The sequence below is a fragment of the Rhinopithecus roxellana genome, chromosome 1 (assembly GCF_007565055.1).
Source record: "Rhinopithecus roxellana isolate Shanxi Qingling chromosome 1, ASM756505v1, whole genome shotgun sequence".
NCBI classification, from domain to species: Eukaryota; Metazoa; Chordata; class Mammalia; order Primates; family Cercopithecidae; genus Rhinopithecus; species Rhinopithecus roxellana.
Genome location: NC_044549.1, coordinates 155,827,526 through 155,969,402, shown reverse-complemented (window position 1 = coordinate 155,969,402; position 141,877 = coordinate 155,827,526). Strand labels below are relative to the sequence as shown.

At 43.7% G+C, this 141,877-nt stretch overlaps 2 protein-coding genes and 1 long non-coding RNA gene across 4 annotated transcripts; 1 reads left to right on the top strand and 2 right to left on the bottom strand.

Moving 5' to 3' along the window:
* Positions 1-24,771: 24,771 nt before the first annotated feature.
* On the bottom strand, positions 24,772-35,177 carry LOC104653534. The gene is made up of 5 exons (XR_746700.2): positions 34,834-35,177; positions 31,304-31,631; positions 26,918-27,803; positions 26,211-26,386; positions 24,772-25,714 (listed from the first exon to the last, which is right to left on the bottom strand). It is a non-coding gene; the product is annotated as an uncharacterized LOC104653534 (long non-coding RNA).
* Positions 25,152-28,427, top strand: RTP1 (receptor transporter protein 1). The gene is made up of 2 exons (XM_010352530.2): positions 25,152-25,471; positions 27,241-28,427. Exons 1-2 carry the CDS (start codon positions 25,200-25,202, stop codon positions 27,758-27,760), a joined length of 792 nt encoding a protein of 263 aa, XP_010350832.1. The 5' UTR covers positions 25,152-25,199; the 3' UTR covers positions 27,761-28,427.
* Positions 35,178-45,746: 10,569 nt separating the features above from the next.
* MASP1 (mannan binding lectin serine peptidase 1) lies at positions 45,747-120,103 on the bottom strand. 2 transcript variants are annotated; one of them, XM_010352546.2, is made up of 16 exons: positions 119,716-120,103; positions 114,007-114,238; positions 90,319-90,496; positions 88,504-88,635; positions 84,049-84,245; positions 80,520-80,667; positions 78,968-79,086; positions 77,614-77,692; positions 70,992-71,129; positions 68,943-69,017; positions 57,215-57,352; positions 53,856-53,969; positions 52,769-52,954; positions 50,883-50,950; positions 48,450-48,549; positions 45,747-47,375 (listed from the first exon to the last, which is right to left on the bottom strand). In XM_010352546.2, the coding sequence occupies exons 1-16, from the start codon at positions 119,718-119,720 to the stop codon at positions 47,185-47,187; spliced, it is 2,100 nt and encodes a 699-aa protein (XP_010350848.1). In that variant the 5' UTR covers positions 119,721-120,103; the 3' UTR covers positions 45,747-47,184. The 2 variants fall into 2 exon arrangements, with proteins under 2 accessions (XP_010350848.1, XP_010350856.1); XM_010352554.2 differs by lacking the exons at positions 45,747-47,375; positions 48,450-48,549; positions 50,883-50,950; ... (3 more) ...; positions 68,943-69,017; positions 70,992-71,129 and adding an exon at positions 73,864-74,904.
* Positions 120,104-141,877: the final 21,774 nt, after the last annotated feature.

The following is a 141,877-nucleotide window of genomic DNA, read 5'->3' as shown; positions in this document are numbered from 1 at the left end:
TCCTGAGAATTTGAAGTGGAATCCTTCTCTACTTCCAGAGATCTTTCTTATTCGCTCTCATGACCTATCTCATCTTTGCATGATCTGATGGTTATATGAATGCCAGCAAATCCCTATAGACTCTAAGTTCACTGACAGCAGAACCTGCCTTCTTTGTAAATAAATACTCTTACCACACATACTGAAATATAGTAGAGTTCAACAAATGTCTCTTAAATGATGAGGGGTCTTTTGGTCTCATATAGTTCAGGTAGTTGGGGTATGGAGTAAGGGATTTAAATGTTTGGCAAATCTAATTTGATTTGAAGGGAAGCTGTCCTGGGTTTGTTTTAAGTGATGATCCAGGGCAGAGGATTTGCTCAGGACTTAGCACTAGAATGATGCTCTACCCGAAAATTTTGTTTGTTTTTGCTGAATAGGTACTGAACACTTTCTCACTATTTTTCTCTCCCTTCTCACATTGGTAGCTGCAAACATAGAACTTGTTTTGTGGTACTCCTGTAACACATGTATACATCTGTGCACCAAATCCAGTCCTGGATCCATCTTATTTACAGTTTTATTCCCCTTTACCTTCTGCTTTTGTTTTTACTACTAAAATTTTTTTTTAATTTCAAATTTTCAAATGCAACTCCTCGAAATTCTTCATAATCGTTCTTCATAATTCCTCATAATTCTTCAGAAAGAATTCCTTACAATCATCTAATTTAGTGCATAAATTGTCGATGTTATCTCAAATATGCCTTTTTATAGTTGATTTGATTCAATCAGAAAGTCCACACATCACATCGGGTTGTACATCTCAATTCTTTTTAACTTGGTAGCAGTCCTCCTTCCCTCTTTTATTTGCAAAAAAAAATTCATATATCTTGTAGAATTGCTCACTTTTTGGACTTTGCTGATACATTCTTGTGGTTTTTGTCTGAGACTTTTCCTCATACTTCGTATTTCTTCTAGATTATCTACAGGCCTGATCAGATATGTTTGTTTGTTTGTTTGTTTTGAAGTCTCACTCTGTCACCCAGGCTGGAGTGCAGTGGCACGGTCTTGGCTCATTGCAACCTCCGCCTCCCGGGTTCAAGCAATTTTCCTGCCTCAGGCTCCTCAGTAACTGGGATTATAGGCGCGTGCCACCATGCCCGGCTAAATTTTGTATTTTTAATAGAGACAGGGTTTCATCATGTTGCTCAGGCTGGTCTTGAACTTCTGACCTCGTGATATGCCCACCTTGGCTTCTCAAAGTGCTGGGATTACAGGTGTGAGCCATCGCGACCAGCCAGATTTGGATTTTTTAATGTGAATATTTCAGTGCTAGTGTTGGACAGTTCCTGCAGGGTTATATTAGGAGATATGTGATGTCTGATTGCCTTTCTTTTCTTAATTGATCAGTAAGATCAGATGGTGTCAGCCTGACCTATCCACTATAACGTTCCCCACAACATCTTAATTAATGAGTTTAGCAGATTTAGATTGTTTTTATCTTTATCATTATTTCATTAGGACTGCAACATAGTGATATTCTGATCCTATGGTTCCCTTTTATTTTTTATTTATTTATTTTTTGAGATAGAGTCTTGCTCTATCACCTAGGCTGGAGTTCAGTGGTGCAATCTCAGCTCACTGCAACCTCCACCACGTGGGTTCAAGCAATTCTCATGCCTCAGCCTCCTGAGTAGTAGTAGGTGGAGGCCCACCTAATTTTTTTTCTATTTTTAGTGGACATGGGGTTTCACCACATTGGTCAGGCTGGTCTCAAACTCCTGACCTCAGGTGATCTCCCCACTTGGCCTCCCAAAGTGTTGAGATTACAGGTGTGAACCACTGCACCCAGGCCCCTTTTCTTTTATTAGTTGTAATTCTTCTATAAAGAATAGCTTTCCCTCAACTATTATTTGGTTGTCACAAAATGCAGATTACATAAGAAAGCCAAGATAAATATGTAATATTTTTCCTTGCCTATTTTTGAAATAAATAGTTGGTATTCTTTTATTTAAAATATCACTATTAATTTATGGATTTTTAGCATATTTGCTGTATTTCTTTCTTTCTTTTTTTTTTTTTTTTTTGGTGACGGAGTCTCGCTCTGTCGCCCAGGCTGGAGTGCAGTGGCCGGATCTCAGCTCACTGCAAGGTCCGCTTCCCGGGCTCACGCCATTCTCCTGCCTCAGCCTCCCGAGTAGCTGGGACCACAGGCGCCTGCCACCTCACCCGGCTAGTTTTTTGTAGTTTTTAGTAGAGACAGGGTTTCACTATGTTAGCCAGGATGGTCTTGATCTCCTGACCTTGTGATCCGCCCATCTCGGCCACCCAAAGTGCTGGGATTACAGGCTTGAGCCACCGCGCCCGGCCTGCTGTATTTCAATGAGTTGCAGTCATTATTCTTTTTGATGATCCAATTATTTTGTTTTTGGCCAGTGAACACTTCTTCAGGTTAGTTTCATTTGCCTTTTGTCTTTTGATGTGACCCTAGGAATTTTTGAAATCTGGTACAAGAAAATTTTCTGGGCTCATTTTATGCATTTATTGACTTAGAGCTGAAGGAGTTATTTTTCTAGAAAGTTCTATCACTTTTGGTGATCTAGGTGCTGAGAGGCACTTGTTGCTAATGGAGTGATGATTTATTTCTTTCAGGTCTGTGTAATAGGCAAAGTTAGGAAGTTCATAATTTTTATTGGCGATATAATTTCATTATGATACGATACTTATATTTCCAATTCAAATTCAGATAATAGGAATTTTTATTTACCATCTTTGATTTTATGTATTTCTAATCTCTTTTTGATTACCATACGAATCTTGGTTCCCAGTAACATTAATGGAAGGACTAATACAATGTGTTACTTACTGTATTAAAATAAAAATAATAACACTGCAATTACTCCCCATCCCCACACTTCAACCTCCTTGAGATACACGGAAACAGTCAAATTATTATGTTTTAAAGTCATTTGAAATAATTCACTATTGAGTAAGCCACAGATTTCATAATGTGAGATTAATTTTTTCCTCAAGTTTTCAGAATTTTTAAAAATTCAAGTTTTTGTTTTATAGCTATGTAAAAAATAACATGGACCCAAAACAAAACAACACAACAAAACACATTTAGAAATATCTGTCTTCTACCTGTGTCTCCCCTACCCTGTTCCCTCCTCCCCAGTGAGCAATCATATTCCTTAGTTTTTAACTTATCTTCCCATTTATTTTTAATATAGTCAAATATGTATCTTTCATCCTTAGAGGAAAGGTAGCAATCTTTATATATAGTTCTGCCCCTTAGTTTTTTCTTTTTCTTTTTTTGTTTTAAGAGGCTATCCTGGATATCACTCCGTAATGGTTTATAGAGATAATCCTCATTCCTTCGTTTAGCTCCATAGTTCTTCACTGGGTGATGTTTCATATTTTATTCCTCTCATATCTTACTATAGGTAAGGTCTGCAGTACAGTTGAGGTTGTTTCCAATTCTGACTGCTACAAACAACATAGTCGTGAATAGCAATTTGTGTATATCTTTCTCTATTTTTGCCAACATATCTTAGGCATAGATTTCTAGACATAGGATTGCTGGGTCAAAGGGAAATGCATGTATTATTTTGTTAGATATTTTTGACTGTTTTAAAAATAGAACATATTATTATGTTGTATGCATCTTTGAAAGCTACTTTAAACTTTTTTAAAAAAAGAACGTTGGGGTATAGATTACTTTTAATATTTATTATAATAACAATATGAAGCACTAAGTAACATACATTTATAATTATATGAGTATCTATCTTTTATAGGCATAAGATGCTGTTATAAAAGTTAATATTCATCACAGATTATCCACAAATTTCCCTTTTCCCCCAGTCCACCAAAGTGAATGCAATTGCCTGATGGACCTTTCCCCACTCCTCCACAAGCTTTTCTCATCCCTCACTCCCTACATTTGTCATTGCCAGACTAGTCTCTAGACTTTTGTAAGAATGGATAAAGAAGGATTTTATGGCAGGGAGAATGACCCAGGGAGGAAGTTGGAGGGATAGGAGGTGAGAAAAGTGGAGGCGAGGGAGGCTGAAGGTGAACAACGTGGTGGAGAGGTGGAGGCAGCAAACGAAAGGTGCTGGGGGACACAGAAGGGAAGAAGTAGAGGGGAAGAGACCTAGGAATATGAGAAGTGTTGCTACAACTCATGAGATTGATCCACTCTCATCTTGTTTTGGAAAAGCAAGTTAATAAAATTCTTCTATAATTACTTTTCTAGCTCTTATTCTGTGTATCTTGAACATGACACCACATAGAGACTGATCTCTATGGACTGTGACTTCCATAGGGCATTAAGTCTTCGTAATGAAAACACCTGAAAGTTTACAGATAATACAATACTGAGATCTAAGTTGGCTGTCAGTGCCAACTTAATAAATTCATTCATACATAAATAAATTATGTATGAATTAATATAAATGCTGCAGCCTATGTACTAACTGAAGCCCATCCATATCCCTACAAGGTAGGTATGCCTCTTTCTAATCATAAGCAGACCTGTAAGGCAAGACTGAGTCACACCAGATGTCCACTTACATCTTAATGCTTGAGTCCAAGTCTTCTGGCATAAAATTATATAAGATCACTAGCAAAATATCTAAAAAAGAAGAAAAAACCCCATAGCAACAGAAAGTAAAATCTGATTCTTAGCAAAGCCAGTGCATCGGCTAAATAGAATAGTTGGGGACATCAAAATGTTAGCAAACATTCTCCCTCTAAGGAGAAACTGAGGTCAGTTTGCTCCAGATCAAAGCCCGAGGAGAAGCCAGATCCTGCCACACACAGAATTCATGCACTGGAAAGGAGCCTTCTGGGCCAAGTCCCTGACGGCATTTAGGGCTGACTGGAAATGCATTCCCTGAGAGAAGGGTTTTGTAATCCTTGATTTAGTTTATTTCAGTCCGTGGAAAACCTAGGAGCTGAATTCAGGATTCTTTCTTCCGGAGAAGATTTGGGCTTGTGTTTGCAACAGCCTCGGACAGCTACAGACCTGCAATTCCTTTAGCCCCTTTCCTTGTGTCAGGCATAATCTGGGAACCCGAGTTGATTCTGCTCTCCCTCTGCTCAAAGTCCAGCTCTGGATTATTGCGTTGATATTGGCATTTACCCTGAGGGCAGCTCCTTCTTTTCCTGCTCACTGCTGTGGTTTCACCTCAAGGTTTTAAGAGTAAATGTAAAATTTCCATATATTTATCTCCTTTATCCTCATAAGAACCCTGTGAGGTGGCAATAATTAACTACCTCCCTCCATCAGCCAAAAGCGGGAATAAGGCATTAGAGGGTACAAACTCCTTGAAAGTTACAGGCCCACCTAAGTGGTGGAGTCAGCATTGTCTGCCTCACTCCAAAGTGAATGCTTTTTGTTTTTTGACAGTCTTACTCTGTCGCCTCGGCTGGAGTGTAGTGGCGCGATCTTGGCTCACTGCAACCTCCACCTCCCAGGTTCAAGTGATTCTCCTGCCTCAGCTATGACCTTCAAAAAGTCACTCTGTTGTTTCTTCTCATTTCAGTCCAGACTTCGGGCTGCCAGCCAACTGGCTCTTTTTAAAACATGGCTGTTTAATATACCATCATTCTAACCCTCCTTGATATGCCATCTCTACTTCCCACTGAAATGTGTAAAAGCACATTTTTTTTTTTTTTTTTTTAAAGAGATGGAGTTTCGCTCTGTCACCCAGGCTGGAGTGCAGTGGCCTGATCTCGAATCACTGCAACCTCCACCTCCTGGGTTCTAACAATTCTCCTGCCTCAGCCTCCCAAGTAGCTGGGATTACAGGCTCAAGGCACCACGCCCAACTAACTTTTTGTATTTTAGTAGAGACGGGGTTTCACCATGTTGCCCAGGCTGGTCTCGAACTCCTGATTTCAGGCAATCCACCCGCCTCGGCCTCCCAAAGTGTTAGGATTACAGGTGTGAGTCACTGTGCCTGGCCATAAAACCACATTTTGCCATAGCATTGAGAATTAAAGATGGCAACAGACCACTTGCCAATGTCTGGAAAAATTCTAAGTGAGACATGGCAGAGCTTCAAATGACAAACTTTAGGTGGACAACACTCACTTTGACCTGTGAGACAAAATGGTGAGGCTGGTCATGATGATGTCTAATAGCAGATTTAACACTCCCCTCCCCCGTTCCTCTCTCTAGGCCATGCCATCCCTGCTTTCTAACTCGCCACATCCACTGAACACAGCAGTTGTCTGGGATGGGAGAAAAACAGCAGTAGGGTCTGTGACAGTTTCTTCCCGGCATGAGATGTAAAAACAGCCTAGGCATGGCTGGGCGCGGTGGCTCATGCCTGTAATCCCAGCAATTTGGGAGACTGAGGGAGGTGGATCACCTGAGGTCAGGAATTTGAGACCAGCCTGACCACCATGGCAAAACCTTGTCTCTACTAAGAATACAAAAATTAGCCGAGCACGGTGGCGCATGCCTAGTTCCAGCTACTTAGGAGGCTGAGGCAGGAGAATTGCTTGACTCTGGAAGGCGGAGTTTGCAGTGAGCCAAGATTGCGCCATTGCACTCCATCCTGGGTGACAGAGTGAGATTCCATCTCAAACAAAACAAAACAAAATGAAAACAGCCTAGGCAGAGAGTTAAAGCCTGGTAGTGGAGTGGTCAGAGAGCTGGTTTCTTGCGACAGCACTGCCCTGTTCCTCCCTCCTCCGTCATGCCCGTGTTGTGCCAACAGAAATAATTGATGGGGAGAACTGGAAGGAGCACAGAGAAGTCAAATTGGCCATAAAGCCACTCAGGAAAGAACTCAAGTGATTTGGGGAGAAGGAGGCGCGTGAGTTAACAGGTTTTGTTGGGGGAAGGTACTCAGGGGAGCCAGCAAGAAATGAGTTACTGGGCGGAGGGCTGGAGAGAAAAAAGAAGAAGATTTCAAAAGGATAGTCATGGTAAATGGGAAATGAAGGAGTGAAAAGGAAGCTTAGGACACTGCTGTGTGTTATATAAGGAAATTCCTCATCTGCCACCTGTTGGAGAGATGTTAATAATCATGCCCATTGTTTTTCAATGCCCTTTTGCAATGTGCTTCTTTTTGCTGTGGCTCTATGTAATGAATGACTGTGAGGTGGTCCAAACTTACCTCCTCTGCATGGTCATACCAACGGGCAGCGGAAGAAACAAAGGACTACTTCTTAGTCTGGGTGAATGACTTGATGCATGTCTACAGGACAGTCATCCCCTGTCCTGTGATCTGAGGAGGGGCCCAGGCAGGCAGGCTGTACAGAGGGGAATCTGTGCCAACTGTCTGCTAGGGGACAGTTGAGCTTCTGTGGATCTTCAAACAAAAACAAATCTTCAAAGCAAAAAGCAAGCCTGATCCCTGCCCTCCAAGGTCCGGAGGAGGCTTCAATAGTGTCTGGCTGAGCTCCCAACCCTCTTTTCTTGGTCTCATTCCTTTTTTTTCTTCCCCCTAGCTGAGGTTGCTGCCCAGAGCAAACCACATGTGGGGCCACACACCCTAGCAGGCCACTGCTGGTGTCTGCTGCCTCAGGGATGCTCCAGCCACCTCGTTCTTCCCTGCAGCAGGCCTTGCTTCCCGCCTTCCATCCCACCCTACTGTGGGCCCATCAGCCTGGTCCCACCCCCATGGAGAACCCAAAGTCTTACTGTATGTAACTCCAGGTGATGATCCTCTGTTTATAGCAGCGTTCCAAACCCCCTTCCTTCCCAACCCCAACCAAAGGTTTCCCAAACTCTTATGGTTCCTGGGGCAGGAGGAAACAGGCTCACGGCTTGTGTGTTGGCTGCAACAATGAATCCAAAAAGCAGCTCCAGGGTGTGTGTGTGTGGGGGGGGGGGGGGGGGGTGCGGGGGAGGTGCTGTTGGGCAGTGGGAGAACACAACCTACAAAAAAATCATCATTAAAAAAAGATTGGCTGGGTGCTGTGGCTCATGCTTGTAATCCCAGCAGTGGGAGGCTGAGGTTGAGGATTGCTTGAGCCCAGGAGTTTGAGACCAGCCTGGGCAACATGGTAAAACCCTGTCTCTACAAAAAAGAAAGAAAGAAAGAAAGAAAAAACAAAAATAAGCTAGGCATAATGGCATGTACCTCTGGTCCCAGCTACTGGGGAGGCTGAGGTGGGAGGATTGCTTGAGCCTGGGAAGTCAAGGCTGCCGTGAGTCATGATTGAGCCACTGTACTCCAGCCTGGGCAACAGAATGAGACCCTGTCTCAAAAAAATATTGTAAAACAATTACTTAGGATGCCTGTAATTTGCCAACCTTGCTGTAGATGCCATGTTGCCAGTGATTTCCTGTGCTGACAGCTTGTCATTGTTTACTCTTGTATTTACCAAATTCTGGCCTAGGCATGACAGTGGGCACCTTCCCCCAGCCCAGTGCCTATGTTCTGGGTGTCAGAAAGGTTTTGCATATAAATACATAATTACCTAATAAATACATAATAATATACACACACATATGTATGTGTGTGTGTGTGTGTATATATATAGTTATATATATATTAATACATGTAATTTGGGGGACCCATTTGTTTCACATTTTATAGTTACCTTACTTTTCCCCTTGTAAATACTTGAGAAAATGCTAATATACAGAGAAAAAGTGGTTCTTATAGCTTAAATATGTGGTTTTTCCACTCCATTGCTTTTACACCGGTTTTTAGCATTTAACATAACTAGTATGTTGCATTATATATATATACACACATATATATGTGTATATATGATACACATATTATATGAAATTTTTAAGAGATTTGCACTTTAAAAAAATCAAATTTACTAGTTCTGCTTGACTAAGTAGTGAAATCATTATTTTAAAAAATATTGTTGCTCGTTTCAGAGGCATATTCACTAATATATGTGTAATATACACCGATTTAAACAACAACAACAAAAACAAACCAAATGAAGCCAAATCAAAATAAATATTTAACCCAAACTGAACCTGTAAATACAATTAAGCCACAAGGATGCAAAGGAAGCATAGACTTAAATGAGTCTCTACCGTTTTCAAAAGTGCACTTATGGAGAATCTGCCTTCTTTCTCTCTCCAGTTCTGTTTCTTTCTGTGGCTCCTTCGTCTCTGCCCTTTAGTTTTTCCTCTTTATTTCTCTCTCCTCTTTCTTCCCCTCCACTTGTCTTCCCTTCTTCTGTGTCTTATTTTCCCCTTCATTTCGTTCAGTTTATGTAGTCCTTGCTAAGGATAACAGGGGAGACTTTTTTCAGGCTCCTTCTGCTCTTGTCCCATGTCATGGAGGGAGTGCTGGGGTCTGAAGCTACAGGTCTCCTCCATCCTGAGGGGCAAATGTCTCCTCCTGAGACTCCCTCCCTTGCAGCCTTTGAGTTCACACCTTACATCAGCATTCCCTTGGCTCCATGTCCATTTGTTAAGACTCATTAAGGAAGGGAGGATGCACCAGGTGTGTGGCCATGGTGATGTTCTACGGTGACGCTAAGGGTGCTTTCAGTTGAGTTTCCTGGAAACAGACTCTGAGATGGAGAGTTGCATACAGCATTTTCTGGGAAGTGCTTTTGGGAGTCATACCTACAGGGAGATGAAGAAGGCAGGAACAGACAGACAAGAAACTGACATGCAATGAGGTTGCAACTGAGCCTCAGCTCATCCTTTGGGCAGCTCTGGATCTGAGATAGCCCTTCAGAGTTGTCCTCAGTCAGGTATAGGCCTTTGGGTCCTTCAGTCAGCCAGTTATTGGTCTTGGGCACCAGTTGTGAAGGGCAATTCCTATTGAGCCATCAGCAGCCAGTATTCCCAGCTGAGGAATGGGGGCATCTGCAGAGAGGAGGGGATCTAGGAGTTATATCTAGGGTACACATAATATGGGTGTTCTGTCTTCACCCATCCAGTATACTCCATTCTTCTGCAGCCATAATGATGAATGAGACATGGGTTAATTAGACATGAATTTGACCTTCATACAAAGAGATAATGACCAAAACAATTTTCTTTAAAGCAAGAAAAAAAAAATCAAGAAGAGGAGATACTATTTTCAGGGGACAATCTGGAAAAGCCCCCTGATGAGGTAACTTTGAACTGGGCCTGAGGGAAAAGGCCAGAGTTTGAAGGATAGAGGTAAGTGGCAGAGAAGCAGGAATGCAGACAGAAGTCATCTTTTTGAGTGCAGTTGGCCCTCTGTATCTGTGGGTTCCACATCTATTCATTCAACCAACTACAGATAACGTAGTTATGCCTATGATGGTTGGTCTACACTGAACATGTACAGACCTTTTCTCTTGTCATTCTCTTTTTTTTTTCTTTTGAGACGGAGTCTCACTCTGTCGCCCAGGCTGGAGTGCGGTGGCACGATCTTGGCTCACTGCAAGCTCCACCTCCCGGGTTCATGCCATTCTCCTGCCTCAGCCTCCCGAGTAGCTGAGACTACAGGCACCCACCACCACGCCTGGCTAATTGTTCTGTATTTTTAGTAGAGACGGAGTTGCCCCATGTTAGCCAGGATGGTCTCAATCTCCTGACCTCGTGATCCTCCTTCCTCGGCCTCCCAACGTGCTGGGATTACAGGTGTGAGCCACCGCGCCGGGCCTTCTCTTGTCATTCTCTAAAAAATACAGTATAACACAATTTACCTAGCATTTATGCTGCATTAGGTATTATGAGTAATCTAGAGATGATTTAACATGTACAGGAGCATGTGTGTGGGTGACATGCAAGTACTATGCCATTTTGTATCAGGGACTTGAGCATTCTGAAGTTTGGTATCCATTGAGGATCCTGGAACCAACCCTGCCATGGATACTGAGTGATGACTGCACCCTGAAGTCTGTGAGGCCTCCAAGCTGCAAATCACTGTGAAGAAAGAAGTCCTGGTTCCTTAAAATAAGTATCCCTTAAAGACCTGGAGCAAAGCCTAGAATGAGTAGGATAGAGGGAAGAGAAGCCCAAGAGGCCTTGCCCTGGAGGTGCTTCCAAATGCTAATACCTGGAAGACGGCTGGAAGCTGTGAGTATGGAGGCATTCCTCATGAGGACTAAACTCTGATTTGTTTATCTTGCCTGAATTCCTGTCTAAGGGGTCTGGGGAGTCATGCCCTACAATTCATAAATTCTCATCAGATGGGTTTGATTGAACCCTATATATCATGATTTGCTTTCCAACCCGACTCTGGCATAACCTTATGAGACAAGAAAATAAAAATATTTTACTCCAAAACACGTTTCTTTGCCATGTTTTGAAATAGCCATACAAAGTTGTTCTTTGTGGGGGAAAATTTGCATCTGTAAAGAATCTCTACTAACACAGCTAGATCTTTTTCTTCCAGACCTTCCCAATCCTAAAGAGATTAACTAAGATCTGAATAGGAAACATTTGTCACCTGTCTCTAAGGGCAGCCACTATAAGACTTTAAAAGAACTTTGGTCTCCACAATCTTTATCTTAACCTGAACATTCCCTTTCTATGAATCCCAGGTCTAAAGACAAACTCAACCAGTTGTTGTCTAGAAAATGTTTAAATTCACCTATGGCCTGGAAGCCCCTGCTTTGAGTTGTTCTGCCTTTGTGGACCAAACCAATGTATTTCTTAAATGTATTTGATTGATGTCTCATGCCTCTCTAAAATGTATAAAACCAAGCTGCGCCCCGCCCACCTTGGGCACATGTTCTCAGGACCTCCTGAGGGCTGTGCCGTGGGCCATGGTCACTCATATTTGGCTCAGAATAAATCTCTTCAAATATTTCACAGAGTTCGACTTTTTTCATCAACACCTGGAAACCTCTTTACTTTCCCCCATGACTTTAGTATCCTGTATGTAATGGAAGCTAGTCACAGAGCCATTTTCTGAGGCTTGTGTTTTGAGATGAAGGCTGGGAAAGCTCTAAAGATCATAATAGCTGCGGCCTTTAAATATCTGAAGTGTGCCATGAAGTTGTGGGAAGGATAGCATGTAGTCAATGTGAGTCCGAAAAGCAAACCTAAGGTCACTACATGGATGGAACAGGAAAACAGGTGGCTTGCATGTTTTATTTTAAACTCTCAAGAAAGAGTATAACAAAAGGCAGTGTTTTGTCAAATTCAGCAGGGTATGAAGTAGTGAGTAAGTGTAGGAGGAGGTATTCAAGCAGACGTCTGAAATGCAGACAGGGTTAAAGAGGATTCTTTCATTGGGATGAGCAGTTGACCTAGATGATCTTCAAAGCTCATTCTAACTCAGAAATAATACAATAATGACAAATATTTATTCAACATTTACTATATTAGTTAAATACAATTTTGAGACAGCCAAATGCCTAGGCAGATAAAAAGTGATCTCCAGGGAATCTCTGACCCGTCCCACAAGTGTTTACAGCAGATGCTTTTGTGCAGATGAGGGAACCTGCCCAGGGCTTGTGTGGGCATGCCCATAGCCGACTGGTGCTCAACATGCACACTGGGGGAAGTGGATGGATTATTTGAGTCACCCGTGAAAGGTGGAAAAGCAAGCACCTATCATAGGGTTGATATCAGAAGAAAATGTAAATCTTTAGCAGGGTGCCTGTTTGGTGTATAGTAAGTGTTCTTTAAATGTTAGCAATCCTTATAAATGCTGTGGTATGGAAAATGTGGGCTGCTAAAGAGAGCATAGAAACTTGCCTCCTCCTCGGCCCAAGTATAGGAGGGAAGCACACCAGGCTGGATAAAATAGTGCTCCATGAAGACGGGAACGAAATTTTGGTAGAAGAAAGAGTAAGAGCAAATAAATGGAGATGGGATTATGCATCCTTTTGTGGGAAAGCAAAAACATCTGCTATGTCTGTTGAGAGAGGGTCAGGTGGTAGGAGCTGTACTTTGCAAGTTAAATGAGACCAGATCATGGGTTGGAACTTGAGTGCCTTGCTAAGCAGTTCACCCAGTGGTGCAGCCCTACAGTGTGAGAGCAGGGGTTGATTTCCGTGGTTACATACCTTTTTTTTTTTTTTTTTTTTTTTTTTTTTTTGTAGGTCCTGCTGAGTTTACTTGGAATCAGAAAATACTGGAGGACATATTTATTTGGGTAAAGATATAGCCAAGAACTGTCTAGATCAGGGAGTGGTTATAACTTTGGACATTAAAAATTGGGGGAGGTTTCTAGATAACCATTATTTCTTATTTATTCTGAAAATATTTAATAAGGAAAACTTTATGAGCACAGCAATACTCCTTCATGGGGAAAATAGAAAGTAGCTCATTCTATATATTTCTGAGTATCTAAGAGGTTTGGGAGAGGAGAATTTTGCTTTTACCAAAGCTATAGGTGTTTCATGTAATTGTGACCCACAAATTGCTAGAGCAGGAAGGAAACTTTGAGATCACGTAATACACTTCTACTGATTTTAAGTACACAGAAATGCAGAAGCAGAGAGGCCACGTTCTTTGGTCACACAGCAAGTCTCGTAGCAGTGACAGAATGTGGACCTCTCATTTCTCCCTTTCTTGTTCTTTCCACACAGGTCTTGCTAATACTATTTCTCTCCTGTAGTTTCTGAGAGTTATCAATGTAGAATGTGTTAACCGAGTTTCGTATTTACGCCTAAGACAGACCTGCATAGATATGCAGGGGTATAAGGAACCATTTTATCACACCAGATGTCAGTTGCTTTCAGAAGCATGGGTCCAAGAAGCCTGAAACACCAGTCAGTCAAACAACAGCAAGAAGTTAAAATAGTAAAGGTAGTGCTAAGTCAAAATGGCTATGGATGCCAAAGCCCTTAGACTAGCCAGCCTTGCTAGCTGCCATGTAAGGCAACACCAGGGTCAGTATGACTCATGAGTTTATTCTGGTGCAGACTTGGCCAGTTCTGGGTTGGAGTGTTTATTTGATTGGGCCTTCTGAATCTGTTCCCCATGGGCTTACAGATAAAGAGCTTTAGGGCCCTTGGCCTCCTACCTGGTATGAAAGCCATCTCCCTTCCTGGAAGCTGAGAGAGGTGCACCTCCTGGAGCTGCTGCCTCAGACAGCCTGCAATAGGACTGACCTCACACCTGCCCTGCTGGCCAGCCTCTCAGTTCTGGGACATTGCCCAGTCTAGCCTCAGGGCTCACCTTTCCTACTTCTCTTTCAGGCTGTGTCTGGCACTAACCATCCTGCCACCCCTAACCACAAAGTGAGGCGTGGCCTATACCCAGCTCAAGGGAAGGACCTCCCTCCAGAATATGTAGATCAGGGCTCTTTCTCACTGGAACTTCTCTGTGTTATTCATACAGGAGTTAATCTAGGTCAAGAATTGGATCCCAGAGAAGTAAATATCTGCTCTGGGACACCAAAGAGAGAATCTGCAGTTTGAGGATTCTTGGTTCCTTAGTGGCTAATAAGCGAGGACTCCCTTAGCCCTCTTCTCCTGAATGAGGTCTACAAAGGAATTAACTTAGATCCTTGAGAGACCAACATTGGCTTTCAAGAGAAAGTGAGAACAGATTTTGATAAAGCAATGGACTTCACAGCTGATGTGACTGGCAGTGAAGGATGCACCCGGTTGTTTCACTGTCTTTTGTCCTGTTTGCCTGATGTACATGACTTTCCAATTTCATTCACCTATGTCAAATTATTGCAACCCCGAAATTTCATGTAAACGTATAAATTAACCTCCAAAGAAAAGCCAGTCAAAAGTTGAGGCCTTAGAATAATGATAATTCTTTTGGCCTGAGAAGCCAGGCTTCTGGATAATAGACCTACTTACTATGCTAATTACCTACTTCTTATGTGTGCCCTGAGTATTTCAAATACAGACATTCATTGGTAAGTATATGTGAGGCTGTAAGAGGAACATTTATTTTTTTGAGATGGAGTCTCACTCTGTTGCCCAGGCTGGAGTGCAGTGGCGCGATCTCAGCTCACTGCAAGCTCCGCCTCCCAGGTTCATGCCATTCTCCTGCCTCAGCCTCCCGAGTAGCTGGGACTACAGGTGCCCACCACCATGCCCGGCTAATTTTTTTTTTTTTTTTTTTTTGTATTTTAGTAGAGACGGGGTTTCACTGTGTTAGCCAGGATGGTCTCGATCTCCTGACCTCGTGATCCGCCCGTCTCAGCCTCCCAAAGTGCTGGGATTACAGGCGTGAGCCACTGTGCCCAGCTGAGGAACATTTTTGAACTGTTTTACATATATAAGGTTATCATTACAATGATAGGAACAGTATGGAAAAATTCAGACCACAGAAGTTTAAACTAGAAGTCCACAGATACAAGGAACAAGAACATGAGTTCACTGTTTTGAAAGCAAAAATTTAGGAGAGAACAATGATGGTCAATTTTATGTGTCACTTTGACAGGTCCATGGGGTGCAGATATTTGGTTAAACATGATTTCTGGTGTGTCTCTGTGAAGTGTTTCCAAATGAGATTAGCATTTGAATCTGTAGACTGAGGAAAGTAGATTGCCCTCCTCAGTGTAGGTGGGGCATCATCCAATCTGTTGAGGGATAGAATAGAACAAAATGGCAGAGGAAGGGAGAATTCGCTCTCTTGCCTGACTACCTGAACTGGGACATGTCTTGGACTGTGACCCACACCATTGGTCCTTTGGGTTCTCAAGCTTTCGGACTTGAACCAGCTGCACCACCAGCTTTTCCAGGTCTTCAGCTCACAGAACGGAGATGATGGGCTTTTCAGTCCTTATAATTATGTGAGCCAATCCCTTATACTCTCTCTCTTTTTCCTATTGGTTCTGTTTCTCTGGAGAACTCTGACTAATGCAATAAGCAAAAGAAAAAATGCTTATTTATTTATTTACTGTTATGGAAAGTTTCAATATACAAAAAAAAAAAAATACATAGGATAGTATAATAAATGTCCATGTATCAACTACTCAGCCTCAACATTACCAACTCATGGTCAGTCATATTTCGTCTACACCCCTACCCATGTTATTTGAAGGAAATCTCAGATTCTGGGTTAAAGAAAATGTTTTAGAAGACATGTAACTGATGGTTACTGAAGCTGGGTGATGGGCACGTGGAGTTTCATTGTCTGTTTCGCTTTTCTATGTGCTTGAAAGTTTCCATAATATTCAGATTAGCAAATAGAGATTGTTAGCCATTATGGAAAGTTATGTCAAAGAATAGAATAAATAGTGCTCCGTCTTTCTCCTAAAATTGCATTTCAGCTCATTACAAGGTATTCTTTTCAAAAAGCTTTCATGTTTAAACAAAAAAACAAGCCAGTGGTGTTCCGGCAATGCAGAATTTTACAACGTATAAACATAGGCTTTAATAGTGGTAACGATAAAACTGCAACACCCCTTTTACCCCTCGAAAGTAGTCAATATTAGCTATCTGCTTACTGTGGGCTGGTATGTTGTTAAGTGCTTTCTATTGCAAGGCACAGAGAGCCAAGGTTTTAGAAAGTGAGATGGTGGCACTCAGTAAAGAAAAGCTTTTAGATAGTGCTGCTACCACTGGATAATGAGCTCCATGTCACTGGAAATGTTCACATTCAGGCTGGGTAACTGCTTGGCTGTCAGTAGGCATTGGTTATTACTTGGATTTCAGAGGCAACCCTAATCCCAGATCACTGGGTCTGTCTAAAGATAGACAATGAAGTCTCCTCATTCTATACGAAGAATCACCTTCTCTCTAAATTAAAATCTGATTATTTTATGCCTATTTAAATCTTCACATGAAATGTCTCAGAGTCACTGGCACATCTGATCAGGATCAGACTAGATAATTTCCAAGATCCCTTTTACTCCTTAATTCTGCTCTATACATCTTTGTATTTTCAGGTCATGTGGTAGACTCAGCCAAAGTGACTGAATGCAAATGTGATTCAGGTTTATTTTGTGGCCACTGTGAAATACACATCTGCTGTCCAGAGTAGTTTCCTCTCATTTCCAAAAGAAAGAACCAAGTTTTCTTGTTTTATTGCTTTTCTTGGAAAGGTCATGCTCAGAGGGAGAGCAAATGTGTATCAGAATGGATTTTTTTCTCCTCCTTCCTCTACTTTCTTTCTTCCTTTTTACCCTAGTGAGTAGAGGTCTTTAATATAAAAGAATCATCGGCCAGGCGCGGTGGCTGAAGCCTGTAATCCCAGCGCTTTGGGAGGCCGAGACGGGCGGATCACGAGGTCAGGAGATCGAGACCATCCTGGCTAACACGGTGAAACCCCGTCTCTACTAAAACAAAATACAAAAATCTAGCCGGGCGAGGTGGCAGGCGCCTGTAGTCCCAGCTACTTGGGAGGCTGAGGCAGGAGAATGGCGTGAACCCGGGAGGCGGAGCTTGCAGTGAGCTGAGATCCGGCCACTGCACTCCAGCCTGGGCGACAGAGCCAGACTCCGTCTCAAAAAAAAAAAAAAAAAAAAAAAAAGAATCAAGGAACATAAACTTTGTTAGCATAGTAAGAAATGACAGCTATGCAATGGAATGTGGTCAGTATTAGTGGGAGAAAGTTTATCAGCTTATAGATACTCCGCACTGAAGGTTGATCAAGGTCCTGAAGAGGAAGTAGAAGAGCAGAAGAGATCAAAGAGAAGGCCTAGAAAGGAGACCAGAAAAATAAGGGAAAGTTCTGGACATGCATTCTAGGTGGATTCTCAGTGGACCTATTGGAGACTTGATGAAGAGTAAAGGAAAGTTGTGTCCTGTCCTCTGAACCCCATGAATATGCCATTCAAACATAGTAAGATGGACTGATAATGTACGGTGACTTCATTTCCTACTAGACCTTCCAGGAAATGTTATTAGGGTTGAACAGTTGCATATCTTTCCAAAACTGCTTCAGGAATAATCTCTTGGGGGTACAATCTGAAGATACATTCCCGTAGTAGTGGCTGCTCAGCAACAGGAACATGCTTAAGGCTCAGTCTTCATGTCCTAAGCCAAAGGCTCTGGGTTAGTGTGGGTCACCTGGCTATTGATGTTCATTGGACATGAAATGAGCGAGACTAATTTATCTCTACATCCCATGAGTCCAGAATAGGGCCTGGCACATGGTAGTTGATAATTCAGAGTTTCTTAAAAAACAAATAAATGAGTAAAATTGTTGCTTCCCCACATGTAATGTTACCTTGCCCCTTCTTCAGAATAAGGGGAAGATAGCTGTCTTTTATTCTAGATCGAATATCCTGAAAATGGGGAGATTAGTTTTTGAGGACTTGATAATTTCTCTCAAGTATGCTCTTTTTCACTTCCTGGACCATGGCACTGTTCCCTTGGTAATATCCATAGAACAATTTCTGATGAATGTTCTTCTCAAAGACAAGATCTTGCACTTGAAAAAAAAAAGCACAGAGACTGGGCACAGTGGTGCATGCCTGTAGTCTTAGAACTTTGGGAGGCTGAGATGGGAAGATCACGTGAGCCCAGGAGTCCGAGACCAGCCTAGGCAACACAGTGAGACCCTAACGGTACAAAAAAATAAAAAATCAGCTGATCATGATGGTGCATGCCTGTAGTCCCAGTTATTTGGGGGGCTGACGTGGGAGGATCAGTTGAGCCCAGGAGATCAAGTCTGCAGTGAACCATGATTGAACAACTGCACTCCAGTCTGAATGACAGAGTAAGCCCGTCTCAAAAAACAAACATAGAAAAAACAAAGCACATAAACTGAGCACAGTGGTGCGTGCCTATAATTCCAGTTACTCAGGAGGCTGAAAAGGAGGATTGCTTGAGCCTAAAAGTTCAAGAGTAACCTGAGCAACATAGAGAGACCCCATCTCTGAAAAAAAAAAAAAAACAAAAAAAAAACAAAGCACAGTTTTATGGTGATAACACTTCTGTTTTTTTTTTTTTTTTTTGAGACGGAGTCTTGCTCTGCCACCCAGGCTGGAGTGCAATGGCCGGATCTCAGCTCACCGCAATCTCCGCCTCCCGGGTTTAGGCCATTCTCCTGCCTCAGCCTCCCGAGTAGCTGGGACTACAGGCGCCCGCCTCGTCGCCCGGCTAGTTTTTTGTATTTTTAAGTAGAGACAGGGTTTCACCGTATTAGCCAGGATGGTCTCGATCTCCTGACCTCGTGATCCGCCCGTCTCGGCCTCCCAAAGTGCTGGGATTACAGGCTTGAGCCACCGCGCCCGGCGGTGATAAAACTTCAACAGAATGAAGCCTGGGGGACTTTGGATTTTGGGCTGTATATCACTGAAGGGCCCCCTTGCTGATGGTAGGCACATAAGCCTCACAAAATTGAGCGAGAGCTTGGAAAAGAAGTTCAATGGTTGCTGTCAGGGTGGAGGGGAAGCAGAGGAAGAGATTCTTATAAATCATGACTGGGCATGCAGAGGGGGTGGTACTGGCAGGCTGGGTACCTGTAATACTTTCCTTCACTTTGTTCCAAAGGGAGCAGCCGTACTGTTCCTATCTTCTGTGTTTTGGGATTGGACTTGCTGGATTAGTTTACTCTTTGGCTACTTTGCCTTTTTGATCCTTAGTTTGCTTGCTTTTGCAAAATAATGTCAGCCTCTACCTACATCGTAGAATTTGACATAGCGTTCTCAAGGCACTCACCTCTTTGAAGGACGAAGAAAAATAATCAGGTACTGTGGTTGAAAGTCTCCGAAGAAGGCTGCCACCAATTCCTTCCCTTCCTATAGGCACAGGTCATTTCCCCATCAAGAGTTGGTTTATTTCCCATTCCCCGAAATCAGGCTGGCCCTGTGACTGCTTTCATCAACAGAATATGACAGGAGTGATGTTCTGGGACTTCTGACTCTAGCCTTAAGGAGGCTGGAAGCTTCCATTTATTCTTCCTAGAATGAATCTTCTTGGAAACAAACTACCATGTAGTGAAGAAGCCTAAGCAGCTAAAAGGAAAGTCCCAAGTGGAGAAATACCATAACAATGAATAAGGCATTATGTAAGTTCACAAATGGTAGAGGCATTGTGGAGAGGGAAGGGAAGTCCATATTCATGGTAATTGTTTCTTCCGGTGAAAACAAAGGTCTATCCCTTCCTTGATGGAAATGGTCCAGTGTAATCAACCTGCCATCAGATCGTTGGTTGGTTCCCCATGGAATCATGCCCCACTCAGTGGTTCAGTGTTGATCTCTCTCTGTTCTTGGAATCTGGGCACTGTATTAGTCCATTCTTGCACTGCTAAAAAGAAATACCTGAGACTGGGTAATTTATTAATATAAAGAAAATAGGTTTAACTGGCTCAGGGTTCCATAGGCTGTACAGGTAGCATAGCCAAGGAGGCCTTAGGAAACTTACAATTATGACGGAAGGTGAAGCAAAGCAGGCTTGTCTTACGCGACTGGAGCAGGAGGAAGAGAGAGTGAAGGGGGAGGTGCTACACTCATTTAAACAATCAGATCTCAAGAGAACTCTATCACTATCACCAGAACAGCAAGGGGGAAATCCACCACTATAATCCAATCACCTCCCACCAGGACCTTCTTCCAACATTGGGGATTACAATTCGACATGAGATTTGGGTGGGGATGCAAATCCAAACCATATCAGGCACTCAGCAGTGGATTTAGAGAATTCCTTATATACCATTGTGATATGCCATATAGCATTGCTTCTGACTGGCAGCTCATTTCAATATAAAGGAAATCTGGCAATGAGCTCACACTCATGAAATTCATTAGTCTTAACTATATCACCCATAATCCTGAAGCAGCTGGCCTGATTGAACAATGTGGTGGTCTTTGGAAGACTCAGTTACAGAATCAGCTGGGGGACAGGACTTTGCAGGGCTAGGATAATGTTCTCCAGGATTTGGTATATGCTCAGAATTAGCAACCACGATGATACAGTGCTTAGTTCCAAGAATGAAAGGGTGGAATGGAATGGCTCTCTCAAAATTACCCTGATGGTAAACTAGTTTTTTTCTTTTCTTTCTGTACCCGCAATTTTGAGCTCTGCTATTTTAGAAATCTTAGTTCCCAAGGAAAACAAAATTTCCATTAGAGAAGAAAATTAAAAGTTGTTTTAAAGCTGAGACCACTACATGGGCTCTTAATATCATTAAGTCAACAGATTATGGAGGGTCTTACTACTCTGGCCCAGCAATGCTGGGGCATTCTGGGAGGAAAGAGTCTTTGTTTGGGAACTGTGAGGCACATTTAGATCTTTGGTACAGGGTACCAGTAAAAACTTCTAGTCATGGGTCCAGCCCTAAAACACACCCCTCCTTCTTCTCAAATGCCATTTAGGGATAGAAAATTGCCCACAGTTGAGAATGATTTTTCATGAGGGCATCATTTCAAGAAAAAAAATTAGAGACTTGTTTTTTCTTTTCATCACTCTATTTTCTAGTTGGGAATTTAGTTTGAACCATTTTATGCACTTAAAACATGATCACAAACTTTAAGAAATTGGCCAGGGTGAGGCCAACAGCTTTAGAGATATCTTAATTGGCATTCTTTATATTGTGGATTCCATGGTGTTAGAGGTCATTTGATAGAGAGCAAGTTGCAATACCACAGGGTTTTTTTCTGTCTTGATAGAAATTTTTATTAGAGAAAATACTCTGCTATCCAGAAGGATGTATTATACTGGCCTCTGCACAGCAAGCTCAGGTTCTAAATAAAACTTGATTTGTGCCAGTGGGGATTGCATCAGCTGGTCACACACACACACACACACACACACACACACACACACACACACCCTCTGGTGATTCTTACTTTCTGTCTTCTGTCATCATAGTGTTTATTGTAGCAACACCTGAAAATACTTCTAGAGGATTTGTTCTGGGTAGCACTCTTTGTTATAAGCTCCTCTCAGCTTCATGTATTTTCTGGGAAAGTCCACAGCCCCCATTCTCATTTTGGCCAGTAGCTCCCACCTGAGGCAGTTCCCAACATATCTGTGAAGTTAGTTAAACTAGTTTACTGATAGGTGTTGGTTGCCTTAATTCAGAGGTAAGAATACTGACTTGAAGGACTAAAAGTTTAATGAAGGGTCCTGAAGAACTTAAAAGTTTTTCCCAATGCCAGTTAGGTGAGGTGGCTCATACCTGTGATCCTAGCACTTTGGGAGGCCAAGGCAGGAGGTTTGCTTGAGCCCAGGAGTTTGAGGCCAGCCTGGGCAACATAGCAAGACCATGTCTCTACATAAAAAACGGTTTTTCCGATGTTAATGTTCAGCGGCTTGATATGTTTAATTTCTGTCCTTCTTGCTGTGTTCAGTACAAATTTAGTAAAGTGGCACCCCCAGAGATTGTCAACAATGTAGCAGGTCCCAGGAGACAGAGCCTGGCTCCAGGCATTACCTGCCATGCCTCTTAGAAGCTTTCCTCTTCCAACCAGTGGCCTCCATCCTACCTCCTGCCCTCCCAGGATTCAGTTTTCTAAGTATAAAGCTATTTGAAACCACATATGGTCAGAGGGGACCTTACCTTTGTCATCCACCCTAATTCTTCATTGAACAGATGGACAAACTGAGGCTAAGGGAAATTAGTGACTTGCCCGAGGTCACAATGCCAGCCAGGAGCAAAGCTGGGCTATGTGTCTCCTGACTCCCAGTTAAGTGCTCTCTCCATTGAGCCAAGATGCCTGGCATCAAATGACTGAGGCTTGACAGGGTTGCTGTGCCTAGAGATGACTTTCTGTACCGTATTTTCTTTGGCAAGATTTCAAGCTAAATATCTCTCTCAGTTCTAAAATATTTACAGCGAGTATCAGGGGTCTTTGGACACCATTGCTTCATTAAGTTTAGCAGCAGTAGCAGGGAGGATGGTGGGTCAAGTACAACTCACTCCTCTTCTGGGGAGATGTGGCCTCAGTGTGGGGGGGGCCCAGTGACCCATTTGATGAAATGATATCAACTTCATTTGCAATTCTTGGAGTTTGTAATGGCCACGTGAATGATGAAGAAACACATATTTAATGAGCAGATGTGATGTTCTAGATTCCATGTTGAGCATCACAGTGGCTAAAGCTGGGGTTTTGTAGATAGTCATATAGGTTCAAGTCCCAATTCAACTAGTTATTAGCTGTTAAATCTTGCACAAGTTATCTAACCTCTAGACTTTAGCTTACATATCTGCAAAATGGAGCTGCTGCTGCTATTACCTACCTGTCAAGGTTGTTATTGAATGAAATAAGTTGATATTTATAAAGCACCAGAACAATGCCTTCTAAGCACTTACCAGGTGAATGCTATATAGTGATTGCTACATAGTAAGTGCTATATAGTGATTGCTGTTACTATGCAAATTAAAAATATATTCACGTAAAACATTAGCATGTATTTTTACTAGGATGCAAAGATACAGATTACATATATTAGAATTGCTACCTACGAGGCTACATGGAAATTTTCTTTTTTTAAAAAAGCGGCCAGGTGCGGTGACTCACACCTGTAATCCCAGTACTTTGGGAGGCCGAGGTGGGCAGATCACCTGAGGTCAGGAGTTTGAGACCAGCCTGACCAACATGGTGAAATCCCATCTCTACTGAAAATACAAAATTAGCCAGGTGTGGCAGCGCATGCCTGTAATCCCAGTTACTTGGGAGGCTGAGGCCAAAGAATCACTTGAACCGGGGAGGTGGAGGTTGCAGCGAGTCGAGATTGTGCCACTGCACTCCAGCCTGGGCAATAAAACGAGACTCTGTCTCAGAAACAGCAACAACAACAACAACAACAACAACAGCAGCAACAAAGCAACCAGGCAAGCCATTCTAGAGCCCCTATTTTTAATCACAGTAGATACTGTTTTGTTATTATCCCAGTGAGAAGATGAATAAACTGAGGTTAAAATAGTATAAATCAAGGCATCAAACATTCATGAAGCGGCAGGAGAAGCACTTGGAAGATGGTTTCTGGTATCAGATGGGTAATTTTTAGGTCCTTCTTTTTCATCACTAAACTTCAAGATCTGCTGTCTGCCTAAAATTCACAATGTTTGAAGAGCCTGCTCAGATTCTGCTAGCCACACCAAGCTTTTGGAGAGACTGGAGTCAAGAGATGTGTTTTCTAATTGTAGGAAGTATTGTCTCTAATGCTTGCAGTGAGCTTCACCAACAAGTTTTATACAAATAGATGGCAAGAGTGTAATGTGAGAAACGGAAATAAAACCAAAATACCCTAAAAGACAGGATGGGCTAAATAAATTATGCCTATCCATATAACAGAATATAGGTAGCCTATAATATCCTACTATGGAATATGACCTAGAAAAATATTCATGATATATTATTTTTTGAAAATATCATAATGTGGTATGTAGAATGTATGTGGTGTGCAGAATGTGTGTGTGTATACACACACATATACACATGTACATGTACAGATAAATGGTAAGTGGGATGTACATATCATAATGTTAACAGTAGTCATCTCGGGTGGGGTATTATGGAAGAGTCTTCCTTTTCTTTTCTTTCATCTATAGTTTGTAATTTTTCTAGAATAAACCCATATGATTTTTTTCAAAGGAAAAATAATGTATTAAAAATAGCAGGAGAGGCAGGTATAGTAAAGGCTGCTTTGCCTGTGCGTGGTGCTCCTCTTCTGCACTTCTATAATCAGCTTGGAAATAATCTTGTCTACTCCTGCCTGGCTGATGCAATGCTCCAACCTTTGTGCACAGGTGGCTGCTCTTGCACAAGGCCATTACAGCATGGATCCTATTGCACAATAATTGGGTACACAGTCAGCTACAAGCACTGACATAGAGCCTGGCACATGTCTGCAAACTCTACCCACATGCCAGGATATGTTTGACATGAATGAATTAATGAAGTGGTCTGGGGTCAACAGCTTGAATTTGTATACAGGCTCTGCCATTTATAGGCTAGGTGAGTCCCAGGCTCCTGATCTGTACTGCGGCAATAGTAATCATAACTTAAGAGACCTCCAATTGTGTTTTGAAAATGGCAAAGTGCTGGTCACAAGATGGCTGGGGGAGCCGAGGGAGAGTTTATTATTATTGCTCCATCTACTAACAAATTTACATCTCCCCATCCCTTATTTCCCCTTGGCTCCCTAAGGTATCATGGTTACCATAGCAGCCAGATGCTCATGATGCCTCCAGGGTGTGGCAAGGTGAAACTGAGCCAGTTTCCAAGTCCTCACCTCCCCATACTCTTTCCAGGCTGGGGTGAGATGGTCTGAAGCTCAACCTTTGATCAGATCCTCCACCCTGCCTTGGATCACTTAGACCCACAAACTCTGCCTCTGCAATCTCAGTTCAGGGCCTTGAAACACCTCTTCAGAGACTCCCTCCCCCCCCAAGCTCTGTCTTCTGGCACCCTGCCTGGTTGCCGTGGAAACAGGTTCCACTGCGGACAAAGGAGGGAGCTGGGTCCTGCTTCCTCCTGGTCTTGTCGATGAGGATTTTTAGACCTTGGAGACTGCGCTGCCCTGCCCTGCACCTACCCTCACTCTCCGTGTTCTCACTAAGGTGGAAATTGCCCTCCCTCACTACTGACAAGACCATGTGTAAAAGCGTGACCACAGACGAGTGGAAGAAAGTCTTCTATGAGAAGATGGAGGAGGCAAAGCCGGCTGACAGCTGGGACCTCATCATAGACCCCAACCTCAAGCACAATGTGCTGAGCCCTGGTTGGAAGCAGTACGTGGAGTTGCATGCTTCAGGCAGGTGAGTAGCCCAGGAAGGTGGATCCCTGCAGGCCGCCTCTAAGTCCCTAGCTCTAGGGCACCTTCCAAGGAGAGGAAGATTACATAGGACCCATATGTTTAGCTTCAATCTCACTATTAGGCTGGCGTAGACTGGAAGCCAGAGAAAGAGTCCCTAACTGGGAACTAGGACACTTGAGTTGGATTTCACTTCTTCCACTGATCACCTGTGTTACTCTTCCTCTCTGCGTCACAATTTTTCCATCTGGAAAATAAAGACATAGAATATACTTATGAGTCCTACACACTGACATTTTACATATTTTCTATTTTAACAATCTCTTAAAAAATAGTTTAAAACCAGAGAAGAAGGGCTTGAGGCCCACTGAGGGTCAAGAGGTCTGTGCTCCGGTCCTGGGACCAGTTTAAATCTATTTAATTCAACTTAATTTCATTTAAAATATTGAATACAAGGGATGTGCCAGAAACTGGCTCTACTGTTGGCTCCAGGGCCCTTGAGGAATTCGATTTTCTTCTTGGACCTGGCTTTCTCCATTTGCACAGTGAGAGGTCAGCCTGTGGTCTACAGAGCAGCAGGGTCAGCATCACCTGCAACTTGTTAGGAAAGCAGAATCGTGGGCCCCTTTTAGACCTGAATCAGAATCTGATTTCAAGAAGAGTTCTAGGTGATAAGTATGTAAAAACTATCTGAGATGATTTTCTAGCACTCTTGTTCACGGGTCCAGAGTGTAGGGGCTTACCTTTGGGACATAAGATGGGGAGGCTGAGTGGTGCAGCCTGGAAGTCAGAAGCAAGGCCTTCCTGCCTGCCCTGATTCAGCCAATTCACTTCAATTCAGGAAACATTACTGGGCACCTGTTATGTGCTGGGTGCCGTCTCTGCCTCTAGCTGTGTGTATGTGGATGCCTCTCTCACTCTCTTTTTCTCAGCATAAAACAAAAGATTAATTAGGTAATTTCCAGGTCCCTCCAGTTACATTTTTCAATCCAGGTTTTGTAGTCTGGTCTGAGAGGAGGAAACAGTCCCCAAAAGATGTGAGTGAACAAGAAGAGAATGAAAATGTGAAGCTCCTAGACTGGCTGACAGGAGGGGTGTCAAGGACTGGACACTTACAGGCGGGACTCAGGAGCTTCCCGAAGACCTGGGAGTCTGTGGGGGCTGAGTGGGGAGGACTTGTGGCTGCCCCAGACCTGGGTGGGGACCTGTAATCCCCAGCTGGCCCCAGTCATGCCTGGGAGACTACAGGCCTTGGGGCTCTGGGCACAGACCGCCTCCACCATCAGGCCTTGTGATGCATTAACCCTGGCACTGGCCTGGACGCTGATAGCTAGTAATGGTGTCATTTTCTCCTGATTTGGATCTAGCCTGTTCACAGTCACGTGTTAACAGACAGAAATGTGCAGATGGATTATGTGTTTCTTATCTGGTGTGAGCAGGAAGGACTCACCTAGTGCACCATGGGCATTTTGCAGATGAGGAATAAGAATGAGGCCCAGCGCTGGGGTGGAGGGAGTTAGGCCTCTGGAAAGCACTGAGGAGGTAGAGCACTGCTGGATGCCAGGTGGCATCCTGAGGAACCTGTTCTAGTCCTAGGGGCACTCACAAGGCTGAGTGGCTTCCTGGGGAAAGCTAATGAACCCAGGGCACCGGCAACACACTTCCCCCACCTCCAGGCTCTGCTGAGCCCCCATGTCCCCTCACCCCATTCCTAGGGCTGTTTCCACCACCTCCGCCCGTCTTCTATTCCTCCCTCTCCTCCCGTCTCCGCAGGTTCCACTGTTCCTGGTGCTGGCACACCTGGCAGTCACCCCACTTGGTCATCCTCTTCCACATGTTCTTGGACCGCGCCCAGCGGGCGGGCTCGGTGCGCATGCGCGTCTTCAAGCAGCTGTGCTATGAGTGCGGCTCGGCGCGGCTGGACGAGTCCAGCATGCTGGAGGAGAACATCGAGGGCCTGGTGGACAACCTCATCACCAGCCTGCGCGAGCAGTGCTACGGCGAGCGCGGCGGCCAGTACCGCATCCACGTGGCCAGCCGCCAGGACAACCGGCGTCACCGCGGAGAGTTCTGCGAGGCCTGCCAGGAGGGCATCGTGCACTGGAAGCCCAGCGAGAAGCTGCTGGAGGAGGAGGCGACCACCTACACCTTCTCCCGGGCGCCCAGCCCCACCAAGCCTCAGGACGAGACGGGCTCAGGCTGGAACTTCTGCTCTATCCCCTGGTGCTTGTTTTGGGCCACGGTCCTGCTGCTGATCATCTACCTGCAGTTCTCCTTCCGTAGCTCCGTCTAAGATTCCCTGGGTGGGCCCAGAGCCTGTCGAGGGTGCCAGTCAGCTGATGGGAGGGTAGAGGAGAGACCTGGGTTGGGAATAGTGTCAACTTCTAGTGCTGGTGATGCCACTGACTCAGTGGGGATCTTGTACAAATTATACAGTTTTTCCACCTATAAAACTTAGGGTTTGGGCAAGGTCATTGGTTTATCATAGTGAAACCCAGGACCCCAAAGTTCTGCGTAGGTGCCTCAGGGACTTTTGGATTTGGAAAGTAGGCTAAGCTAGTGGGTGTCTCCAACTCATGGTCTAACCACCCATCCTCCAACTCCTGCCTCCTCCTCTTGCTTCGATCATATCAGCTTTACTTTAGATGGGGTTCCATTTAAAATTTTTGTACAAAAAAAAAAAAAAAGGTTTAACTACTTTTAAAAAGTTTGAAAATTAGAGGACTGGGTGATCTCAAAAGGGCTTTCCACAGTAATGAGCTCGACCTTGCTCTTGTTAGTCCCTCACCCCGCACCTCATGATCTCCCACATTCTCTAGCTGCAGCCTTAAATTAGCTTCTTTGCCCACCCTGTGAACCTCATCCATGATTCTGCCTTCACCATGCAGCAGAGGTTTCCCTTGAAGTGCGCGAGGTGGGAGATCAGGCTGTTCCTTCGCTGCTGGGTACACAGGATCTCTTGCTTTTGTTTCTCAGATTCCAGCTTCTTTCCACTCAGGGCAGATTCTGCCTGCCTGAAAGATGGTAGTTGGGGTGGTGTCTCATGGAGCTAGGCTTCTTACCCACTGCGTATGAACTGGCAGAGAATTTAGGGGAGATTTAGAAGACAGAGTTTTAGAAGCAAAGCACAAAATCTCTGGGAAGCATTAGAGTGGAGGGTCTTCAGAGTTCAGGGACCAAGTCTAGCGGATTCTCAGCTGATGGCCAAAATACAGGAGCAGGGGCCTGGCCTCCTGGGTTCTTTGCTGAAATTATAGTTGAATGGCTTTCCCACATTGGCCAAGCATGAGGCCTCTTGCCAAAGATCAGCTGTCCCCCTAAAGCCACAGGGATGGGGTATCTTCAGCAAGAGAGAGGGTGTTAAAGATGTAAAATGCTTTGTCCATGGGAAAGTGCACAGATATATGAGAGAACCTTACAAGGCTCTAAAATGAGATGTGATATGGCTTGAAATGGGAGGAGAGAAGATTTCTGACAGTGGGGGTCTGGAATGGAATTGGTAGGGAGAGGCAGCAGGCTGCATTTTTGAGGGGCCTCATTTATCCCATTTCTGTTAATAACTTGACTCCCTCTCCTCCTTCCCTGCACTTTTGAGGGGCCTCATTTACCCTACCTCTGTTAAAAACTTTTAAAAACCTTTTTAAAAACTTTAAAAAACCTTTTACTCTCCTCTTTACTAGAAAGTCACCATCATCTGTAGTGATGGAGGAAGGCGGTTCACTTATATAAAGATGGGACACTTTAATAAAGACAATATATCTTCAAAAAGGCCTAGTAGTCATTAATGTGTGTTTGAGATTCCCCCACTGTCCCTGATCTGTAATGAGCTGTTGGTCCCCTCCATCCTGCCACCCTGTCTCCCCTTTTCTCCTTTCTGCCCCCCCTCCCCCCACCACCACATGAGGCTCTGTCTAGCTCCAGTTCTGGGCCAGTCTTGTCCACAGTCAGGAGGGATGGAGGGTAGTCATTCAGGGAATCAGCGCAAGGTCAGTTTTACTCCTATCCTGGCTCAAATGCAAGTAAGCAGCGGTGGCTTCCTTTACTTCATTCACAGAGTACTTATTTCTTCATCTAGTCTGCATATTCTGAACACTTGCTATCTAGCAAGTCCTGATTTACTTGCTAGACAGTAAGTGTTCAGAATATGCGGACTAGACGAAGAAACGAATACTGTGAGTGCAGCGGAATACAGGGTGTGTTCTCTGGTTTCTCACACATCTCTGCTTGCTACAGAAGTTTTCAGCCCGAGCTGTACTTCAGAAATTCTGGGGAGATTTTAAAGAAATATAAGTACTTAGCCTCTACCCCAGACCAATGGGATCAAAATTTGGGGGGAGTGGGACCTGAGCATCTGAATTAGAATAAAACACCCAGGTGATCGACCTGTACTGCCTGGTCTAATGCTTTCTAACTGAGGGGTAGACTTCCTTTTGCACCTAGTTTTATGAAAACTGAGCCCTGAGATCTTTCTTGATGACTTGCCCTGGATTCTTTAGGACTGGGGCTCAGCTTCCCTTTCTCTAGCTGCCCTACTCCCTCCCCAACCTGTGCTCTGGGGATTTCACCCTCCTCACACTCCCTTGCTCCTGCAGGTTTGCTGCTACAATGGCTGTGTTCTGCTCTGCGAGTCTTTGTCACTGAGCTCTAACATCCTTGCTGGGACATTCATCAAACTTGTTATAATTACTCATCCCTGCTAGGATGTAAGTTCCAAGAAGCATAGGCTCCATGGATTTCATTCACCTCTATTGAATGCATAACAAATGTTCAATAAAAATGTATTGAAGGAATAAATGAACCAATAAGCTGAGTCATCTCCAGCCATATCCTCACCTCTCTAGCATATTACGCTTGTGACAGTATTCGGAGTCTCCTTCTCACTTTACCACTCATTCTTCCTAGGTCTTGCACTTATATATCCCAAAGCAAATCAGTTTAAATTAAGGTACTTGAAGTGGGAACAGCGTTTTGTTTTTGTTTTGTTTTAAGATGATAGCATGGGGTCAGGTGAAGGACCCTGAGCCTTGCATTGGGAACTGTGGGTCCTCGTTTGATTTTAACTGGGTTCTGCTGGGACTTTGGGGGGGGGGGTCATTATTCTCTCTGGGTCTCTGGATCTTAGAGGCTCTTATGATAGGAAGCATTCTGAAGTCTGTCTTTGTGCCATCCTGTTTAGCCCACATAAAGCATTTTCACACACTTTCCAATGACAAGTTCTCCAGCCTGTATTTGAGCACCCCCAGTGACAGGAGATCATTACCACCTAAGGTAGCTCATGCCATCTTTGGATAGTTCTGCCTTTTAAAGAAGACTTTTTCCTTTCAAGCCTCCCTCAAAAGGGTTTGAATTTTTTTTCACTTTCTAGTTCTAGTTCTGGTTCTTACAAGCAGGATCCCACAGGGGAGGATGTTTCACATTCCCCATACAGATCTCTTCTCAGCACTGCAGCCAGGGCAATCCTTTTAACCTAAGTCAGATCCTGCCATTCTTGTGCTCCCTTTTTTGTTCTGTAAAAGCCAAGTCCTGCAAAGCTAAACATGATGTGGCTTCAGCCACATTACTGACATCTTCTAGTACTCTTTGCCCTCATTTCTGTAGCTACCCTGGTTTCTTTGCTGTTCCCCAAATACATAGGCATGTACCTGCCTAGGACCTTATTCTACCTGTTCCCTCTGCCTGGAATGGTCTTTCCCAAGAAATTCATTTGCCTCACTGTCTGACCTCCCTCAAGTGTTGGCTCAAGTCTCATCTTAGATGCTCTTCTCAGGCCTTCTACTTCATGCTGTCACCTGTTCCCCCACCCCACCCTCTCGCTCCTGATTTGCCTTGCGCTTACCTTAGCCTGTGTTTCTAGAAAGCAGAAGTCAAGGCAGAGGTTTATATGATAGTACTTGACTGAGGAGTGTGACCTCAGAAAACTGGAGTTAAGATAGGGGGAGCACAGCAAAGCAGGAGGGAAATCCAATGGAAGGAGGCCTTGTCAAGTTGGCCATCTCCACTGGTGAAGGGTGTTTCAGTCCCACAGAGCCATCTGAGAAGCCGAATGAAATGCATCTCCAGATCACTTGGGGGTAAAGGGGTGTCTGTCCCCTGGCTCCTGTCTTCCAATGGCTGAAGGTTGCCCCATAGGATGTTAACTTCCCTCCACTCTGGGTTGTGGTACACTAGCTGAATGAAAGCATGAATGAATACGTGCTGAAAGGGTATCAGAAAACAAGGTTAGTGTCCTTGCTCTGACTTTCTCAAGGTCAAAGTTCCAGTTTCTGATTTTTGCAGTCCTGTTCTGGTTGTGTTTCTTTCTGAGGGCGCAGCATCTGCTCCATATCCTTTAAAAATAGCACTCTGACTTCCTTTTCCAGGAATTACCTATTCCCCATACAATATAACATGGTAGGATATCAAGGAACTCTGCACCTCCCCTCAACTCCCAAGCAAGAAGCACATGGCCTAAGAGAAGTTGGTTGGAATTTCAATGATGAGCAAAGCGATAAAACAGTAAAAACAGATGGAGCCTATCAATTCCAGTGGTGGCCCCTGGCATGACTGCAAATTGTTTCTGCTATTCGTATCCCCAGCATGGCCAAATTTTGTCCTTTGCTGCGACTTGTTCTCCACTCTTCTTTTTGATTCTGTGAACTTTCTCCATAGCTTTTCAATACTTGCCCTTTTATGCTTAAATCAGCTGCCATCTCTGTGTGTTTCAACCAAAGGACTCTGACTGATACACCAGGTCTTCTCCATTGGGTCAGCTCTGATGATGAACGCTCAGACCAGAGCTCCATATGCCCTCTCCCTGGACCTCCAACTTTTCTGTTCTCTGTACTGAAGCACCTGCCTCAACCCCACACATGCCCTCCAAATCCTGCCTTTTCTTTTCTTTTCTTTTCTTTCTTTTTTTCTTTTTTTTTGAGATGGAGTTTCGCTCTTTCACCCAGGCTGGGGTGAGGTGGTGTGATCTTGGCTCACTGCAACCTCCGGCTCCCGGGTTCAAGCGATTCTCCTGCCTCAGCCTCCCGAGTAGCTGGGATTATAGGTGCCCACCACCACTCCCAGCTAATTTTTGTATATTTAGTAGAGACAGGGTTTTGCCATGTTGGCCAGGCTGGTCTCAAACTCCTGATTTTGGGTGATTCACCTGCTTTAGCTGCTCAAAGTGCTAGGATTACAAGCATGAGCCACTGCACCTAGCCAAATCCTGCCTTTTCTCCTTCCATTTACAATAAAATGTTTCAAGGACTGTTCATAGGCTGCCTCCATGTTTACACTTCCAGTTAATTCTGCAGGCTAGCATTCACCCCATAGTGTTGCAGAAATTGTCCTCATCCAGCTCACCAGCAGGCATCTTATGGCTACATACAATCAACACGTTTAAACCTTATTTTTCTTGACCTCTCACAGGAGTTCAACACTACTGACCATCTCCAAACACTTGCTTTATTTGGTTTCAGGGACACGCACCCTCCTGATTTACCTTCAGTTTTTCTGTCTCCTTCCTCTCTTCTTCACAGGTTTCTCTGTCTCTTCCTGCCTCCTGAATGTTGATATTCTTTAAGCTCCAATTCCAAGTCTTAGTCTCTTTGATCCTCTCATATTTGTCCATGTCCTCTGGCTGATTGAATCTATTCTGAGTGTTCTTTAATATCTGTATGCTAATGACTCACATATACATCTCAAGGCATGAATTTTCTTCTGGACTTCTTACATTTATGTTCTCCTTGACATCTCTGTTTGACTGTTTCACAGGCGTTTCAATGTTAACATGTCCTAACTGATTCTAAAATATGTTTTCCCTCTGGTTTTCCATAAAATTTTTTATTTTAACCAATTTTAATTGCACAATTCAGTGACATGAAGTACATTCACATTGCTGTGTAGCCATCACTGCTGTTTATCTCCAGAATCTTTTCATCACCCCAAACTGAAACTGTCAAATCTATTTCACAGCCCCACGACAACCACCATTCAACTTTCTGTCTATGAATTTGACTATTTTACCTGGTTTACTTTAATATATAGAGAGTCATTTCTTTTCTTCCCCTCATATTTATTTCAAGCAATCACTTCATGTTTCCGGTGGCATAGTAGCCACAATATTTGTCCTTCTGCATCTGGCTTATTTCATTTAGCATAATATTTTCAAGATACGTAATATTAAAGCATTTATCACAATTTCCTTCCTTTTTAAGGTTGAATTGTATTTCCTTGAATGTATATACCACATTTTGCTTATTTATTTTGTCTTAGTCCATTTTCTGTTGCTTACAACAGAATACCTGAAACTGTGTAATTTATAAAGCAAAGAAATATATTTTTTACAATTATGCAGGCTCAGGAGTCTAAGGATGAGGGGCTGCATCTAGCGAGGGCCTTCTTGCTGGTGGGCACTCTGTGATCACAAGGTGGCATCACATGGCAAGGGGACTTAGCATGCTAATGTGCTCACTCAGGTCTTTCTTCTCTTTCTTATAAAGCCACCAGTTGTCCTTCCATGATAACTCATTAATCCATTAACCTATTAATCCAAGAATGGATTGCTCCATTTGTGAGGCAAAGCCTTCACGACCTGATCACCTTTTATAAGCCTCACCTTTCAGTACTGCCACCTTGGGGATTAAGTTGCAATATGAGGTTTTGAGGGGACACTCAAACCATAGCATTCTGTCCTAGCCCCCCAAAACTCATGTCCTTCCCACATACAAAGACATACATTCCATCTGCATAGCTCTTAACTTGGTCCAGCAGCAACTTAAAGGTTCAAAGTCCTAAGTCTTACATATGAGCCTGTGAAATCAAAACAAAATATCTACTTCTAATATACAATGGTGGGACAAGCATAGGGTACACATTCCTATTCCAAAAGGGAGAAACAGAAAAGAAAGAAGCAGTAACAGGCTCTAAGCAACTCAGAAACCCAAGAAAGCAGACATTGGGTCTTACGATTCCAGAATGGTCTCCTTTGACTTAATTTCTGGCATCCTCTACACACTGGTGTGGGGGTTGGGCCCCACAAGCCTTGGGCAGCTCTGCCTCTGAAGCTTGACTGGGGTCCGTCCACCCAGCTCTTCTAGGCTGGCATTACATATTGAAAGCTCTGGGGTCTTGGCGGAATTCCATTCCCAGAGCTCCATGAGGCATTGACCTACTGAAGACCTTCTGCAGCAGCTCTGACCTTGTATTTCTGCTTGGCATTGCTCTAGTAGAGGTTCTCTGTGGTGGCTCTACTGTCACAACAAGTCTCTGTGCTGTCAGGTTATCAATGACATTTTCTGAAACTTAGATGAAGGCTTAATAAGCCTTCATAGCTCTTGCTTCTTGCAAGTCAGCGGAATTAGCACGATGTGGATGCTTCCAAGGTTTATGACTCACCTTCCAGATCTGCAGCATGAGCCACACCTTGGCCTGCTTCAGTTCTGGCTAGGGTGGCCTCAGAGAACTGTGCCAGGGCACAGAGTCTGGAGGTGGTCTTGGATAGTAAGCCCATAAAAAGTGCCTGGGCTCACTCCCTGAAACCATTCTGTCCTCCTAGGCCTCTGGATCTGTGATAAGAGGGGCAGCCTCGAAGATCTCTAAAACGCCTTTGAGATCTTTCTTCCATTGTCTTGAGGAATAGCACCTGGCTCCCTTCTAGCCATGCTAATCTCTTTAGCAAATGGCCACTGGGCTACATCCTTGCTTTTTCACTCTCTACACAGCTGGGCTGAGACATTTTCAAATCTTTCCACTCTGCTTCCCTTTTAATTATAAATTCTTTCAATTATTTTTTTGTTCCTCAGCCTCAGTGTAAGCTGCCAAAAGTAACCATGCAGCTGCTTGCTTTGCTTAGAAATTTATTCTGCCAGATACCTTAGCTCATCACTCCCGAATTTGGCCTTCCACAGAGTTCTTGAGTGTGGACACAGTTCAGCCAAGTTCTTTGCAAATTTAACAAACATGGCTTTTATTCCAGTTTCTAATACCTTGTTCCTCAGTTCTATTTGAAACCTCATCAGAATGGCCTTTATTGTTCATATTTCCATCAGCACTCTGGTCATGACCACTTAACCAATCTCTAAAGAGTTTCAAACTTTCCCTAGTCTTTTTGTCTTCTAAGCCTTCATCAGAATCTAGGCATTTCTTAGACTGCTCCTCCAAATTCTTTCAGCCTCTGCCCATTACATGATTCTAAAGCCAATTCTACATTTTCAGGTATTCATTACCAGCAGCACCCCACTCCTTGGTACCAATTTTCTGTCTTAGTCTGTTTTCTGTTGTTTCTAACAGGATACCTAAAACTCCATTCATCCATTGAAAAACATTTGAATTGTTTCTACCTTTTGCCTATTGTGAATAATGCTTTCACAAACATTAGTGGACAAGGATTCATCCGTTTGAATTCTTGCTTTCAATTCTTTAGGTAATTTTGTTGTTGTTCAAAATGGGGCATTTGGAATACAGCCACCTCTTCCAGTCTTTGCAGACTGGCTTTGTGCCAGAGAAGCTCTTCACTAATTAGCTGGGCATGTCCTGTACCTAGGGATCAGCTAGAGGTGAAAGCTTGAAGTCTTTTCAGTTCTTTTTTGAGCATGCATCTTGCCTGGGCCTATGGCTTTTTCAATTTCCCAGTATACAGGTCTGCTTTTGAATGTCTTCATTTCCCAGAGTCTCACTCCAACTTCTCCTCTGGGTCTTAGATGATCTATTGTGTAGCTCCATATGTAATGTCTCGCCACGGGTGTCTGTGGGTCTGCAGTTTCTCTGAAGCTTTCTAAAGCAGACTCCCATGCCTGTGACCCTAGGTTAAAGAGAGAGATCAGCCCTCCAGGCAGCCCCACAAAGATGTTAAAACATTGCAAATAAGGTCTGATCTGCTCCTTCTGTTCTGAGGGAGGAAATTGGGCATGGGCTGCTGCCTCTCCCCTGTGCCACACCAGGGAAAGGGTGCGTCAAGGGTGAGTAGAAACATCAGGAATTTCCTGATGTTTCAAATGTGGCTTTTTCTTGACTGAGTATTCACTTCTTTGCTGTGGACCTTTTGCCATTTTCCAACACTCCTATAAAGTTAATTTCATTGAGTTTCTGGTTGTTGTAATGTTTCTAGAGGGGAACATGGGTTTGGATCTGCCTCGTCTGCCATTTCACTGCAACACACTCAACTGTTCTCCCTGTTCTTGCCTTCCTACAACCCAGCCTCCACACAGGGCCATAATGACACCTCACACATGCTGTTCCATCTGTTCCTCTTGTCTCTTTGCCAGGCTAATTCCAACTCATTCTGTTTGTAGCCTACACTCTTTCCTCTTCATTTTATCCATTTGAGAATAGATTAGATGCTCCTGCTAAGAACACGTATATTTCTCTCTGCTTTCCATTTCATAGGCTCTCCTTCCAACTGTAAGACTTTATGATTCTCCAAGTCTACTTAGGGAAGCGAGTATTTATGGAGTCATGGGATGTTAGAATTGGAAGAACCATTAGAGACTCAATCGCTTCATTTCAAAAATGACAAAATGTGATGAGAGGGTGGGAGTAACTAACCCCAGGGCCTACTGTCAGGTGACGGTAGAGCGAAGCATCCAAGTCTCACCTAGTTTTAGTCCAGAACTGTTTCCCAAGACTCTTCCTGATCTGCTAGGAAGATGTTTCAATCTAAGGAGGCCTCACCTGCCTCTCTTATTGCCTCTTATACTTGCTACATATGGGGAATTCTAGGTTTGCTCATGGGCTTTGCTCCTGTCTTGGCAAAGATTCCTCTGTGATGGTTCTTTCTTTGTACACATTGCCACATGCCACATAATGAACTTGTTAGATGTATCTTATGTGTTATAAATAAACTCCTCAGGAAAATTCCTGGATCCTGGGCCTCTCCCACTGGAGCTTTTGTTTGCTTGTCTTGATGTTCAAGCCAGGAATAGAACTACAGGCACTGAATTATCGTTCTAGAGGCTGAAATTCCTGGTGTAGGGTTGAGAAAAATTGTTGCCTTTATTGCTTTCCTCATGCCCATCTGGACAGAGACCAGCTCAATGAGAGGATTCTTCCTGGGGATCAGGAGCCCTGAGAACTGAGAGGCCTGCCAAGTAAGGAATATGTCCAACATAGTAAGTCTATAGACTATCAGAGCTATATGACAAATTAGAAATGCTTTGAGCTAGGGCCCTTATTTTGCAGATGGGAAACTGAGGCCCAGAGGAATAGGAAACTTGACCAGCATTGTATATCATGGGGTAATAGAAGATCATGAAATTTAGGGTCAGAAAACACTTGAGTGCTGGTTCTGCTACTTACCAGCTCTGTAACCTTAAGTAAGCCTCATTTTCCTCCTCATCAAAATGCAAATAATACTATCTGCCTTGGAGGGCTATTGCCAGGAATAAAGAATACCCTGTCTGTGATAAAGCCCGCTATAGGGCACATGCTCACTGAATGTTTATGCTCTTCTTTCATCCTCTTTCCCTTTTAATTTGCATCTTCCTCTTTGAGTCCTGAAAGGCTCTTTCTTCTCTGTGATTTCAGTTAAGCTTGCTTGGTAAATACTTAAAAAAAAAAAAAAAAAAAAAAAAAAAAAGGCAAGGGTTAACTTTGCAGCTTGGAACGGGTTTATTTTAATATATGTAGAGTTTTTTATTTTCTTCCCTCATATTTATTTCAAAGCAATGATTTCATTTTTCCAGAAGCACATGACCACTCTTCATTCTTCAAAGATAGCTATTTAAAAAAAAATATCTTTAAACAGAAAACACCAGTGATTTTCTGGGCTCCATTCCCATTGGCTGCAATACCCCAGAGGAATTTAGTTTTTTTGTCAAGTCCCATTCTGGTTCTCTGTGGGACTCCCAGCTAAGGAATTTCCTTTGGAGTCGTTTTTGGCATTGCCTGGGTACTGCCACATGCACCAGGGAAATGAAATCTGCCTCTTGTATGACTCTGCCGTTACAGAGGCCTGTGGAGGTGGTTGTGTTAGTGGTTGTGGTATAGAAGAGCTCATTGGCCTGGGAGTCCACAGCCTTGGTTTTCAGACCTGGTTTAACCATGATCTAGGCTGCTGGTCTTCAGTTACATGGTCTTTCCTCTCCCCTGGATATCCGTTTCCTTATTTGTAAAGCAAACAGATAAAGTGCCCTGAAGGGTCTCTGCCAGCTTTGGCCTTAATCACAAACTGCTACTTAGCCCTATTTTGGGGGAGGAGAGGAATTTGAAATGGTTTCCTAACCCTGACTCTTCCAACAGGTCATCTGGTTGTTACCCAGGATTTCGGTCTGCCTAGATTGGTTTGGTGTTTGACCCTCTTGTCTGAAACCTTATAACGTCTTTCTTTCCTTTCCTGTCTGGAAACAAACATATCTCTTACTCTCTGACTTTGCTCTAAAGGAATTCAAGTTTTTAAAGGCAGTTACCTTGAGAGGTGTTGTCTTATACAAGGGTGGTAGTGATGGAATTTCAGTCTTTTTCTTATCCTTTCACTGCTTTTAAAACAAGCCCCAAAATTCTACATCACCATCTTAATAGGGTCATAGTGATATTTACAGAATGTAATAAAATATTCCGTATTTTCAAGATTCATTCACTTGATGAATGTTTATTGAGTGCATATTATGTATTTTTGCGTATTATTACATATGTATTGAGTGCGTATTAGGTATTTTTCTAGACACTTGGGGATATGGCAGAGAGAAGAGCTACTAAATTGCTGTTATTGTGGATAGAAGAGCTAGACAACACACAATATAAGTTGAGATGTGTGGTATATTAGACAGGGTTACATACTAAGAAGAAGAACAAATTAGGCAAGGGAGATAGGAAGGGTAGGGAATGAAGTTACAATCTAAATTGGGTAGTGAGGGAAGGCCTTACTAAGAAGATGACACTGGGGAAAAAAATAAAAGATGAAGGAAATGAATAAGAGGAATGGTATGTGGCAAGGCCCTGAGGCAGCAGCACCCTGAATGTTCATACATGAGGAGGCTAATGTGTGCAGTTAGGACCAGAGTGGTAAGGGGGATCAGGTCATTGTCAGAACTTTGTTTTTGAATCTGAATTAGACAGGAAGCCACTTGAGAAGTTGAGTGGCAGGGTGATGTCACCCAATTTACTGTCACCAAGTTGATAATAGACCATAGAGATACAAGAATGAAAGAGGAAATATTAGCCAGAAGGCTCCAGCAGTACTCCTTGAAAGAGGTGGTAGTGGCCTGTTCCAGGGTAGTAGCGGCTGTGGTTGAGTCTGGATAAACTTTAAAGGTGGAGCTGAGAGGATCTGCTGGTGACTCAGATGTGCAGGATGAGAGAGAGAGAGAGGAGTCAAAGACTCCCCAGGATTTTTGGCCCGTGCAACTGGAAGAATGGAGTGTCTACTTTCTGAGATGAGGAAGGCTGTGGGGGACAAATTTTGGGCAATATGAGGAGCTCAGTTTTGGACGTGGGCACTCTGTTAGACATTAAACACGAGAAATGCCAAGGTGGCAGTTGAAATATCACGCCTGTAGTTGAGAGGAGGTGCCCAAGCTAGAGATGAAATTGGAGAGCCATCAGCATTTAGGTGGTTTTAAATGTCATAAGCCTAGATGAGATTCTTCAGGGAGTGAGGGTAGAGAGTAAAGAAAAGAGGCCAAAGAGCTGAGCCCAGGGAATTCCCATGTAGAGAGGTTGGAAAAATAAGGAGAAACCAACAGGGAGACTGTGGGGACTGAGACACACAGAGCAGGATTCCCTGGGGCTTTCAGAGCCTTGCGAGCAGAGTGAGGACTGGAATCCAGGCCTTCACGGCCAGGTTCAGAGCTCTGTCTACTGGCCCAAGGCTCCTTCTCTCTCATGGCACCAACTACTTCTCGTATTGGAATCCTGCTGATGTCCCTTGCATGGGACACATCGTTTCATCGAATCTGAGCAGGAGGTGGATTTTTGTCTCTATTTTTTTTTCAGTGCACTTGAAGTACTTCATAATTTTAAAATGCACTCAAATGAAAAGACTTGGTGGGAGGCCCAGACTGCTATCATGGATTTGGGCATCAGACATGCAGACTCAGACCAAACGGAGACGTTGTCAGAGTTGTTAAAAGAAGGATTCTGTTGTCTTGGATCCCATTGGCAGGCCTGGGCCACATGTGAGCATTTAACTGGCATAGATTAAATAAGCCAGATGGTCCCAGGCGATGGGCAAGATGGGATAACGTCACAGGACAAATAGCCCAAGGGAAGAAGAGAGTCCTCCTCACTTTCAAACTAGGTCAGCATCTTCTGAGACCACGGGCCTGGTCTACATCTACACTGTGACCTTCGGATCCCCAGGCTTGCTCTGGTTGGTGGGGTACCATAACCTCTTACTTTGCAGAGGTCTCCATTGGGACTGAACGATGCTGGCGGGGAAGACATGTTTTTGCCCATGCTGATCTGTTTGTCATTCAGGCACTCATCCTGGGTGCCATCCAGGCCCGACACACTTTCCCATTGTCATCACACTGCTTTATCCTAATACCCCATTCCTCACAGAAGACTCCCTTGGAGGCTTTGTGATCTGCCTAGGTGTTGAAATGGTCCTGGTTCTTTTTCTTATTATCAGAAGCTCATTGCTAGGAATTAAGCTTGTGTTTCTGCATCCAAATGACATTTTTCTTTTCTTCTTGGAAAAAAAAAAAAAAAAAATGGCAACACAGGAAATTGTTGCAAAGGTACGTTTGTCTCCTTCCCTCAAGTTCAGAGAACCCATGGCTTCCTTTCTATGGACAAGTGCTGGTACCAGTGGGTCACAGAAAGACCAGGACCTGGAAAACCATTTCTGCTTTTGGGTTTTGGTTTCTGCCCTCTTTTCTCTCTACTTCTCTACTAATTCACTGCAAAGTGCTAACAGAGGTTGGGAGTCTGTTAAAAGTGACTTCTCTAGGCCCAGCCCTAGCTGGGCCTAGAATCTCCAGAAGGAGATTCCTCTCCTCCCTGTAAGCTGGCCTGCCTCATTCAGGACCATTAAGTCTCTTGTTTAATGTACTGTAGCCATCTTGAGTCTCCCTCAGTTCACTGCATTTAATGCCTCATTCGAAAGGGAAAACTGATCACATCTCTCTTTGGTTTAAAATCCTTAGATGGTTCCCTATTCCCAAAAGCAAGCTGTGTATTCCAGGCTTTTTATAATCCTGCACACAGAGATCTTCCCAAATGGTGTGATGTTCTTTCTCCCAAACTGTCTGTCTCTCTAGGGACCATATCACTCAGTTTACCCCAAAGCCCGGAGTCCTTTCATATCTCTGCTTTCTCATATGCTACTCCCCGGTGCCTGGGATGCTCCTCCTCTTCTTTGGTTTACTACTGCAAGGTAAAACAGCACTGTTCTTTCCAAAAAACACTAGTGCAGAAAGGTCTTAGCAATGGTATTGCTACTGAGAGTCACAAAATAGTTTTGGATCATGGGCTACAATACCAGGGAATCTACCTCATCTCTGTATCTTGCCAGCTGAGTGACCTAAGTCAGAGGTTGCACACTGGCGGGATAGCCTAGAATAATGACTCTCAAATTGGATGTCCATTAGAATTACCTGTGGATCTTTAAAAATCCCGGTGCTCAGGCCTTACTCTAGGTTGATTATATTTGGATATCTGTGGTTGAGACGCAGACATTGGCATTTCTTTAAACTCCCCAGGAAATGCCTGTGTGTAGCCTCGATTGAGAACCACTGGTGTGCAAGTTAAGGGATTGGGCTCCGGAGTCCATCAGAACTGGTTTCAAATCCTGGTTCCTCTACGCCCTAGTTGAGACATCTTGGTTCACTTTTTTTTTTTTTTTTTTTTTTTTGATACGTAGTCTCGCTCTGTTGCCTAGGCTGGAGTGCAGTGGCGTGATCTCGGCTCACTGCAAGGTCCGCCTACCAGGTTAAAGTGATTCTCCTGCCTCAGCCTCCCAAGTAGCTGGGATTACAGGTGCCCACCACCACGCCTGGCTAATTTTTGTATTTTTAGTATGCATAGGGTTTCACAGGTTAGTCAGGCTGGTCTTGAACTCCTGACCTCAAGTGATCTGCCTGCCTCGGCAGCCTCCCAAAGTGCTGGGATTACAGGCGTGAGCCACCGTGCCTGGCCTACTCTTCTTATAAGGACACCAGTCCTACAGGATTAATTAAGGGCCCACTCTACTCTAGTATGACATTTTCTTAACGAATTATGTCTGCAATTATCCTAGTTCCAAATAAGTTCACATTCGAAGGTAGTGAGGGCTGGGACTTCAACGTATCTTTCTCATTTTGGCTCCTCTTGGCTGTGACAGTTTCTTAGAATGTCCTCGTTTTTGATGACCTTAACAGTTTTGATGAGTGTTGGTCAGGTACTTGGTAGACTGTCCCTCAGTTGGGATTTACCTGATGTGCTTCTCATGACTAGCCTGGGGTTATGGGATTTGGAGAGGAAGAACACAGAGGTACAAAGTCATTTTCATATGGCACACAAAGTCACATAGCATCCATGTGACTTCACACTTTTGTATTAACCTTGATTACCTGGCCGAGGTAGTGTTTATCAGGCTTCTGCATAGCAGAATTACAGGATCCTGCCCCGCCCCGCCTTTTATACTATATTCTTTGGAAAGAAGCCACTATGTGCTGCCAACACTTAAGGGATGGGGACTCACGCTGCATCTCTGGAGGGATGCACGATTTTGCATTTTTTCAATGGGAGATTTGTCCATTCTCCCAGTTGATTTATTTGTTCAATAATTTATTCATGTAAGTGTGTACTCATGATATTTATTTTATACTTTGGGTTATTATCCAATGCTATGTTGTTTTGTTGCTCAACATTCCAGCTTTGGCCAGTGGAGCTCTTTCGCTTGCCTCCTGTGTCCCTTTGACATATCCCCAGCACTGTGTAGCACTTTGAGCATTTCCTCACTTTCTGGGACTCCAAGATGCTCCAGGCTCAACTTGTGTGTTTCCTGCCCCAATCCTGGAATCAGCCCTTTCTTCCAAGAGCCCGTGTTACTTTTATTGGATGATGATATTTTAGAAACCAAGACCTGCCCACTAAGAGAAACGCCTCACTGCTGCTGGGGCGTTTGTGCTCCTAAGTTGGCCCACATTTTACACTTCACTGCACTTCAGGTTACTCACCTGTAAAAGGAGGATAAGCATAGTCCTTTCATGACATTTTCTTGTGGAAAATTCACTTAGAGAAAGTGTATAACCAGCAGATAGTAAATGCTCCAAAATGTTAGTGATTATTTTTTCCCATATAACTTTTAATATTTGAGTAAACTTACAATTTTCTAAGTTCTTTCCTATCTGCTAATTCATCAGATTCAACCACCTCAGAAGAGAGGTTATTCTACAAATGTATAGATGAGAAAATTAAATAAATAAAGGAATCAACCTATGCTGCACCAGAATTCAAGTCTTTCGATTTTGAGACTTATTCTAGACCAAGATTGGTTTCCACCTCTGTCATATGAGTGGTCTACATTCCCCTCCCTGACTCTTGCCCAACTGTAGCTTGAAGGACTTCTTTGTGGTGGTGTTTCTTTGATTCCTGCTCTCCATTGAATCAGATTAACTCAGGCAGAAAGAAAGCATAAACTCCAATCCAGAACAGGCCACCCATAGACATGGCGCCATATTTTCTAAACCAAACAGTGAACATATGATTCAAATTTATTAAATGCCACTGATAATAGTAAATTTAATAAAAGGGTGGCATTTAATAATTGTAATGTGGATGCAGAAACATTGGCATTCTGGGATATTTGGATAATTTGCAGGAATAATAGGACAGGTATTTAAACAGAACTGACCCAAAAATGTAAGACATGCCTTTGTATTTATAACAATCCTCCTGTTATAGTCTCTCTCCCTTCGTGGTACAGTGATGCTACACGAATAGAGCAAAATGTTGGTAAATGAAAACAACTCACTAGAATCATCAGTGCATAAAAAACATACAAACAAACAGGGAGGTTGGATTCAATGCAGATGTTTATTGGAACTAATGTTTGTTTTTTCATAAGAACAACAGCTTCTGTTGTTAATAAAATCTGTGTGTGATTATTATTGCTAACGGCAGCACTCATGGTATGAAATTATAGCTTCAGTTATAGAGAGGTGGGTTTTGGTTGCACAAAGAGGAGATCTTTTTAAGTGGCAGCTCATTTAAAATTTTTCTTACTTATTTTTTAAAAAATTAATATTCACAACCAATGATTCAAAAGGCAGCAATTTTAAAGTTGGAATGAGCTGCAATTGGGGATAGTGAGTTTCTCATCAGTAGAAATGCTCAAGAATGAGGTCGTGAAGTTAGACAAGGTTGTTGTTCTCACAGATACTCCAATCCTCTGCTTCTATGGCTCTGTGAGAGATTTGGGTTTCTTGGACCTTAGCAGCAGTGCAGGAGCTGGCACAGCTAATAAGCACTTGTAGATCATGGGGAAGCCTGGGTTCCATGGCCTATTTAGACATTTTCTCAGGATAAGGATGAAATTGCAATTGGAGGAATAAAAAAAATAAGCTGGGTCCAGCCAGAAGTCAGTATTTGTGCATAAATCTTGAGGCCATTTCAAGTCCTGTTTAGAATTCTAACTTCAAGGAGAAAAGCTCTTTTTGGTGTTGGTTCTGATCCCAGAAAATGAGTCTACTGGATATGCGTTTTTGTGGGAGGAGCTGGTATAATACAGGAAATCTTGAGTGGACATTTACTATTGTTCTCCCTCCATCTGGAATGCCTTCTCCGTCTTACCTGTGGACAAGGCTCCGGTCCAGTCACCTCTTCTGAGAAGCCTTCTTGATTGATATTTCCTCCCCCAAAACCTTCATACCAGAATGGTCTTTCTTTTACCTCCATGACTTTCCAAAACAGCACTTGGCAGGGTTTATTCCATTACACAGCAGTCACTTACGTATGTTTCATGTCTCCCAATACCAATACCTAGGAGCTCCTAGAAGGTATGAATGATACTCTCTTCATCTCGGTAGTTCCCACAGCGGTCAGCACAGCCTGGGCTGTTGGGGTGTGCCCAGGCCGTGCTTGAAATGGGAAGGTATGGTGTCTTGGAATGCCTTGGGGTGATTCCAAAACAGCATTACAGTTCTTTGGCATTGAAAACGGAGTTTCTGCTAGCCTGACAAGTGTCTGATGGAGTTGGGTCCTATTACCACCTTCCCTTTACAGAATAAACAGCAGGGCACAGAGGTAGAATGACTTCCTTATAGAAAAAGAGGCAGGCTGTGAATTGCTGTCCCTGAGTATTCAGCCTGGGGCTTTATACATATACATATATACATATATATATATATATATATATATATATATATATATATATATATTCTCATTCTCCATTATCTTCCTCTTTTTTTTCAAGAGACTTGGAATTACTCCAACAGCTGCATACAGGTCAAGAGTTAAAAGCCCCTGGGGAAGATCAGTTTCTATAAAACAGAAGACAGGAACCTGGAGATCCTGATCCCTTGGAGGGCTTATATCTTGGAGCTCTGGAGGGCATAAGGTCTCTAGAAGCTTCCTGAGAGGGGATGGGAGAGGCATTCTGCTTGGAAAACACTTATGGCCTTACAAGATTAGGGAGTTCAGTGAGTCTCAGGGGTGAGGAATTGGGGAATGGCTGCTTGGGGTCAGCTGTGGACATAGGAAGGAAGAGTCTAGGGGCCTGGGGTACAAACTCCCAGGGCCCACCTCGTGCAGCCATTTCCCAAGAAGGGAAAGAGGCCAGGGCCCAGAGCAGATGCTCTGCTTAGGAATAAGGAAGGATCCCTTGGCTCGCACTTTGCCTGGCCTATGTCCTTGGGAACCCACCCTTGGTGGAAAGGGGTGGATATTACGGGAGCAGCAGCAGCATTTTGTCTGCATCAAAGTTCCTTTGAACCGATTGTAATTTTTGCCTTTTGGTTACATTGGCTTTACCTCATCTTATCAGGGGGAAAATGGCTTCATTGTATCTTAGATCGTCAGAGCTTGGAGGACCCTTTGAGATGAGGGAAAAGGACTTGCATAGGGTCATACAGGGGGCTAAGGGCAGAGCTAGTTCTAGAACCTGGTGTCTGCCTTTCCAAACCAGAATCCCCAGGCTCCCTCCTGTCCCTGCTTCTCTCAGGACCTCCCGCAATCTGGCGTCTAGCGCATGTTCCTAGCTACATTGTTAGGGGACATACCACAGGACTCAGAACCTTGCCTGTTTTAGTTTTTAGGGGTGAGGGCGAAGATTGATGTTGGGAAAGTTGCACGGTGGCATAGAGCATTTAAGGGTAGATGGAGATGGTCAAGGTTGAGGGGAGAGGTGTGTCACTGATCAACCCTAAGACCCAGGCAGGGGTTTGTAAGACAGCTTCGTTTGCCTGGTAGACACACCGACCTTCTGCTAAAGCGCATTTATTGAAAATATAGGGTATGCTATGCACTGTGCTAAGTGCTATGCATCTATTAATTAATTTTTTCCTCATCAGACTTTTATGAGGTAGGTAAGGTATAGCATTTCCATCTTATGAAGAAACTGAGGTTCGAAGAGATGAAGTCACCTGCCCAGCACTGCAAACTACTAAGTGATAGAGCCTGGATTTGGCCTCATGTTCTGAGCACTCCCCTGCTCTGTCTCTTTAAAGAGAGTGAAAAGGGGGCGAAGATACCCGCTCTATTGCTCGGTAATGGACAGGCTGAAGGAAGAGGGAAGGAAGGGAGGAAAGGAGAAACGGCTGCTTGCATCGGAGGATTGTCCTCTGCTGCTGACTGACCACAACAGGTGGTGCTGGGGCTGAGGGGCCAAATTCAGTTCCTCAGTCTGGTGACCCTCTGGATCCAGTCCTTGTTGTGGTGGATGTAGGAGTACACTCCGTAGCGGTCCTTCTTCCCGCAGTCGTCACCCCAGGACACAGTGCCCACCAGGTACCACTGGCCTCTTTCTCTATTCAGGGTCACCATGGGGCCTCCAGAGTCACCCGCACAGGCGTCCTTTCCCCCTAGATGAAAAAGAGACGCAGATGAAGATAAAACGCCCCTTCCCAGCCCAAGTCTCCCTCTCCCACGTCTGGATTGTAGTTCAGAGAATTGGACACTAGAGGGCACAGCAGACCGTTGGACCCAAACCTGGGCTCTGGGCGGTTCTAGGTTAGGCCACATCAAAGCTCAAATGATTCTAGAAAGCCCTGGTTCAGACTTTCTCCTTTTCTTTTCTTTTCTTTTCTTTTCTTTTCTTTTCTTTTCTTTTCTTTTCTTTTCTTTTCTTTTCTTTTCTTTTCTTTTCTTTTCTTTTCTTTTCTTTTCTCTCTTTCTCTCTCTTTTTCTTTCTTTCTTTCTTCCTTCTTTCTTTCTTTCTTTCTTTCTTTCTTTCTTTCTTTCTTTCTTTCTTTCTTCTTTCTTTCTTTCTTCTTTCTTTCTCTTTCTTTCTCTTTCCTCTTTCTGTCTTCTTTCGTCACTCTCTCCTCCCTCCCTCCCTCCTTCCCTTCCTTCCTTCCTCCCTCCCTCCCTCCCTTTCTTTCTTTCCTTTCTTTTCCTTTCTTTTCTTTTCTTTTTTTTTTTTTGAGATGGAGTTTCACTCCACCCAGACTAGAGTGCAGTGGCATGATCTCAGCTCACAGCAACCTCTGCCTCCTGGGTTCAAGCTATTCTCCAGCCTCAGCTTCCTGAGTAGCTGGGACTACAGGCAACTGCCACCGCACCCGGCTAATTTTTGTATTTTTAGTAGAGATGGGGTTTTGCCATGTTAGCAAGGCTGGTCTCGAACGCCCGATCTCAGGTGATCCGCCCGCCTCGGCCTCCCAAAGTGCTGGGATTACAGCCAAGAACCATCGCGCCCGGTCAAGGCCTTTCTTAAGGGAAATACTGGACTTGGGAAGGAAATGATGAACATCCTGTAGATATCTTTTCTCCAATGCATCTTCTCCTGTGGAATTCCTCCTCCCATGCCTTCCTCCAGTCCCCTGCACCCCCACACTGGCAGCCCACCAGGCTGGGAGGCCTCTGTGCTCCCTTGCTGGCTCTGCACCATTCCCTGTCTGGCAACGCCCCTGTTGTTTGCCAGCCTCTTAACCCACCTTCCTTCTCCCCAGCACAGATCATGTCCCTGGTCACTTTCTTCTTCAGTGGGGCATAAGCCTTCTGGCAGGTGCCGTGGTCAACAATCGGGATTTCAATCTAGAACATAAAGCTATTATTGGTCTCCACCCCTGGCTGAGGAGCCTCTGCTGTTCTAACACTCCTGAAGCCAGCTCCTCTCCACTCCATACCTGGACGGACCTGTGTCTACCTTAGACTTGGTCTAAGAGACTGCCCTGTGCTACAGGTGAAGGAACAATTGAGTGGAGAATCAGGAGGCCCATGTTCTAGGGTAGTCTCGGCTATGCAGACCTTGGCTGTGTGAACTTGGGCAAGTAATGTGCCCTCTCTGGCGCTCAGATTTCTCATCAGTAAGATAGAGATAATAGCTGGGCACGGTGGCTCAAGCCTGTAATCCCAGCACTTTGGGAGGCTGAGACGGGCGGATCACGAGGTCAGGAGATCGAGACCATCCTGGCTAACGTGGTGAAACCCCGTCTCTACTAAAAATACAAAAAACTAGCCAGGTGAGGTGGCGGGCGCCTGTAGTCCCAGCTACTCGGGAGGCTGAGGCAGGAGAATGGCGTGAACCCGGGAGGCGGAGCTTGCAGTGAGCTGAGATCCGGCAACTGCACTCCAGCCTGGGCGACAAGGCGAGACTCCATCTCAAAAAAAAAAAAAAAAAAAAAAAAAAAAAAAAAAAAAAAAAAGATAGAGATAATAATACTTGCCTAGGAGATGTATTAGTCAATAGGACAATGTATACATAAATGATGGTCAGTTTTCTTTTCTCTCACCCCTACCGTAGGACCTAGAACATGTGGCTTACTCATTGTTTTTCAGACTCTGAGACTTTGTTTCCTCATCTGAAAAATGGAAGTTGCAGTACTTGATATACTAATCACTGTACAAGGAGGAAAGGAATGAACAAGTGCTTTGTAAACTGCACACACTGTATACATATTAGTTACTGTGGAGTTATCACTGCTGGCTTTGCAGCAAGCACTTTCTTATATTGTCCTCCTTCACCACAGTATGAGCATCTGTCTAGATGCTGGATCCGTATTTTATGCATTTCTCTCTTACATTGCTTGGAGTTTAGTAGATACCTAGAAAAAAATATGTATATTTTGCACTGCAGCAAAATTGATACAGAAAAATAAGGCATTGTGGCTATTATTGCCCTTGATCCAGCATGGGGGTAACTGTTGAGTAGATGTCTGGAATAAAAAGAGGAAACATATGATTCTCTTTCAGTCAAATCAAGAACTGAATGGGCCATATTATCTAAATGGACAACTCCTGTAGCCCTTGCTGGGAGGAAGCCAAAGGCCATTCAGATCCCTCTTGGGCCATGGCCTTCCCTGGATAAGGGGAGAGGAAGCCAGGGCAAGGTGGTCCTCAGGACAGGTCCTCAGCTCCTGTTGAGCACCGGATTCATCATTCAGGTATCGTTTCAGCATCACTTCCTTTGGGAATGCTTCCCCAACCCCTGAGATGAGGTCAGGTTCTCTTTCCTATGTTCTGGAGCATCCTACACTTCTCTTTCTCCACCTTTATCACATCCAGAACTACTTTCTGTCCATCCCACTTGACCATAAGCCCAAGGGGGCCAGGGACAAGATCTATCCTTTTACCCCAGCCAGCTAGTAGCTAGTACTGCATCTGGTACCAAGGAAACACCAAACAGACCCCCGGGAGCTAGTGAATGAAGGGGTGAATGGTTGTTGTAAATCCCAAATCTTAAAGTATGTCAAAATAATATATGTGGAAGAATTTAGAAACTAGCCGTGTCAGTCACAGGCCCCGATGACATCAGAGCCAAGCAGCTCTTTGAGGGCAGCTCATGTTGCCCCATAACTTTGCAGTTGGAAATATTATCTTATGGTCTAGAGAGGCAAAATGTCTTGCTTCAGATGACCCAGCAAGTTAGTAGGAGCCAAGCAAGACTTGAAACAGTGGTTCCCTACTTTTAGTTTGGTGTTTTTTGTTTTTATTTTTCCTGAAATGAGTGGAATATGAACTTCTAAGTGTAACTGTCAGGTTCGTTACTGCAAGGACTGTGGTTCCAAGAGCCTGGCTCATTCTGGCTAGTTTGGTGTGCAGTTCTCATGGTGCACAGCTGGATTGTCATCCATAGGGGTGTCTAAACTTGCTGCTTTCTGGGATAATTTTCATAAGCTCAGCCTTTAATAAGCTACCAGGAAAACTTAACAGTGTTTAGAGGCTAGAGTCCATGACATGTAGAACAAACAAATCAAGCTTTCTGGGGTTCAAAGTCCCATTGAACTGTGGAGGTGGCTCTGGCTTCCTAGTTTCCTTCTCACCAACCCCCACCCAAGCCTCGAAATCCCTAAGGGAACAATGTGGAGCAGGAAGGCCCAGTGCAGAGCTGAGGTGTCACTGTCTGTGGGTTATACAATGAACTTCACCTCCATCAGGGTCTCTGGGAACCTTTGCAAGAACTGCTTCCCCCAGCCACTGACGATGACCATGGCTCCTGAAGGAGAGAAGATACTGTGAGAACAGAGAGGCTATTTGGGGGTATTTGGAGGGGTGCAGCTTACAGCTCCATCATCCTCTGTCTGTGGAGGAAAGACTGGATTGTTCTTCTCAGAGAAAGGTGGCATGGTGGGGAGGAACGTGTGAAAGGCAGCTGGGCTAGAGGGTACCTGCAGCAGAGCTAGGGTCACTGGTTTCTATGATGTGTTACTGGTTTACTTGTTTAGTTTTCTATTGTGTCCCACCCTCAACCATCTGAAACTTAGGGTCCATGAGAGCATAATCTCATTCTTGATCACTGCTATATCGCAATGCCTATAACAATGCTGGCACATAGGAGGTGCTCAATCAAGAATGGCAAATAAATACAAAAGCCAGCCTAGTCCACTATATGCTATGCTGCCTTTAGCAAGCCCTCCTCTCTGCTCCCCTTCTAAGCCTCGGTTTTCCTGTCCATAAAGTGAGGAGGCTGGACTGGTATTCTCTAAAACCCCTTTCAGACTTGACATTCTAGAAGTCTATGAAGTTGGTAAATCTGGGGGACAAGGTGGAAGTGGGTTGAGCACTGACAGAGCCATTATTCTCCTGTTTGAAAAAGAGCCTGGATACTGAAAATAGTGTTAGGCCTAAAGTCAGAAAACCTGTACTATATCCCCAGATCTGTTTCATACAAGTTGCATCTCGGATGAGTCACCTCACCTTGCTGACCTTTCGTTTTCTCGTTTGTAAATGAGGCTACAATGCCACCTTGCAAGGCTTGCATGGTTCATAAATAAGTTAATGAACATAAAGCACCTGGCATATGGTAGGCACATGGCACCCAATGAGTTAAAGCTAGCTACGTCTGTGCCTTTCCTGCTGGTTCAGTTCTGCTAAATACTCCTCAGATGACATCTCAGCCATTTTCTTTTTGAGCTAAAGGAAGTGAACTATGATGTGGCACCATGGAAATGGAATGAAAAGGAAGCCAGCTGGCATGGGTCGCCTATGTTTAAGTATTATCTCAAACATGGAAATATCACAGCCACCACATGGGATAGCATCTCTGGTTTAGAGGTACGGGGATTGAGGGTAATGAAGTTAAATAACTTCCTCAAGATCACCCAACTGGGAAATGGTCGTAGTGGGGTTTGAGCCTGTGCTGAGTATTAAGCCATTGTCCCCCAGCTCGAGACTTATCCTTCTATACTCTGCTTTGTGGCACTAGGGATGACTCTCTGAAGTGGGCAGTTCTACTTTGCTAGCTGGTTTCCTGAAAACAGGGGGGCACTTTCAGAAAGGCAGTAAGACTTGCTGTGGCTGTTGGCATCAACCCTAGCAGTGGTTTTTCACCCCAGTAGTGGCCATTGTTTCCAGCTGTTTTCCTTAGCACATTAGACTCTTCTGCAGAAGTTCAGGTTCTGGTCCCATAGGGCCCCCTTTCCAAGCTTCACTTTTCTAACTCCAGGTTCTTACCTATGTTTCCCCTGCCCTAGGGTTGGTGGTTTCTTCCTGCAGGTACCATCTCTATGATCTCAGGTCTTGCCTTTTACTTCTCCAATCCTCCAGTGCCCTATATTAAATTCTCTCTGTTATGATAACTAGTCTAGTTTTTGTTTTTCTATCTGGACCCTTAGGTCTGACTGTTTACTATGTGCTTCCCACAACTTTTGCTGCCTTGGACCCAGTTCTGACTTGGGTGTTTGAGGGGAAGCAGCTGGTGAGTCATGCAGACACTATCAGCTGACTTAATCGGCACCAGAGCTTCACCAACATGAAGACGGACTCCCTGTGGAGGCACCAGCTGCCCTGCAGAGGTGGAGGTGGGGGAAGGTACCTTCCTGCTGGGGTCCCTCGGGCAGACAGATGGGCATCACGAAGGCATTTAGCACTGGGCTCCCCAACAGCTCCACCAGAGCCACGTCATTCTCGAATGTGCTGGGGTCATACTGAGGGTGGAGAGTGATGTGTTTGACGCCGAGATGCTGTTCATTTTCATCTGACCGGAGCCTCCAATGCTTGCCTGGGCAAGAAGAAGATATGTGGGGCATGGGGGCAAATGGGGGATAAGTTCACACCTTGTTCCCTGTCAGCCCCCACCCCAGCCCCATCCAGCCCATGCTTCTAGCCTTAACCCTTTCACTGCCTTCACCCACCTTTCCCAGACATCCCGTCCTGTTGGTCATTCTCTACATATCTCATGGGTTCCCACTTCTGTCTTTTTTCAGGAACTGATGCTGTTGCCTTGTAATGCTTGTTCTGATGCCTCCTGCTACATGTTCAATCCATATCATCACCTTCAGTGCCTGGGTCAAACATGACCTCCTCCACGTAGCCTCTCAACTCTTGGGTTAGAAGTCTTTCCCCTCTGAACTCCCATGGCACTTTATCTGTTCTTCTACAATACTTACTGCTTGCTACTTTCCATTAGAGGTCTCTGTGCTCATATCTTATTCGTTTATTAGACTGTAAGCTCCCTGTGGGCAGAAACTAGGTCTTGATTGTACTGTGTCCTTAGATCCTGGCATAGTGTCAGTAGATAAATATGTGTGGATCTGAACTGAATCAGCTGGTGGTCTGATTTTATAAACAAGAGGGGAAGTCTGGATTGTATATGTATGATCCACTTGAAACCAGAGATTCATGGAAACCTAACAGGTCTTTGGAAATTATCTAGACTGGCCTCCTCATTTTATCGTTGTGAAACTGAAGCATAGACTTCAATGCCTTGCTCATGGTGATGTGTCTGGAGAATCATATTTTGCACTTGGACTCAGGTTCCTGGACCTCCATCCCAGGGGTCCTGCCCTAACAAATGAGTGAGTGAGTGAGTGAGCAGACACTCTTTGTAAAGGGCCAGTAGGTCATCCCATTCCCAGAACCACAGCTGGTTTCAGGAGTCAGCTTGCTTCGCACTCACTCACCCAGGATGATTTTGAAGTCAGAAGGGCTAAGCAAGTCTGAGTTGTGTAGGGTTGGATCTTCCGGATCGAGCGACTGGTGGAGGCAGTGTGCAGCAGTCACAATCCAGCTGGAGCCTGGGGAATAGAAGACATATGCCATCGTCCTGCACTGCCCAGTCTTGCCTCCCTCTGTCTTGAGCTGAGGATCTTCAGGCTACTCCAGGGGACCCCTTAAGACCTCAAAAATTTCCATATTTCTCTCCATTGTATTTTATGGCCCCCAACTCAAATGCTCATATGATCCTAATCTGAAGATATGGGGATGTAAACCTGTGATTTTTACCTGCCTTTTCCAACTGAGGCCAGGACTGAACATTGTAAACAGGATTTCAGGGATCCTTTAAGCCTGTGGCATTGGTGAGAGCCAGAGAGCCCAAGGTGGGTGCACAGAAAGCCTGTGGTCAACAAGCCTTGCTTCTCAAAGTGTGTTCCCTGGACGAGCAACATTAGCATCACCTGGAAGCTTCTTCATTTCTAATGAAGACTCTCAGGCCGGCCCCACCTCGGATCCACTGAATCAGAATTTTCATTTTAACAAGACTCCCCAGTAATTTGTACGCACATTAAAGTTTAAAATTGACGAATCAGAAGCTAACTACACCGGCTGCACATTAGAATTACCTGGAGAATGAAAATAGAGTAAATCAGTGTCTGCACCTATATTTAGACCATTTATGTCATGGGGGTGGAGCCCAGGCACAGATAATGTTTTAAACATTTCCTTAGTGAATTCTATTGCTGTTGGGGTGGAGAATCACTGCTCTGATCTAGACCTTTCATTATATAGACAGGAACCCTGAGGCCTGGAGAAAGCAAAGATGTCCAGGGGCACCCAGCAGGTTGGTTTCAGGGTCAGGGCCAGGGCCGGACCCCAGGGCTCTTGATAGTCAGCTTAGTGCATTTCCTGTGTCTCAGCTGGCATCTTTCTCTGGATGGACAAGCATCTGCCCTTCATTTAACGGAGGGTCAGCCTTCCATTCACCTCTTATGTGGAGCAGATGACAAGCCCATAAGTAGCTGGGCCCAGAGACATATCAGGATGAGCCAAGCAGAAACAAAAGCTCTAGAACATGAGGGTGGGAGAGTTTGAGTATCAGGTCAAAGTTCAGGGTCGAGGGCAGAAGTGCTTAGTCCCAGAGCAGGTTCCAGGCTCCACTTTGTCCTCTCAGAAGCAGCTATGTGCTCCTGGGTCCTGGCCAGGGCTCCACTTAAGCCACACTTCTCTGCCCTGGGGCATTTTTTGATCTCTGCCCATGTTCAGTATCAGATTTTCCAGGTGGGTCAGGTGGGCCGAGGTACCCAGGTTAGGAGAGCCTGCCTTGGTGTGGGGCTCTGGGCTGTTTAGATGAACCAGGAGTGTGCACTGGCCAGTTCAGAGATACAGCTTGGCCTCCCAGCTCTGCAGATCGCTCTACCCAGGCATCAGTGTGGGCATTAACAAGGTACTTTCCCCTTCCTCTGTCCCTCAGCTGCTTTCCTGTTTCTTCTGCCCTCTCCTATCCCTCCCTTGCTCTTTAAGACTGAATGATAGGAGGGAGACAGAAATGATAGATCAGGGTTGCTGCAGGGAGTGCGAAGTGTGAGGGCATTCCAGCTTGGCTGGGGGTAGAGACGTGAACGTCAAACATTTTTCAAACATAAGTCATAGGGAATAAACACACAACGAATAACAATACATGGTGGACATTAGTGGACTCAAAAATTCAAGGTTTGTCCTAGCTACTCGGGAGGCTGTGGCAGGAGAATGGCTTGAACCCGGGAGGTGGAGGTTGCAGTGAGCCGAGATTGCACCACTGTATTCCATCCTGGTGACAGAGTGAGACTCCGTCTCAAAAAAATAAATAAATAAATAAAAATCAAGGTTTAAGAAAACGAATTCATTCTTAAAATTAGGTGCACACAATCCATCTCTCTTATTTGCCCCCTAACAAAATCGGAGCTGTCTGGTGAAGCAAAGTCTTCCCTCTTTCTCCCCTCACTGGCAGCTCGTCCTCCACACCACTCTGCTTCTCTCCAACTTCCCTTCAGGTCCCTCCTTTCCTGGCTTCTTCTCTCCTGGGTATCTTGTGTCCTGCCAGTACCTCTTCCTCTTGTTGGATTGTTCCCTTTCATTTTCTCTTTACTGTCTTCAATCCTCTATCGTATTTTCCAGGTATCTCTCAGTGTTCTCTGTCTCTCTCTGTCCTCTCCATTGTTGTCTTTCCAATTCTGGTCCTCTGTTTCCCTTCCCTTCTCTCCCTTGGTCCTCTCCCCGACTCCGCTCCCACTGCACTGCCCTCAGTCCTTTCTGGCCCTTTAATACCTTCCCTCACTCTCTTTGCCTCTCTGGGGGACTCCTTTGAGTGAGACCATTCATCTTTGGGCCTGTGAGAATTTAAGGATAAATTCCTTGCAGAGTAGGGTTTTATGTAGCCCTGGTGCTTTGGCTGCAGCTCTAGCCCAGGCCTGGTGCCTTGCCAAAGGGATCCCTGCCCCAGAGCTGTCCACCCTGGTTGGATCTGGAGGAGGGTGAGGCTGAGTGAGAGGCATGCCCATCTGGGAGCTCCCATGCCCTGGGAGCCGCCCATGCAGAGATAGGCCAAGCCAGACCTTCTTCCTTGGTGATGGGATCTGATGCAGAAGTGGCCTAGATAGCCTAGATTGCTATTCAGCTTTCTTTTGACATCAGAACTGGAACAGACCTTAGATTGCCCGGACCAAACTGTGGCAGGGAGAGCCATCAGCTGTTCTCACTCTTGCTTCCACTCCCACCCACATTCCATTACCAAGGTGACAGTCCTATTTCCCAGTGTTATTGAATCTGCCTCCTTGTTTCCATCCCTCATGACCTGTTCTTATTCTGAGGCTATGCCTTCTCTCCCCGCCACTGCAATGGATGCCTCACTGATTTCCTGGCCTTGAGTTTCACCCTCCTTTTTATCAATGCTGCCTCTGGAGAGAACTTTCCAGAACATACTTATCAACCTAAGCAGCATTCAAGACAAGATAGAAATTCCTAAGCATAGCATTCAAGGTCATTGTAAATCGACCTTTTCTGATCCCCAAGGGTGAGTTTCCTGACTCTCCCTGACCTCACAGCCCTGGCATGCCCTGTCCTTGACCCCCATGTACTGTTATTCATGGTTGAGAGACTCCCTGACTTTGTCCTTGCCAGTGCCAGAGACAGACCAGGATCCAGTCTAGTTGAGAATTCTTTCTACCATACTGCACCCTGTACCCTGACGCTAGTGTGCACAATTATTCGCAATGAAGAAACCTTGGTCAGTCTCTAAGGAGGGGGTTCAGTTCCTTAGCTTCCACCTCTTCCACCTTCTCCTTACCTAGAAGGGAGCCCCCGCAGAAAGGCTGCCCATTCAGGTGTGACAGCATGGCAATCCAGGGAGTGGTACCCTTCTGGGCTGGGCGTCCATTGAAGATCCTGGCCATCAGCTTCCGGGAGAACTTGGGGAGCCCACACACTGCATCCAAGGGAGGGAGGGAGGGAGAGACAGATCAGACTCTGGACTCTATCTTGCCCACTGCCAGAGCTCCCAACTCATCACCCTGTTAGGAACATCTATTATTTTTGCTCCTCCAGCATTAATTGACCTTCCTGATAATAGCATCCCAATCTTTCTTTGCAGTCTGCACTTTCCCCATGCTTAGTCTATGCAGCTAGAGTTGGATTGATCTCACCTCTGGTTTCAGGGATAGGAATGTGACTGATCAAAACCATGCACTTTCTGGTCACAGCAATTGCTCAGAGATGGGAATGTGACCTTGGCTGGACCAATGAAAGCCTTACTTGAGAATTTTGCTAAGCATATTAGAGAAGAGAAAGTCATTCCTTACTGGAGTTGCCAAGCTATTAACCATAAGCCCAGATCTGCCAACAATCATTTCATTGAGTCTACTGAGACTGATGAAGAAAAGTGGAGCTGACAGTTGAGGGGCAAAGAGAGAGAGAGATTGCACCCTAACAGTTGAGCCCTTTGATCTAATTATACGTGAAGCCTTTTGGTACAGCCTTTTCAGTTATATGTGTCTATAAATTACCTCTCTTTTTTCCCCTTAAGCTGCTTATGTTGGCTTTATGTCACTTAATAATGAAAGAGTCACAGCTAATAAAGAATCATTATGCTCCCTCCACAGGAATCTTGTCTCCTGAGAGAAGCCCTTCCTCAGGGCCTTGTGGAGCTGAAGATCCTCACCACCACAGTGTCTGCCTTCTCCATCCCGTTTTCCACTGGCTTGAATTGACAGACACGCTCCCACATACACACTTTATAACTGAAGAGCCCCTGAATAGTCCTTGGAGACCATCTGGTCTATCCCTCTTATCATTCAGCTAAAGAAACCGAGGCCTGGAGAAGGAAACTGACTTGCCAAAAGGTATTCCATGAGTTAGTGGCAAGACTATCAGTCTAGGTCTCCTGACTCCCAACTCCGGGCTTTTCTTACTCTGGCCAGCCCCATAAACTTTTAACTATGTAGCTTCCCAGAACACTCATAACCCAAGCCCCTGGATCCAGGCAGTTACCTGCTACCTTTGTAGCTGTCACCAGGCTGGAGAAAATCACAGATAAATGCTCTGCATCCACAACTTTGATGCAGCCTCAGCATCTCCCAGCATCATTCTACATGCCCACAGCCAGCTTCCTCAAGCTAATGTCCTGCCTCCATTCCCAACAGACTCTCAGAGCCCACTGAGTGGAAACTCCCTGAGTGGGAATCCCACTGAATGCAAACCATCCTCCTCACCATCTCTTCTTCCTGTAAACTTTGTTGTCTTCAGAACTAATTTTTCACTCTGGATCTCTTAACTTTTGAACTCTTGGAGACCTGGCCTTGGAGATTGTCACCCCTCTCCTGTATTTTTCATCTCTCCTTATTCTATGCCTCCAAAACACAGTCAAGACTTTTCATCCTAAAAATCAGCTTCCATTTCCCCGTTTGCCATTCATTCCACAGTCTCTCCTACTCCTCCCTTCTATAGTAAAGCTTCTGAAAAGACGAGTTGACACTCCTTTCCCACATTCTTCCTCCCCCTTTGGAGCTGTATTCAGAAGAAGAAAGTGCCATGTACTGCACAAATTTGGAAATAGGCAGCCATTTGAATATTTAACAGGTCTACAAATAGTAGATGGAAATAAAATGTCTCTGAGACCATAAATGGAACTTCAACCATGATATCTACATACAGAGTAGGATACTATTTTTCGAATCTTATCAGATACATTTTTCATCCCTAGGAATTTGCTGTGCACTGTGGCTCCCAAGTCACTGAAGCTGGAGCATCCATGGTTTTAAGCAAAGGCTGGATAAGGCTTTGACTTGAAAGAGCAAAGCAGAAACCAAAGTCTGGAAAGACAGACTTTCATTTTGAAGAATCAGGCTTTATAGTAAGAATAAAAAATTTGTAGGTTTCAAGAAATGAAAACATGGAGAACTGAACATGTAATTTTTACCACAAGGCTTACGGAAGATGCAAGGGCAGTTTCCTACCTCTGAGAAAAGAGCTAAAAGCCCATCCTGGGAGACTGAGAAGGCTGGAGAGAGAGGAAGGAGGGAGTACAGAGAGAGGACCAAGAGAGAGAGAGGACTAAGGAAGAGAGAAGTCCTAGAGACTTGAAACTCATGCATGGAGCCTGCTGCCTGCATACCCCTCAGGGATGACAATGGAGACTTGACTCCTGTCCTGGGGAACTTCCTTCCCAGAGTCCTTCACTGGGACTCTTAGCAGCATTGGGTGCTGTTGACTACTTCATCCCTCTTTACAGCTCCTCCTCTTGGTTTCGGAAGCACTTTTCTCCCTGTGTTTCTGATCCCTTCCCTTTTTTTTTCTTTTCCTTGGAGCCTCTCTTGTCTTCATGACTTCTGTGATGCTGGTGTTTCACCCATTCGGCCCCAGGCCTTGGTCTCCTTTTCTTATCTGTAAATTTCCCGTAGATGAGGCCCTCTACCTCTATGCCATCATACTATCCATGTGCTGATGAACTTCAAATCAGTGTCTTTCAATCTGCCCTGTCCTGTAAAACTCACCATTCTTTACTGCCGACTTACACTTCCAGCTGGTTGCTCATAAACTCTTCCAACTCAGAAACCATGCCCAAGTATCCACCCTTCACTAACCTTCTCCCCTTTCTTATTCCAGATGTCTGCTAATGTCTGAATCAATCACATCCTTGTTGCCTCCCTTTTCTTCAACCCCATGTTCAATCAGTCACTAAGCTGCTGGTAAATCCCTGGGAGAAGGAGAGTGATGTGTCTCCCCGACTCCATGTCACAAAGTGCTCTGTATGTAACCTCGTCATGCCTCAGTACCTCAATGTGTCACAACATAAAGTCCAAGTATCTAAAGAAAAGCAAAAGTTGGAAATGTAATAGAACATGAGACACGACAGCCCTTCAAACCATAAAGTGCAAAGCATAAATATGCTCTTATTTTCATTCTCAATAGTGTAAAAAGAATGGCATTTTCATTATGGTACAAACCAAAAACAAAGGCAAACCATAAGTGCGTCCCATGGTGAGACTTCACTATCACTTGCCACTCATGCTTGAACTTATCAAGAGATGCCTATAGGCCAAGCCCTGCTGAATGTACCACTTAAATCGATTTAAACTGCACCTCGTCCTGTCTGCACTGTCACAGCCCTATGGCTGGTGGGTCTGCACCATCCCTCATCAGGACAGTTGCAGTAGTTGCATAACTGCTTTCCTAGCTCAGCTCCTTCCACTTTCCACACCATGCTGCCCACCCTCAGACCTGCTGAATTCAAATTTTCCAGTGGGCGAGACCCAGCAATCTGCATTTTTCACCAGCACCCCAGGTGATTCTCATATGCCACAAACTTAGAGAATCACTCATTTCAGGACAGTTCAAATAGAGTATACTTTTAAAAACTCTTCCCACTCAATGCCCACTGCTCTCACTTTAACCGTGGCCAGCTTTCATGCTTTGAAAACTTTCATGCTTTTTTCCACTCTGCCCCTTCCCTCCTATCTCCCATGCATCCTTTGAAGCCTCTGCAAAGCTATTCCAAGCCCCTTCAGCTGTATGAAGTAGCCCCTTCTTTCAGTTCCTGTAGTTTTTAAATCTCTGTTGCTTTTACATTTAACTTCTTTTGCCTATGTAAGACCTATATGCACATAAGCTTGTCTTGCATGCCACTTTCAACCCTTTGAAACTGGCACTAGAAACTAGCTGGCACAGAACATGTTCTCCGTGACGCTGTAGTTTCCTGAGCAGGACTCGTAGCTGATTCTGCACTCAGCGTGTGGCACCACGTGTAACTTGACATACTGCAGGACATCTGACAAGGTCTACGTGCTGCTGCTGATGATCTCATCCAATGTCACATTGGGACTGGAGATGCCCTAGCTGGTCACCAGGCCCAGCACGTAGGGGGCCAGGCTTTCAGGCTCAAGTCCTTTGAAGGCAAGAACTTAAATGCCAGGCACTTAAACGAAGGAACAAGCAGCCTCTGAGAAGGAGACACATTGATAACCAAATCCTTTCCTCATTACCTCTGGGATAACGTCCAGATACCAAAAGTTGTACATTTTCTGCAACAAGGGAGATTTTGGTTTAATGAGGAGGCCAATTTCTTTTCAAAAAAGTCAAAACAAATGAATACACTTCCCCAACAATAACAAAACCTATAGCCAAGGCTGTTGGTTATCCATGAGGGTTTATTTCCACTTTAGACCCCTGATGGGAGCAACAATGCAGAGGCCCTTTACAGAGTGGTAAAGCATATCATATAAAAGATACAAAATATAACATCTTTACATGTGCCATTCATAGACATAGGAGTGTGCTTTGACGAGCTGGTTGGAGAAGTGGATACTTCCCAATCATTCCCTCTCAGGGGCTTCTCTGGCTGTCTTGCTCTGATGGAGATTTCCAGGACAGAGAGCTCCAGGTAGAAGGAGGAAAATCAGCCCTGTGAGGGCCAGAGAGGCTGCTAGCAGTCAGGGAAGCTCTGAGTGCTCCAGCTAGAAAGACCCTGCAGGAGACCTAATGCCCTCCTATTGCTGATGGAGAACCAGAGACTCAGAGAAGGCAAATGATTTCCCAAAGGTTATACAGCCAGTTGGGAGCAGAGCAGGGACTAGAACCCAGGACTATTGGCTCTTTTCACTGCCTGCCGTGGGTGAGCCTCTGATTCCCTTGACTCTGGAAAATGAAGGAGTGGTTCTCTCCGAACATTCTGTGGGGTGGATTCTCCACCCAGCTCATGCCCCGGGGATGCCAGGCAGCCTGGCAGGATTTGGGTGACTTCTAATGTGCCCACCCCACTCTTTCTTCCATTTTCCTGCCCAAAAGTACAGCAGGATACGGTGTGGGTCTTTTCTTTTCCCAGGTAATCAGCTAAGTCCCCAAATTTGGGTCTGGGGTTCAGGTAGTAGCCTTTTAGATAACATATTTCAAGGCTGAAAGATTGCTTTGTGCTTGTCTGGAGCAGCAGGTGTGGACATCCATGGTGTCAGCTGGTATTTTAGGGTGGCATATGGGCCCAAACGTGTTCTGAGTTGACAATGGGAATTTAAGGGCTTGGTGAGCCTCCCGCTGCTATTCTGCTCCCACCAGTCAGCACAAACCTTCCCAACTTTCTCCATGTCCTTTGAAATTTCTTTAATGGGGAACATAAGGGATAAGGCTTAGACTGCAAGAAGCTTTTGGGAGAGAAACCTCATGCATGAAAGTTCTCCAAGGGATTACACTAGGAGAGAGGTGCTTGGCTATGAGCCATCTCCCAAAACATGAATGCTCTTCTCCTAGAGGAAGGACTAGGCCAAGGCTAGTCCCAGAAGGCAGAGCAGGAAAATATACAGATGCAGCATTCAGTTCAATGTTAGAAACCATTTTCTAATAGTCAGGTCCAAGCTCAGTTATACCAACAGTGGAACCAATGGGTTTGATAAGTGGTCAGGAGTGAATAAAGGCCACTGGGATAAGAAGTATGGCCTGGAGAGGAGTGCTGGGATGGGCGCAGAGGCCTTGGTTTAGCTCCTGCATAGTATTACTGGGGAGAGTGAGGCCCAGACAGGGGAAGAGACTTGGACAAGCTCAAGAATGCAGGTCTCCTACCTAGAGCCTTTTCCTATACCACACTGCTGCCTCTCAGGGTCCTGGGGGCTCTCTCAGTAGGAGAAGCCACCCCAGGTCAGTGTGGCTTCTGATAAATTCCATTTGGTCTGATAAGTAATGTGGAGTGTGCTGTCGGAAGTGCAGTGTAGCTTCACTCAGGGGAGGCAGGCCCCGAGGAAGTAAGTCTGCTCACCGTTCCACCTGGGGCTCCGCCTTGTGGTGAGCCCATCTGCTCCCACACCCAGTCCACATAGTTGGAGACCTTTGTGTAGACTCCATAGACCTGCTTGCTGCCACATTCTTCAGGTCCCCCCCAGGACACCAGGCCTTGCACCACCCAGCGCTGGCTCAAGTCATCCAGGATGACAAAGGCCCCACCGCTATCTCCAAGGCACGTGTCTTTGCCGCCCTCATAGTAGCCAGCACAGAACATGTTCTCTGTGACGCTGTAATTGCCTGAACGGGACTCATAGCTAGTTTTGCACTCAGCGTGAGGCACCACAGGTAACTTGACATACTGCAGGACATCTGACAAGGTCCGTGTGCCACTGCTGATGATCTCATCCACTGTCACGTTGGGATTGGAGATGCCCCAGCCGGCCACCAGGCCCAGCATGTGGGGGGCCGGGCCTTCAGGCTCAAGCCTTGGCAGGCAGACAGGCATAACGTGCGGTCCCAAGGGCACCGGCTCCTGCAGCTGCACCAGAGCTATATCGTGGTTGTAGTTTTGGATGTTGAAGTCTGGGTGGAGCACCACTTGGGCAGCTGAGCTGTTGACTGCCCCTGATTTGTCCCGCACATCATGCAAGCCCAGGTAGACGGTGACGTGCTCCTTGGAGACTGGTATCACCGTGGTGTCTCTACGCTGGGAGCGCAGCACATGAGCTGCTGTGAGGATCCAGGACTCAGAGAGCAGGGCCCCACTCCCAAACCACTTGTCGTTTGGCACTCTCGAAGTGTCCTCCACCACTATCAGGGCCTGCCATGGGAAGAGGCCGGGCTCAGCATTTCTGCCCCCGATGATCCTCTTGACCAGGCTTGGCAGGGAGCGGGAGGGCTGACCACACTCTGTAAGGAGAAAGAGGGAGCAGGGACAAGAGACAGAGACTGGTCAGGTCAGCCATATGACAGAAGCCACAAAGAGAAATTCACATGTCACCTACTATAGATTATGCCACCATGGGACCCTAACCTGCCTGCGTCATGCTAGCCTGGAAGAGCTCTACTCATGGTCATTTTGGGTCTAAGTCTCTCTAGGCTGGCCCATCTCTAGTCTGGCTCTTCTGTAGCTGGGACCCTCTCTGGACTGGACCACTCTGCTTGGGCTTTCTCTATCCTGAACCACCTCTGGCTAAGACCACTTGTGACTCGGACCATTGACAGCCATCTATTTCTAGTAGTGGACACTTATCCCCTTCCTTCTCTAGAAAGGCAGGTCTTATTTCAGAAGTTGTCCATGCTATGGGAACCTAGAAAACTTCTGAAAGTGTTCTCTTCATGGGGACAGAGAGATGCAAGGAACCTAAAAAACCATCTAGCAGGTCACAGCAAACACTAGACTGGTAACAAAGATGCTGGAAGTCTTGACCTGGCTTTTCTCTTCCATTTCCCTTGTGACTCTGAGTCAGTAAATTTCCCTCTCTGGATTTCAATTTTTGATCTGTCAAATGAGGCATTTGGTCACAATGATCTCCAGGGATCCTTCAAATTCCAGGGATCCTTTAATTTTCATTTTATTTGCCTTAGCCATCACCATTTTCTAGGTGAGTAAACCTCCTGAGTTTAAATGACTAGCCTAAAGGGATACAACTCTTAAGTCAGATAGCAGGAGCTTAACTAGATTCTAAGTCTAGTATCCCACACTGACTCAATAGATATTAAGACCATGGGCATAGGGCCTTAAACCTTTTCTTCTCTGTCCTAAAAGAATCTTGCTATGAATTGGTGCCCATGGATTAAGGCCCAGGGCATCCAGGGTTGGGAAACGATGGCATAATCTATAAGCAATGATGCATGGACCCTACTCTGGGCCACCCATCATTGCACCCAGGAGCTGTGTAGTACCTTTAGGGGAAGGAGAAAGATCTGAGCAAGCTTCATTCCACTGAGTTGCACCCTGAGCATGCACATGTACCACCAGCCTCCTGCAGCCAAATGCCTCTGGCCCATGAGCAGGTCTTCGGCACCAGGCCCCCGCTGGCTAAGAACATGCTTGCACGGCCCTCCCAGGCAGGGTGCTTGGGTCTTGGAGGTAGACCTACTGTGAGTGTGGGCCTCCTCCTGGTTCCAAATGGCCAGGCTATACTCCTTGGCCTGGGCGCTTTTGACAATCCTTTAGACACCATGGAACATTTGAGTTTTCTTGGCAACTTTGGGAGAGCAGGCTTTTAGCAACCTAATGCTTTTCAGATGCTCTTCTTCCTGAGGCCAAATGCTTCTTGCTTGATCCTGGGGCACCCTGCCATTCACCCCAGGCCAGATGTGAACTGGTCTTTGTAACTCTCTGTGGCCTGGCCTTTCAAAGTTGAGGGTCAGCCTTCCAATTACAAGTAGCAAACTGCAAGGCAACATCTCCACGCAGCTCTGCAACTGGTCCTACATATATCTAGTACTTCAAGGCCCTCATCTGGTAAGGGACACGTCTGTGACTTGGTCCATGATCACAACAAAGCCAGTACTAAACGGTACCTTTCTCCAACCAAGGTGCCAGTGGCACACTGCAGGTCACAGATCAGATCTGGAGAAACCTTGGAGAACAGCTAATTTACAGATAGAAACATGGAAGTTCAGAGAAGGCAATGACTTACTCAAAGTTGTTAGAGGGAAAGCCAGAACTCGAGCTTGTTTGTCCTGAGTCTAGCTTCATATCTCCACTGAAAATCTGTTTTTCTCCTGGATGTGTTCTTGTCCTTTTAAGAGGCTGAATGATGCAACAAGCCCTTGGGAGAGCTCATTGAAATGGGGTCATTCTTATTGGCTCCTGCCATTCCCCACCCAGTCCTTCCTGGGAGAAAGGAATCTTCTTGAAATGTTATAGCTTTGGCTATGCTGAAGCCAGATTTGGGTTCTAGAGGATAGTGGTTAGTGAGGGAGGGTCTTTAAAGAAAAATGTGATGCTCTAGGATTCAAGGTACCTGAGGATGGCATAAAACATGACCATGGTAAAAGAATGGCTCGGCATTGCTTATGTTGCCATCAAAAGTATTGAGTTCACCTTTCAGCTCTGCCCCTAATTTTCTACAAGTGGCCTTGTGCAAATCACTACACTATTCTGATACTTAGTTTTCTCATTTATAAAATAAGGAGGCAAGTAATATTTGCTTAGCAGGCCCCCTGAAATGGTGGGCCTTATGACAATAGATGAGATGGCCTTCTCCATCCTGGCCTGCATCCTGGTTCAATCACAGTGTTTTGCGAAGAGAGACTTTACAAATTTCTGGCCTGGTTCAATGATACACCATGGTTCTGCCCAACATTGGGTGTTAAAAAGAATTTCATGACTCATTGTATCCAAGATGCTTTGTACAAACATAGAGGATGATGACCATTAAAAATCATAGAATAGCTGGGCGCGGTGGCTCATGCCTGTAATCCCAGTACTTTGGGAAGCCGAGGTAGGAGGATCACCTGAGGTTGGGAGTTCGAGACCAGCCTGACCAACATGGAGAAACCCTGTCTCTACTAAAAATACGAAGAATAAAAAAATAGTCAGGCATGGTGGTGCATGCCTGTAATCCCAGCTACTTGGGAGGCTGAGGCAAGAGAATTGCTTGAACCCAGGAGGCAGAGGTTGCAGTGAGCTGAGATTGTACCATTGCACTGCAGCCTGGGCAGCAAGAGTGAAACTCTGTCTCAAAAAAAAGAGTCATAGAATATCAGAGGTCTCTTGGTCCTGATGCTTTACTTCTGAGGTATGGGATCCCAGACCCAGAGATGTGAAATTACTTACCAAAGATCACAGTTAGGAAATGGCAGCATCAGTATTAGTACCTCGGGCCCTGACTCTTTGTCCAGGGCTTCTTCCCCTTCCTGAGGTGGCCACATGGCTTTCCAGCATGGAATCTATCCCTAGCTTTCTTTGGCTCACATAGTCTTTTAGCAAAATGGGGATTAGATCCTCTGGTTTGCTACAGCTCCACCATGCCTCTCTTCTCTGAGGCTTCACTGCCTGGAGTCCTTGGGTGTACTTCTGGGCAAGCCTAATTGAGGTAAGTGGAATCAGCAGAATGGGTGGGATGAACATTCCCTTATTCCACATCCTCATAAGTTTTTCTTAGAAATAAAGACCCCTTATGTGAAGCCTTCATTGTCAGTTCTTACCCCTCCACTCATAGACAACAAGGCATTGTTACTTCCTTCTTCTCTGGGATCCCATAGCACCTGTGATGGTCAAAACCTGACTCTCAAATGCTAACACATTCTTCACTTCTTAAGGATGAATGGTAGACAACTCCATAGCCTTTCCATTTTAGTGTCTAATCTGATATCTAGAAGCCTCCTGATATGGTTTGGCTATGTCTCAAACTGGCTATGTCTCATTTCTCTCTTGCCTGCCACCATGTTAAGATGTGCCTTTCACCTTTGGCCATGATTGTGAGGCCTCTCCAGCCATGTGGAACTGTGAGTCCAATAACCTCCTTTTCTGTATCAATTACCAGTGTTGGGTATGTCTTTATCAGCAGCGTGAGAACAGACTAATATACCTACTGTGTACTAGTATACCTACTTTATACTGCATACTGTAGGGTTACTGAAATGTACCATTAATATAATATACTACATCAGTTTACCCAACATTCTCATTCAGCAAAATGCAAATATCACCCAATGCTTAACCATATTGCAAATTTCCTGCTGTTTCTGCAAACATGCAGATGGAATTAGACAAGGCACTTAATTTTCAGTATTCCTCAATGCTGTCTTGAGTGATTGCATCATTAAACTACTGCCATTCTTGCTTTTTTTTTTTTAAAAAAAATTACTATGTTGTGAATATTAAATTTAATTTTTTTGTGGATTATTTGTTTAACCCTAGAGTGTGCATTTTGGGGTTGTACTTTTCTAAGTCAACTTGAGTAGCTACACAGTGTGATTGCAGTGCAAATCACCCATACTATTTATTTATTTATTTTTCAAGACAGAGTCTAGCTCTGGCACCCAGGCTGGAGTGCAATGGGGCAATCTCGGCTCACTGCAGCCTCTGCCTCCTGGGTTCAAGCAATTCTCCTGTCTCAGCCTCCCGAGTAGCTGGGATTACACATGCGTGCAACCACGCCTGGCTAATTTTTTTTGTGTTTTTAGTATAGATGGGGTTCTACCATGTTGACCAGGCTGGTCTTGAACTCCTGACCTCAGATGATCCACCCGCCTTGGCCTCCCAAACTGTTGGGATTACAGGCGTGAGCTACCACGCCCGGCCTATACTTTTAATGCTAAAGCAAATGTCCCCAAAATCTGTATGCACAGTAATACTTCCTGTCACCACAAAATTTTCTTTCCGTTTTAAAGTGGAGTCAGTAAGTAAACCACGGGAAAGGCAGCAGTTGGAAAGGCTTGACCACATTGCTGTTTGGAAGAAAGAATTTCTCACTCCGTCTTATCATGATGTTGTTTGTCTTATCATCTCCTTGATAACATGGTGAGTGCTTGAGGACAGGGTACCCACTTTTTAAATTTCCCTGGCACGACAGCAGATGCACATACAAATTGTGTTATATGAAAAAGCTTGTGGCAAGGACACAGAGAGGGGACAGGAGGACTCTCAGAGTGACGGAGCAGGCAGAAAATACAGGCTGGCTTGAGAAGGTATGAAGCAGGGCTTCTCTGACCTTTAACCTTTTGAAGACGCCTCTTAAAAAGCAACCAAAGCATCACCTCCCCTGTCCCCATCTCCCTGTTAACAGCCAGAAGACCTGGGGTCCTAGGGCCTTGGATGGAAAACCATGAGGCAAAGAATTTGAAGGGTGAGGTACCTGGAAGGCAGGTGGGCAGGCTTCTCCCCAATACTTTATTCATCCAGACTCCTTGGGCAGAACAGGTATATATACCTGGATTAGTGAAAGAGGTTAGGAGAAAAGGGAGAAAATGGTTGATTTGCAGCACATGCAAAATAGATCTGGGTACTTAACTTCCCTAAAGTGAGTTATTACAAAAGTCCTCCAAATGGTCATCTAGGCTCTGATACGATTGTCTCTGAGCCTAGATGTACTAAGAAGAATGAGGAAGAAAGTGGAGAAATGTGGCAGGTACTCTCTGGGATATAATCCTCCAAAGGGACCAATTAACCTCCAAATGTCTTCAAATACCCACAGGGCTACCATCCTAGGCCTTCTATCAAACTCCCTTTGCAACCTGAAGGATCTTTCTAAAACGGGAATCTGACCATGTCCTTTCTTAGGTCAGAATCACCAGTGGCTGGCTGTCACCCTCAAAAATAAACACCACACTCTTCAGCATGGTGTCTGTCTAAAGCTCTGGGGAGTCCCACTCCCGCCTGGCTGAGGGCTGCTCCCCTCCCCAACCCACGCTGCCCAGGTCCTGGAAGGCATTTCCTCCTCACTTGTCACAAAGACCTGGGCTTACATGGCTCTTTGTTGCACAGATGCCCTTTCCTTTCTTCTCCATTTGACAGACTGTTTAATAAGTATACATTTGTGCCCACCATCTCACTGGAGTTTCAAAATAGTTCTAAGAGCTTCATCACTGTTCCTTCTTTTAAAAATGAGGACTTCGGGCCAGGTGCGGTGGCTCACGCTTGTAATCCCAGCGCTTTGGGAGGCCGAGGTGGGCAGATCACTTGAGGTCAGGAGTTCAAGACAAGCCTGACCAACATGACAAAAGCCCGTCTCCACTAAAAATACAAAAATTAGCTGGGCATGGTGGCAAGCTGTTGTAATCACAGCTACTTGGGAGGCTGAGGCAAGAGAATTGCTTGAACCCAGGAGGTGGAGGTTGCAGTGAGCTGAGATCATGCCACTGCACTCCAGCCTGGGTGACAGAGTGAGACCCTGTCTCAAAAACAAAAACAAAAACAACAAACAAACAAACAAAAAAAACCCAAAAAGGAGTTGGAGGCTTAGAAGAGTCAGGAGAATGTTCTCAGTGCTTGCATGCCAGAGAGGCAGAGCTGATGGGCCCTCCTTTCTCCCTGAGAGTTCCTTTTCTGCTAGGGACTGTGAGTGTGTGTGAGGCGGTGTTGGGCTGCCACAAGGCAGGGAGAGGCGGGTTATGTCTCTAAGCCCTTCTCCTCCCAGTTCCTCCCAAACCCCCAGTGTGGCCGATGGACAGGTTATTGCAAGTCCTTCACCCTCTGGACAGTGTGCTGCTGCCCAGTCCCTGGGGCAGCTGGGGGTCTCTGCCAGGTGGCATGGATGAGGTCTGGACAGGGACTGCTGTGGCTGTGGCTGTGCTTGAGCTGTGGTCAGGGGATATGCTGGGCTCCCTGGGGAGGCAAAGGATCTGCTCCTCACTCCCCAACCCTGCCTGGACCCCTGTCCATATCAGTGGAACAGGTCTTTGAAGGAAGGTGCCTTACCTGCTGAATGGGTCTGGCCTGGTGAGATGTTGCCCTCACCCAGAAGCCAAGGCAGAGACTGGGTGAAGCAATAATACTGGCCATTTTTTGGAAACCCCAACTCAGCCTCAGACCACATGAAGGAGTTTAACTTGGGGTATTCCAGGCTTCCTTTAGGGTCTCGTTTCTTCCCTTAGTTGTGTCAATGTGTGACTCCTTCACGCTCCCACCAACAACTCATTAGTAAATCAGTGCTAGATTTAAAGTTAAAAACAAAAATGCCTGGGTTTTGGTCTTGAGACTCTTTCTGCATCTCCACATGGACACAGTAACACAAGCTCATGGAAAGTGAGAACCTGAGGAGATATGTGAGTGACACGTTTTGCATTACCAGGCTCTGCACACTTATGAGCAGCTCTTCCTTTCAGAGCTGCCTCGGCCTCCAGCCCAACCCTGAGGCCCCGAGAGTGTGAAACGGGAGTGGGGTGGCTCAGCATGGAGGGCTTACCTGTGATATTGTTGAGCATCTTGTAATAGGGCTCCTGGCAGGAGTATCTGATCTCAGATTTGTATGTGGTGAGGTTGTTCCTTGTGGAGAAGGTGACCAGCCCATGTTCCAGCTCTCCTGGGGCTCTACAGTCTACAACTGAGAGAGAAGAAGTGAGAACCCTCGACTGCCTTTTGCTCATCTTCTTCTGGCTATCTGATGGATCTGTGTCATGCAGATGTACAGCTGTCATGTGCAGATGCACTGCACACAATTCCAGAAAGCAATGTTATAATGCCTCTGAAGGGTGCCCCTGGGATGTGCAGTGTACAACCTGTGAAGCTACCAGTGGTCCTGCTTTCGAGGTCTCTCCCATTCATTATGGTGCTACTGTGTGGTCAACTCACCTGGCCAGTGTCAATTTTGGGTAGGGGAAGGTCTCCTGATGTTTAAACAGACTCCAGCCTCTTACCCACCAGGGCCTCTTTCTTTTCCTTCTAGTTTTATTGTGCAATCCTCTCTGCCTCTTCTGCCCAAGGATGAAACCCTTGGCTTAGCGAGAAAATTATAGCTGACATAAACCAAATAATCTTTTGTTCTTCTAGTCCCAATCCTAGGCTGAGTAAGAGCAGCTAATATACTCACATTGGAGTTTGGCACAAAAAATAAAAAAACCCCAGCTCCTGTATGAGTACACAGCCCCACCCTGCTGCCTCCCCAGGCAGCTTGCTTGGCCCTAGAAACCAGGAGGCAGGGTTGGAGGCAGATCAGCTTTCAGCCTTCCCCTGTTCATTTTCTACAACTGTTGATGGCCGGATGTTGGAGCCATAATTCCCAGTACAGGACATGACTAAAGATGCCTGCTCCTCAGAGGTGGTCTTTGGGGAGCTTTCCAGTCCAGCTCAGTCTTAGGGGAGTTGTCAGCACTGATAGAGCCCAGCGTGAGTCAGCTGAGAGTCAGGGCATCTTTTCACGACCACATCAGAGGCTCTGGACCCAAATTTGTCAATCTTTTCATTCTTAAGGAAATCCTAATCTTAGGTATAACAGCCTACGCCAGAGTTGAAGAATCATAGATGAATCATAGAATGTCACAGCTGGAAAGAAACCTGAAGTAGGCAATCTAGAATGTTCTCTTTATTTTATCTATGAGCCCAGAGATTTGACTTGTCTAAGATCATACAGCAAGTTACTGTCAGAGTGAGAGCAAGATTTGACCTCAAACCCAGTGCTGTTTTAGTAAATGGAACTAGCAGTTCTTAAGGATCTGTTTTCCAGTTAAATGGCCTATTTTAGCTGGCCAATGGTGGACATCAATTGTCAGAATTTCCAGAGCCCTGGTACAATTTCCAAAGTTCCATGTCCTCCTGAATTTTACTTCGTCATTTTGGGAAACAGTGAGATGTAATTTACCCCTAAGTGCCATTTAGACATTGTGATTTTGACTTTAGGACTCCAAATTCATCTTTTTGATTAGCTACAGAGTCCACTCAAAATGTAAATAATTCCAAGTCCCTCCAGGTTGGAGGAAAAGATGAAGGAAGGGAGGAAATACGGGTACTTCTTATCCACAAAGAAGGCAAACCAAGACAACTGGTTTTGTCCTGGCCCCTAGTCCAATCACCCTGGACAAATCATCTCCATTTGTTTTGATAACCCAAAAGTAGAGACACTCTTCCACTTTGTGAGGTAAACGTGTGCAGCTCAGCACTAGGATAATGACCAATAATATTTATTATTTAAATACTATGAACAGTTTAAATTCTGCTAAAGCAGATTTTTTCCTCCTTTTTTAGAAGACGCCATTGACTTGGTACCTAGGTATTGGTGTTACTCATCTCCCTTAACTTTGGTCCAGCAGTTTGTTTTGCCTAAACTAATCTCAAGACCTGACCGCCTAGTTTAGGAATTCCAGGGTTGGCCTTAGTGTGGCTAGATGGTCGGGGTCCTGGGAGCCTGTTATGTGGCTGATGCTGGCAGAAAGATATTTTCTGGGTGGAGGACCTACTTTCACATCACTTCAGAGAAGTAACTTTGTCCACTGATACAGCTGGCCCTACAACTGGGTAGACGGGGTGATAAATAGTGGAACATAGAGGGTCTTGGCAATGTGGAGGGGCTCACTTTCTTCCCAAGTCCACAGTGGCAGGGAAAAAGCCATATCTCTCTGGGACACGGAAGTGACTTCCCGTCACAAGAGGCCTTGAGCAGCTCTGTCTAGCACAGTCAGCACACACTAGACCCTGCTTCCTCCGTTGGCCTATGCTCTTGGCTTTAGGAAGGGTTTTATCCTTTTCTGTAAAGTCCTGTCTGGCCAGTTTCGCACTCTGGAATCAAAACACCCTTCTCTTTCCCCTTGCCTTGGCGGTACCGCCCAACACCCTATCTCCACGGTAATTCCTTGCTGCCACTTATTTTCCTCCAGACACACCTTGCTTGACCTGCAGATCCAAGTGTGCTTTGCTGTATTGGGGGGCTTCCTAGAGAATGATGTGCAATCAGATAATCCTAACTCAGGCCTGGGGTTTTGGGCTCTAGCCCTCTCCTTGGCCTCATCTTCTTACCTCCCCTCAGTATACCCACCCTCCAAACACCAGCTCCTTCAGAGTGCTCCCCTGCTGCCTCCTGCTGCCAGGCCTTGCTGGTGCCATCCCTGTTGCCTGGGGTACCCTGTGTCCATGCTCTGGCCACCCTGGAGTCTTGATGAAACACTGCTTCTTCTCGAAAGCCTTTCTAATTCTAACTGGACAGGGCTGCTTCCTTGTTTCTTTGATGGGATGTATCTGATGTTGTTGGCGTCAAAGCTATTACAATTATTTGGGTACATATCAAATCTTCCTCTTGAATTCTGATTCCCTGTATGGCACTGAGTAAGACTGCTGTTAATACTTTGTAGGTTTAAAGACATTTATTCAACTGACACTTGTCTTTAGTAGCCAGCCCATCTCTTCTTTCAGTGCTGTCTCTAGCCGAGAATGGCACCTCGGTCTCCAGACTGCCCAGGGTTCTCCCCTCACCTCACAGCCATTTAATCACCAAATAGATCGGGCAGTCCATTTAATGCAAAGTTTCTCTGACATGTGTACCCAGATCTTCAGACGGAAGCAGAGATTCCAGCTGCCACTCCCCAGCCCTTTCTCTGTCACTGTTTAGGACCTGTGATGTCCCATGGCACAGAGCTGGGGCTACTGCTTTCAGGTGTGATACCTATTTTTTTAAAATTTTTAATCAGAGAATTTTAAGAAACATAGGACTTGTAAGCCCCAGAAGACAGAACCTCTAATGTTGACATTTCAGCCCCATGCTAGGTAGGGGTAGAAGGGATACTTTTGTGAATGAGAAAACATTCAGATTCTCAAAAATCCACACTCTGTGAGTTATTATTTGTTTTACCTACTCATGGTGGTTAAGAAAGCAGCAACAGGTAACACCTTCAGATTCATAAAGTCACAGGCAGTCTGGCTCATTTAAACTTGACATGTAGAATGGATTAGAAACCACTTTGATCTGGTCAGCCTGAGGCCACATGATTATATATTCAATCTTATGTCTCTAAGACCAAGGGCATTTTTTTTTTTTCTTTGAGAAGAGCACAGTCCCCTCAGAGGTGCTAAAATAAATCCCACATTCTTTTTTTCATTATTTTCAGGAGTAGTGTTTGAATGATGGGCGAACCCTCAAGTAGCGAATTTGTTTTCACACACGTAGCAGCTTCAACTGCTGAGATCATGTTGCCTTGTTCAGCACCCATTCTAATCCACACTGAAAGGGGCACGGGAGTGTTGTTGGGTGGGGAGGGGTGATGCAGCTCTGGGCCCCGGGGGTCTTGGGAGTGATCCATTTCTGGATGTCTGCATTGTGTGGGGTCTCGTCATTCACTCTGTCACTTGCTCTGACTTGAGTTCGCTCTCCAGATCGATTTCGTTTTCTGCCACTACGGTGAAGATCAAAGAGGGATCAAGAGATACAGAGGAAGGAAGCAGAGAAAGGAAGAGAAAGAGAGAGAAAAATTAGCAAGCAAAGCAGAAACAGTTTATGCAGGAAATACAGAAATCACTTCACCAGAATTGATTAAGAATGCATAGTTTAGGTACAGCCAGTGTGAAGAACAGTTCGGGATTGTGGAATCTGTATCATTCTGAGAATTTGCAGAGTCATACATCCTGGCTCATGAGGATTATAAAATTCTGTCCCTGGGGGGAGCGTTGCCTGCATCTGGTCCAAACCCTGACTTGACGGCATTCAGAGTAGAACAGGGCTTGTCCAGGGGCCACCACAGCAAGGTGGAGGCCAGAACAACAACCCATAATTCCCAGCTTCTTTTCGAGTGCATGTTTCTTTACCACACAGTGCACACCCCTTGTCTGTTTCCAGCCCTGTACTCCATAATCCCTGGGGACTCTCAACTCCTCAGTCCTGTCTTTGCCTCTCCCCTAGGACCTAGCACAGTGCCTGGTACAGAGAGATGCTCAATAAATACCTACTGAGTAAGCAAAGATGCTGGGTATACCTGAATGGGAATTCTGAGAGTCTTAATCCAGCCTATTTTGGGAGAATAGGGTCATATGATGGAAACAGTTCCTCTTTACTACAAAATGACAGGGTGTTCTGTTGTATGCTAATGTAAGTCAGGGAAAAATATTAGTCAGGGAAAAATTATTAATGTTGCCTACTTTTCAAAAATATGAATGAGAGAAACAAAACCACTTCCTAGTGAGGGGATTGGGTTGGGGCGGGAGATGTTTGTTGATCTTTTGCACGTTTCTGGCCCTCCATGGGTATGGTATGTATATTAACCCAGCTAATCCCCAAAGCAATCTTGAGGGCGGGAAACTGAGGTCAAAGAGTCTGAATATACTGATTAGGGACTCTCAGCTGGTAGAGTCTGCATTTGAATCTAGAACTTCCTAATTCCAAAGCCTGATTCTATCCAAAACACCTCATATCCTCCTTCACCTTCTCCTTCTACATGGCCCTTGCTTTGTTCTGCAGAGTGCTTTGCTTAGAACCCAGTCACAGCACTGTGCCTCGAGCCTGGGATTGGAGGAGGTGGCGACTGTGGCCACCAGCACTTGAGTTCCTCCATGCCTGGACCTTGTCTTTTCCATCTGACTTCCCTATGGAACTCTGCACAGGCATCCAGTCAACATTTTTTGAAACATTTTTTTAAAGCCATAAAATGCCCCCTCCTTCCCCACGCTAGGCTCTGACCCCAGCCACATCATAGGAAAAGGAAAAATTTCATCATACGAAAAGGAAAAGAATAAGCATATTTTACTTCAAAGTTCTTCCTGGGATTTGCCTTAAGGGAATGTCCCCCTTGGGACAATGGGAGGAAATATGTCTGTGTACTGAATCAAGGCCATGTAGGAGAAAGGGATGAGGATAGCGCTCCAGTTTGCATGAAAAGTCATGAAAAGAAGATGGGTGGGACCAACTCCAAACTCCAATTTTTTTTTTTTTTTGAGACAGAGTCTTGCTCTGCCACCCAGGTTGAAGTGCAGTGGCACAATCTCGGCTCACTGCTATCTCCGTCTCCTGGGTTCCAGCAATTCTCCTGCCTCCGCCTCCTGAGTAGCTGGGATTACAGGTATGTGCCACCATGCCTGGATAATTTTTGTATTTTTAGTAGAGACTGAGTTTCACCATGTTGGCCAGGCTGGTCTTGAACTCTGGAACTCAAGTGATCCACCTGCTTCTGCCTCCCAAAGTGCTGGGATTACAGGCGTGAGCCACTGTGCCAGGCTCTAATTCTTGACCTCACCTCTCCATCGTAAAGCAAATTCTCCCTTCTCTCTCCCTGTCTTCCCTGCCTATGTCTGTCACTGTGCCTCCTCTCATGGATGCTGGCCATAGATAAGTTTCTAAAACTGTGGTCCTTATAAGTCTTTTTCATTGAAATCACCTGGGTGTTGAGAGGTGGTTGCAGAGGGTGGTGGTGAGGTGAAGTGGTTGGAAGCTTGTATTTTTACAAAGCTCAGTAGATGATTTATATAGACTATATCATTTTAAAATCATTGGCACATCTTCTAAAATATAAAGCTAGTCCAAACTCTTATTTTATAATTGAGGCGAAGGATCTTATTCACAATCACAGAGTTGGTTAGGGGCAGAGCCAAGGCAAGATCTTACTCTGGGTCCCAGGAGCCAGTGAAGAGCTGTATCCTTTGCTTCATGCAGGCCAACTGTGCTGACCCCACAGCCCTTCCTGTACAGCCCTAAATCATGAGTTGTCTCAGAAGATGTAGGGGATATGGCTGATGGCCACGTGAAGACTAGCAAGGTCACTCAGCTCTGGGCACCAGCACCAAACTAGTTTCCTGAATTAGCAATTGCCAAAGCTGGTTTTGAGCCTGGACACATGCTATTCCTTTAGTAAGTTCGGCAACCCATCTATGGACTGAAGTAAAATTGGTATTTAACAAAGTACTGGGCCCACAAGTTTCTTTTGGGATCCAAACGTCTTATTGCCAAAAGGGGCATTGATATTCTTTTTTCCCCCAACCCTTGTGTGTCTGTTAAATTTCTGCTCCCATCCCCTTCAGAGTGCTCCTGCCACACTTTCACCCTTGCTTGCTCCGCTCGGATTCCGCCAGTGTTGGGGAGCTCAGTATCTTTATAACAACCCATTAGGCTTTCTTACTTTTGCAGGTGGGAATCTTGTTACTCCACGTCCCGTCCTTCAGACACTCAATCTGGAATGTGTCCATCTCCACATTATCCTGGGAAGAGACAGGAAGAAGGGAGTGGGAAGAAGGAGGCGGGGGTGGTGGTAGGGGTTTTTTCCTAGCAAAACCAACTCAAGTTCCACACGTGTCTGTCCTCAACTGAGATTTTCCACCCATGGGCCTCCAAGGGCAAGCTTGAAGGTAGGGGAAAGATACACACTGAATTCATATTCCCTTCTCATACTCTGGAGAGGGGCAAGGGCTATGTGTAAGAAGGGGTTTGGGCAACTATCTCTGAGGGGAAGACTGTAAGCATTGACTCCTTTTTCAGAGCAGTGCTTCTCAAACCAGGGCAAGCAGTCAGCATCTCCTAGAGGGCTTGCTAAAGCACAGGTGGCCGGGCTTCTCCCCTAGAGTTTCTGGGTCAGTGGGGCTGGCTTACCCAAGCATTTGCATTTCTAACAAGTTCCCAGTGATGCTGAGACTGAGGACCCCTCTTTGAGAACCATTCCTTGGAAGCAGTGGTCCTTTAGTTTGGCTGCACCAATCACTGGTCCCAGTCCCAAAAAGTCTGCTTTAACTCATCTCAGGTGAGAGCTGGGAGGTGATTTTTTTTTTAAGCTAACAATGTGATTCCTAGAACTACTGCTTCAGGGGGTGGGAGAGTGAGGGGAACCCATCTGTTCGTTTTTTTATTTTTTGAGACAGAGTTTTGCTCTTGTCACCCAGGCTGAAGTGCAATGGCACAATCTCGGCTCACTGCAACCTCCGCCTCTCAGATTCAAGCGATTCTCTTGCCTCAGCCTCCCGAGTAGCTGGGATTACAGGCGCCCGCCACCACACCCGGCTATTTTTTTATTATTTAGTAGTGATAAGGTTTCACCATATTGGCCAGGCTGGTCCTGAGATCAGGTGATCAACCCACCTGGGGATGACAGGCGTGAGCCGCTGCGCTTGGCCCCATCTGCTACTTTTAAACCGTCTACTTCCTTTCCTGGTATCCCACTCCACTCCCCTCTATAAGCCGATGAACTTTGTTACAGTTCTCAGCCTTGATTATAGAGCTGTATAGATCCATATTTTAAAAATTAAAACCAGCTCATGCTCTGATTAAAAAATGAAACAAATTTTTGTGCCACTTTCAGAGTGTGAGACCGCCTGGGACACATGCTTTGGAATTTCTGGAGCATTTGAGAAGTTGATGGGCAGCTAGGAAATTCTGTGCTGGAACGATGACAAGTGCTGGCAGCCCATCTGCCCTGGGGAGGGTGCAGGTTTGGAGAGTTTCTGTGGCCTGCTCACTACCCTTTCCCAGGCAGGGCTCTGCACCTTCAGCACTTTGTAGCCTGTGTCACAGCTGACGAGCACTTGGTCTTTGAAGGAATACTTGGCTTGGGAGGGCTCGATTTTCCCATGGACAGGAGGTTGTAGCTCTGGGCACTCATTTCCTGGTGGGAAGCAAATGAAAGAACAGCAGGTGAGAAAATGAGAATTCTGACCTTAAAGGGCCAGTCCCTAGAAAGCAAGGCCTGATGAAGGTGAATAAAACATGGAACTGGGTATTGGAGGCATGGATCTTCCAGGCCCTTCAAGAGACTAATTCTGGAGCCATGAATAGGGCAGTTTCCAACTTGGACCACCACATCCTTACTTGTGGAATGAAATGGTTGACCAGATGATTTCAGTAAAACTCAGGATTGGGAGGAATGTTAAATGTCATTAAATCCAATCCTTGTCTGATGCTTCTCTTACAACATCCTCCGCAGTAGACACCAAACATACTGCTCAGCTAGGAGCCCCACCAGGTCCAAACCTGCATCCCTCCTCCCTCAGCCACTACCAGCATCCTTCCTCCCTCAGCCACCACCCCTGGGAGGGCTAAGCATGGCGGCTCAGGGACACAGGGACACAGTGACAGGGAGCTTAATGCCTCCCTAACCTGTACCTTTCAGGCTCAGACTCTGCTGATTACATGAACATTGTTTTCCTTCTTAGCTGAAATTTGCGCCCCTGTAATTTTTACTCATTTGTCCTCTCGGGCCACCAAGGATGACCCAAATTGCTCTTTCTTCTCAAGGCCCTTCTTCAAAGCATTAGAAAGGCTGTGATCATATGCCTCTGAGTCCTCTCCTCGAAAAGCTAAATCTGACAGGCTCTTCAGGCCTGGGCCTATCCCTGACACTTTTTCTAAGACAAACTCTCCTTTGTTAAGATCCTGTCTACTCTCCCCCATCTGAGCAGTGTACGTGATAATGTAGGCAGGGCCAGAGTTTTAGCCTATGAACTGGGTTAGTCATGCCCAGCTGTGATCTTTTGTCACTGATGTTCACCCTCTCCTTCCATGAGTTCCTACAGACCAGTTACTGTAGGTTGAATGGCTTGATCAAGGTTTGGGCCAGGACTGACTGACTTGGGGGACGGGGGCATGAGATCCATGGGCTTTGCCGATGGGGGACCCAGAAGGAGGCAAAGCACCATAGTGAAACATTCTGGGCTACAGGCCCATATCCAAATTCTAACCCTAGACTTGGAGAAGGCTGGAGCTGAAAAGGCCCTCCTCCCCAAGTCTATTGAATCACTGTGTGAGGTATAGAGTTCAGGAAGCAAGATTTCTTTTCCTTTAATCTCTCTGTGTGATACTGAAGTACATGTTTTGAAAACCACCTGTCTAGTCCACCCAACATTATTGCTGCCCTTGCCCCCATTTTATAGATGGAAAACTGAGTCAGGAAAGAGCACGTGCCTTGGTCCCCAGCTGCTCAATTGGGAGTCCCATCAGGTCCCTAGAGGAGACCCAAGCCTGCACCTCTCCTCCCTCAGCCACTGCTTCTGCAAGGGCTAAGCACAGCAGCTCAGTGTAACCTGGGAGGGAAGAGGTTACCTGCAGCCCTGTATGAGAGCCTCCAGCCCCGGTTCTCTCCCGAGTTGTCACTATGGAACAGGATCAGGACACTGTGGCTCTGGGTGCTGATGGGTTCTGGGGCTTTCTCTCCACAGAAAGGCCCCAGAACTTTTGGACCAACTTTGATCTGCAAAATATGAGAGAGAGAAAGAGAGGGTTCCATCTGAGCAGCCAACATGGCCTCTGCAGGTAATACCTCTCCACTGCACTCTGGGTTTTCTGGAAGCTTCCATATGAACCCTTGATATTCACTTAGGTTTTTAATGAGCTGTACCATTCACCAAATGGTTTCATCTTCATTCTCTCTTTTATAATTTACAATGACTCTTGAAGTGGACAAGGCAGGTTAATAATCCTCTACTTAACTATTTACAATAGCAAAGGTATACAACCAAATCAAATGCCCATCAGTGATAGACTGGCATTGATATGGCACATATACACTGTGGAATACTATGCAGCCATACAAAAGAATTAATTCATGATCTTTGCAGAGACATGGATGAAGCTGGAAGTCATCATTCTCAGCAAACTAACACAGGAAAAGAAAACCAAACACCACATATTCTCACTTATAAGTGGGAGTTGAACAATGAGAACACATGGACACAGGGAGGGGAACATCACACACTGGAGCCTGTCAGGGGGTGGCGGGGCAAGGGGAGGGAGTGCATTAGGACAAGTACCAATGCATGTGGGGCTTAAAACCTAGGTGACATATTGATGGGTGCAGCAAACCACCATGGCACATGTATACCTATGTAACAAACCTGCATGTTCTGCATGTGTATCCCAGTACTTAAATTGAAAAAAAAATCTTCTGCTTAAAGATGAACCTATTGTGGCTCAGAGAAGGGCTGAGTGCTGTCTGGTGCATAAAACAGAGATGATCTCTGCTGTCAAAAATGGTGCATAAAGCAGAGACGATCTCTGCTGTCAAAAAACCTGCAGTCTAGTTGGGGGAGACTAACAACAAATAATAAACAAAATAATTATAGGGTGTCATAAGGGTAATAAAAATAATCAGGATGATATGCATATATAATAGAAATATATGCTATATTTTTATAATTGATGTAGTAAAATCTATGTAACCTATAGAAATAATCATTCCTATAATGGTAATATAATAGATAATAAGTTTAATTAGGTGATCAAGGCCAGGGCTTTCCCTTAGGTAGCACTGGGAATCTGAGATGCATAGGGTGAGTATGAGCTTATTTGAAGAGAAGGGAAGAATACTTTCTAGGGAGAGAAAACTGCATATGTACAGATGAAGGCCAAGGGTGGTAAAGAGCTTGCCTAGTGTTAGGAATAGGCAGGAAGCCAGGCCGGTTGGGCAGTGGGAGTGCCATGGCACGAGGTTGGACAACAGACAAAGGCCAAGTTGTGCTGAGAAATTTAGGTTTAATTTAAAGTGCAAACTCAATTGAATCTAGCTTTTATAAAGATCACCCTCAATGCTATGGGAGAACAGCTTGTGTAGGGCAAGAGTGGAAGCAAAAAAAAAAAAAAAAAAAAAAAAAAAAAAAAAACCCGTTGGGAAGTTTTGCAGCTGAGCAGGAGGGAGGTGATGAGTTTGCAGTAGGTTGGGGGCAGTAGGGAAGAGAAGGCAATAGGCTCTATTATCTGATCCAGATTCCCCACCATTCATTCCTGGTTCTTTTCTATGTCTTTAATGCACTTTTCTCCCATCTTTGAGGGCCATGACTCGTTACCAATCATTTGGTGACCTCTACAATCCCAAGTGACATCTTTGTCCTGTCCTTATTGAGGAGAGGGGGAAACAAATGAAGCCCCAAGAGGTTGCATGCTTGGATGAGGCTCCCATGTGTAGCTCCTGAGACACTATGGCAGGCAGAATTCTAGATTGAAGGTTGAGCTTCACCCCTGGAGTTACTTTGTGATGATGTTCTGTTAAATGGCAAAAGGGATTTTGCAGGTGTATTAAAGTTATTCATTAGTTGACCTAAAGTGAGGGAGATTATCTGGGTGGGCTTAACCCAATCACACGAGCCCATTCCACACAATTTCCTTCTGCTGGTAGCAGCAGCAGAAGTCAGGGAGATTTGAAGTGTGACAAGAATTTGATGGAAGGGACTGTTTCTGGTGGCAGGGACCAATGTGAAAGTATCTAAGCACAACTTCTAGAGCTGAGAGCCACCACTGGCTGACAGCTAGGAAGAAGAAGGGGATTTTAGTCTTACATCTGCAAGGAACTGAATTCTGCCAAGAACTTAAATGATCTTGGAAGTTGATTCCTCTCCAGAGTCTCTAGATAAGAGCTCCATCAGCTGACACCTTGATTTCAGTTTCATGAGACCCTGAACAAAGAATCCCATTGTGCTCACTGGGACTTCTGACCGACACAATGCTGGGATGAGAAATTGGCATTGTTTTAAGCTGTTATGTTTGTGGCACTTTGCTAACACAGCAAAATAGAAAACCCGTGGCCTATGCTTCCTGCTGTCACCCTCCAGCCAAGCTGCCTCTTAGCCTCTGTATCCAAGTAGGGGACAGGCCAGGCTCTAAGTTCTAGAGTTTTCTTTTGTGTCCTCTCAGGCTTTTCTGCCTCTCTCACTGTTGACAGCTTTCTCCTGGGCAGTCTCATTTTCTAGCTCTTTCTGACCTCTTTTGTGGGTTCCTCTTCCTCCATCTAGGTCTCATAATCTATTGTGTTCTGGCTTCCTTTTTTTTTTTTTTTCTAGGACGTCCCATTTCCACAGTTTAAATCAGTACCTCTTTAAACACTTAACGGCACCCATCTTTATCCCCAGCTCAGTGTCTCTTCTGAGCTAGACCCTAATATTCAGCTCTACTTGGATGTTTTGGCTGTTCACTCTGTAAGAATTGCTGGTTTTACTTTCCACACATCTCAAAAATATCTCCCCATTATCCCAGGCATGGCTCAAATTCTTAATTATAATATTGAAATAACCACAAATAGAGTAGTTATTTGCCTGTGGTATTTCTTCCATCTTTATTTACCTTCGACATAGCCTTTCCCCGCAAGTGGGCCCAGCAGCATAATTTGTGGAGTCTGGGGCAAAATGAAAATACGGGGCCCCTTATTTAAAACAAATTAAAAATTTCATCCATTCTTCTTTGCCTTGGTAGTCGGCTAAAAAAATAAACAGAAGAAACCTAGTTTCATATGTTTATTAAACCAAGCATGAGGCCCTTCTGTGCACAGGGCCTTATGTGACAGCATGGGATGCTTGCTCATGAGACTGGGCATGCCAGCAAGAGACCTCTCTAAAATGCAGATTCAACCTTAGACTCTCCTCCTCAAGCCTCCCTAATGGCCAGGGGGGTCATTTCAGATCAGAGATTCCTGGAATAGATCTAATTAAGATGGTAGATATTATTTTAAATAATGCCTTTTTGAGAAACTAGCTGCTTGGCTCTCTATCCTGGGAGAAGAAGGTGAAGATTCTGCCATATCAATTTTCCCAACTCAGCCAAGATTTTCCAGCATCTCCAGGACAAGTGTTCATTGCAGGCTCACCTTGATATAGTCATAGGGGCAGGGCACCTCAGGATGGTCCTCAATGTCAAATATGTCCTCAAACTGCAGGTTGACCATGAAACCCTCCTCCAGCTCGATGGTATAGAGGCATTCAGAGCTCTTGGGGTAAGGGTTTGGGAAGTCAGGGCTGGTGATCACCCCAGTCCTTTGAGTGAAGAGGTTGTCACTGCACTCCACTGTTGGAAACATAGCAGAGAAGATGGCACATCACAACCACGGCCACAGCAAGCCTTGCTTATCTGTTACTATATGATTTTCCTGATGGTCCCAAGCAGTAGACAGGGAAGGTATCAGCATCTCCATTTTACAGATGGGAAAAATGAAGCTCAATGAAAGGAAATGATTTAGCCAAGGTCTCATGTCTAGCAATTTACCGAGTTGAGACTCAAACACAGATTTTCTAATTGTCTGTCCAGGACTGTTTACCCTGTGTGAAGATCCTTCTCATCAGATCCTCTGGTTTGGGGGTCAGGGAGAGGGATGTGAGAGGGAAGGGTTTCGAGATGGAGTGGTCAGAGGGATGCCTGGACCTCTGTGATCCTGCCCTCCCTCCACCCAGAACTTCAGGAGATCCCTCATCTCCTATAGGCCCTTGACATACACCTCACTTTCTAGCCCCTGTCTTTGTTTTGTTTTTCTTTATGGTGCTATTCACTGTGTTCAATTAAATGTAGCCTTAAGCTTCCTTCTTACTTATTTTATTTTATTTTATTTTATTTTATTTTATTTTATTTTATTTTATTTTATTGAGTCAGGACCTTATTCTGTCACCTAGGTTGGAGTGCAGTGGTGCCGTCTCGGCCTACTGCAACCTCTGCCTCATGGACTCAAGTGATCCTCCCACCTCAGTCTCCTGAATAGCTGGGACTACAGGAACGTGCCACCATACCTGGCTGATTTTTGTAGTTTTTCTAGAGATGGGGCCTTGCTATGTTGCCTAGGCTGATCTCAAATTCCTAGACTCAAGCCATCTGTCTGCCTTGGCCTCCCAAAGTGCTGAGATTACAGGTGTGAGCCACCTTGCCTGGCCTTCTTACATATTTTAAATTCAGCCTGAAGGGTTCTGCATACATGGTGAACAGTAACCTAATTGGATTTTTAAGTAGACTGCAATCTACTCTTCCACTGTAATTTTAAAAATAAAATCCTAAGCCCTCCACTGACCTAATGGGCCCCCTGAGGCAAAAGGATCTCCAGAAAAACCTTAAAACGGAATTCCTGGCCATGATGGAGTGGTAGGTTAAACACTCCTTCTATATCCCTGTTTCTCTGCAGTTTGGACACAACAAGTGACCAGCATTAATGTTAAATAGAGATCATGAGAGTGAGAAAACAGACTACTCGTGGCAATAAAATACCAAATTGTAAATGATGAAGGACCTAAGGCCATGCCAGGCAAGGGTTAAGTCATGCATCCCCCGCACTGAAAGCAGAAACTATGTTCTAACGATGCTACAAAGTTTTTCTTTTTCTCCAGCAGCTGAACAAGCACTGGCCTTGCAATAAGTGATATGAAAACAATTTTCAGCTCTACCAGATGCCAACTGGCTGATCCCCACCCTGTTCCACAAGCCATAACTATGGCTTTGAATGAATAAGACATTGATTTCAGTCACTTTCTCTTGATAAGAGACTTCTGACCATGGCCTGGTTCTGGCCAGTTTACAGAGGCTGCACACTTGAATGTCTCCTGTCCTGAAAAGATATTTGGACCGTAACTGTAATACATTTAATGTGAAGTCTCCATCCCAAAATGAACATGGATCATATGTTGCATGCATGTTTGTTCAATATGCATGTGTCAGGACCACTGTCATAAATATTCATAGCTCCTCCTGTAACCTGTTGAATATGTTTAGCCAACCTGTTCAGCATAAAGCTCCTACCTCATTCCCTCCTCCTTTCAAGTGCCTGTCTCTGGTCTTGGCTGGAGGTGGTGCTTCCCAGACTATGAGGATGGCCACCTGCTGTAAGACTTTATAAGGAATAAAATCTCCTCTCTTTTTCCAAACTTACAGATTTGAAATCTTGATTTTTTAAGTTAACAGTACCAATCACAGAGTTTTGGCCAGTCACGGGTGGCCATCTGTTCAAACTACATTCGAACAAGGCAAATACCAAGCTATAAGTAATTTGGCTGTTTCTGTACCTGACTTCCATTTGCTGTCCATCACTTTTCTTCTACTTCCCATAAATCTTTTTTTTTTTTTTTTTTTTTTTTTTTTTTTTTTTTTTTTTGAGAAGGAGTCTCGCTCTGTCACCCAGGCTGGAGTGCAGTGGCCAGATCTCAGCTCACTGCAAACTCCGCCTCCCGGGTTTACGCCATTCTCCTGCCTCAGCCTCCCGAGTAGCTGAGACTACAGGTGCCCGCCACCTCGCCCGGCTAGTTTTTTTTTGTATTTTTTTAGTAGAGACGGGGTTTCACCGTGTTAGCCAGGATGGTCTCGATCTCCTGACCTCATGATCCGCCCGCCTCGGCCTCCCAAAGTGCTGGGATTACAGGCTTGAGCCACCGCGCCCGGCCTACTTCCCATAAATCTTATCCAGCATGAGCAACCCTGGAGTTGCTCTGAACATGTTCTGGTGGTGGTAGGGTGGGTGGAGGGGAGGATTCTCAAATTGTTCTTTGCTCAGTTAAACTCTGTTAAATTTAATTTGTCTCAAGTTTTTCTTTTAACAGCTCCTTAACTTTATGTTTATTTTCTTGCTCCCACTGGACTATAAGCTCTGTGAGTGCAGGAATTCTGCTTTGTTCCCCACTGCATTTACTGCACCCAAGAATCCACTGTCCTGGGAACCTAGACATGACTTTAGCCCTGCTAAGGAACCTTGATTTGTCACTAAGACTTTACCCTTGGGCCAGTTCATCCTAGATCTGGGATGTCAATGTTTCTACGCCCTTGTTCATTCTGCTTATTTGCAAATGAGAAAACTGTGGTTCTGAAAAAGGGGGCATGACTAACTTAAAGTTTCACAGCTATGAGCTGCAGGACAAGGTGAAGATAGAAGTCTCCTGAGTTCCCAACTGTTTTCATTTTTTACCCCAAGCATTCTCATGGGGGCGATCTTGCCCTCAAGAAAGCTAAAATTCCTTCTTGGTGGGGAAGGTCTTACTTTTTAAATGCACAATATACAGATAGACATACAGTACATAAACAGATGTATAGTATCTCTGTGGTGTTAAAATTTCATGGGGGAGAGAGGAACTATTAGGAAAATGATATTTTAAAAAGCTCCTGCTGACGTGTGCAAATGAAGAAAATGAGTTAGAAAGCTTGCTTTGCCCTAAGCATTCTTGGCCCTAACTGTACTCAACACATAGTAGATACTCAGTAAAAACTCAACTGAATAAAAACAATAGAAAACATACACTCTGTAAGAAAAATCCTGCACGTGCCTGTTCTTTTGGTTTTAGATCGCTTTATACTGATGTGTTATATAGGGTTTTATTCAGAAGCAAATAGCAGCTTTTGAAGGAGGAAGAAAAAAACTTTTGTCTCCAGACTTGCCCTCCTCCAGTGATCCCTCACTCAGCTTCCAAGTGAGATTTCAAGCATAGATGCTAATCCTGACTACACTAATCTACTGGCTGTTCCCTGAAACATTGCAAGTTCTTTCACACCTCTGATTGTTTGCAGAAGCTGTTCTCTCCACCTGGAAGGCCCTTCTTCTCCTTATTCCTCCATCTCTGTCAAGGGTCACAACTCTGGGAGGTGTTTGCCTGCACAGGTCTGATTGTGCTACGTCCATACTTCCATTACGTAAATGTAATGGAAACATTACTGTTAAAATAGAGACGATAAGACACTTCGCCATTTGCTTGCGTGGCCATTACCCTACTAGCCCAAGAGCTCCTCCTAGAAAGTGGCTAAACCCTTCCATTTCTCCATCCCTCTCTAAGCACAACTACAGCATAGTACGTATGTTGATGAGAGATGAAAACAAAGATAGAAGGAATGGGAAGTTTTCTGGCTGTTTCTGTTTGCCTCTTTCCTCTCTCTCTTATTCCCTTTGGACTGAGGTCTCTCTATTGCAGGGGAACTTAGCGGCCATGGAAAAGAAGAGGAAAAGGAGTTGCTGGGTAAAGCATAATTCATGGCTCAAAGAGAAAGAACTGGGAAACCCAAATTTTCCCCTAACTTGAGCAGACCAATTGCCTACAATAGGATAAGACACAGCAACCTATATAGCAAAAATCCTGCCCAGAAAGAAAGATGGCCAAATAGTCTACAGCTTCTCTCCTTTGGGAACGCAAGTTTGGGTTTCCAGGCTGGGTGGACATTTCTGCATCTTCATCCATGTGGGGTCTGAGGTGCATCATTGACTTCATTTTTACTTGTTCCTACTGCATATCTGTCTTTCTCTGAGCCTCATCTAAGGTTATTGAGGATGTGGCCTATAAGGGCAATGCATAGAATCATTAGTAGTCTCTACCTCGGCAGGTCCTGTTGTCTGTGTGGAGGATGTAGCCGAAGCGGCAGGAGCAGTAGTAGCCGCCAATGTAGTTGTGGCAGTAGTGGTCACAGGACAGCTCCTCGTCCTCCCTCTCCTTGCACTCGTCCACATCTGTAGGACAGGTAAAGCCTCTGCATCAATACATGCATGATGATGAAGACTATAGCCAACATTTATAGAGCACTTGATATGGGCCACTCACTATGTTGGGAGATTCATGCATTCTCTCATTTAATCCTCACATACAGCCCAGAGGTAGCCATTATCTTCACTTTACAGACTAGGAAACTGGAACTCAGAGAGGTTAGGCAACTTACCCAAGGTCACAAAGAACCAAGTTCAAACCCAGGCAACCTGACTTCTGGTGGGACCACTATCCTCTAACAGTTATAATAATAATAACCATGTATGGGATAACAACCTCATGAAGTATTACACATTTGTTACTACGCATTCTGTTACTATTCACATTCTATGGAGGATGAAATGGAGACATAGAGGCATTAATGAACTTAGAGTCACACAGATACTAAGTGGCAGACCCGGGATTTAAATCCAGACAAGCTGGGTACAGAGCTTGTGCTCTTAACTTCTACCTCATGCTTTCTTTCTTTCTGCCCCTAATGTGGGTCAAGCCCTGTCCTAGGCATTTGAATGTACATTTCCCCAAAAGGGATAAACAAATGGCCAATAAGCACATGAAAAAGTGTTCAACACTGCTAGCCATTAAGGGAATGTAATTTAAACCACAATCAGGTACCACTACATACCCACCAGAGTGATTAAAATTTTTAAAAATTGACAACATCTAATGTTGGTGCAGATGTGGACCAGCCAGAACTCTCGTACATTGGGGGACAGATAAAAAGTGGTACATTTGCTTTGGAAAAGGTCTGGCAGTGTCTCATAAAGCTAAACATATACTTATCCTCTGACCCAGCAATTCTTCTTTTATATATTTACTCAATAGAATTGAAAACATATGTTTGCAAAAAGACTTGTACAAGAAAGTTCATAAAAACTTTATTAGTGAGAGCCAAAAAATGGGTAGATCCCAAGTAGCCATCAACGAGAGAATGGGTAAACATACTTTAGTATATTCGTACAATGGAAAATTACTCTGCCGGCAAAAGGAGCAAATTACTGATGCAAGCAACACACGAATGAACTTCAAAAACATGATGCTGAGTAAAAGAATCCTCATCCCCAAAATATATTCTCTACGTGTTCATTTAAATGAAGTTTTAGAAGAGGCAAGAATTAATCTATAGCAGGAAAAAAAATGAAAACAGTTGCTTCCTCTAAGGGAAGTGAGAGCAGAGATTGACTGGGTGGGGACACAAAGGAACCCTCTGGGCTGGTGGTAAAGTTCAATGTCTTGTTAGAGGTTTGGGTTACACACAAATAAAGATTTTTCAAAATTCAACAAATGTGTACATGAGATATGTGTATTTCATTTTATGTCAATTTTACACGAAGAGAAAAAATACTGTGAACAAATATTGAACTCTAGCAAGATAATATGCATGCTGAATTATTTAGGAAGAAGTGTACTGATGTCTGCAATTTACGTTAAAACACTTTGTAAAAGATGAATTGCTGGATGGATAGAGGATAGATGGATGGATAGATATGTGATAGAGCAAATGCAGTAAGACATTAATGGTAGAATCTATGTGGTGCATAATCTATGTGGTGCATACACAGATTTCCATCGTAAAGGAGAGGGCACAGGACAGTTTTCATCTTCGGAGAGAGACAGAGACCTGAGGATGAGTCGGTTCTCCAACTTACCCACAGCCATGTAGTGGGCATCAAAGCCTGTGAATCGCTCCTCATTGGAGAAATCTGACCGGAAAGTGATGGACATGAAGGAGCCAGGGGAGAGGACCACCTCCTGGCCGGGAGTCTGCTCTGTGTCTGTGGTCTCCCTGCCACAGAAGGTTGCCAGCACCTGGTCCTCAGTTTCTACCTTTGAGGTCAAAGACAAAGGGAACAAGGTGAGCAGTTTCCCAGCTAGGCTTCTTTTCTTATCTTTAAAAGAAAAAGGAAGAGGCCACCCAAGAGTAGGTTAGTCAGCCTGAGAAACCCAAAGAAAGGAGGTTAAGGATTCTTGAGAAAAGATGCATTACAGGTTAAGTCAATGTGGACATCTGATCAGTTTCATTCATCTTATTTAGTTCCATTAGAAGTAACTTGATATTTGTTGTTCCTGTCAATAACCAAAAGGCTTATTTATTAAAAATAACTCAATATGAAAGTTGTAAAAAAGTTAGATGACCTCACAGACAGATTCTCTGTGCAACAGGAACTTAACACCTTTCCAAAGAATGGAAACTGTATACACAATATAAGTCATTCATTGATATCCAAGGTGTGCCTACTGCTGAGCAAAGCATGAGATGGAGGTGATGAGAGATAGTCAGACACAGTTCTGTGCACAGGACAGCAGTGTTGAGGTTGAGGAACACAGACACAGGCAGGTATTATTCAGTGTGACAAGTGCTTTCATACAAGCAGAAGCACTGCATATACACTCAAAACAGGCAAACAATCTACATTAGAATATAAGCTACAGGAGAGAAGGACTTATTTTCTTTAGAGATGTGTCTTCAGTTCATGGAACAGGACCTGGCACATAGTAGTTATCCAATAAACATTTGTTTACAAGAACTAAAAGTACAAGCCCCATTCTGTGAACAGTGAGTAGCCAGGGAGTCTGTGGGGATTGTAGGAGGAGATGTACTTGGAAGGATACATGGAAAGTAAATTATGGTTGACCTTGAATGCCATTAATTCTGTGAGTAAGTGGAAGACACTGAAAACTTTTAAGCAGGAAAGTCATGTAGTGAACATTAATGTTTAATAGGCAGTCTTAATATAGAACTATTTATTGGAATCATCCAAAAATAGTTTGAGTGTGTATCTCTGTGTGTACATGTTTGTGTTAAGACTTAGATGCAAAAAACATGCCTGTTTTCTAAAAGAATTCCCTTCTTTGGAAGAGCTAGAGGCTCTGTGCGAATTCAGAGATCCAAGCAAAGATCCTAAACTGGTGGCTTAAAGCTGAATTTATGTGAGACAGGAGTTTGGGAAGCTTCGTATGATAGCTAGTTGGTATATTTATTTGAGTATGAATTCTTGACGTACCTATTCAATTATCTTATACCTAATTCAATTCTTATAAGTTGTATTTGTGTTTGCAACCTCTGGACTAATATTTTAGCCAAGATGTATGAAAAAAATCTCTTACCAAGAATGATTCCTGCTGCCTTTCAAAGTCATTAAAGAAACGTTCTCAAAGGCTGCCTATCTCTAGTAGCTTCTAATGAATTCATTGTTTTGTTCATTAGCTTAGCATGTCAGAAATATCTTGACATTTGACACTTCTGTTTTGAAACTAATGGTTTATTTATTTAAAATAAGTGAGAGTTTTAAAGAAAAACAATTTGCCCTGGCAACAAAACACAAGTACAATTAATCACTAACTTTGGGAATTGAAGTGTAAACAGAAGATGAGATCATGGCTTTGGTATTTATTTCTCTTCTCTGCAGATACCAGCCGAACTCACACCAGTCTTGTTACTGTAGAATGTGCCTATCTGCACACAGCTGAAATGTCACTTTCTTGAACCCCCAGCTGCTGTATTATTTTGTCTGACTCAGTTTTCCAGATAGCCAAAGGTTTACCTAACTATAATTAAAAATTTTCTTTTTGGTGTAACACTTTTTTAAAAAGTTCTTTAAAGAAGTACCCACTTTCTCTAGCGAAACATGCTAACCCTTTCTTGGTGATCCAGGGACATTATTATGAATGTCAGCCATTGGGATACTACATTAAAGTGATAATCTTGGGGATATGGAGTTGTGTAATGTCGCTTGACCTGCATTAAACACTGCTGGACTATAAAGCCTTGAAATTCTGAAATCTTCTTTATGTAGTGTTTTATTTCTTGTCTTTTTATCAGCCTATTCACTGTACTTTTCTGTCTGCTTATTTTTAATATGTTGTGAATTAGAAACCAGTTAAACTGCTCTTGCTAGAACTTAATAAAAAAAGGCTAAATAGATTTAGAATGAGGGCTTGGGAAAGGGATTCTTCTGTGAGTAACTGCATGAACTAGAGTACACTATCTTTGTGACCTCTGCTTTGGAGTAATATGATATTTAGGAACCTGGCAGTTGGAGGTCCTGGGTCCTGTTCCTGACACTGCCATATCCTGCATTTTGGGCCATCTCCTTTCTAGCTCTCAGTTATCCACCTGTAAACACAGGGGTTTAGACTAGCTGAGCTCTAGATTCCTTTCCAGTTCGGACATAGTAGTCATCATAGTCTAACAGAATTCTAACAAATCATCATAGTCATATATCATGTAAACCAACCAGAAGATGGTAAGCAGGAATTTTAACACTCAGATCACTGCCTGTTGATGAACTTGAACTTGTTAATAATGAATAGTCATGCCTTGGGCATTAACAGTTCCAGCTACACAGCCTTCTTTCTGTAACTTGGTATCCCCAAGGCCTCTTGGGTTTTGCAATGACTGGGACGTGAACTTTTCAATAAACCCACTGGTCATTTGGATTAGGGAGATACTACTGAGGGTCTGCGATAAATGACCTCCCTCCTTGTAACGTGTGGGCTTAAGGATCTTTTCGTAATGGCAGATAAATGGTTATCACCTGCAGAGCCACAGTATTCCAGAGAACAGGAAGCATGCCCCAGCTGAGGCCCATGGGAAAATCTGAGCCATACATCCTTTTAGAAGCAGAGAAGAGAAGGCCAGTAGCCTGGGGCCCTGGGAATTCAGCCTGTAGCTCAGAATAGAGTCCTGGAATATCAGAACTGGGCAGGACCTTTAAGAGCTATTTCTATCTGCCTCCTTCTATAGGAAACAGAGGTCAAGAGAGGGGAAGTGACTTGCTCAAGACTGGAGAGATAACACGAACATTTTCTGATATCAGTTTTGCTTTAGGAACTATTCTGAGATGAGAGAAAAGAACCCACCAACCCAGAGAGTACATGACTAAAGACACAGACACTTGGCCAAACAATTTTCCTGGCTCAAAGGGCTCTTGAAACCTTATCTCGGGTGCATGGACTGTCTCTTAGAGAGGATGTAGCTCACTGACAGCTCCAGTCATAACTTAAACAGAGGGGTCACTGGCCCTGGTTAACATTTGCATCCTCTGCTGTGGAGTATGGAGTTCTATAAAGATCATTTACCTCTGAGTATAGGCGGATTCAGACCTAGCTTCTATTTGGACTGTCCGTCTCAGAGGTCATCACATCAACATGATGGAGAGACCTTATCAAGTGAAGACAAAACATTCATAATAATAGAGACCCACGTGGCTGAGAATCATAAACTCTTCATTTTTCTATTTCTTCTTGTGGGCAACTGTGTCCTTACAGACTTGTTATTTAGGACACCAACATGTGGCTGTATGTCCTCAATTTGTTTTCTTTGAACTCAATTCACCAAATATGTGTGTACTAAGTTCTGTCTACATTTTAATGTGAAGGATGCCAAAATTATTTATTTGTTATATGAGCTTAATAAGCAAGTTCCCTGCCTCAGGAATGTAGAAGAATAAGATAAGTACTCAAAGGTATATGTGTTGGGGTATTGTCAGGGTATGGTAAGTGCAATCAAAGATAGGCTGCCCTGGGGGTTTAAGGAATGGAAAAGATTGCATCCAGCTGAGGGGAATCAGAAACCATTTAGGGAGAAGAGAATAATCTTTGAGCTGGAGACTGAAACATGAATATAATTTAGGCAGGTAGAAATCGTGGATGGATGATAGGGGGTGGGTAGAGTATGTAGGGAGAGGAAATAGTGAAGGCCTGGGATATTCAAGTCTCAACTGCTCCTCCCCACTACCCATTGCCTGGCATCAGAAAGGGGCTCTGTTGAGGACGGAGAGCTGGGAAGGCAGATCTGAAAAGGAGAAGCCAAGAGGCTTTGGTTTCCATGAGTTTCCTACCTCAGCAGAAACAGCACAAACCTCCTAGGCAAAACTATGGCAAGGCAGCAGGGGTTGACCAAATTTTTGTGGAAGGACAGATACTCTATGGAAGAACAGCTACTCTCACTATGTATGGTTGTTCTCTGCATGTCCATGAATTCATTACATCAGCTTAACAAATGCATTGACGGCTACCAAATGGCTCCTCGAAGCAGTGTATAGAGAAAGCAGCCCAGGAGGGATTGTTCTCCTTTTATAGATGAGGAAATTGAAGCCCAGATAATCTGAACCAATTGGGCAAAGTGACTGGTGGATCTAGTGAGTGGAGAAAGAATCTCATAATAAATGAATCTAGTGAGTGGTGGCTTTAGGTCCACAATTGCAACATCCTGATTCCCTAGCCAGTACTCCTCTAAGACATTAGGTAAATAAAGGCTGTCTTATAACCCAAATGCCTCGTGGCTTTGTTTGTCAGTGTTCCCGAGCTATCTCCTGGAGCCTTTCTGAAATCTGCTCAGGGCCCTTGAGGAGCATTGCAGACCTAATTTAGGCAGACATTTAGGGAGTATGCTGGATTACCCTGTTGCCAGTTTAGTTACTCTGGGAGTTACGTTCCCTAGACTTTCTTTCCCTGTATAATTCCAGATTAGAGTTGGCCAAAAGAGGAATTTGTGCAAGTTGGGACGGCAATAGTCATCACTCACTGAAGGTTGTTTTGTAATCACATACAGAGAAAGAAAGGTGTAGATGTGTCCAATACATCCTCACTTGCTCTCACGTTCCTCTACTCTGAACCCAGCTCTTCTTTATAACTGCTGGCTCTGATGACCAACAGTGGCCCATGCCTATCACCAGATGCTTTCAGGTGAAACCACAGAGGTGGTAGCTGCTTACAGCCAACAACTTCTCAGAGACCCCTTTCCATGAGCCTCCCCTTCATAGTTGCACTTTGGCCCCTTAGGTAGAATTGACTTATCAGATTCTCTTGCAGATGCAAGTATTTCCACCCATTCTAGGGCTTTAAAAGAACTGCTTGGTGACGACCTTTTCTGTAATCCTCTAACTCCCCATTCCCAACTTTCACTTGCCCAACTCCTTCTATAATTAACGTGAGTTCTAATACCCATAAATATTCATTATCTCATATTACTCATAAAGACTTTGCCTTCCTGATTGAAGTCTGACTGATATAGTTATTGATACCAGAAGTAGAATGCTGCAGTAACAGAAAACTAGAATATGTGGCTTCAGTTTTGGGATTGGCTAGCAAGTAAATATTAGAAAAACAGTGAAGAGACTGCTATAGGAGTATAAAACAGACCACTTGAGTAATGCAGTGGTGAATCAATTGGCAAAACTTGTCTGCGGCAACTTAGAAGGTAGAAAAGTGTATGTAATGGGCCAAGTGTGGTGCCTCACACCTGTAATCCCAGAAATTTGGGAGGCCTAGGTGAGAGGATCACTTGAGCCCAGGAGTTCAAGAGCAGCCTAGGCAACATAGCAAGACCCTGTCTCTACAAAAAGTGCAAAAATTAGCCAGGTGTGGTGGTGTGGTACGTGCCTGTAGTCCCAGCTACCCTGGAGGTTGGGGTGGGAGGATCGTTTGAGCTTGGGAGGTTGAAGATGCGGTGAGCCAAGATCATGCCACTACATTCTAGCCTGGGCAACAGAGGACAGAGAGAGACCCTGTCTAAGAAAAAAAAGAAAGAAAGAAAGAAAAAGAAAACTGTATGTAATGAACTTGCATATTTGGCTAAGGAAATCTTTAGACAGAATGTTGAAAGTGTCAGTATGTTCTTCTAGTTGTATATGGCAACGTACTTCAGGAAGAAGTAAGTCTCCAATACGTGAGTGGAACTTAGAGGAAACATAGAGCGCCCAGAACTAGATGGGTTGGAAAACAGTCTACCCACTAGTAAAAGATTTTAAGGCTGGGTGCAGTGGCTCCCTCCTATAATCCCAGTACTTTGGGAGGCCGAGGTGGGTGGATCACGAGGTCAGGAGTTCGAGACCAGCCTGGCCAACATAGTGAAGCCCTATCTCTACTAAAAATACAAAAATTAGCTGGGTGTGGTGGTGGGTGCCTGTAGTCCCAGCTACTCGGGAGACTGAGGCAGAAGAATTGCTTGAACCTGGGAGGAGGAGGTTGCAGTGAGCTGAGATCATGCCATTGCACTCCAGCCTGGGCAACAGAGCAAGACTCTGTCTCACAAAAAAAAAAAAAAAAAAAAAAAAAAAAAAAGAAAGATTTTAAAACCAAAAATGGCTTCAGGGTAAATGTCAAATCAATGGTGTGGCTGTAAGAATTATTTGTCAAGACCTAGACTATTTAAGGCAGTACCTAGTACTACCTATCAGCCAGACCACAAGGCACCTAAGAATCTTAAGAACATTGTTCTGTAGCACCCTGACATGCCCTTCAAAGTAGGAAGGTCTATTTTGAAAAGAACTGTGGATATGTTTTTCATCTAGTGGAGTGAACTATATTCTGCTACATAGGAGACCCAAAAAGATTTTAAGGGAGCTATATCAGCTTGGACTAGAAATGACTGTGACAATTCAAAATGAAAAGAGGCTCCCGAGCTTCAGGTTTCTATGTATAGGAAGTGAGCCAAATAGGCTACTCAGCTGCAAACATGGGCCATTTCTTATAGAAAGGAAAGAACGTCTTAGAAGGCAAAGCTAAGAAGCCAGAGGCAGAGTCAAGACCAGAGGCAAGAGCCACTCTCACCACTCCCAGAGAGCAGTGGACTGGGGATCTACTCTCACCACTCCCAGGAAGCAGAAGTGGGCTCTAATCAAGGAATATTCTTGGTATCTGGAGTCGGCAACGTGTGCCTGGCTAAATTTCAGAAATACTATGGAGCAGTAATTGCTATAAGCCTCCCATTTTTTTCATTTTTCAATGGAAATTCTATTGTGGTTATCTTATTCTTCTCTCACCAAGACAAGGAGATATTGAGCATGTGGAGAGAAAATAACTTTTCTTTTGGGTTCAGAGATCTCTAAATCCAGAGGAGATGTACTTCAAGAGCTATATCTTTGTTTGTCATCTGATTCTAGACCTGATTTAGATCATGAGGTCCTGGAGTTCAAGCCTGACCTGCTAATAGGATAAAACTTTGAGAGAAGGGGCAAACGTGCGTTTCACGTATGCAAAGAACATGAATTATTTTGTCCCTAGGATAGATTATAATATATTGTTTGCAAAAATTATTCACAATAATCTCTTCCATTTCTGCACACAGACAATTTTTGCAATATAACTTCACCACTCATTGATTGACCTAACTTGCTTTGATAATAAGTATACAACACGTTTAAAGCAGTATAATATTTCCAAACTTAGGCCTCAAGGGGCCTTGTAGCTATTAACAAAGATTCTTTGCTTAGCCAAACTTTAGTCAGCTTCTGAAACATCTCCTCGGCTCATTTGTGTACTTCCTTGTAAAACTCAGTTTTAGCAAAATATTTGCTGAATCAGTGTAGCAAGAATGCCCCATCTCTGAAATCTTTACACCCTAGAGATTGAATTGGGATCTTCATCCTCCACCATCCCCTAGGTGCTGTCTGATCATCTTGGCCCATCATCAGCAAGAATCCTGTTAGGTCATTTTAGCTAGAACCCCCCTTACCCCTGATGTTTCCTCTTAGTAATTTAACATCCGCTGACCTCCACCCTGCTCCCTGGCTTTAAATCCCCACTTGCCCATGCTATACTCAAAATCGAACCCAATCTCTCTCCCTCACTGCAAAATCCCATTGTCGTGGTCCCTATAGTTTTTGTCCTGGTCCTGAATAAAGTCTGCCTTACCACACTTTAACAAGTATAATTGAATAATTTTTTCTTTAATACTTACATATGTGGAATACTGCCCTGAGGCAACTGTGTGAAGAAGCCCTGTGAGGCCTACCGGAGAATCAGTGGCCACAGAGGGCAGAGATGAACCGTCTGATTAAAATCTCTAGACCAATTCACTGGCATTCACCATTAGCCACGAGATGAGCAACTCAGGCCATCTTTGATCTTCCAGCTTCAGACATGCCTCTGAGCAACTGTAGCTGCATGAACGACCTCAGGCTAATCCAGCAAAAAGACCATCTCATTGGGCCCAGCTCAAACGCCTGACCACAGAATCATAAGCAAACAAAATGGATGTTGTTTTAGCTACTAACTATTGGAGTAGTTTATCATACAGCAATAGATAACTTTTATAGCAATTAAGAAAGTGATTTGGGACAAAGAATAGGCTGATGTTTGTAAACTGAAATTTGGAGAATCACAATCTCATGGGTTCCTGGGGCCTCAAAAGTCACCTAGTCTAACCTATTATCTTTTTACCACACCCTTAGTGAATATCATACCACCTTTTCACTATCAGCTGCAGGGATGAGAAACTCAGTATCTTCCAAGATAGATCAGGCTGTTTGGATTATCCTGGACTTTGAAAGCTACTTGGGAGGCTGAGGGAGGAGAATGGCATAAACCCGGGAGGCGGAGCTTGCAGTGAGCTGAGATCCGGCCACTGCACTCCAGCCTGGGCGACAGAGCGAGACTCCGTCTCAAAAAAAAAAAAAAAAAGAAAGTTATCTCTTGGCTCCATATCTGGGAATATAACCTAGGGAAAAATATTCCAAATGTGGAAAAAAAACTTTTATAAACAGAGATATTTATAGCAGTCATATAATAATAGAATACTGGAAATACTGTAAATATCCCATTCTAGAGAAATAGTTAAATTAGTATTAACTTCTAAACACAAGGCAGTCATGAATTATCACACTCATGGAGAGTTTATAGCAATATGTAAATATTCTTAGGAGGCGATACTAAGTGAAAAAGCAGAAAAAATAGTATATATGGTATAATTATACCTATGTTGAAAGTATGCATTGAAAATAAGAAGGAGAAGGAATTAGAGTGACTCTTAGCAATGGTTAGTGGAACTATAGGTAATTTTTCTTCTTCCTCTCTTTTTACATTTAAAAAGACACTTGAGCTCAAAGCTGCTTCTCTCTAGCTTTCACCCCATGGTATAAAATCGGTTAATTCAAGTCAACAAACAAGGGGGGCACACAGGAGGAGCAACTAAACCAGCCTGGAAATGCAGGGTCATGCATCTGCTGTCACCCGCCTCCCCTCGAGTCTTCCCTTCATCACAGAACATGGTGTGGGTGCTCCTCAGCACTCTGTCGCCCCCTCTCATTTCTCTAGCCCTTGGGTCTCAACAGAGTTGAAAAAGAGATCTTTGTTTCATAAACAAGGTGAAAAGTAAAATTCTGAGAAAACATCAAGAAACTCAGAATACCTAAGTCACATATGACAGTGTATGGCAGCGAGGGTCTCATGTCAGGGGACAGTTTTTGTGACTGTGAAGTCCAAGGAGTGAGTAGGTAGGTGTAAGTGGATGGCTAAGGGGAGACAGAAGAGTTTCTTAGTCCAGAGTTCATGAAGACCTAAAGGAAAGGAAAGAGAGAGAGAGAAAAAAAGAGAAGAAAGATCTTAGATGTTTAAGAAAGGTTGCAATAAGAGCATCTCTGCCCTTTGTTGACTTCTCAAGAGTGAGTCAAATTGTGAATTGTTTTCAATTTGTTAGGTTTTCTGTTTCTTTAGGATGCAACCCCTTACTTACTAGGGCACCTCATTTTTATATGATCTTCTCCAGTGATTAGATGTTAGAAAAATTACTTAAACTCTCTGTACTATAGGGCGAATTGTGTCCCCCTAGAATACATGTTCAAGTTCTAACCCCTGTTTCTCTGCATGCGACGTTATATGGAAATAGGTCTTCGCAGATGTAATCAAGTTAAGATGACACTACACAGCTTTAGAGCGGACCCTAACCCAATGACTGGTATCCTCATAAGAAGAGGGAAGTTTGGACACAGAGACATACACAGAGGGAAGACAGCCATGTGAAGACAGAGGCAGAGATTAGAGTTACGCTGCCATTAGCCAAGGAGTGCCAAAGACTGCTGGCCTACAACTGCCTATTCTAGCTTTCTAGAATAGGCAAGGAAGAATTCTCCCCTGGAACGCTCAGAGGGAGCATGGTCCTGCCGACACCTCGATTACAGGCATTTCACCTCCAGAACTGCGTGAAAACAAATTTCTGTGGTTAAGAAACTTAACCATTTAAACAGCCACCTAGTTTGTGATCATTTATTACAGAAGTCCTAGAAAGCTAATATTCTCTGTATACAGGTCTTCTCATATGTCAAATAGTGAAAATAATAGTATTTCTATCACAGAACTGTTGTAAATAGGATGGGAGTTGATATACGTAAAACACTCAGAGAAGTGCCCGGGATATGTTGAGCACTCAGTACATCAATGAGAAAAACAGGACTGCTGAGATCCATCCACCAACCCAGATGACACGTTCTGGCTCCCAGCTAGTTGCCATGGGTCACTTCATGTATTTGGAGAACATTAAGAAGCTGAGATTGTCCCTGGATACCCTCTATTTTCTCCATTTCACTCCTTTCCTAATCTTGCTGAAGCCATCAGCAGTGGTTTCCCCTTTTGTGGGGACTGAGAACCCAGGCTGATAGAGCTGGAAGGGCGCCTAGAGAGACCTCCCAACCCAGCCTCCTCCTCTGGCAGGTGGTTTATTAGCTGTTTGGCTCTTCACACTTTGCAAAGCCTTGCAACAGTCCTGGGGCTGGGAGACTTCAAAAGGGTACTCTTAAGTTGTGAAAGGCGATCAGAGCAAAGTGAGGGGGTCTCTGAAGGCTTCTGTCCACAAGAAGATAGATAGCATTAAGTCTAGGAATTTCTCTCTTTACTTTGTTGTGTTTCAAAAGATTTGTAGGCCAATGATTCACTGATAGCCCCAGGCCGACTCCTGCTCATTGTGAGTGCTTGGTAATTCTGAGCTCACCTTCAGGGAAAGTCCATCACTCCCAGCCGCTGGGCCAGTGGTTAATGGCCCAGTCCTGCTACTTCACCAGGTAGCTTTAATTTCAGTTAAGGATCTGAGTAGAAGCAAGTTAAAGGCACCTGATACCAGATAGAAACCTGGGCCTAGAAACGAAGGAGGCATCTGGTATGTGTGTTTGCATGTGTGTGCTGCACTTCAGAAGCTCTTGAAAGCCACATAAAGTAAAAATAACAAAGCTGGCAGATCTAAGCTCAAGTTGACTCCAAATGAGAGGTTCTGGAAGTTAATGCTCCAGTTCTGGCTCAAGTCTTTTGACCATAAAAAAAAGAGTAATAATAATCAGCCAGGCACCATGGCCCATGCCTGTAATCCCTGCATTTTGGAAAGCCGAGATGGGTGAATCACGAGGTCAGGAGTTCAAGACCAGCCTGGCCAACATGGTGAAACCCTGTCTCTAGTAAAAACACAAAAATTAGCCTGGCATCCTGGTGGGCGCCTGTAATCCCAGCTACTCGGGAGGCTGAGGCTCAAGAATTGCTTGAATCCGGAAGGCAGAGGTTTCGGTGAGCAGAGATCACGCCATTGCACTCCAGCCTGGGTGACAGAGTGAGACTCCACCAAAAAAAAAAAAAAAGTAATAAAAATAATGATGTTGATAATAATTCCTCATTCTATGTGGAACTTTCCAGTTGACAGGACACATTTACCTTCTCTATCTTATTTGCTCCTAATGGCAGTCATGTAGTGAATGCACTTCAGGGAGACAGTTCTGAGTCCAGGGAGGTGACAGGACTCCCCCAAGTCCACATAGCCTACAAGTAGCAGACCTGAGACAACATCCGGATGTTCTGACAACCAGGTTTGGCTCAATAATTGGAATCACACAGCTGATAAGCCACCTGCCAGAGCAAAGGTCAGAGCTGAAAAGATCATGAAAAGACCTCAAGTCTATATCTGTCCTTTCGGAGGAACAGACTTATCTAAAGTCAGTCAATGGCAGACCCAGTACCGGGCGCAGGTGCACTGCTCTTCCCAGGACGGTGTCCTTATTTGTTAATCAGGGTGAAAACCTCCTAACACAGCTGGGTGAGCCCCTAAGCAGGTATTGTGTACATGCAAATGCTTGGTGCCATAAAGAATGTGGGGGCCTGAGAAACAGCTGGTGGGGTCCAGAGAAACAGCTGGCAGTTCCTAAGAGTCCAGGAATCCCAAAGAGTCCAAGAATCCCACTGCTGCCAGGAAGCATTGCCCATTCTCGGGAGGGCTCTGGACAGAAAAGGGCAGCATGAGCAGAGGGAGAAGAAAGAGCTGGCAGGGGAGGGGTCCTGCCAAGAGCCTGGGAAGCGGGCATCCCGCAGGTGGGAAACCAGCAGTGCCCACCGTCTCAGAGGGAGCTGGGCTAGGGGGTGGGGTGGGAGGGAAGAGTCTGGGAATTGTGTCTGGGAGGGAGAGCCAGGGAGGATTGACACTCTCTTTGGCCTGAGAATGGCTCAGACTCCCCCACCTCACCCCTTCTGGAACTCCAGAGCTGAGCTCATTCATATGCAAATCCCTTCTGCAACTTGGAGGCTGGGCCCCAAACAGTTCAGGACAGGAAAATAGCCCGAGGATGGGAAACACAAAGGGTTGTTGTGCTCTTCTGCGGCAGAAGCTGCCTGTCTCCAGGTGTGTCATAGCCAGGATGCGGGTGAAGGCAGTGATGAGGCCGGTGCTGAGCGGACAGAAGGGGCCGCCTTGGGCAAGTGTCTTCCAGCAGAGTTTCAAGAATTGTGAGCCACTGTGTTCCTGTGACACTGTCCAGGACCTTGCCCTGACCCAGGCTAAACTTACATCCTCAAATCTTTGCACTGAAATCCTACAAGAGCGCTGGAGTAAGGACCAACTGTCACATCTCTGCCACTCATACCTCAGGGGTCACTTAAACCTCCCCAGGCAGTAGGTGCGCTGGAGCCGGCAGCTCTCACCAGTTTCTAGGAGCCAACTATAAGCTTTTCAGGGATTTTGCTACCCTGTTGTTAAATCCAGTCATCATTAAGTTTCACAAACTTACAATTAAATAAATTCTATTAGTTCTATGAAAACTTATTACTTCCTAATTATGTGATTGTTCTATGATCTATGCTCTGAGGGTTCTCTGTGTCTATGATATCTGAATGTTGAATGATGAGCCACTGCACGTCTCTTTTCCCCCATTCCCCGCTCCCACCCCCCAATCTGGTTGTTAGCACTCATACCCCTGTCTCCAGGTCGCAGTTTTCACAAACGTAAAAAGTGGACATTAATACTATCCTTTGAACATCAGGTCAAATGAGATTCGGGGCATGAAAGCAGCTTGCGAAGCCTGCCATTGCCTGGCAGCATTTAGCAGGAACCCTATTTTGCAGTCTCCCATCCCGCTCTCCTTCTGTACCTCTGTCTTCCTTGATGTTCCTGCCCTCCAGCCACACTGCCATCCTTGCTATTCTTCAAACACACCAGGCACTTTCCACCTGGAGGCACTGAATGTTCCCTCTGGTTGGAGTGGCCCCAGGGTAGCCCCCCCACCAAGAAAGGCACATGGCTAACCTTCTTACCTGCTTCAAGTGTTTGCTCAAATGTCACTCTCTCAATGAGCACCGTATTTAAATCAGAGCCCCCATCTCAACTCATGCGGAGCCCTGCTCTATTTTATTTCTTTGCCCGTAAACTTATTACTTACTACATCATTTAGTTATGTATTATGTTTAGTGTTTACTGTCTGTTTATCCCAGTGCAATGTAAGCCTCACTTTAGAGATTTCTGTCTGTTCTAATTACTGCTGTACCCTAAGCTCTAATAAATTGTAGGCACTAGATGAATATTTGTTGAATAAATGAACACCTCTCCTTCCCTAACTTTTCTCTTTATAAGCATATCACAGTAAATTCAGGCACTGCTCTTCACCAAGGTGTTTTCAAGAACAACATGTAATACACTCAAGCACAGAGATGTGCACCCCACGTGAACCCACACCTGGGACATTCCCAGCTCACACTCACCCACATTCTCTGCCTCAGCACTGGGAGCTTCCTTTTGTTTTCCATCCCCCTGAAGCCTATGCTGTTTGCACTTTCGGCATGAAATGAGCTTTCATCACACTTTCCTGATGCAAGCTCATTTTCCTTTTCTAATTCTTCTGAGTCAGCTAGAATTGGTGTTTGGGACCTGGTGTCTCTGGAGTGGGAGAATTCCACTGGAGACTACAATTGAAATTCATGAGAAATGTTTACCCATTTCTCATTTCCTTCTGGGGCCAAGGCCTCCTGTCCACTCCCAGAGACTGAGCAGAGTTACTGCAGTAGGTGAAGTGAGTTCAGCCGGAAGGTCGAGGGCATGTTCTAAGTAAACACAGAGCATTGCACAGAAATTAGGAGCTTAGGGGTCAGAAGAGTCCCCCTTGGGAGCGACTTACCTCTCAATTACACAGCAGGATGCAGACTGACCCAATGTGGCCTGAGGGAAGGGGCATTGGACTGGGAGTCACAGACCATCAGAACTGGAAGGGTTTGGAGAGGCCAGCTGGTCCAGTTCCCTCATCAGGCAGATGGGGAAACTGAGGCCTTGAATGAAGACGTGACTTGCCCAAGCTCTCAGCAGGAGTCAGCAGCTGTTTTCTAGGCCAGAGCCCTTTCCACTGCCAGGAGACATGTGCCTTTTCCTGTTCTGCCCAGGACTGTGCTTTCTACTGGAGAAAACACAGACATAGGCCCTGAACTCACGGGGCTGGCAATCTAGTGGGAATGAACTTGAGCTCATCATTAGAAATTATGCACTACAAGCAGATAATACAAGCACTTGCCGATTCACTGTAGTTCAGACTCCATTTTCTATTATTTTTTAAAAACACTTTTTTTCTCTTGAAGGATAAATGAGAAAGTTATTTAAAATAATCTAGACAATATAGGGCCCCTCAAGGACCTTCTGTTTTACTAAATTTTATGAAATTATCTTGACAAGTAGGAGAGAACAAGTTTCTCCCATAATCTTGTTTTAGGAATAATGCATGGCCAGGAAACATAACAGGGCCCCTTCCACAATAAAGCCTATTCTGAGGAAGCCTCCATAGACAGACAGAACTATGACTCAGGGAGTTAGAAGAGCAGGGAGTCAAACCTGGCTTTCCTGCAGAGACTTGAGCAAATTCACTTGTACCTGTTTCCTTTTTTGTAAATTCGGTGCAATAATCCCTACTCTTCCTATTCCATAAGAATCAAATGAGTTAATAGCTTAAAAACTGCTGTAAAATGTGTGTTTCTACAAGGTAAATACAAAGGAGAAATAACCCCCAGCTTTTGAATAGTGTTTTGGAAGCACTTTTTTATAAATTGCCAGAAAAAACTGAGTAACATTAGCAAGGTCATACGTAGCTAATCAGTGGTAGGGTCGGAGTTGATGAGAAAACTGACATTCATTGAGTATCTGATGATACCAGGCAGACACTTTTATTACTCATCCCATTGCCTTCATTACCACTATAATGTACTTATGAGCTAATTAGAGATGTATTAGACATATGCCATTAAAGCATTTACTTCATTTGGCATTCACAGTAAGCCTATGAAATAAACATTATTGTTATCTCCATTTTACAGATGGAGAAGAAAATCTTAGCAAGGTTAAGCAACCGCTCCAGTAAGAAGTGGAGGCAAGACTTGACCATGGGTCTGAGTGACTCCAAAGTTTGAGCTCCCAACCACTGAGCACAACTGCGTTTGCAGTGCTGATTCCTCTTAGACCCTTATGTCACTCAAATCCTCCCACAACCTGTGAAGAAGACATTGTATTCATTAGAAACTCTTTCTTTCATATGATGACAAAACCAGTGCTGAGGGAGATCAAGGAGCTTCACCAAGATTCCTCACTCAGATGGTGGCAGAAACAGAATTTAATCCTCAATGTGTTAATCCTCTCTCCATCACTGTCTCTGTGCTCTTCCCACACCCATTCTTACAACTCTTTAAGCTCTGTCTCAAACTTTAGACCAGCATTTCTAGCTGTATTCAAAACTCAATGCACTTCCGTGCACTCTATATCTTTCCAAATCTACGCATCTTCACGTTCCTGATCTCGATTTCTGGGTTAGCAGCCAGTAAGTTGTCATAACTGGAGCTTAAAGCGTCTGATTCCTCCTTTTTCCTCTCCCATATGCAGCCAGTTCCTGTGGGGTTTACCTCTGCACATCCTACCTGCTCTTCCATAGCTGTCCGGGAGGCCTGTGGGCTTTCTTGAAGTATACTATGCTCCACATAGTCATATCCAATCTATTTAGCACAGCCACCTAAATGGCCTCATTCAGCGGCTCCAGTTTCTTTTCACTTTACCAGTCCTTGATGCCCCTTATGTAGCTCCAGATTAACCTTGCTCAAGCATACCCCGATTGTGTCACATACCCGAACCTCACGACCCCCTCCCTCCGTGACATCACAGCTTCTAATTGGAAGTCCTAGACTCAAATGCTAAAAGATGCCAGGCAGAAAACATGAGTGAAACAAGCTGCTATGAATTCTTTAGACAGAAATACACACTTTGCATGTTAAATACAGAGGGATATTCTTCACTCTGCAAAGAGATTTTTCCTGAAACACATGTCTTTCTCAGGAACTTTCAACTTTCCTATTTTTGATAGAGACACTGGGGAAAAATGTTTCACTTTCTTTACTGTAAAAGAAGCAATGGTGCCACGAAGAGGCCAGAAAGCATTAGCATGGGGGAGCTATAGGGAATGGTGGGGACTCTACCCACAGGGCCACCTCTTCCTGGTGCTGGCTGGTTGTTGGAAGGCAGGAAGCTGCAAGATTTGTCAGATTTTCTAATATTCTAAGATAATTTGGAAATGTAGACTGTTGTGTGAGATTGGAAATTTTATGTTGTCATAATTCTTTCTTCTTCTTTTTTTACCCCCCACCCCAAATCATAGTATAAGTTAGTATTAGGCTGGCTAACAAAATTCATCAGTGAGCCGGGCACGGTGGCTCAAGCCTGTAATCCCAGCACTTTGGGAGGCCAAGATGGGCGGATCACGAGGTCAGGAGATCGAGACCACCTGGCTAACACGGTGAAACCCCGTCTCTACTAAAAAATACAAAAAACTAGCCGGGCGAGGTGGCGGGCGCCTGTAGTCCCAGCTACTCGGGAGGCTGAGGCAGGAGAATGACATAAACCCGGGAGGCGGAGCTTGCAGTGAGCTGAGATCCGGCCACTGCGCTTCAGCCTGGGCGACAGAGTGAGACTCCGTCTCAAAAAAAAAAAATAAAATAAAATAAAAAATTAAAAAAAAAATAAAAATAAAATAAATAAAATTCATCAGTGAAATTAATTCAACCTTTGACCACTTTTTTGTGATTTTGGGAGCACATGCTTAAACCCAAATTTACCAAACATTTCTCAGTTCACCCTCAGGTAATCTTTCTGGGCTTTACCTCTCCCCAAAGCATGCCAACTCTGATTATTCTCAGTTTTGCATCGTTCTCATCCACTTCAACCTCCCTGCTTTGATGGTAGCTCTGCTAAGAAATCCTACTTAGGGAACTGCACTGCCAAATTATTATTTACCCCTCAAGACTAATCTCAGACATCAACTATTTCCAAAGCCCTCCCTGGCCATCTAGAAATGACCACTCCCAAATGTATATACTGACTGATACCCCTTGTGTTACTTTGTCTGGCTTTATTATGCACTTATTTCATCACAATCTATGGAACTCTGAATTCCTTGAGGTCTTTACAGTTCATTTTACTGTGAAGAATTCTTTTTACTGATCTTTGCAGACCCCGTCTTTGGCATAGTCTCCACCTTATGGTAGATTTTCAATAGGATTACTGTGCTTCATTCCATAGACAATGGGGAGGCATTGAAAGATTTTTAGAGTAGCATAATCAAAGCTATGTTTGACGAAGATCCTTCTGGATACTCATAGAAGGTAGGCTAGATGGGGAGAGGCTGACATCTGGTAGACATACAAAAGGCTATTACAATAGACTAGCTGAGAGGAATAAGAATTGGAACTAAGAAACTAACGGTGGAAAGGTGGGAAGAAATGTCAAATACATCGAGGATACAGGGTTAAAAGGAAAACAGTGGCATTGCATTACATAAACATGCCACAGATGCTATTGAAATATTACACATGGTGACATAAAGAGAAAAAAAGAGAGTATCCAAATGCAGGTAATTTATGCTTCCTTTTACAGTGAATAGATGCCATGAAATGAACTTGAAATTGGAATGTGTAATCTGCTGTTCTCTTGGTGGTTCTGGTTTCTAACTATCTAAACTCTCTCCATAACCATAGCTTCACAGTTTCTTTGTAAGTATAAATGAACCACTTCATCTGGTGCTCAACCAAAGGAACTTTAATTTCTTGCATTTCTGGAAAAAAATTCTTTTCTGGACATCTAAAAGATAATGCTTTACAATATTTAAGAGATTTTTTAACGGTAAGTTTGACTATAGACAATATTTGTCTTATATTACAACATAAAAACCTAGTCATTCACAAGATGGGACTTTGCTGTTTTTTAATCTGTTAAATAACTCTGTTAAATAAATAGAAGAAAAGACTGAGAATCTTAAGATGTAAATTCTGATACAAGCATGATGTTGGCCAATGAATTGCCCTTTCCTGGGCTTTGGACATGATGATCATGGGATTGGATCATGATTTCTAAGGTCTTAGATGCACAGAATATCAAGGCAAAGTAGACCTTAGAGACCATCTGGTTTTACCCTTTGTATTTGACAGAGGAGGAAACAGAGTTCCTTCTAGGTGTAGTCATCTGCCCAAGGTTAGTTAGTATAGAATGACACCCAGGACCCAGGCTGCCTGACTTTCTGATCAGCATCTGTGCTTTGCCTCTTGCCTGCAGCATTAACCAGCCTGGATTCGTATGCCTCATCCGTGCACTACAGGAATCTAAACATTGCAGCCACATTCCCAGGAAGCAGATCTGCACATCTGCTGCTGTGCAGATGTGCGTGAGTCCTGAAGACCAAGAACTGTGGGAAATCAGGCAGGAGAGAGATTTTCATAAATGTGAGCATCCGGACCACAGACTTGGAGGTCCTGCTCTTCTACAGGCTACTGATGAGCAGTATCAGCAGTTCCATTATCATTGCCCTGATGGGCTTGGGTGGGAAGGGCAGTTTGTGGGGTTGGGCTGGCTGGAAAATGTTCCTGTGAGTTGGAAGGTTTCTTAAACCCACTCCTATATAGGCCTAGGAGGAGAATTTAGTCATAGAGCAAAAATGCCTTAAAACAGGGAATTTTATCCTGCCAAAGGCAAGTCAGTGTTATTTTAAGTTGCTTTGTAAAGGACAGTGTTGGCATGATATGTTTACAAGTTCTGTGGTGACATACCACCAAGACATCCCCAGCAGGCTGCAGGCTCCTACTGGAGGGCTTCAGCTATGCAACATTGAGACGCAGCTGCTGTAAACATAAGATTTCTGTTTTCTGGTGTTATCCTGACTATGATAAGGAGGGTTTGGTGGGGTCGTCTTAGAAGTTCTGGCGACGAGGATTGGGATTATAATTCCAGAATTGAAAGGACCATGGGGATCATCTCGTTCCACACTCTCACTGAGCAGAGGGAAAAACAGAATTTTGGAGAGGGATATGGATTTACCCGTGGGCCACATGGCATATTTGCGCTTTTATTTAGATGGAAAGGGAAGAGTTTCTCTTCCATTTATAGCCAGAAAAAGCATATATGCTAGGGGCTAGCATTGGCCAGGCAATCAGAAAAAGTCAGTGGGTTTCAACTAAGTGTGGAAGACTTCTGGGTCTGGGATTTCAGAGGCAGAATGCTCACCCTCTCTCTGAACTCTGACCTCCTCTCTGTCCAATAGGAGCGTGACCAGAGCAGCAAGATTCAAGTCACAATCCCTCAAGGTGCTTCAGGGTAACCAAGGAGGATGAGCAAGCAGGGCCACCTACAGCTAGAGCAGCTCACTTCTGTCTCTTCTCTATGTTGGGCCTAACTGAAGATTTTCAAGAAGAAAATGTGGGCTGGGCGTGATGGCTCACATCTCTGTAATCCCACTTTGGGAGGCCAAGGTGGGAGGATCATGAGGTCAGGAGTTGGAGACCATCCTGGCCAACATGGTGAAACCCCGTCTCTACTAAAACACAAAAAATTAGCCGGGCATGGTGGCATGTGCCTGTAGTCCCAGCTACTCAGGAGGCTGAGACAGGGGAATTGCTTGAACCCGGGAGGTGGAGGTTGCAGTGAGCCAAGATCGAGCCACTGCACTCCAGCCTGGCAACAGAGCAAGACTCTGTCTTGAAAGAAAAAAAAAAAAAAGAAAATGTGTACTGGGGAGAACATATTTGAAAACCACAACTTAAGATGAGATGCGTCCCCAAGGGCCCCTGCAGCCTGACATTCTGTGAGTTCTCAGTTCTAGGAGAGCAACTCACTGGTTGTGTGTAGGCAGGGGCACAGGGTGGTCTCCACATGAGCACCAGTAGTCAGCCAACCAGCATGCAGCGCCCTGCAGAGGCGAGGCCTGCTGGTGCCCCACGGCTGTTGGAACCTCTGCAGGAGGCTAATGCTGACATTTGGGTGGCTTTCTGGAAGACAGTCAGCTGTGCAAGCACAAGTGGAGAAATCTGTCTCACCTCCTGCTGCCACCATGTTACTCTCTTCTTTCGAAGGAACTGGAAAAATGTCCCAACTCACAGATGCAAGGCTCTTAGGGCACTTCAGGTAGGCAGCTCAGTCCCTAAGTTGCCTCAAGTAGACTACTTTTCTGTTATGCCCAGAGGTCTTCTGTCTAATTCTGGAGTAGAGAGGATGCTGTAAAATAATATTTTTCTCCACTCCATGTCATTTGGGGAGTTAGTGACAGATCTGAGACCAGAAAAGGAATTTTCTGAATTCCATGTAAGGGCCCAGGACCATGCTGCCTCTTCCAGAGGGCCCATGTCCATCTACTTGTGGTTTCAGGAAGGAGTCTCACCACTCTAGATAGAAACCATCAACCAATTTCCAAAATATTCTGTAGCCTAGAAAGCCAAGCTTTGGATAGAAGTCTATTCCAATACCTTTAATTCAATGTTAGAAGAGGTCTTCAGATTTTATTATTGCTCTTGAAAAGTAGCATCGGTTTTTCCCCATTAACAAAATGCTGCTTTATTTCAGCTGCTTCATCTGCCTTCCTGGGAGACTCCACTTATTTGGAGCAAAGAAATGAGCTAAACCCTCTCTTCTGTGTTTATCATCTTGATAAAGGAGATCTAACAAGGTTACACTTGTCTTCTGTCTGAAAAAGAATCACACTTAAGAGAAAGAATTGCTCAATGAATATGAAGTTAAGAGTCAAACCTTAAGGAGGAGAAGGGGCAAATTATGAGAAGAGGTCATTGCTACAACTGAGGAAAAATATTCTATAATTTCTGTGATCTTGAGTCTCAGGTGCCAATAAAAGCTATTGGCACTGACAAAATTTCTAGATGGTTGACATGTTTGAAAGTGGAGAAAAATACGGTTAGAAAGTTCATATCGAGCCTTGTCTAAATCTATGGAACTTATTGTCATATTAAACCAAGGTTTGGTCATTTTTCTTCCGGTTAAGACCACTCCAACCAAAATATTAAAGAATGTCATGATTTTGTGACCAACATTAGTTGGGGGAATGGGCTGGGAGATTCCACTTAGCCTGAAGATACACACCTCTAATCTATCTTATCCTGGAGTTTAACTCTGGTTAACCCTTTTATCCTGAAAGGCATAACTGACCTTTTCACCAGAAAGTTCAGTTTAGGATGATACATACTCATAGCCTCAGTGAAGACCTCTTGGTTGATCCTTGTGACCCTGAGAAATAGGTTCTATTTTTAATGAATTTATAGAAATTGCATCTAGATTACCAATCTACATTGTCTCTTAGAGCAACCAGTTCCACCTTTTCTCATTCTTTATCAGTTAGTCTTTTATAGCCATCACTGTTTTCTATCTTGTGCAATGGCTATTTTCAAGGCTCACCTTTCTTTTTAAGGGACCAGATCTTTTGTGTCCTAATATTTCCACTGTCCCTAGCACAGGGCATTCTAAGAGGGCATCATCCCATACATCAGTGGTTCTGGGACACTGAACAATATCTGGACACATTTATGATTGCCATAACTGGTTGGAAGGGGGGTGCTGCTACTGGCACCTAGTTAGGATAGAAGCTAGGGGTGCTGCTAAAAATCCCACAATGCTCAAGACAGCTTTTCTCAGCAAATTACCTGGTTCAAAATATCAGTAGTGCTGAGGTTAAAAATCCCTACCATGGAACACCAATTTTGGAAAATGTTTAGATGCAGAGACCTATTGTAAATGGAACATTGCAAGCAGACCCAACATATACAACGACAACACTCTACATATAAAGTAAGTGGAGGCACAGGGCCTTTATATGCCCCTGCTGTATCCTAGGCTTAGTGGAGAATAGCTTGGGAGTTGTTTGGTGTAGACAAAAGAGCAGGTGATTCAAAAACACAAGGCATGGGTTTGAGAGCTTAATCCGTCACTTACCAGATGTACAACCTTGGGTGAGTTGCTTAACCTTCCTGGGTTTATTTCTTTACCTGTGAAATGGGGTCATAGCTCCTGTCTCAAAATTGTTTTAAAGTTTGAATGAGATTATAATTATAAAAGCACCTTGTAAACTCACTTCTCTGTTGTTGACCAAATATTCTGATTAATACAAGGCTAATTCATGTTGAATTGCTGGTTATGGAAGAATGAGTGTACAGTAATACTAAAAATATCTAAATGCTCTAGCATTGTTTGATGAGATCCTCTTCCAGGAAGCTGGAGAGAGCTTAGAAGGTAGGTTCTTAGGTCTCCACATCTTTTTAAACTAGATATAACTGCAATAAACTTGATCCCTTAGAAATATTTTGACCTTTTTCAGCCGCACTTTAAAAGAAGAATAGCTTCTCACCCATGGAAATTTTTTTTTTTTTTGTGGGGGGGTTCTCTAAATTCCAGGGTATGTTGTTTTGATGCGGTCCCGCTCTTACCCCATATTTACTTTTTACATCTACTTCTGATAGTGACCCTCTCCTCCCTACCCATGCTTTTTGCTGATAAAATGCAAACTCCTTGGCATGACGTTCAAGGCCCTTAAGAATCTCCCCTCCACGCACCCTTCCTACTTCATCTCCGACTCTTTACTAGTGTATACCCTGTACTTCCCATATACTTGATCATTATTTGGGAAATTGGACAATGCTTTCTAATGCCTCAACTTTGGACATAATTATGGTTCTGTTTCCATGATTACCGCTTACTCCGAGGTCTCTGCCCTTTTCTGCTCACTGAATTAAAGGTGACCTTGAAACAGAGACTGGTAGAATCACTAAAGGCTTTGAGAACAGGAAGAAAGAAGGGATGTTGTGTTGGGCTGAGTCATACTCCATCAGCTTCAGTTTCCTTCATGGACCTTTCTAGTTCTACCCATCAGCTTGCACTTAGCTTTCCACCTTGACATGAATTCATACCATAGTGATGTTGTGTATCTCTCTCACTATATGCCACCCAGGAAGGGTCTAATTTCATACTGCCTTGTCTAAATCCCAGCAGAGAGCCTGGCCCAGTTAGGGGACATCAGGAGTCTCACCTTCACATAGTCATATTCACAAAGGTAGGAGGATTCCAAGTTGAAGTGCATGAAGTAAAGCTTGATCCGAAACCCGTCTGGGACAGTGATATTCCAAGTCACCTCCGAATCACTGGGATAGGAGTCTGGATAACCAGGCGACTGGATCTGGCCAAACATATCGTTCAGCTCCACGGTGTGGGCTGAAGCCTTTGACAGGGAGAAGCACAGAGCATGATAGAGAAGCAGCCACCTGAAAGACATGAATGTAGGTCTACTTACATTTATAAACACAGGCCCCCGCCATTCATCTCAATCACAGCCAGGAGAACAAGATCTCAGCATGTCTGTCTCTCTGGCGTTCTGTAATTACCTTTCCCCTTCTGACCTTCCTCCTAGGTCTGTATTATGGGAAAATGGTAACTAGGTAATTTCTAACATTTCTTCTGGTTTTGCTCATTCAAAGCTCTGATAATAGTGTTAAATTTAAACTCCTAGAAAGTATCACATTTGGGAGTCTGACACTTCCATTTTACTGTTGAAAATGTAACTTTCATAATTAGGTAAAAGTTGATATTTCTTCAGCTTGGCTTAATTTAAGAATCATAAACTCTTGATTCTCTTTTCTAAAAAGTAAATGATAATAACATGGTAATACTGGGATGAGGCTTACATACATTGATGCAATCTGTAGTACCTTAAACAGATTTAACATGTTGAAATGGTATTTCACCACAAACTCAGTCAAAGTATGCAAAATCTTTAATAAAGAAGGAGTAGCAAAGTGAGTTTTCTTCCTCTTAGTAAAAGGATAGAAAACTTACAGCTTATTCCTGCGGGAATCAGAGATAATGGACTAACAAAGAGTTGCAAAAGAGGCAAGGAAAATTCAATAAAAATAAACAGAGCACATCACCATGGCTGACGCAATAACGAGGCAGAATGACCAAGGCTGGTCAAAGCCCTCCTGGTGGGTCAGTATTCACCACACCAGGCCTCTGTCAAACAGACTGATTCCCCTGTGAGGTCTGGTGACCTTGAACTTAATGGTGCTGAAGCTGCTTCATCACTCCTCTCCTTATCATTTCCTGCTCTTGTTTCTGATTTCTGTTCATGGTATTACCATCAACCAGTTCCCTGGCCTGAACTTTAACCGTTCATCTTTTCATTTACCCCAGAGTCAATAGTCACCACGTCCTACTTATTCTGCTTCCTATGTTTTGGAAATCCATCTCTCCTCCTCTCCAGTTAATTACATAGTTTACATTTTCTTATACAACTTATTGCTGTAGCATCCTAACAGATATCCCCGACCCACCCACCAACAGTCTTCTGCCAAAGCTGATTTTTTAAAACACAGAGGTGACCACGCTGTTCTACGGTGTCTGCTGGGTAAAGTGTCTGCTTCTGGGATGGCTGTTGAGGCCCTTTTGATCTGGCTGGTCTGTCCTTCCCATCTCATCTTAGTAGCCAGCCCTGCGATCCCCCAGTTATTCTGGGGGCATGCCATGCCCTTCCATTCCAGCCTCATTGCATGTGCCCTGTTCACTCCTCACCTACTTATCCTCCACCGTCTTGGTTGTCCTCCACCATCCAGCTCAGAGCTTCCCAGCTATGGAGTATCCTTTCACTCCTCCACAAGCCACGGCTCCCTGCACATTTCTCTATTATTGTGGGTGTCACATTGCACTACTTCAGTCACACCCTTTGGAGTGAAATTTACTAGGATTTAAGTCCCAATTCTTCCACTTACTGACTGTGAAAACTTGGGCAACAAGTGTCCCTGAGCCCCCGTTTCCTCAGATATAAAATGGAGATTATAATATCTAATTCATAGGGCTCCTATGAGCATGAAAGATGATGCATATAAAGGTCCTAGTATAGAGTCTGATATATAACAGATTATAAATGAATGAATCCATGAAAGTGGGGCCTGAGTCTTAGATAGCCTAAAAAGTCAATGCTGGGAAACTATACCAGCATCTTCAGATTAACAGTGATATATTTGCTAATCAGGTGTCACGTTAATATTTACATAAAGTGTAAATAGGTAAGTACAAAAAGTCTGAAAGGATATACACCAAGGTATTAACAGTAGTTATCTCTGAAATGGGAAAATAAGTATTTCTATTTTTGTGCATATAAAATGTTTACATTTGTCAAGAAGGACCATGTACTATTTTTTCAAGAAAAAAAAATAAATTTATTTAATTTTTTTCAAGGTCCCTACAGTAGCAATATGTGACATTCTATTAAGAAAACAAAATGTCTTAATCCCATAGCCAATGTCAATATTTTCTTAAACCAATCTGTGGAAGGAGGGCCTCAGAGGCAGAAGGAAGGGAAGGCATATTTCCAAGTTAATCTGCGAATTAGTTGGAAAGCTGAGTCAAAAAACCAGTTGGCAGGGCCCAAGCATCCCATTTTCAAGTGAGGAAATGAACCAATGTTAACAGGGCTGGAGTTCAGGTTCAGCCCTCCCGAGGAGGGGAGAGCACTGGCCCTGGGTCAGAAGACCTAGATTCAGCTCCAGCTTTGACTTTATTTATCCTTTCCATTTTAGGAGGTCATGAGAGGTCTTGTTTCCTCATCCATTAAGTAGTAATAATAACGACTTCCCACAGCACTGCTATCAGAGTAAAGGAGGATGAGGAAGTATTTTGTTAACTGTCTAGCCCTAGCCAAACATTAGTTATGATTATTCCATCGTGTTACTTCCCGAAAAGCAAGAGTCAGGAATGAGCTTTGGTTCCTAAACCGGACTTCCCTATAATAGCGACACCCAAATTATGCAAGGCTGAAACGTCAACTTCCTCCATGTCTGCTTTTTCCAGACCACATCGAGGAGATGCTGAACCTCCTGAGGCCAGTTCTGTCAAAGACTGGCAGCAGAGAGCCCTGTCTAGCCCAGAAGCCCAGTGCCATGTGTAGTAGGCAACTGGTCAGCGTGGGAGGAAGGCCCAGGAAGCTTTCCCTTCTACTTTGTTTGCATCTCAAAATGGTTTCAAACATATGAAACAAATATCTCCCTTCATGTAATGGGCTTGAGCATATGCTTGCCTGCTCGTGTTAGGGGCTGTAAATTGAAGAATGTAAGTGGCAGCTTTCATTCCTCGTCACACTCTCTGAATGTTTTTGGCTTCTTATATACCAGGCACCGGCTGTATAGTTTCTGACACCTGCTATCTATCCTCCGGCTAATCAAAAAGTTTAACTACATTGCTGAAATGTCAGAAGTAATATATAGAGCTGAGATTTTATAGGCCCCACTGTAGGAACAGGCTAGCAGGACTCTGTAAAAATGCCTGCATATATCTATGATTGTGGCATGAACGGCGCTTGCTCTCTTCTCCATACACTCTCCGTACACGCCCCTTGTTTCAACCCACACCACACCAAGACCCCATTTTTGAATTGAAGAGTTGGAAGGGACTGCATGGATCCCTTACAGAGCACCCTAATTTGACAGATGATGAAAAGGGGACCCCAAGAGATGTCACATCATGCTCAATACCATATGGTGAATTAACTTCCACAGAAGAAGGGAATAACAAGAGCTCACAGAAGAAGCTGGGTCCATGCCCATATCACGCCCAGGCATCTGGCCAAAGCAATTAATTCTGTGAAAAATAATTTAAAAATCCATGACTTTATGTGAAAAATTTAAAAATATTAATGCCAAAGTCCCTCCCCAGGAGATTCTGGTTTAATTGGTCTGGGGTGAGGCCTGAGCACTGGCATGTTTTAAGGCACCACAGATCGTTCTAAGGTACAGTCAGAATTATGAGCTGTCAGTTTAGAATAATATGCTTGGCTGAAAGTCTAGTGAAATATAGTAGAAAAAATCCTGAACTTGGAGCCCGAAGACCCAAATTTGAATCTGCACCTTTTCACGATCATCAGTATGGTCTGGGCAAGTTGCTTCACTGCGTTTATACCCACCACTTATCCGTAAATCCTTACTTCATCCAGAATCTGAAAACCAGATGAGACAGTGCTCTTGAAAGTGCTCTGCAAACACTGAAATACTGTATCCATGTGAGACAAGACCTGCTGGAGACTTTCCTAGCGGAGCGCTTTTCTTGTAGTTGCTTGGCTATTCAAAAATTGAATTCAATTCAACAAATAGGTACTGAATGACGAGTAGGAAATAGACATTATGTTAGGTGCTGGCCATACAAACATGAAGACATAGATCATGTAACTTAAGGAGCACTGAGATTTGTAAGGGGAGGTGGACATTTAAACAAGGACATACTACAAAGACAATAAGAGATGCAGCTTTAAGGGACAGAGACAGAACAAAGGACAAAGGAGGGGGTGCTCACTCTGGAAGATGGTGGTTAGGAGAGAGAAAGAGATATTTGTGCCAGCTTGAACAATCAGGTCTTCTAGGTGGAAAATAAAGAAGAAGGTTGCTCCAAGTTTAGGGATGAGCATATGCAACGATACAGAACTATCTCTTAGCTAAGTAGTTTGATACGGGCTGGGGCACTGAATGGTAGGGTGGGATTCAGACCAGATCATTCACAGGTAAATGAGATGATCATTCAATGTAGATTGACATAAATCCCAGTTTTTTTTTTTTTTGAGAAAGAAAAATGATGTTTAATGGCAGGTTTAAAATTACAATGGATTTAAAAAGAACAGAATTATTGCACTAACTTTTTAAAGACCTAGTTATCGCTCTGAACCACAGGTAATTGGAGTTCAAAGAGTTAACATAGTCTGAAGCCTCTCATTGGTCTCAGACCCAGAAAAGTTGCTAGGTTACTTTGCAGAAGAGAAACAAATAAAAACACTTTCCCAACTGAAAAGAAAATTATAGTAAAAGAGGTATTTAGGGACTTTACACATCTGCAGAGCATTGTGTGTGTGTGTGTGTGCGTGTGTGTGTTTAACAGCATTAACACTTAAGTAATAAAAATAACTAGGGTGGCTAGGTTTTCAGACTTGCAGCAAAAAACTTGTATGAAAGGTCTGGTAAGGAGTGTCAAGTATAATGAGGAATAAGAAAGGTTAAAGAGTTTAAAACCAATTAGAATGTGAAGTTCTCGATTTCAGAACTCTAAAATCCTTTATTTTTTTTTTTTAAGTGTGATATCTCTTTAAGAGCCATTTGGTGTACTTCATAGCCTGATTCATGCCACCAGCTGCCTTTGATTTCAATGAGAAATGCAGAAAATTTGTAGGGAACTGTAAAATGGGGACAGATTTTTAGTTTTCTAAATTGAGGTTTAACTGGCAAACTTGTAAAGGTTGAAGAAACCACAGAGTCAAGCTATGGGAAGCTGGTTTCTTTTCTGGTCAGAACGAATAAACACACAAACACGTATCTAACTCACAAAGTGTTGGAAGAGAGAAAGCAATGCTCTTTCTAGAGGAGGAATACGGAAAAATCAGCCTTGTGGGTGAGCAGGAGAAGAGTCACATTCGCCAGCAGGCAGCACCCTGTGCAGGCAGCGGGAGAAATCCGAGCTTCAGCAGTGCCCGAAGCAGGATTTGCACAAAGTCTCCCGTTTCAAGTTTTATGTCTCCTGGAGTCCTGGGGAAGGCACCCAGCCCACCCACAGCTCCCTTCTCAGAGCCCCAAGAATTGATGAGAACCCCCCTCACTACCACACGCAGGACACGCAGGTGAGTCTGTCCAGTGACAAGGTCAGACCCTCCCTGCTATTTGACACCGGGTCCCCAAAAGGGAACTGTGTCCTTTCCTCCCCTGGCACGTACCTCATTTTCCTGCTGGGTGCTCCCGGCTGCCCGGCCTTGGTCCTCCCAGCTTGACTTGCCTGTGAGCTCGTGCCCGGTGTGGTGTCCGCGATGCCTTATCTTTGTTCTGAGGTCCCTGTGTGTCTCTGGAATTGGTTGGCATTCTCCATTCAGGTCACGCCTTCCCCTGCCTGCAACAGATCCCCTCTCCCCCTCTCTCCCTCTGGCTTTTCCTCTCTCCTCTCTCTCTGCTTTGACTTGCTCTTGCACTCCCAGGAACCTGACAACAAAACCTGTCTTCTTCCCGAAAAGATCTGCTCCTTCCGTTCCCTCCTTTATCCTGTGTGACTGACTTCAGCCCTTGAGAGAAAATAACTGAGGGGCTCAAGCAGGTATCTGTATCACTCCGTGTGTGTGTGTGTGTGTGTGTGTGTGTGTGTGTGTGCGCGCGCGTGCATGTGTGTGTGTGGAGAATGAGAGAGAGAGAGAGTGAAAGGGGACAAAGTCTAATTTCTCTTTAGTTTTTTTTTTTTTTTTTTTTTTTTTTGCCAGATGACTATAATTTTCTGCTTTTCTTCAGGACACCCGTGAAAGTAAAGCAATTAAATAGAAACAACCAACTAAGAAGGCAATTCTAGCGCCCACACTAGATGATAAAAAAGGTCTGAATCCCAGAGCCTCTGTCTGCAAATAACTACAGGTTTCCTTGTGAGCAGAGCCCCAAATAACTGCAGGTTTTCTCATGATCAGAGTCACAAACGACGACAGGTTTTCCTGTGAACGGAGCCACTGGCCCCGGAATTGGGGGAGCATCAAGTCCTGAAGTTGGCTGGTTGTTCCTTCCCATAAGCAATACGTGTGGCACTATTTACCAGCTTGGAGTGTGCATGGCTCTAATCCAGCTCAGAAAGGGCCCATCATGTAAGAAATCTCACTGCCCCAGGGGTATAGAAAGACCTGGGCCTCTATACATGTGTATACCCATGGCTTCTGGAGAAATCAGCACTAGATCTAAGATGAGCTGAATAATAAGAAAATTACCCCCTCCACAGCAACAACAAACCAACACTGAATAGGGAGCGGCGTATCTGGGTGTAGAAGTTAAATTTGACTGTGCACCTTTTCTGTGTTAGACACAGTGCTAGGCACAAACATCATCTCAGTTACTTTCGCAAACTGGTGAGAGTGCTGCTGTTATACTCATTTTACAAGTGAAGACACTAAGGCTCAGAGAGGATATGCCACTTGCCAAGATCACCCAGTTATTTATTACCCCTCACTGCCACGACCACTAGAAGCTAACAGTTATTGAGTGCTATGTGTCAGGCACTACTCTAAGCACTTAATAGATCAATTCTCTTCAGTCATCTTTATATCTTGTATACATGGCTGGTAATATTCTCATTTTTCAGAGGAAATTGCCCAGAGAGGTTAAGTAACTTTCCCAAGTTCGCACAGCTAGAAAGTAATAGAGGCAGAATTTGAAGTGTTAGCCACTGTATTACACTGCTACTCATTAACATTTTATAATGCATATGGAATTTCCAATGCACGCACACAGACAGCATTCACAGAGAAACTCAATTTGAGTCATTTGGAAAAGAAGATTAGACGCAGAGTTTAGCTGTAATCTTTCCTTTCTACCCAAGACAGCTGTGCACTTTGGGCACAATACCTAACGTATCTGATTCTGTGTCTTCATTTGGAAAATGGGAGTTACTCTGAGGCTTAAATAAGTTTGTGCTTGTAGAAGTGTCCAGGGGAGTATCAGAGAGAGGGCTGCCAGCCACGCTAACCAAAGCTGCAGACACAGGCACTCTCTACCCTCAGATAACGTTCCTTTGGCACGTTCTGGGAAACAGTGGCTTGACTCTCACTGCACTTCTTACTCCATTTTCTCTCCAGTTTCTCTAATTTTCACACTTTTGAATGCCAGCCTTGCCAAGCTTGGCATTATCAAGAGGCTGTGGTTGATAATGCAGGTACAAGTATATGAGATGGGAGGATATGTTTGAACTCAGGCACTGTTTTAGCAACATGTTTTCTGTCTCAGTCAGCGCAGGAAAAAAAGCTTTTAACATTCCCATTAAGAAGACTCACCGGCTCCTCACACATTAAATAACTCTCACAAAACAACATTTTAATGATTTAAGTGTAAGTGAATCAGAAACACATGGACAACATTTCTCTTGGAATACACAAGGGTTTTAAAACTGAAGGAGAAAGAGCTTGGCAAAACGCACACCGTGCTGGGAAGAGAGCCCCTGCCCAGTGGAGACATTCCCTCAATTCATGCTGCCACTGAGCCTGCCCTCTCCTAATTTAGGGCATACACTGGGAACTGCAGTCATTTGTTCTGGGCACAGAGGGAAGAGCTTGGGCGAGAAAGCCATCAGCTTCTCCTTGTAAAGTGTCACCAAGCAATTAGGCCCCCTGGAATAATTTTCCAGCCATGTTTCTTCAAGGCTGCCAATGTTCAACGGAAAGCATTCGAGATGTGTTCTAAGCCAAAGTTCTGCCAATATATAGCAGAGCTGATATGTGCGCTTCCCTGGGAGTTAGCCAAGGCTCAGAGGAAATCTGCATAAAAACAGGAACTACGTGGCTCAGGAATGATCTGCGTGTGATTCAGGGCAGTTTTCTGCTTGGTTAGACTACATATTGTCCGATGCTTTTGGGAAATCTCCCTGAAGTGTCACTAACAGATCATGGGCCATGAGGAGTGGGAGGAATGGAAGGGACATTAGGCTGCAAATAGGAGAACTGGGCTCGGTGACTATAGGCCAGCTTGGATGTGACCTTGGGGAAGTCATTTACCTTCTCAGGGGTGGGGGTTGAGGGGTGGAGGGGTGGAGCATCAGTTTGTTCAGCTGTGAAATCAGGGGCTTGGACTCAGTTGAGATCATAGAGCATATACATGTGGATCTGAAGACTGTGAAATGATGTCGTTGGGAGACGGTTAGATAGTTTACTAGACCTAAAAGATTGTCAAGGAGTCCAAAATAGCTCTAATAATCTTGACATTTGCTTTTTCTGTGCTCATATTAAGGTTACCATTACTCAGAATTTAATCATAGATATTCAGAAAAAGTAATATTTAAAAGGGTTCAACTAGTTTTTTAAAAGTTTGGCAAAAATGATTTAAAAAAATGCGTACAAGGAACTGACATCATTTAGAATCATGAAAGTGTAGAATGACCGAGGTGGGCTCAGCACCCGCGTGTTATAGTCCTGTAGTCCGGGAAAGTGATCAGAGAGCTGCCTGCTAAGGGTAAATGCAGCAACATTCCTACCACTGGAACAGGTTTTGGTTTACATGTTCTACCAAAGTATTTATTTTATGCCACTTTTGAGCTAGAGTTTCTGGAATTCAATGAATGAGTGAGAAAATGTAAAGAATTTGGGCAATGACTTTTTGTTGGCAAGGGCTGAAATCCAGGCTTCCTATAGAATATCTGAGAAAACGATAAGTAGCTCCAAAGATGGCAGCTTAGAATTAAAATTTCGGTTTTTTCAGTACATTGACTGACAGCATGCTGAAAGTCCTGGCTTCTGGGTCTATCAACAGAATAACGGGGAAAATATTTTTTAAAAATGACAATCCTTGAGCTTCATCCCAGGAGATTCAAACTCAGTGAATCTGCAGGTAGGGCTCCTGAATCTGTAATTTGAAAATCTCTCCTGGCATGATTTTGCCACTTTTGGTACAAATAACATAATGATACATTTTATGATTGATGGCTTCTTAGATTTGGTAAGATATACTTCGTATATACCAGATACTTTTATATATATTATTGCCTGTAGTATTCACATCTTTTTACAAGTAAAGACATTGAGGTTCAGAGAAACTAAACCTGCTCGTGCCTGTAAGTGAATGATATATGTCTAGAGCCCAGGGCCCCCGATCTCAAATGCAAGGCTCTTCCCTGTCGTCTGCAAATTTCTCTTACTTCTTGTGGACTCTGAACGTTCACGCGCCATGCTATCACGTAATTACAATATTTTAGTGAAGACAAAAATAGCTTCTATTTAAAAAATAACTGATTAGACTCTGTTACGGGCTGAATTACATTCCCCTCAAATGCATATGTTGAAGTTCTAACCCTCAGTACTTCAGAAGGTAACTGTATTTGGAAAAAGGGCTTTTAACGAGGTGTTTAAGTTAAAATGGGATCCTTAGAATGGGCCCTAATTCGATACAGTTGGTGTCTTTATAAGAGGACGTGAAGACACAGACACACACAGAGGGAAGACCACGTGAAGACGCAGGGTGAAGACGGCCGTCTACAGGCCAAGGGTCAAAGCCGCAAAAAAAAAAAAAAAACAAATCTGCCAACACCTCCATCTTGGACAAGTTTTCTTTATAGTCCCGAAAGCCACAATCCCGACATCTATAATCCCAAATATTGAAATTCCAAAAAATCAAAACCTCTCAAGTCTAAATCCCTAACATCTAAAAATCCCCAAAATCGAAATCACAAGATAGTTGCATCACATTAGGTGAAACTATTTACTTTGTTACTGTCTTTATGCAGAGGAAAATGGATTTCAATCGAATCCTCAAACCATAAAGACGGATTTGGAATTAGGTGTGATTGAGGTTTCTAAAGGCGAACTTCAAGGTGTTACCAATAAAGTTTGTTTTCTCCATTCTGTCCAACGTCTTTGGCAGAAAATTCAGATGAGTGGACTGGTCATGTGATACAGCAATGACGAAAACTTCAGTTTAAAAATGCGTCATTTGCCTGTATTGGCATTCATTCCAGCTGATGGCATTCCAGGAGCTTTTAATGAATTAAAGCCACATTTGCCTGAAGAAGCCAGCGAAGTTACTGACTGGTTCAAAAACAGTTACGTGCACGATGGGCAGTATTGTTGCAGTTCAATCACCAGTACTGCTTCCATCAGATTTGTGGTCTGTATGTGTGTGCGTATGGAATAGATTTCCACAGACCGGCAACAGCACGGAAGGACGGCACAGAAGATGGGAAAACTTAATGAGGAATGCTCATGTAGGTGTATATTAAACCACAGAAGAGTTTTAAAAAGAGCAATGTCACATAGAAAATAAATGTGAACATATTCTCCAAGGACAGCCATGTCCTAAAAGAAAAAAAGTAGCTATTTCTTGTGGTGTAAGACTTCAAAATATAGTTAATGACTGTGAAAGTTCGCCAGCTCTTATGGACAATCTCCATGCAATTGCCCATAATCTAGCTCCGTAACTTTTTTATTTGTTGAATCTTCTTCTTAGTTTTTAGATTTTTTTTTTTTAGTTTCTTTCACTATTTGAAATTGTCAGCATTCTTTTGTATAATATACTATGCTACCTATTTCATCTTTGCATCATTTCCAATGCTATACGCATCGTACAAAGAGTTTTGGAGAGTTCTAATTTGCTTTGTGCATTTTTGCAAATGTAACTCCATGAAAGGGTATTTTCAAAATGTTGAACTTGTGTGTAAGCAACATGTGTGTGCATAAAGACATTAAAACTTCCTCAATAAATGAAAATGTATCTTCTTTGTACATCTGCTTTTATGAAAAATAAAATTTCTCAATACCTTGGCTCTTTGGGCAACTGATGTGGTGATATGGTGGTGACTCATCATGGTTTTTAATCAATCAAAAGACTTAGAAGAATCTAAGAATCACAATATTTCAGATGACTGCTGTATAAAGCTGGGGGCACAAAATTACCAACTATAGTGTGATATACATTTTTATATTTTGCTTTTTGATCTATTTGTTTATGAATATGGTTCATATGCTCATAACTGCTATACCCATGTGACTGTTGTTAGTGTATCTGAGTGTTTCTGCTTGCAAAAAATATGGTATTATTGTCCATTTTATTGTGTAAAGTAGCCTATTAAGAGTTCTATCATGTTTATATATATATATATATTTTTTTTCTTTTTTTTTTTTTTTATGGAATCTTGCTATTTTTGTCATTGCCCAGGCTGGAGTGCAGTGGCACAATCTCAGCTCACTGCAACCTCCGCCTCCTGGGTTCAAGCGATTCTCCTGCCTTAGCCTCCCAAGTAGTTAGGATTACAGACGCTCGCCACCATGCCTGGCTAATTTTTGTATTTTTAGTGGAGATAGAGTTTCGTCTTTTGGCCAGGCTGGTTTTGAACTCCTGACATCAGGTGATCCACCCACTGTCAGGTCTCTGAGCCCAAGCTAAGCCATCGTATCCCCCATGACCTGCAGGTAAACATCCAGATGGCCTGAAGTAACTGAAGATTCACAAAAGAAGTGAAAATAGCCTTAAATGATGACATTCCACCATTGGGATTTGTTTCTGCCCCACCCTAAATGATCAATGTACTTTGTAATCTCCCCCACCCTTAAGAAGGTTCTTTGTAATTCTCCCCACCCTTGAGAGTGTACTTTGTGAGATCCACCCGCTGCCCACAAAACATTGCTCCTAACTCCACTGCCTATCCCAAAACCTATAAGAATGAATGATAATCCCACCACCCTTTGCTGACTTTCTTTTCGGACTCAGCCTGCCTGCACCCAGGTGAAATAAACAGCCTCCTTGTTGCTCATACAAAGCCCGTTTGGTGGTCTCTTCACACAGATGCACATGACACTCATCTCGACCTCCCAAAGTGCTGGGATTACAGGTGTGAGCCACCACGCCTGGCTGAAAAAGTTTTTTTCTAAAATATTTTTGGGATTTTGATTTTTCAGGATTTTAACATTGGGGATGATGGCATTTGGGACTGTCCTTTAGGATTATGATCAGTTCCCATCTTGAACTTCTGGCCTCTAGAATTGTGAGAAAATAACTATCTGTGATTTAAGCCACCCAGTCTGTGGTGTTTTGTGATGGCATCTCTGGCAAACGAATACAGCTGGCTTACAGAAAGGCCTCCCAAAGCATGAAACCCATACTACCAGGGGTGTCACATTGATTTCACACATCACATTCATGGAATTAACAAACACTGAGTCAGTCAAGGCTCTGTTTGGTAGGAAGTGAGAGAAATCTTCACTAATGTTGAAGCAGATCGGGCTGATTTTCCTCACATAGCAAGAAGTAAGGAAGTAGGCAGGGCTGGGGCAACTGCTCAAGATTGTTCCACTCTGCCAGCCTTAGGATGGGGCTTTCTTTCTCGTGCTTGCCACCTCTTGGTCACAAAAAGGCTGCTGTAACTCCGGATGTCATGTCCATATTCAAAGCGGGAGATGGGAAAAGGAGCACAAGGAAGAGGTAGCACTGGGAGATTCCTGCTTGTGTCTCCCAGTCCAGAGCTGGGTTGCACAACCAGCACTAGAAGCAAGGGAGGCTGGGAAGTCAAATTCTTATTTTGCAGCTTATACGGCAAGGCAGGCAGCAAGGAAGCCCGAGGTTGGAAGTGGGTGTTGCGTGAGTCAGCTCTCGTTACCTTCACGTGCTGAGACAGTCCTGCCTTTTTCATTTGTCTTTCGTTCCTGATATTATTAAGAAGAAAGTTAAGAAGAAAGATTCAAGGGGCTATTATGCCATTAACACTAATTTGCCTCTTAAAAAGGAATGATGGGTCTCAGATTCAGAGCCTTGTGGAGGCATTAGTATTCCAGAATTTGACAATTAAAAAAAAGTATTATCGCTGGGTGCGGTGGCTCACGGCTGTAATCCCAGCACTTTGGGAGGCTGAGGTGGGCTGATCACTTGAGGCCAGGAGTTCAAGATCAAACTGGCTAACATGGTGAAACCCTGTCTCTATTACAAATACAAAAATTTGCCAGGCTTGGTGGCAGGTGCCTGTAATTCCAGCTACTCGGGAGGCTGAGGTTCAACACTTGCTTGAACCCGGGAGGCAGCAGTTGTAGTGAGCCAAGATTGCACCACTGTACCCCAGCCTGGGCAACAGAATGAGATTCCGTCTCAAAAAAAAAAAAAAAAAAAAAAGTATTATCAGTGGTAGTGACATACTTTTTTTTTTTTTCTTTTGAGATGGAGTCTCGTTCTGTCACCCAGGCTGGAATGCAGTGGCACAATTTCAGCTCACTGCAACCTCTGCCTCCCAGGTTCAAGGAAGTCTTGAACCTCAGCCTCCCAATTAGCTGGGGTTACAGGCTACCGCTACCATGCCTAGCTAAATTTTGTATTTTTAATAGAGACAGGGTTTCGCCATTTTGGCCAGTCTGGTCTTGAACTCCTGGCCTCAAGTGATCTGCCCGTCTCGGCCTCCCAAAGTGCTGGGATTACAGGCATGAGCCATTGCGCCTGGCCAACATACTTTTAAATATGTGAATTTCAGTCAAAAATTCCAGAATAGGCCAGGTGCGGTGGCTCATGCCTGTAATCCCAGCACTTTGGGAGGTCGAGGCGGGCAGATCATGAGGTCAGGAGATCGAGACCATCCTGGCTAGCATGGTGAAACTCCATCTCTACTAAAAATACAAAAAAACAAAAAACAAACAAAAAAAATTCCAGAATAGATTTAATCAAAAATATAGAAATAAGTAATAATACAGGTGGTATTAAGACATATGAAAAAATGCAAAGATAAATTACTAAGTGTTAAAAATAGTGATGGTTAATTTTATATGTCAACCTGACTGGGTTAAAGGATGCCCGAATAGCTGGTAAAATATTATTTCTAGCTTTGTCTGTGAGGACGTTTCTGGAAGAAATCATCATTTGAATCAGTGGGCTGAGTATGGAAGATCTGCTGTCATCAATGTGGGCATCATTTGATTCATTGAGGGCTTCGGTGGAACAAGAAAGCAGAGGCAGGGTGCGTTTGCTGTCTCTTCTGGAGCTGGGACACCCATCCTTTCCTGTCATCAGACATCACAGGTCCTGGTTCTTGGACCTTTGGACTCTGGGTCTTACACCAATGGTTACATGCCTGTCCCACCCTTCCAAGCTCTCAGGCCTTCAACCTTGGACTTAGACATCACTGGTTCCCCTGGGTCTTAGGCCTCTGGACTCAAACTGAATTACAGCTCCGGCTCTCTTGGTTTTACAGCTTGCAAATGACATATCCTGGAACTTTTTGTCTTCCATACTCATGAGAGCCAATTTCTATAATAAATCCCCCCTTATAAATCTATATATTTCCTACTGGTTTTATTTCTCTGGAGAGCCTTACTAATACAGAAATATCGCTCTGGAGAGTAGACTCAGTAAAAGCATGCCGGCAAGGTGGGAGAGGACTGGAGTGTGAGTTGCGATGTCTGAGACAGAGGCCAATTTCTGTCCTAACCCAATGTGAAACCTTGAACTTTTGGTCTTCCTTGGGCTTTGGATTTCTAATTCACAATGTTGAGCTGGATTTGGTGTTGTGTATGTGTGTGTGTGTGTGCATGTGTTTAAAGCACATTTCTACTCAAAACAGTTTATGACATCTCTGTTTCAGTGTGTGGAACTATACCTATTACATTATTATTAAGACTGGATTAAAGTTTTAGAGGCTCTCAAAGTAGTTTTAAAAAGGGGGTGCACTCTGGTATGAAACAAGACATTATTCCCAAAAAGAATGTTTCTCCTTTAATACTCATTTCATACTGAAAACAACAGAAAAAGCCAAACATTATCATCTTTACTTTACTTATAAAATTAGCAATATTGAGAGGAGGTAATTGAGTCCCAGAGGAGAGAAATGCCTTGCCCAGGGTCACATAGAAGTTAGGTGAGGCTGGGATCATGAACACGGATTTCCCTGTACTCATGCTCTTTTTTTTTCCCTTTTTAACGTTTGTTCATTTAAATTGACAAATAAAAATTGTACATATTGATTGTGTACAACATGATGTTTTGAACTATATATACATTGCAGAAAGGAAAAATCAAGCTAATTAATACATGCATTACTTCACATACTTTTTTTTTGCACTGAGAACATTTAAAAAAACTAGTCTCCACAATTTTCAAGAATACATTATATTGTTATTTACTATAGTTGTACAATAAACCTCTTGAATGCATTCTTATTCAACTGAAATGTTGTATCCTTTGACCAGTATCTCCCCACCACATTACCTCCCCCCACACCCTAGCAACCACCATTCTACTCTTTACTTCTATGAGTTCAACTTTTTTAGATTACACATTGCTATAGCTGGGATGTTTGTCCCCTCCAAACCTGATGTTCAAGTTTGATCCTCAGTGTTAGAGGTGGAGCCTGATGGGAGGTGTTTGGGTCCTGGGGATGGATCCCTCATGAATAGATCAATGCCCTCCCTCAGGAATGAGTGAATTCTATCTTTTCTCATGAGAGCGGGTCTTAAAAAGAGCCAGGCGGCTGGGCACAGTGGCTCATGCCTGTAACCCCAGCACTCTGGGAGGCCGAGGCTGGTGGATCTCCTGAGGTCAAGAGTTTGAGACAAGCCTGGCCAACATGGTGAAACCCCATCTTTACTAAAAATACAAACGTTAGCTGGTCGTGGTGGTGGGCGCCTGTAATCTCAGCTACTCAGGAGGCTGAGGCAGGAGAATTGCTGGAACTCGGGAGGCAGAGGTTGCAGCTGAGATTACGCTATTGCACTCTAGCTCAGGCGACAACAGCAAGACTCCATCTCAAAAAAAAAAAAAAAAAAAAGAAAAGCCTGTCATGTCCTTCCACTCCCACTTCATATGATTGATCTCAGCACATGCTAGCTCCTCTTCACTTTCTGCCACTAGTGGAAGCAGCCTGAGGACCTCACCAGGTGCCCAATCTTGAACTTTTCCAAATATCAGAATTACGAGCCAAATAAATCCTTTGTATTTATAAATTACCCAGTCTCCAATATTTCTTTATAGCAACACTACATGGACTAAGACATGCATGTAAATGACATCATGTGAGATTTGTCTTTCTGTGTCCAGCTTATTTCACTTAACATAATGTCTTCCATGTTTATCCATGCTGTCACAAATGAACAGGATTTCCTTCTTTTTGAAGGTTGAGAAGATTCCACTGTGTACATTTACCACACCACACTTTCTTTATCCATTCATCTATTGATGGACCCTTAGGTTAATTTCATATCTTAGCCATGCTCATGTTCTTTCATATTAGGTTGTTGACCATTACATTTGAGAGTAAGTACTTAAAAAGAAACTTCACTGTTTTTTTTAAGGTACAAAGTGACCTTTTCTTGGTCAACACAGCCTGGCTTTCTAGCACATGATATTGTCAAATAAAGGTACTGAGATGTTTTTTCTCCTGAAGAACAAACTCTTCACACTTTCTTGGATGCCATTAGGATGATCACTTCTAGAACCTGCTTTAGTCACTATATAAAAGAGAACACCTCTCCCCTTTTTCCAGCCTCTCAGCCTAACCTGCTTCCCACCCTCTTCTTCATTCTTATCCAGATCAGAGTCTATTTATTAGGGAGCAGTGAAAGTGTCATCACCTGGCCATATTATACATTAACTTCTCCCGCTTTCTGCCCTATTTCATACAGTGAAAAAACAGCTTGGGACCAGCCTCCTTTAAATCATTCTGGCTTTGTCTTTCTTTCTTCATGCACTTGGACAAAGGGTGATAGGAGACCAAGATTAGGATGTAAGCTCTGGCAGGGGCTAGGGCTCCTCCACTTAAATCAAAGGAAGCCCTGTCATTTAACCCAGAATTATAGAAGAGTCCAATGCTATGAAATCAGGTAATAGCCTAACTGGTAACACAGGATATCTGGTTTCCTCTTTGGTTATTTTCCCCCATGGTAATCTTGCAGGAGCATGGGTGAGGTATTAGGAAGAATTCTGGAGGTTACCCAGGCTGGAGTGCAATGATGTGATCTTGGCTCACTGCAACCTCCACCTCCCAGGTTCAAGCAATCCTCCTGCCTCAACCTCCTGAGTAGCTGGGATTACAGGCACCCTCCATCATGCCTGGCCAATTTTTGCAGAGATGGGGTTTCATCGTGTTGGCCAGGCTGGTCTTGAATTCCTGACCTCAGGTGATCCGCCAGCTTCAGGCTCCCCAAGTTCTTAAGTACTTGATACATATACTCTCTGTTATCAGTTGAATTGTCTCCCACACTCATATGTTGAAGTCCTTGCCCACCACTACCTCAGACTGTGACTGAATGTGAAGATAGAGTCTTTAAAAAGGTGAATAAGTTAAAGTGGGATGGTCTGTGTGGGCTCTAATCCAATATGAACGGTGTCCTTATAAAGGAGATCAGGGCACAGACACAGAGGGAAGACCATGTGAAGACACAGGGATAAGACACATCTGCAGGTCACAGAGAGAAGCCTCAGAAACCTCAGAAGAAACCAAACTTGTCAACTCGTTGATCTTGGTCTTCTAGACTACAGATTTCTGTAGAAATCTGAGAGAAAACAAATTTCATAGATTTCTGTTGTTTAAGCCACCTAGTCGGTGGTGATATCCCCTTTATCATTTTTTATTGTGTCTACTTGATTCTTCTCTCTTTTCTTCTTTATTAGTCTTGCTAGCGGTCTATCAATTTTGTTGATCTTTTCAAAAAACCAGCTCCTGGATTCATTGATCTTTTGAAGGGTTTTTTTTTGTCTGTATCTCCTTCAGTTCTGCTCTGATCTTAGTTATTTCTTGCCTTCTATTGCTTTTGAATGTGTTTGCTCTTGCTTCTCTAGTTCTTTTAATTATGATGTTAGGGTGTCAATTTTAGATCTTTCCTGTGTTTTCTTGTGGGCATTTAGTGCTATAAATTTCCCTCACACACTGCTTTAAATGTGTCCCAGAGATTCTGGTATGTTGTGTCTTTGTTCTCATTGGTTTCAAAGAACATCTTTATTTCTGCCTTCATTTCGTTATGTACCCAGTAGTCATTCAGGAGCAGGTTGTTCAGTTTCCATGTAGTTGAGTGGCTTTGAGTGAGTTTCTTAATCCTGAGTTCTAGTTTAATTGCCCTGTGGTCTGAGAGTTTGTTATAATTTCTGTTCTTTTACATGTGCTGAGGAGTGCTTTACTTCCAACAATGTGGTCAATTTCAGAACAAGTGCAATGTGGTGCTGAGAAGAATGTATGTTCCGTTGATTTGGGGTGGAGAGTTCTATAGATGTCTACTAGGTCCGCTTGGTGCAGAGCTGAGTTCAGTTCCTGGATATCCTTGTTAACTTTCTGTCTTGTTGATCTGTCTAATGTTGACAGTGCAGTGTTAAAGTCTCCCATTATTGTTGTGTGGGAGTCTAAGTCTCTTTGTAGGTCTCTAAGGACTTGCTTTATGAATCTGGGTGCTCCTGTATTGGGTGCATATATTTAGGATAGTTCTCTCTCTTCTTGTTGAATTGATCCCTTTACCATTATGTAATGGCCTTCTTTGTCTCTTTTGATCTTTGTTGGTTTAAAGTCTGTTTTATCAGAGACTAGGATTGCAACCCCTGCCTTTTTTTGTTTTCCATTTGCTTGGTAGATCTTCCTCCATCCCTTTATTTTGAGCCTATATGTGTCTCTGCATGTGAGATGGGTCTCCTGAATACAGCACACTGATGGGTCTTGACTCTTTTATTTTTATTTTATTTTATTTTTTTTGAGACAGAGTCTCACTCTGTCGCCCAGGTTGGAGTGCAGTGGCACAATCTCAGCTCACTGCAAGCTCCACCTCCCGGGTTTACGCCATTCTCCTGCCTCAGCCTCCTAAATAGCTGGGACTGCAGGCGCCCGCCACCACACCTGGCTAATTTTTTGTATTTTTTTAGTAGAGGTGGGGTTTCATCATGTTAGCCAGGATGGTCTTGATCTCCTGACCTTATGATCCGCCCGCTTTATCCAATTTGCCAGTGTGTGTCTTTTAATTGGAGCATTTAGCCCATTTCCATTTAAGGTTAATATTGTTATGTGTGAATTTCATCCTGTCATTATGATGTTAGCTGGTTATTTGGCTCGTTAGTTGATGCAGTTTCTTCCTAGCATCGACGGTCTTTACAATTTGGCATGTTTTTGCAGTGGCTGGTACCGGTTGTTCCTTTCCACATTTAGTGCTTCCTTCAGGAGCTCTTGTAGGGCAGGCCTGGTGGTGACAAAATCTGTCAGCATTTGCTTGTCTGTAGAGGATTTTATTTCTCCTTCATTTATGAAGCTTAGTTTGGCTGGATATGAAATTCTGGTTTGAAAATTCTTTTCTTTAAGAATGTTGAATATTGGCCCCCTCTCTCTTCTGGCTTGTAGAGTTTATGCCAAGAGATCTGCTGTTAGTCTGATGGGCTTCCTTTTGTGGGTAACCTGACCTTTCTCTCTGGTTGCCCTAAACATTTTTTCCTTCACTTCAACTTTGGTGAATCTGACAATTATGTGTCTTGGAGTTGCTCTTCTCGAGGAGTATCTCTGTGGCATTCTTTGTATTTCCTGAATTTGAATGTTGGCCTGCCTTGCTAGGTTGGGGAAGTTCTCCTGGATAATATCCTGCAGAGTGTTTTCCAACTTGGTTCCATTCTCACTGTCACTTTCAGGTACACCAATCAAACGTAGATTTGGTCTTTTCACATAGTCCCATATTTCCTGAAGGCTTTGTCTGTTTCTTTTTACTCTTTTTTCTCTAAACTTCTCTTCTCGCTTCATTTCGTTCATTTGATCTTTGATCACTGATACCCTTTCTTCCACTTGATCAAATCAGCTACTGAAGCTTGTGCATGCGTCACGTAGTTCTCGTGCCATGGTTTTCAGCTCCATTAGGTCATTTAAGGTCTTCTCTATGCTGTTTATTCTAGTTAGCCATTCGTCTAATCTTTTTTCAAGGTTTTTAACTTCTTTGTGATGGGTTCAAACATCCTCCTTTAGCTTAGAGAAGTTTGTTATTACCGACTGTCTAAAGCCTTCTTCTCTCAACTCATCAAAGTCATTCTCCATCTAGCTTTGTTCCGTTGCTGGTGAGGAGCTGCATTCCTTTGGAGGAGAAGAGGTGCTCTTCTTTTTAGAATTTTCAGCTTTTCTGCTCTGGTTTCTCCCCATCTTTGTGGTTTTATCTACCTTTGGTCTTTGATGACGTACAGATGGGTTTTTGGTATGGATATCCTTTCTGTTTGTTAGCTTTCCTTCTAACAGTCAGGACCCTCAGCTGCAGGTCTGCTGGAGTTTGCTGGAGGTCCACTCCAGACCCTGTTTGCCTGGGTATCACTCAGAACAGCAAATATTGCAGAATGGCAAATGTTGCTGCCTGATCCTTCCTCTGGAAGCTTCGTTTCAGAGGGGCACCCGGCTGTATGAGGCCTCAGTTGGCCCCTACTGGGAGGTGCCTCCCTTGAGCTTTAAAAAGCTATCAACTATTGTGGAAGACAGTGTGGCAATTCCTCAAGGATCTAGAACTAGAAATACCATTTGACCCATTACTGGGGATATACCCAAAGGATTATAAATCATGCTGCTATAAAGACACATGCACACATATGTTTATTGTGGCACTATTCACAATAGCAAAGACCTGGAACCAACCCAAATGTCCACCAATGATAGACTGGATTAAGAAAATGTGACACATATACACCATAGAATACTATGCAGCCATAAAAAAGTATGAGTTCATGTCCTTTGTAGGGACATGGATGAAGCAGGAAACCATCATTCTCAGCAAACTATCGCAAGGACAAAAAGCCAAACACTGCATGTTCTCACGCATAGGTGGGAATTGAACAATGAGAACATTCAGACACATGGCAGGGAATATCACACACTGGGGCCTGTTGTGGGGTGAGGGGAGGGGGGAGGGATAGCATTAGGAGATGTGCCTAATGTAAATGATGAGTTAATGGGTGCAGCACACCAACATGGCACATGTATACATATGTAACAAACCTGCACGTTGTGCACATGTACCCTAGAACTTAAAGTATAATAAAAAGAAAAAGAAAAAGAAAATTATGGCATGGGTGAGTGCTTCTCAACTCTGGCTGGACAACAGAGTCATGTGGGGAACTTGAAGAACTCCAACTTCTGCCACCTCCCCCAGACCAACCAATCCAGAATCTTGACAGTGGGCCAGGGCCGGGGACCACAACATTCTTAGGCAATGGGGCTAGAGAAAAGTTTTTTAAAACAGAAAATGACATGGCCAGAAGTGATTTTTAAAATTCACCTGTTTGGCCTAGTGTGGTGGCTCACGCCTGTAATCCCAGCACTTTGGGAGGCCAAGGTGGGTGGATCACGAGGTCAGGAGATCGAGACCATCCTGGCTAACATGGTGAAACCCTGTCTCTACTAAAAATACAAAACATAAGCTGGGCATGGGTGTTTATAGTCCCAGCTACTCACTAGGCTGAGGCAGGAGAATTGATTGTACCTGGGAGGCGGAGGTTGCAGTGAGCAAGATCACACCATTGCACTCCAGCTTGGGCAACAGAGTGAAACTCTGTCTCAAATAATAATAATAATAATAATATTATTATAGTTCACCTGTTTGATAGTAGTATGGGAGATGGGAAGGAGTGGGTGAGAGACTGGAGGGTAAGCCAGAGAGCTAACAATACCCAAGTACCCAGGTCACCTGGTTCTTTTGCCCCTCCATAGGCTCAGGAGAAATGTCAGATAAGGCCACTCGGAAAAGATCTGGAGAGACCTTCTGGGTCCTCAGCCAGAGCCCATCTTGCCTGAGGGTCATGGGCATGGAGCATAGGGGCTGGGTGGTCCATTGGCTTCTCTGGCCAAACCACAGGGCAAATTTAAACACTCCAACTGTCACAACACAGCAAATCTGAATGACAATGGCTTTTTTAAAAGCAGGATTTTAAAAATAAAAATACTTATTCACAAAAAACCATCTCAGGGAAGCTGGCTAATCCTAAGGCATTTTTTTTATGTGTAAGCATTTAATTTAATTTATTTTTTAAAATTAATTACTTTGTAATTGAAAAAAATTGTATATGTCTATTGTGTATAACATATTTTGAAATGTGTATACATTATAGAATGGCTAAATCAAGCTAATGAACATATGTATACCATTACCTCACATACTTTTTCTGTGGTAAAAACCCTTAAAATTTACTCTCAGCAATTTTCAAAAATCCAATACATTGTTATTAACTATGGACACCACGTTGTACAATACAGCTTTTGAACTTACTCCTCTTATCTAACTAAAATTTCATATCCTTTAACCAGTATCTCTGCATCCCCACTCCCACCTACCAGCCCCTTATTGTTTAAGTAAGTCGAACTCACAGAATTTGAGAGTAGAATGTTAGTGAGATTACATGACATTTGTCTTTCTGTGCCTGTTATTTCACTTAACACAGTGCCCTTTGCGTTCATCTATGTTGTCACAAATGGCAGAATTTTCTTCTTTGTAAAGGCTGAATAATATTCCATTGTGTGTGTGTGTGTATGTGTGTGTGTGTGTAAATCATTCATCAACAGACACTTAGTTTGTTTCCATATCTTGCTATTGTGAATAATGCTGCAATCAACAAGAGGGTGCAGATATTTGAGATATTAATTTTGTTTCCTTCGACTATGTACCCCAAAGTGGATTACCTGGATTGTATGCTAGTTCTATCTCTAATTCTTTGAGGAATCTTCATACCATTTTCAATAATGGCTGTATAAATTTACATTCCCACCAACTGTGTACAAGAGTTCCCTTTTCTCCACATGCTCGTCAACACTTGTTATTTTTTAAACCATTCTAACAGCCATTCTAATATCTCATCACAGTTTTGATTGGAATTTTCTTGATGATTAATGATGTTGAGCACTTTTCAATATACATGTTGGCCATTTCTATGTACTCTTTGGAAAATATTTATTCAGGTTCTTTGCCCATTTTTCAGTCACATCATTTTGGTGTTGTTGTTTCTATTGAGTTTTATGAGTTTCTTATATATGTATTTTGCAATATGAACTCCTTATCAGATACATGATTTACAAATATTTTCTTCTCTGTCAGTTGCCTTTTTATTTTGTTGATTGTTTCCTTTGCTGTGCAGAAGCTTTTCAGTTTGATGTAGTCCCACCTTTTTATTTTTGTTTTTGTTTTCTGTGCTTTCAGTATCAATCATATCCAAAACATTATTGCCAAGGCCAAGGCCAAGGAGCTTTCCCTGTGTGTTTTCTTTTGGGAGATTTACAGTTTCAGATCTTACATTTGTGTTTAATCCACTTCAAGTTTCACATATGGTATAAGATAAGGGTCCGATTTCATTCTTTTACATGAGGATATGCAGTTTTCTCAATACCATTTATTGACGAGCCTATGCTTTCCCTATTGTGAACTCTTGCCATCCTTGCCGAAGATTGACTGTATATGCCTGGGTTTATTTCTGGGTTTTCTATTCAGTTTCATTGGTCTATCTGCCTGTGTTTATGCCAGTACCATGCTGTTTTGATCACTATAGCTTTAATTATTTACTTTTATTATAGTTTGAAGTCAGGAAGTGTGATGCCTCTAGCTTTATTCTTTTTTCTCAAGATTGCTTTGGATATTTGTGGTCTTTTATGGATCCCTACGAATTTCAGAATTGTTTGTTCTATTTCTGTGAATAATGCCATTGGAATTTTGATAGGAATTGGATTAAATCTGTAGATCAATTTGGTTAGCATGGGCATTTTAACAATATTAATTCTTCCAATCCATTAACATGTGACATCTATTTGTTTATGTCTTCAATTTCTTTGTCGATGTCTTGTAGTTTTTAGTGCATAGAACTTTCCCTTCCTTGGTTAAATTTATTCTTAAGTAAAGTCATGTGCTGTAGAACAATATTTCAATTAATGATGGACTGCATATACAATTTCCTATCAGCTACTGGTGTCTTAGCCATCTTAGCATTGCAGTGCAGCACATTAACTTTTCTATGATTAAAGATGCTTAGATACACATTGTGTTACAATTGCCTATAGTATTCAGTACAGTAACATGCTGTTTGGTTTTGTATCCCAGGGGCAATAGGCTATACCATATAGCCTAAGTGTGTAGTAGGTTGTACTAAGTACACTCCATGATGTTTGCACAATGACAAAATCACTTAACACATTTCTCAGAACATATCCCTGTCATTAAGCACCATATGACTGTATTTTAATATTTTTATGGGATTGTAAATGGAATTTTCTCAGTTTCTTTCCTTTTTTTTTTTTTTTTTGTTTTTTTGAGATGGAGTTTTACTCTGCCACCCAGGCTGGAGTGCAGTGGTATAATCTCGGCTCACTGTAGCCTCTGCCTCCTGGGTTCAAGTGATTCTTCCGCCTCAGCCTCCCAAAGTAGCTGGGACTACAGGCACCCACCGCCATGTCCAGCTAATGTTTTTGTGTTTTTAGTAGAGGCAGGGTTTCACCATGTTGACCAGCCTGGTCTCAAACTCCTGACCTCAGGTGATCTACCTGCCTCGGCTCTCAATGTGCTGGGAGTACAGGCATGAGCCAGTGTGCCTGGACTCTCAGTGTTTTTTTAATTTATTTTTTATTTTTTTATTTTTTGCGGGGGGTTGGCAGGGTTGGCTGTTTTTTGTCAATGTATAGAAATGCTACTGATCTTTGTATGTTGACTTTATATTCTGAAATTTCAGTGAATTTGTTTATCAATTTAAACTGTTTTAATGGTGTTTTTAGAGCTTTCTGTATATAAAATCATATCTCTGTAAACAGAGACAATTTAACTTCTTTCTTTCTGAATGGGATGTCCTTTATTTTTATGTCTTTTTCTAATTGCACTGGCTAGGATTTCCAGTATTGTGCTGAATACAAGTGGCCAGAGTGGGCACTCTTGTCTTACTTCTTATCTTAGAGACAAAGCTTTCACCTTTTCACAATTGAGTATAATGTTAGTTGCGGGCTTGTTATACATGGTCTTCATTGTGTTGAAGTATGTTTCTTTTATATTTAATTTCTTGAGAGTTTTTTTAATCATGAAAGGATGCTGAATTTTGTCAAATGCTTTTGCTACATCCGTTGAGATGATCATACAGTTTTTCTTCCTAATTTTGCTAATGTAGTATATCATATTTACTGATTTGCATATGTTAAACCATCATTGCATCCCGGGGGTAAATCCCACTTCATCATGATTAATGATTTTTCAGATATGCTGTTGAATTCAGTTTACTTTTTTTATTTTATTATATTATCTCATTTATGTTTATCTGGGATATTTTCCTTTCTTGTAGTATCCTTGTCTGGCTTTTTTTTTTTTTTTTTGAGACGGAGTCTCGCTCTGTCGCCCGGGCTGGAGTGCAGTGGCTGGATCTCAGCTCACTGCAAGCTCCGCCTCCCGGGTTTACGCCATTCTCCTGCCTCAGCCTCCCGAGTAGCTGGGACTACAGGCGCCCGCCACCTCGCCCGGCTATTTTTTTGTATTTTTTAGTAGAGACGGGGTTTCACCGTGTTAGCCAGGATGGTCTCGATCTCCTGACCTCGTGATCCGCCCGTCTCGGCCTCCCAAAGTGCTGGGATTACAGGCTTGAGCCACCGCGCCCAGCTATTATCTCTATCTTGTCTGGCTTTTGTATGAGGGTAATGCTGACTTCATAAAATGAATTAGGAAGTTTTCTCTCCTCTTCATCTTTTTTGTTTTTGGAAGAGTTTGAGTAGGATTGGTTTTAGTTCTTCTTTAAAATGTTTGTTGGAATTCACCCATGAAACTGTCTGCTCTTGAGCTTTTCTTTGTTGGGAAGTTTTTCATTGTTGGGAAGTTTTTCATTGTTGGGAAGTTTTTCATTGCTCACTCAGTCTCCTTACTCATTATTGGACTGTTCAGATTTTCTATTTCTTCATGGTAGGTTGTATGTTTTTAGGGATTAATCCACTTATTCCAGATTACCCAATTTGTTGACATAAAATATATTCTTTGTATTTCTATGGTATCACTTGTAATGTCTTCTTTTTCATTTATAATTTGATTTATTTTAGTTTTCTCTTTATTTTTTCTTGGATAGTCCAGCTAAGAGTTTGTTAATTTTATCTTTTTTTTTAATAAAAAAAACCTCTTAGTTCTGTTGATTTTTATATTGTCTTTCTAGTCTCTGTTGCATGTATTCAGAAGTAACATTTAGTTCCTTCTATTAACATTGGGCTTAGTTTGTTCTTTTTTTCTATTACCTTGAGGAAGGTTAGTTGGGTTGTTTATTTGAGACCTTTCTTTTTTCTTAATGTTGACACTTACTACTATAAACTTCCCTCTCAGGACCACTTTTGTTGAAGTCCACACATTTTGCTATGTGTGTTTCTATTTTCATTACTCTCAACACACTTTTGGATATCTTCTTTGATCCATTGGTTGTTCAGGAGTGTTTTGTTTAATTTCCAAGTTAGAATTTGAAACAGAAATTATTTATAAAACAGGCATTTGTTACTGAGCATGTTTTGGTCTTCAGTTAAATTCTTTTTAACTTCTGGTTCCATGGTGTAATGGTTCTGGAATTAGCAACAATAAAACATTAGTTACATTGGTGAGTAATGGTTTTATTTAAAATAGAATTAAAATGTCAACCCAGTGGTGCTGAGAACTAAATGTAAACTCTCTAAGTGGCTAGCCTTGTGAATGTCAGAAGCCATAGCCACTACTAATAGCGATCAGGTTGGTGTTTGAGACTCATGAAGCAACCTGCATTTTAACTTACTCTTTTATCTGAACCTCAAAATCTTTTGGGGAATACTTACCATAACTTCTTTTACTGATAAAAAATCCTAAAGCTCAGAAATGTTAATTTGCTGGAAGTCATACAGCTTGTAGGCAGTGACAGAGCCCAGGAGGTTATAAAGTAACCTAGTGGATAGAGCAAGAGTCTATTTCCAGGCCTCAGGCAGTTTGGGTGTCTGTGTAACTCAGGTACTGGTATGACATACAGTCGCTATGTATGAATGGGGAATAATGCCTACTTCATGAAGACAGTGTGTAAGGTGCTCAGTGTAGAGTCAGCCATTGACTTGAATGTTTCATGAATGTTAGCCATTTCTTTTCATCATCCACGTAACTTTCCACTAGATCACCTGTGTGTTGACAAACACAACCACAGGCAACCTTCAACTGATCTAGTTTCCCACATTACCCAGGAGCATCCCCTCAACACCGGAATTGGCTAAATTTGGCCAATTCTCCCCTCTCAGCTTGCTTGTTCTAGGCTTTGGGGAAATTCCCTCACTCCTCCTTTTCCTTCCCTCTGCTTTTGCAGCCAGCACTTCAGCCTGAGCCCTTCTCCCTTTTCTGAACTTGAGTCCCAGCCTCCTGGCTCTGGAGTAGCAGGGGTGCAGGTGGGGAGGGGGTGGAGTTTATAGAGGGCAGGGCTTTGTTTTAAGTAGGAAGGGAGAAATAAGAGGAGGAGCTGGAGCAATTTCTC

Bases quoted from the DNA above. Each gene is read 5' to 3' on its own strand.
- RTP1 (XM_010352530.2), top strand. From the start codon at position 25,200: ATGAGGATTTTTAGACCTTGGAGACTGCGCTGCCCTGCCCTGCACCTA. The intron at 25,472-27,240 runs GTGAGTAGCCCA...CCGTCTCCGCAG, and splicing joins GAGTTGCATGCTTCAGGCAG to GTTCCACTGTTCCTGGTGCT.
- MASP1 (XM_010352546.2), bottom strand. The intron at 80,668-84,048 runs GTGAGCCTGCAA...CATATTTTGCAG, and splicing joins GCCCCTATGACTATATCAAG to ATCAAAGTTGGTCCAAAAGT. The intron at 47,376-48,449 runs GTGGGTTAAGAG...TTTTTCATCTAG, and splicing joins CTGTGCTGGGGAGAAGGAAG to GGGGAAAGGACGCCTGTGCG.